General features: G+C 28.3%; 2 protein-coding genes across 2 annotated transcripts; both read right to left on the bottom strand.

The window, feature by feature from the left end:
• Positions 1-23,078: 23,078 nt before the first annotated feature.
• Positions 23,079-24,298, bottom strand: LOC129962334 (uncharacterized). Its single transcript, XM_056076080.1, has 2 exons — positions 24,290-24,298; positions 23,079-23,960 (listed from the first exon to the last, which is right to left on the bottom strand). Exons 1-2 carry the CDS (start codon positions 24,296-24,298, stop codon positions 23,079-23,081), a joined length of 891 nt encoding a protein of 296 aa, XP_055932055.1.
• Positions 24,299-63,465: 39,167 nt separating this feature from the next.
• LOC129960278 (inactive angiotensin-converting enzyme-related protein-like) lies at positions 63,466-122,343 on the bottom strand. Its single transcript, XM_056073583.1, has 13 exons — positions 119,790-122,343; positions 90,620-90,778; positions 89,388-89,514; positions 87,443-87,586; positions 85,925-86,116; positions 84,008-84,105; positions 81,710-81,879; positions 78,365-78,489; positions 75,633-75,731; positions 74,484-74,628; positions 69,247-69,345; positions 67,125-67,247; positions 63,466-65,567 (listed from the first exon to the last, which is right to left on the bottom strand). The coding sequence occupies exons 1-13, from the start codon at positions 122,142-122,144 to the stop codon at positions 65,378-65,380; spliced, it is 4,026 nt and encodes a 1,341-aa protein (XP_055929558.1). The 5' UTR covers positions 122,145-122,343; the 3' UTR covers positions 63,466-65,377.
• Between the last annotated feature and the right edge of the window lie 11,907 nt (positions 122,344-134,250).

The raw sequence follows: 134,250 nt of genomic DNA, 5'->3' as shown, positions 1-134,250 counted from the left end.
AATATGCTTGCTTAAAATCGGCTTTGAATTCGATTACCATTCTGCATTTTCTAGTTCTCTGCACAGTCCTGAATATCTTGAGAAATCCGGTAAAAAAATTATTTGCTATCTCGGCTGAGAATTATTTTTTCAAATCATTATTTACATTTAACGTTATTTATACAGTTTCATTATATAAATACGCATACAGTTCAGTTAAATAAAACGTTAAATAAAGAATATCCCATGATAGTTTTGATAACTTTTGCAACAAAAAATATTAATAAACGAAATACCATTTTTAAAAAGAGTTTTGTGAGGAATATTTGTAATTTTATTAGATGAACAAATTATCAGTTTTTATCTTCTTAAGAAAGAATCACATTTATGATTTATGAAATTCACTGAATATAATTCAATAACCATCTTAAGTGGAAAAAATATGATTTTAATTTCCAAAACAATTTAAAAACGAAGTATACTCATGAAAATTTCAAATGAATATAGTGAATGAATTCAATAGAAGTTATAATTTTTTTAATATATGAAGTATGTGCGTTATATCTGATATAAAAATAATATTTGAAAGATGAACTAAGAGCGTTCTAATTAACAGCTCATATGGCTCAATATTTTAGTTCTATTTCAAAGATATTGCTAACACTAAAAAGTGCAATTAATTAGTAAATTAATTGAAATTGATTTCAATTTGATATTAATTTAAATAAATGAATACCTAAACAGATGATGAATATTAATATTAATAAACATGTTCCATTTTATTTTTGGTTAATGATGGTTTATTCATGTTTTACAACTAAATTAGCAAAAAAAAAAAAAAAAAAAAAAAAAGAACTAATGTAATTGGATAAGACAAATGAGAACTTCTCTGTGAAATGATTGTTGTTGATTGTGATATGACTACCAAATGATGTTTTACTAAATTGCACATTACTGTTCCTTTATTTTATGCCTGTTTCCTCTTTAACTTTGCGTTAATGACATGTAGAATAGCATATTATGCATGTTTCCAACCAGACGGGAAAAAAAGCAGAAAGAAAAACTGTTTAGTTTTAATATGAAAAATGAGACCCTCAGTTTACTTTCAGTTGAAACCCCGTTTCATAACAGTTAATTGTTTTTCTCTATAGCACTGTGTTCTCTTTCTCAAAGGAATGATTTCTTTGTTTCAAAAAGAATTACTTATGCTATGAAAAATTTAATTTTTATCTGAATAATGAATAATTGGAGTTAATTTATTTGCAAAAGAAAGAAACTGTGAACTGCTTATGTTAAGGTAATTTTCTCTTATTTCTTTTTATAAAAAGATTGTAGTTTTTGTAAATTTAATTATTTACATATGGGCAAAAATATAAGGCAATTTGCGTTGTAATAATAACTGATTGTAATAATAAATTATTGTATATTTGTTATTTTATGCTATATGTAACACCAATTTTATTAGTTTAAATACCAATTTTTGAAAACCGAATTTACAATTAATGTATTAATAACACATACCGAGGAAGACATTCAAAGATTTTAGGATTTTTAATCCCTTTTATTTATTTTTTTAATATTATATATAAACATTAATATTTATAATTATATATAATTCATTAATAATTATAATCTTTTAATATTATATATAATCATTAATAATTTGTACATTCACAGTTGGCTCATAAAAATCACAGATAACACTGTCACATCCAGAGCATCATTCACGTTCAAAAGAAATACATTAAGGAACACAAACAACGGTTTTATACAATTATTTTCTTTTTTTTTTAAATAAAAAACATAATTAAGTTATCTCTTTTAAGGAGTTGGTACAGAAAATATAATATCTGAATTTAATATCACAGTTTCAGAAGGCGTTTTTTCAGTCAAAAATTGTTCTCACTTAAAATATGCTAATTAATAGGCGAGGGCTTCAAATTCCCAGAAATATTAGTTCAATTCTGCTGTTTAATAATTAAAATTCTATGCTTGTATTCTGAAGGCAGTTTCACGTTTAATTTTCGTAATTGCTCGATACATCACAGCCTTCTATATATCGAATAATTAAGGGCTACTCATAAAATTTGTATTTGACCTTCCAATTTATCCTATTTTAAACTATATTTTACTTCTAACTCAATTTCTATCACTTTTTTTTTTTGCTTCTGGTTATTTTAAAACTATTTTTTACTCTTTATTTTTAACTCATTTTCTATTTCGATGTAACGATCAGAGCACAAAATAGTTTTTTTTTCTTTACTATCCTCATCCTATTTCTGTAAACCGCTAATAACTATGTTGAAAGGAAACAAATACGGACTGATTTTACCTAAAACATGTAAAAAAAAGAAATGAAAATGCAACTCATTAATTTTTCAGTAAACAACAAAAAGAATCCCAACTCATACTGAAAAACAGATATATTTGGTAAAAGGCCAACTTAATATTCCTTGATGTTGCATTAGATAAATTGCAAGAGATGAATACTCCTTTTCAAATACTGAAACTTAAGAATATTTTTCAATAATTATTTTGTTGTTGAATCAAAAGTAAGTAAATGGATGAAAGCCAAGTTGCAATCCACATTTATAGTTATGAATTTTAAAGATAATAACATACAGGCATTTGAAGAAATTTTTTTACCTGTTGAAGAAAAATAGGTCTTAAAATTAAAAAAAAAATATTAAAAATATGGTAGGAAATACACTTTTGTTGATGAAATAACACTTTTATTAATTTTCATAAAGTAGCATTTATTACATTTTTACATCTCTCGTAGTTTTGACAATTAATTATTTGTCAGATTTCGTTTTTCTAAGAAATTGTAAGTTTCATAATTATCATATACTCACATGGTTTGCATATATTCACACAACCAAATGAAAGCTTAAATCTTTCATGGATTTAATTCAAATTTATTTACAGAATATAAAATCGGTTCAATCTGGAAAGAAACTGCACCTATTGAGAATTCACAAACTAAACCTTGCATATAATGATTGATATCATAATTAATGAAACGTAGTAAAGAAATTGGGTTTCAACCACTACTTTTTTGATAGATTAACTTTAAAGTTTTTGAAACAAACGTGGAGTCACAAACCTGATAAATACGCTACAAATGCAGTAAAAAATAGATTGAATAAAAATAGATTCACATGTTTTTTTCAATCATCATTGTTGTTGATGATTGAAACAACACTTGCTGTTTCATTTCTAGATGAACGATGATCGTGAATGAATGCTTCTATACTTATTTTTCCTTGCTTTTAAAAAGACGTTAGACAGCTCCACAGATAACATTATTACATCAATCCAAATGTTACGACATCACTAACTGTAGTGGCCATATGACAAACAATAAGAGTCGAAAATGTAACGCATTGAAATCAATTTTTCGAATTATACAAGTACGCCCAACTACTCCTTAGAGTAAATGAATTCATTTATACTAAGCGTATAAACTTTTATACAGTTTCTAGCTCAGGATTAATGATATCTAGTGAATTATTTTATATAACACAATAAAAACACATTTGAACAATAACGTGTTTCTCTAATCAAGTTTTTTTTTAATTCCCCGTTTGTTCTGAGAAGCACCTTTAGGCGATGGAGTCGAAATTTTTACTGACGGTTCCAAAATTGGCAACCGAGTGGGATCAGCAATTGCCTGTTACTTCTACTGTAAACTAATCCATGTCGATTCCCATCGACTAGAGGATCATGCAACAGTATTCCAAGCTGAGGCCTATGCTTTCTTCATGGCCCTGGAATATATTGATAATATGAACTCCTGGAGCAAGGCTCCAATCGTTTCCGACTCCCTTTCCATTCTCTCAGCTCTTGCTTCATCAAACCACAAAAGGTGAATTCTGAAGCAACTCGCGGACAAAATTCAAACCATCAATACCCACCGCCGACTCTCGTTCTTTTGGGTGAAAGCTCACATCGGCGTGGAAGATAATGAAGAAGCAGACAAACAAGCCAACTTGGCACAGGCAAACACATAATTGACTCACCTGTCCCCAGGTCTCACAACACTTTGAAAGCAGATATTCGGCGAAACATCATCGCTGTCTGGCAACAGGAATGGGCATCTACCACCAAAGGTCCTCAGACCCATCAATATTTTCCAACACTCTCCACCAAGAGGAAATCTTATTGTCCATTCATTATACAATTCCTCTCTGGCCATGGAAGATTTCCATTCTACTTTCAAAAATTCGGCATCACTGACAATCCACTCTGTGATTGTGGTGAAGTCGGCACCGCGGACCACTATGTTTCTAAGCGCATTTACACGCAATCTCTCCGACTTAAACTTAAAAATTCTCCAACAAGAGATCAATTCATACTAGATCCTTCGAACATTCATATTATCCACCAGATTATCTCGTGGGTTAATGATTTTATTCCTCGGCTCTAATTAGCCGCCGCTGTTCGCTCTTCCAAACGGGTGGGTTGGTTGTTTCCCTTAGTTAAGACCCATGTGGGTAGCTTTTAGTAGATAATTCTCAGGTTCCACTATTTCACCAAAGATGTGCTTCGTGCACGGTATTGGGGTGGTAACTCCGTACCTCAATGTCCTGAGAAGCAAGGGAAGGAAAATCTTACCGGCCCTCTGCTCTCTTCCTCTCAATCTTAATCCTAACTGCATTGCTGTCTCTCTTTAACAAGCTGTCAAATTTTTACTGTCGGATACACCCAGTTGTTCATGAAATATTCATTCTTCGGCGCACTATCCAGAATCAGGGTTTCCCCATCCAGTTTTGTTGGGTTCCCAGCCATGTCAGAATGTTTGGCAATGAACTGACAGACAAAACTCCTAGAGGTGCCTCCTTGCTTTTGCAGCGTCCTCTTGCTTATTGGGATGTTAAGAGGGCCTTTGCAAATTTATTACATGGATTATGGCAGGAAATCTGGGATCAAAAAATCGATAACAAGATGTATACCGGTAAACCTTCAATTGATTTGAAGCTAATGATGTAATTGAATGATTGATTTTAAGGGCATGATGTGAAGCCAACTCTTCTGTGTGTGGAATACACGCGTTTTACGCACAAATATTTATTATTCGGAAAAAGGCACCTACATGTCATACTTACAATACTAGTTTTATTGTTAATCATATATTGATTGAATACCCAAATTTTAATATTTAGATTATTCATGTTTTTAAAACTTCGTCACTAACAGGGTCAGACTAAGTGGGAGTAAATCCCCATGAAAATCTTTTTCAATTCTTAAGGGCCATTGGCATTTACGAATATATTTAGGTTTTACCATTTTTAAATTTTTTGCCGAGGGGAATTCAGTCTTTTAAAAATCTTTTGGTACAATTATTTTTAGCACAGCTTTTTACTCACGGTTATCAATCTTATATCCATACGACTGGCGCAGTGAGCCAGGGTTGGCTCTTGAGCCACTAAAACTCATATCAATCAGTCAGTCTCTTTTTAACAGATATAGACTAATAAAGTACCCCCGAAATGAGTTTCGTACCCGCAGTCCCTAATCGGTAAACAAAATAAAATTAAAAAAAACAAAACATCTGCAGACTATCCAACCTACAAGACCGAACCGCGGATCCTCATTTCGACCCAGAAGCTTGAGAGGGTAGGGTATCTCAACATAAAATTATGTCCTGTAATGATTTCCATATAGATAATTCTATAGTTTCTTATTTTAATGATTAGTATTTGAGCTGATCTATATGAATCTTGCTCATTAATGCTTACTGTATGTATTCATAATTCTTCAGGAAAATTTTAAAAGCTTTTGGCAGTATTCTTAAATGATCAAGACAGCATAAGTAGTGTTCTTAAATGATCTAAGTAGTGTTCTTAAATGATCAAGACAGCATAAAATCAGATATCTTAGTGAAAAAAACATATTAAATATATATAACCTCATCTAGTTTCAACGATTTTAAGCTGTTACATTCACTTATACTGGTTAAAAGTGGTAGTCAATGAGTGCAGAGCAAGATATAGATTTACAATTTCAGCAAAAAAAACGAATGTAGAATTTCATTTCACTACCTTATTGCGTCTTTCATTTAACATAATTACACACACACAAATCAACAAACTAGCAAAAATATTTTTTTACAAACTTTCATAAACATATGCAGTTTTGATGTTTACTAAATATTTTGGTGTAGTTTATGGCATTAACGTGTGACTAGTATTCAATTTTTCATTCGTTTAATTATGGAGATCATAGACAGTCATCGGCACGTTTGCTTCAAAAATATTTTTAATAGGCAAATCTAATATATGGTGATTCATCAATGATATTTCTTTTCTACTTTGGACTAGGTATTCTTCGTTAATGAAAAGACACGGCTTGCAATCAAAATAATCACAAAAGAATTTAGGCTTTGAAAAAAAATGCCCATACATTTTCGAAAAATTGCTGCCAATAATAATAAACAATTGCCAATAATTTTAAAGGAGTTTGAAATCATATATTTGGGTGACATATTTTTATGAACGGAATGTGAACAACTGAGATTGGTTTTAAATTTTTGAATTAATTATACAGTAGTGTACATATATGGATGCATAATTTAAAGCAAAAATTTTAATTTTAAGAAATGAATTTTTTTTATTACTTATTTATTATCTTCTTAAGGATGGAAAACGAGATATACGAGAAGCCAGGGCACAGAAGAAGCCATTCAGTCAAGGATTATACATCCAAAGTGTTTAAAGAAACTTCTGTCAGTGCTATTTCCGCTATAGTCTCAACAGACAATGTCTGGAGGAAGATTTTTCGGGTCCTGGTATTTCTTCTTTTCACCGCCGGGTTTCTCTACCAATGCATCATATTCTTAAGATACTTGCTGCAGTTTCCAACTAATATCAATCTTGAAATGATGACACCGGATAGATATCTATCGCCAGCCTACACATTCTGTAATTTCAATCCGTAAGTTAAGTTCTTATAAAACAAAAATTAGTTTTATCAGTTGAAATGTAAATTTTGCCTTAAATAGTTTTGAGCCGATGCACCTTAAGAAGGGTGCATTAAAAATCAAGCATCCTTCTGAAGGTGCATCGGCTCAATATATCATGAAATTTATATACTAATTGTACTATAAATATGCTCTAGAATGAATAAATAAAGGTATTGCATCATTTTAAACTTCTACTTCTCTTCTTATTAAGAATCATTAAACTGTGTCCTTTACAAGGCTATTAAAATTCAAAGCTTAAAATTAATTTGCTGGCGAAATTAGCCTGTTAACACAAAATGTTGAAATATATTGTTACGAGATTTTCATGACTTTATATGTGAAACCCCATGAATATATTGAGTAGTATTTTGTATTAACTAAGCTGTGCATTAAGACTATGTCATGTAAAGAATATTAAACTGAAAATTTCCTTAACTGTTTATCCCAGCGAAGTAGCGGTCAGCCAAAGGCGACAAGTAACAGTGGCGTAGCAAAGAGAAATGGCATTTGTGAGGTAGTATTTGTTTTCCAACCCTCCTCTCCCACCTCGTATCAATCTTCGATTTTAAAGGCAGAGCATATTAAAAAAAATAATAATCATCATAGTACTTTGTGGTGCCCCTCTAGACTGGCGCCAAGGGCGTTGGCATTCTCTTGCTAAATCTCTAATAACAAAATTATGAAAAAAGTATTATTTTAATGTTTTTAACAAATCTTCAGACAATATTTTAAATTATGGTTACTTCTCTAGTAAATAAACGTTCCTTTTTTTTATTATCGGTTTATGAATGTCACAAAATATCCAAATGTAAAGAGAAGATTAAAGAAATTTGATATAAAATTGCAAAATAATTAAAATGTCAAAAAAAAACCCTTTTAAAATTAAAAAGAAAGGTACAACCAGCTATATTTAAATATATTTGTTATAAAAGTAAAGGTTTTTATAAAATAAAAAATACATAAACAAAATAGTTCAAAAGGAAACCATCAGAGGACACTTGCGTGAATGCCTTTTCTGGAACAAACTGCAGATTTTAATACATCCTTGTTGGATGGTCTTTTTACATCTTTTGTGACATTATTTCAATTTGCCATTAGATGATGCCAAGTTTAGTGCTATTCCTGGTATTTAGTGTATCTTTGACAAAACTATGCAAATCATTCTACTTTTTTATACGTATTTTAATGATTGACATGATTCTTTTCTTTTACTTAACGTAACTAAGCATTGCCTTTCTACGGTGTCAACATAAATTAGAAATTCCTCCTTTTCCATTCTTTAAGTACTTACTTTGTATCTGACAACATTGCATTCTATTGTTTTTAAATCATTTATTTAAAAAAAATTACCCCAATTTTAGACCAAAAAGCACTGAATACTTTAATAATATTTTTCATTGAATACCTTTTAAACATAGTTTACTATATTGACTTTGAATGTTAAAAATCATCAATTGTGCGATATTCGTATAAAAAAGTATTGGAGACTAATTAAGAATTTTTAAAACTTAAATTTCCCTTTATTTTTCCTCTTTTTTTCCTATTTTTATAACTAAATTAAAATAAAAAGAAAAAACAGATTTTGACATAAAGCCAGTCTATAGTTTTTTGTGTTAAAATACAGATGGCTCCATTGTAAAACTTATCTCCTGAAGCATATAATATAAGGAATTTTTTTAAATCTAAATAAATTGAGAAATTTATAAATAAAGTGTAAATCAGTTAAATTAAAATTTTGCATCAATACTTATTCGCTTTTAATAAACGAAAGACGAAGGTATCATAAAATAATTATTTAGTGATTCCATTAATTGTAAAAAAAAGAAGAAAAATTGTGAATTTATTGACATTAAAATAAATCTGAAGAGTCAAACAAATAAGTTGTTCGAAAATCTCCATGATCTTTATCAATGTAAAATTAATTAATAAAACTTTCCGGTATAAAAAAATGATCATTATTATGAAAGCGTTTTGTGTCGTATCATGTTTTTGTTATAAAAATTCTCATTACTTAAGATTATTTTAGTGTAAACCGCAATTCCATACCATTACGAGTTTTTTTGGGTGTGAATTTTAAAATAAGTGCATGTATATAATATAATACGTATTTTGAAGCTAAACGCAATAGTTTAATAGATTTCTAGTTGATTCATATTAGGATTTAACTATTTCTGTGAAAAAAGCAATTCAACCAACACTTCAAAATAGAATTTTTTCTTTCAATTTAGTCTTTCTGAGTTTAAGATGCAAAAATTTGTGCAATTTGAATATTGAATCAAGTACTATGAAGTTAAATGCGTAAAAAAATTACAAAATTGATGTTTTGACGGCATTCAAATAAAGTAAAACCAGCTCCGTGAGATTTTATTTTAATTTCAAGAATGTATTATTTGAAAAATGATTCTAGTTAACATATATCAAGGAAATGAGCACAAACTCTATCTCGCGTAAACATATATTTAATTATTTAATTTCAAAATCTGTGCAATTATTATTGTTTAATTTTATTCTGTGCAAACACATTAAATTCCAATACTGATCCAACTTTCCGAAGGCTAACAATTTTATTTTAATGCTTTTATAAGTACAATACAGTTCTTAATTTATTTCGTTATCATTTTCAATAATTTCTTTTCAGAATAAAAAGGAGAGAATTTTGTTCAAAATATCCAAACAGTTGCGTAGAGTCTAATGAAGCATTTTGCAACTCATTTCCGAAACTTTGCACTGAAAATAATACAAAGGTATTGTAATCAGTTACAAGATTTCACCTTTAAATCATTTTATTATTAACAGTTTGTAGCTATGATTTTACATAAAGTTAATTATTTAAGCATCTTTCTTATGATATTTGAAGACACTTTTGGGATAAATTGGAATTTTGAATTCCACCCAGATTACAAATTCTCACATCAGCGATATGGTTTTCTTACATTTCTTTTACAAGAACAGCGTGCAATTATTTCATGTAATTCACGTTCTAATAATTTGAATAACATAATAAATTTTATCACTATAAACTATGTTTAATTTACTGCAACTTAAATTATGCATTGTATTTGCAAGTATACATTGTTATTTAATGCATTTTGAGCCTTTATACAATTTAATATACCTAATTGAAGATTCAAGCCAAAAAATATCAGTTCACTCTAACCCTCTCCTCTCCTCTTATTTTTATTTCTCTGAGAAAGGAAATGAAAGTCAGCTAGCCGCAATGTAAATATTTTTCTGATTTTTAACATTATCTAATTGAAACTTGCCCTATGTGCCTAGTTAACTTATGAAAACCTAAAAGGGTTATGTTTAACAGATGAACAATTAAAAGTTATACAATATAAATCCTGATTATTCCGGGAATGTTCAAAGCTACTTCAAATTTTAAAATATTGCTGTGCTGATATATTGTCAAATATTCTATATGTTTTGTATGATTTGGCTGAAAACTCTACTCACTATAAATAGAAACATATGGAAAAATCTAAATTTAAAAGAAAAGAATCAATTATATCTCCTTGAATACACAGAACAGAACGCCGTCTCATGTCCCCTTATCAGTGACCATTCTGGTCACTGAACGGTTTGGTGGACATGTGACTGGAATTTTATTTAATTAACAAAATATTTACAGTAGGGAAACGAAACAAAAGCTTTGTTTGCATATAAAATTGTCCATTTTGCGTTGCGTCCTTTGGCAGTTGATCTGCTTTTTCATTGCCTATATTGCCCGCATGTGCTTTAACCATGAAATTTTTATTGTTGGTTATGAAAGATGCCATGATACTATCTCTATTGTCAACAGGTATTTCAAAAGTATTGTTGTTTGAAAACTGAGATGTATATTTTACTGCTTCATGAAGTGCGGTGAGTTCAGCTTGGAAAACCCTATTGTTGTCATTCAATTTGGCAGACCAGTGGTAGGACCAGGAATCATTAAACAGAGCACAAAACGCAGCTCCAACTCCATGTTCTGTTTTCGAGCTCTCTGTGAAGATATTGATATTGTTTATTTGAGATAAATTTATTTCTTCATTTTCCAATGAGATTTGGTTGGGATTGAGATGCTGTGGAGGGTGAGTAGACCAACCAGTTGCTTTCTTCTCAAGCTCTTCTGGTTGTATCTCTGTTATATTATGCGGAAGAGGGATTCTTAGGCGATATATTATCGTTAGTCTGGCTTCAAACTGTAATTGCATGTGCAGGGTTGGGATGCCGAGAATGGTTTGTAGCGCTGCTGTTGGAGTTGTGCGGTAAGCACCTGAGATATAGAGAAGTAATGGTCTCTGAAGGGTAGAGAGTTTCCTCTTCATTCTATATGTTGGGTTTAGACACCACGCTGATGAACCATGGGCGAGCATTCTCTCAACTACTGTCTTGTCAAGAAGTCTTTTGTGTTTCTGAGAGATTCCCCATGTGCTGCCAGCAATTCTTTTGAGGTATTGGTGCATTTTAATTGCCTTTTCTCCTTGTTTTTCTATGTCATTATAATTAAAGTAAAAAATGATGTATAATTAGAATTGTAAGAAAATTGTCTATTAAGAATAAGCAGTTACTTTTAATGGTTCAATAATATTTTTAATTATAAAAACGGAAAAGAAACTTTTATTACTCTGTTTTATTATTTAGATGTAAAAACAATTAAGGCTTCATTTTTAAATGTTATGGAATATTTATCATATCAAATTGTAAGATGTATACTTTCATTTTCTAAGCTCTGACGGACCATAAAAAGAAAAAAGTCACATACAGAAGAAAAAAGGAATATATTGTCAATATTTTTGCACAAAAATGTTCACTATTCAAAACAATCACTGCAAATATTTGGGCATTTCTCATATCATTGAAAGATGCTTCTTAACTCTTTTCGAAGAATGTTGCAGCCAGTAATATAAAATAGACTTTATATTATTGTCAGTGGTAATAGACTTTATATTACTTTTATCAATTTTCTATCGAAGTCCCTCATTAGTTTGGAATCATTTCGAAATTTATTTTAAAATAGGAATAAGGAGCAGGAAAGTCTAAACAATCACCTTTAAAAATTGAAATTCTCTCATGCTGGTCGGCCGGCTCGTTTTCTGAGATTTTAGAAATCTTCTTTTCGTGGGAATGATGTGGTCAACTCCTTGAACAAGAACTGTCGCCATTGTCTGGAGTTCTTGCCCGCCTCCATGTGGCTTAGGGCTGAGTGATTTTTATTGTTTCTTGGAATACATAAACTGGCTGAGATTTTGAAATAATCATTCCAGTCTAGAAAGGAGGTTACGGCCATCTCATACACTGTGGACGAGGTTTCTAGACGAGAGTAATAAGAACAACAATCCATCCATATGACAAATGCTAGAGTGTTCATATAATGATTGAGTTTAATTCAATCATTATATGAACACTATTTAATCATGATCACATGTAACTTTTAATATTAAATATATTTTATTGTCCATTCTTTTTTTTCTGTATGGTCCATCGTAAAATGGTCCATTTGAAAAAAAAAAAAAAAAAAAAAAAAAAAGGAAGAAAGGACTATTTTATATTGCCTTTCAGTTATAAAGTCTTTTTAGCAGGTTTTCTAACTTAATTAGAGGAGCAATTATTTGAAGCCAATTATTCTTATTGACCTACATTTAAAAAACACCTTTCGATTGATCTGCCATTCTTTATTATATATATATTTCGTGATGAAAATATTTATAAATATTAATCTTGAAACACGAAATAAAATAGTTTAAGCTGAATTGATTTCCTGAAATAAAAGAAAACATAATTATTTTTAATCCATTAAAATTACTTAAAATTATATTTTTATTTCATAGGTACCAAAGGGTGACGTTTATGAATTCTTGCAGGATCCCAAGGATATTTTGGAATTAATTCATGATTGGAAAGAATTACTATTTAATTACCATAGTGTATCGTAAGTAAACCTTTTCTTTTTCTTTTCACTACAGAATACTTCTGAACTTGGAATCTTTATGATTACTTGCCAATTAAATATTTATTAAGAAAAAAAAAATGTTTATAAAATATTTATTTGATTTTTTTAAACAAATTAAATTAAATTAAAGAAAGTAAAGTTTAAAAAATGTTTTTAATGTTTACATGCAGTACACAAAGTAACATTAAAAAATAGGCACAATACAATACAACTATAAAAAAAAAAGTATGTTTGGTGAGAAATATGAGTTCATGAATTTTGATGAAAAGTCAATATCGCTTGGAGAAGAGCTTGTTGATGAAACAAATTATTCTGGGCTTGACTCTGGGGATGTCAGATCTTTATAATTCTGTTTCCGGCTCTGCAAAAATGAGAAACGGACATTTTTTTTTATTTCAAATTTGTAAAATATTTTTCTGTTATAATATAAAACATTTTGAGATTTAAACATTTTATCCCTTCTGATTTATTTAGCTAATTCTTATTAAGAAGAGATAATAGAATATATAAAAGCTCTTATATTATCTCTACTAATAATAAAGATGTGTGTGTTTCATCGCTCTACAAACCACATCGTTTGTCTTAGAACTGCATAATTTGCAATTATAAGCCATTTTATTGAAACTTGAATTAAATTTTAATTAATTAAAAATGCAGAAGACACTACAACACAAAAAGGTTTTGCGTCAATCAAAAATTTAAAAAAATATATACAATAATAAGAAACTTTTATGCTAAACTATTTTAAGCGTATTTTACATTAATATATTTCATTGTTAAAATGGAATTCAAATCGTTTTCAGTGGATATTAATATTTCATACTTACATTTTCTTTTTTTTTTTTGCTATGATGTTTCGACTTATTTTTCAATAATGAGTCATTTTCCATTCAATTATAAATTACTTTATTATTATTTACTTCCATTTATACATTATGTACTTTTTTAAATTTGATATATGCACTTGCTGTTAAAATTTAACTTCACAACTAAACAATGACAAAAATCTCTGAAATTGCGTCCACTTTTAAATATCGGCATTCTTTATTATAATGAAATTGAATGTGTAAAATTACACTATAATCCTTATTGCTTGAAAATTGCTTTCTTTTTTCAGAATCTCAAATCTTTTATTCATTGAGAGAAATTTTCATTGAATAATCTACTGAATTCAATCTTAAACCAAGAGTTACACAAATTGCGAAAAATATTTTGAGATGCGATCATTCTTCTGTTGTAATATTTTCATTTGACACTGTAGTTCGATTAGCTAATACTCAATTTATTATCTTTAAAATTGTATTTAAAATTTATAAAGTAAACTTCTGAGCTGCTAACTTCCCTTCCTCATTCAATGGTTTTTTTGAGGGCATCCCTTGGGTAGCGAGTTCGAAACTTGCCGGCCGAAGACTCTCCTTAAATAGGGTGACTGGTGCACGTATAAATATGTCGTGGTCACAAGGTCTTCCAAGTCGACACAATACCATAGGTGGTACTGGTTCAGAGTTGAACGTTCTCTAATTGAGGTCTAAATTACGATCTGTGGATGAGCAACTAAAATGTATGAATGACGGCTGCCCTGTATAAAGGGTTGTGACTAGTAGTAGCTAAGTCGTACTCGTGGCCCTATTGAAACTAGAGACGTTAAAAATATCGACTAAAAAATCGCTGACTTTGTCAGCGGGCTTACCTTATGGCAGATGCCATAAGAAACAAACGAACAGCTAATCTAGCAGTTACAACACTCGCTAATGAAAATTTGATAGCTGTAGATCAAATTGTTTGGTTTGGGAATGTCCATACGCATCCACCCTTTTATAAGTAGATAGAGAGATTTAATAAGGTATATTTTTTATTACAGAAAGTAATTTTTTATGCATTTAAAAAAGTTACCGAATATATTTAAATCCTGTTATTTTACAAATTCATTATTAATTATTATAATAAAGTTAGTAAATCTATGATATCTTAATAACGATAATAGCAGAATATTTAAAATTTTATCTATAATGATAAAAAAAAAATATTCGAGAAAACAATGGGAGGGGGGGAGGCTCTTGAATTTTTAATAGGGTTTTTTTATTATTAAATCATTGTTTTGCATAAAATTTAAGAATTTCTGAAAAATATATTCCTTTTCATAGATGCATAAAAAAATATCGGATACATGATTTAAAAGTGTTGATGAAGTTATAAATTTAGTTTATTTTCATGGATTATTTTATTAAGGTTTTTTTATGAGCTTGTTTTAGTAACTATTGAATAAATTGTGTAAATCTTTTCCCAATACATTCTATATAAATAAATCAAAGGGTTAAATTTAAGAAATAAATATTAAAAAAAACTTTAATTTCATAATAAAATTATTCTAAAATTATTGTCATCTTGAGTTTTGAATCAAATAAACTTTATTTATTGGATTAATTTTTAACCATTCCAGGCAATCCTTTTTAAAATTTCATATAAAATAATTTTTGTAATTTACCATGAAAAGTTCACATATAACAATAAAAAAATATTCATAAAAATCAAAATGGAATTATCAAAAAATTTTCAATCCAAAAAAGTGTGTTTTAAATTTTATTCTAAACATTCTTTCTGTTATAGAATTTATTCTAAATTTCTGTTATGAAAATTCTGGAAAAAAATCTTTTTAATCTAAAAAGGTTTTATTCATTAATTACTTGACAAATAAAATATGTATCAAAATTCACACAGTATGTAGGGAGGTTTAAAGCTCAGGCATTCTGTACGTCGAAAGAAGTTTCCTTTTTTGGCACTCTACACGCAATTGATATTCATTGATAATATTTATTTTACTTTGTGATACTGTCATGTCTCCTTTTTTTGTAATCTTATTTCGGTGCTTCATTTATTTCGTGATACAATTATTAAATCCCATTATTGAAACTATAATATCACAATAATAAATCATATCATTGATTCTCCGATCCGCCCGAAGGCACACGAAAAATAAATACTGAATGACCAGACCGCCGCAACAGCAACATTGGCGGGAACTGTGGTTGAGTCCTAAGGGCCGTCACCGGCCGTCACCGAAATGCGTCCCGTCATCGATGGGAGGAGTCAGATCCCAACATTTCCATGTACCTTCCAGGGTGGCGAGATCCAGCCACCATGCGGAAGCATCTCATCCTCATTTCGAGATGCCTCCAGGGTGGGACGGGTGGAATATCACAGTAATAAACTAATTTAATTCGAAAATAATAACATCCATGAAAAAAAGCAAGTAATGAGTACGCATGTTTCTAAAGCCACGGATGAAACGAACTGCAATTCAGAAAAAGAAGTACTATAGAATCAAGGGGGGATAATTCTGGAATGGAAATTTACAAGTCATTTCTCTTTTAAAAACTTTCACACAGCACCACTTTTTAATATCCAAAAGGTGAACTCAAAATGAGATCGTAATCACATGGCGCACAACTTGTCCTTCTGGATCCAAGATCTGTAATAAATATGTTTCCTTATAAAAATACTGATCGCACCTGTCGCATCCTAATAGTTAATTTCTAAACTATTAAACATATAAATACAATTCCAGTTGTAAGAATACCTTCAATGAGAGAAGGAATTATATTTGATGTTGTTTCAATAAATAAATTTCTAAAGAAATTAAAATTATTTTACACACTTCTTATTCTTATCAGTGATAATTAGAAAATGTTATTGGTATTCTAAGATATAAAACAAAAAAGAATCATACTTTATGACTAAAATAGACGGATTTAAACCAATTCTACACAGATTTACTTTGAGAAACGATTTGAAAATGCAACATAACAATGCATCGATTCAATTTGAAAATGAAGCTTATGATCTCTTCTAGGAGTCCGAATTTAACTGTAAAATTCTTCTAAAACAGTGAATTTCGATATTTAATGTCGATCCATTCAGATCGAGAAGTGGCAGATGAATAGGTTTAGTTAGTTAGTTTTTTTTAGAATTAATTAGAATTAGAAATTAATTCTAATAATACTAATTAGAAATTCGAATTAATTATAATTATAAATTAATTCTAATTAAATAGAATTTATTTTTGAATTTTAGAAATTAAATGTTATAAAGGCAAGAATAGTTTACAAAACATTAATAGGATAATGAGATGTTATTACAAAAATCATATTTATAAATTTTAGGGAAAGATATTTATTTATTCAAACGACATAAAATATAATATTTCCTAACAATTAAAAGCTTTCTACCACTGCATCTATATGCCTCTCTGTAGCGGTTTAGAAATTAACTATTGGAACACGATAAAAGTGGACACCTTGAATGAATAATAAACAGATTGCATACATATATATTTATCAAAAATAGCTGGTTAATTTACGTAATTGCAAACTATTTAAAATCAAAGAGACTTATCTCTTTTTTTTTCAGACATGGACTTGAACGTCCCAAAGGTCCGTTTCCAAGAATGCATTTTATCAGAGATGGTACAGCGGCCTGTTACTCCATGTTCGACAGAATTGATAGTCATCTCAAGCCAAAATATAGATTAAGGCATGAATGTACGTAAATAGAAATTAGAAGGTGTTAAAAGATATGAGCATTTAATTCATGCAATCGAGTTTAATTTAGAATGATACTGGTAATTATTTATTTTTAAGACTCACGAGTTTACTCGGCTATTTCAAGATTACGGCAAAAGAAAATGGATTTGTTTAGCTGTTTTCATTTTGCACCAAGATTGCCATTCTTCATTACACATAAGATGCCAAGATGGTTACTTCCTCCGGTTTATTTGTCGGTTCCTAAAATATCCCAAAATTACCCAAAGTAATGAGTTTAATTAACAATATTCAAATTACACAAAATCGCCAAGTTCCATTGCAAATTAATTTAAAAGATTTTACCGAGATGGTTGCCTTCCATTTTTCAGTTTATATCAAGAACTCCAAGATAATTGGTTTATTTGGCAATTTTTAGATTGCGCCAAGATTTTTTATGCTCCATTATGCAAATCTATTTCATATTTTCAAGTATCAATGTCATCTTATGAGATTTTTCCAAGATGGTTGCAATGTTTCCCGATTTTTCGTAGCAATGTAGAAATAAACAAGTATATCATGAGACTGAAAATCAAATGCTGTTTAAGTCTAATACGCAAATAACTAAGTTATGCGTAATAAATAATCATAAATAAAATTGGTACAAATTGTTAATGAACATAAGAAATCTAAATAAAATGCACAAAATTCTTTTCAATACCGCAGAAATAATAATTACATATATATATATATATAAATATATACAGGGTGTTACCGAATTCGATAGACAAATTCAGAGAGGTGATAACAGACATCAAGTGAATTAAAAAATCACCATACAACATCCCAAATGACGTTTAGTAGGTGAAAAGGTGATAACAGACATCAAGTGAATTAAAAAATCACCATACAACATCCCAAATGGCGTTTAGTAGGTGAAAAGGTGATAACAGACATCAAGTGAATTAAAAAATCACCATACAACATCCCAAATGGCGTTTAGTAGGTGAAAATCTCAAAAATATAAGGAGTCCGAGAATTGTAGAAAACTGTAAAAAAATAATAATAAAAATAACAAATGAGGTTTCAGTTATGCCTTTTTTAAGGGGAAGCACATTCTTAAAAGTTTTTTTCATGCATATAACATGACGAATTGATGATCCAGGGGGTTGCAAATTACTGCAAACGAAAAAATAGTTTGGAATCCTTATCTGCAAAAATATTAAAACTTGAAGAAAAATAAAAGTTTTAAAATGCAAGGAATTTTATACTCTTTAATTTGATATAAGCATCTGGCTTGAAAACTGAGGAATTTTTAAAACTTTGCATTTTGGGTCTCCTTTGTGGTATGGTGATGTTTTATCCTCTCGGTGTCTACTATCACCTCTCTGAATTTGTCGGTCGAATTCGACAATACCTTGTATATATACCTACATATAAACAATCGCACATACATCAACATAAAAAAACAGAAATTAAAGTACCAGAGCGAAAAATAAAGGAATTATAGAAGAAATACCGTCCATATTACTCCTCAGGAGGAAATATATTGCAAAAAAAGTTTTTCTTCATAAAGATCAAAGAATTAATGGTAAGTAAAATCATTTATCTTCTCAGACACATTATCTGTATAAATAAATAAATATAAGCAGAAATATAAGGAAACATAAAAAATAACAAGAATGAAAAACTAACAGTAAACAAAAAGAGATGGCAATTAATAAATATCAAATGATAGGACAGTGAAAAAGTGGGATTTGTTACTAAAGATGATATAACACGCTAACATTCCGATGTGATTAGCTTTTTACTACTTATAAATGCATTTCAAGATTATCGATAGCAAAGCATAAACATGGTAATAATCATGGATTTAAATAATCTTGAATATAGTAAGAAAGAGGGAACCATATTTTATAATTAAAGATAATAAAGTTATCTTTGTTTTCTTTGCAATAAGCGTTTCCTTTACAGCAAATGGTATATTCTCGTATTTGAGAAAATTTACTTTGAATCACATTTGTACAGTTTTTAACTTGAAATGCTGAATAACTAAAACGTATGTCCATTGATTGTGCCTCATATTTTCGAAATGTTTGAGTGATTTATATAATATAGGCCAATAAAAATTTCTTATTTTAACAGGGGAAGGCTCTTCTGATAGGATTATATTCGACCCACGGGAGAATGATGTCTTGTATTCGAATTCTAAGGGAGGGATTGTTTTTTCTATTCATTCTCCTTTTGAAGCTGTGAATCCTTTCGAGGAAGGGATTTTCCTGAGACCTGGATGGGCCTATTTGATATTAGTAGAAATGGTAGGTTTATAATATTTCAAAACCGTTTTCTTGCAAATTCACAAAAAAATAAATATTTTAAAATTATTTGGCACAGATATTATTCAAGTATGAGTATTTAGTAATTTTACTGGGTTCTTTCTTCGTTAATAAATTATAAATTCCTTTAGGTAGATTTATAGCAATTTATTTAACGAGTTAACTGCTTTTGCCGAGTATACTCGCCATAGCAAGAATGCAAAATTCTGCGTTAGAACGAGTTTACTCGATGACATTTATTATTTTGCTATGGTAATTGTTTAATTATTATATTTATTAATAATTATATATATATATATATATATATATATATATATATATATATATATATATATATATATATATATATATATATATATATATATATATATATATATATATATATATATATATATGTGTGTGTGTGTGTGTGTGTGTGTGTGTGTGTGTGTGTGTGTGTTTGTGCGCGCGCTCGTTTATTATAATTTAGATATGCAGCAGTTAACTGGTAAAGTATAACAAATGAATGAAATGAAAGAATTTAAGTAATAAATAAAGAAATAAATAATAATAAATAAATAATAATAAATATATTAATAATAAATATCGAATTGGATTTTGTAAGCCATTATAATTTATGTGAATAACAAATACAATTTAACAAGATACAATTATTTAAATTTTTTAGGTAATTTTTACAATATACACTCAAAGGACGTATGTTGGGAATTACTAAAAACAAATAAAAATGATTTTAAGAAAAATTTAATTTAAATAGAATATGTAAGCCAATAAAAAAACTATTTTTTAACAATCAGCGAATATATAAATCCTGCAATTTTATGGCCGTAAAGCTAAAATAGACATTTCAGGGGTAGGGAAGATTTTTTTTTTATTGTCGTTTAAAAGACTAAGACCATCTCTTTTTTTCTGACATCTAAATCACATAATGCTTTCTCAAATTCTTTAGATCACATAGGCTGTTTATTTATATGCCAGAAGATAATCATTTTTCCAAAATGACAACAAAATTCTTTCATTATTAAATTGACATATAGGCATCTAAAACATTTGCATGGAATTATTTTTGAAGAAATAAATAAAAGGAATGTGGATTGGACAGCTAATTGCAGCCACCATCCACTTTTGTTTTCCAGACCATGCAAGTATAGTTCTTGATAACAGTTTAACCACAGTTCATCAATTTTTGAAGCAACAACATCCCATTTTCTGTTGGATTGAAGACATCGCTTACATCGAGGCAATTTCTGGATTTAATAGGAAAATGATTTCGTGTTATCTATAGTAAATTATCATTTCAACAATGGACTATAAAAATATACACGAAACAAGAATTTTAGAAAATTTCGACTTTCAAATATTTTTAAGTATTTCGATTTGTGAATAATTTAATCAATTTCTTCAATCATTTCTTGATCTGATCTCTATTTCTGAAAATTTGCACTGCCGCATTTTCGTATTTACGTTGATAAAATACAGCTCATTTTTTTCAGAATTTGATCATGAATTAATGCATTGATTTAATTAGATTTATTTTCATATGATGATCCATCCGTGTAGTGAATGTGAGATTTCATAATTTATATGGTACTGAATTACAAATTAAAGTCTAAAAATGGGAAATAATTTTTTAAATATCTACTTTTTTTTAATTCCTTCAAAACTCTCATAATTCTTTTTGTATTTGGTTGAACAAACAATTTCGCTCGTCTTTTTTTTATATCAAAAGTAAGAATATGGTTTTATAATGATGTCCATTTAGAGGTTGAATGCTAAACTAAAATAGCTTTTATTTATTACAGGAAGAAGAAGAACTGCTACCATATCCATACAGATCCGACTGTTTAAATTACACAACACTGTGGTTAAATGCTAATAAAACTGGACCGCGCTCACAAAAGGTAAATAATTTTTCTTGATACATCATAATTGTATAACTAGCCATAAAGCCCTGATGCAACACAAAAAGTAGCTTTCATATATCATATTACTGATTTCATCTATAATTTCACTATTACTTGTTGAAAGCAGTTTTCAGTAAATAAAGGTAAGACAGATAATTAAAACATAAAAATCATCTAATTCCTCTAGAAACGAAAATAATGGAAAAAATAGATATTAAAACCATGTAAAGCCAATAATAGCTCTTCCGTTTTCGTACGTTGTACTTTACTAACCAGAAGTATATTAAAACTCGATGTTTTGTGTACTCATAAAATGGATGAAACTTCTCTTCTTCCACATTAACACAAACGTTTTTTATAGTTCAAATATATACTCTCTTTGTTTAACTTCCCAAATTTTCACTCAGAAATATATATTTATGGCATAAATCATGCTTATAAATATCATCAAAGTAAGAAACTCTACTCAAAAGCCATTCTCAAAATACCATAACATTATTCCATTTTTATTACAGTTGCCATTCGGAACTTACAAAATATTAAAAAACAAAGATAATAATCAAGTAGAGCATCAACGTGACATCCTCCCACCTAAGTTAATTTTTATCTTAAAATTTAACTTACAACAAATTATAGTAACTATTACAATAACAAAATTATATAAAGAGTTCACAAGTCCAGTTTATGAGGCATTTTAATGATACGACCACTTCTCGTTTTCCTTTCCTCCTCCGAAGGTTCAATATTGCAGTCCACTGAATGACTAACTATTGGTTGCTCACTTAATTTTGCACTTGGCAATTTCTCTCGAATTAGACCTGACTCTGTTGCTGACACTTCCAAAGGTTATAGGCGTTGTACCGGTCGAAGCAATTCCCCTCTTGAAGTTTTCAGTTTTACAAATCTTGTAATACATCTTTCCCTGGCATTACCTCTATTATTTTGCCAAGCGGCCAACTGATGCGTTTCGTATTGTCATTTCCAATTAATACAACATCACCCACTGCTACGGCAGAAGCTGTTTTACGTTCTGGTCTTTGAAGCAGAGCTCCCAAATATTCCGACCGAAATCTGTTTTTTAAGGCTTTCTGTAAATTTTGCCGATACTTGACGCGTTGATTAAGACTCTGGCGATCAGCTTTATCACAATCAGGAACACCACTCACTTTGATATCCTGCAGGAACATTGACGGAGTCAATGGAACCAACTCTGCATCATTATCCGTGACATACGTCATCGGTCGTGAATTGATTACGGCTTTGCTATCACATAACACCGTCGTCATCTGTTCATATGTTAAAGAAGATCGATTAATAATCTTTTAAGAATACCGATCAGTCGCTCCCCCCATCGACCCCACCAAGAGGCAGTCGGTGGGTTAAACTTCCACTTAATAGGATGAAGAGCAGTGTCACTTACAATAAGGCTCCAATCCAGCTTACTCAGCAGATTAGAGCATCCACAAAATTAGAGCCATTTTCACAATAGATAATGCTGCATCGTCCCCTACGGGCTATGAATCTGCGCAAAGCCAGTAAAAATGATTGCGTATATAAAGAAGTCACTAGTTCGATGTGTACAGCCCTATAGACAGCGCAGGTGAAGAGACATGCCCAAGACTTCTTATTATCTCTGAGAAATAGTGACCCAGCCAGGTCAATGTCCACATATAAACTATTTTTCAGCTTCTCTACAACACCAGCAGGATATTTTGAGTTACCCATTTGTGCTTCCTCCAAAATCATTTCTAGATTGTACTGGATTACGGAATTAAGCAAGAACGGACTTCTACAAATTCCGAAGACGACAAGGCAGTGTCTAAAGTATTTCAGCTCATTCTTTTCGTTATACCAAAGAAATCTTAAAAAATCTTTATCATTTTCTTTAAGGCGAATTTGTAAAAAAGCTTTACGGATGCCTGTTGTGACTCCAAATTTGTTCATCCGAAACCGCGTTAATAGAGTAGGAATCAATTCTACAAGATTTATTCCTTTCTCCAGACAATCATTTAAGAAGGGGGAGGCTTTCACTTTCGCCGAAGCATCGAACACAGGTCTGATTCTCGTCTTGCTATTTTCTTTCACGACATGTCTATGGGGTAAATAATGAGCCAGCAAATGAATCTCGTGCTTAGGAACTTCCTCAATTATACCCTCTCTTGCCCATTCTTCAAATATTTGATTACAATCGTCATACAGATTTTCTTCTTTTAACTTTCGTACAGTATTGCCCAGTCTCTTTAAAGCCAAATTAAAATTGTCATGCAGTGGAGGATGATCTTCCAGCCATGGTAAATGTACCACAAAACGATTGTCTTTGTCAACCTGAACTGTTTTAAGAAAATGCTCTCTGGCGGATTCATGCAAGTCTTCTTTAGTTTTCCTATCCGATGGGTCAGTAATTCCAAGGGAGTCAAGAGTTCACAATTCTGTTATTGTTCTAGTAGTGGAAAGCATATAATTAGCAACTGAGATTCCATTTTCTTTTGAAGAAATCTGGGGTATTCGTCCCATAATGGTCCATCCTAAACGTGTTTCCATTGCTGTTAAGCCACAAGATAAAGATTTGCAACCACCGGTAATGAGTTTTACAGCTACATCAGCTCCTATTAATATTTCGATAGGACCGCCATAATCATCGTTCTCATGAATACCATAGTCATTAAGTTCCTTTAAATGCAGGAATTGTCGGTGGAACACTTTCACGGATAACAGGTTGACTCAGTACTTTGAAATGACAGTTATAAGATTCACCACAACTTGTCAAATACAATGTAAACACATCGTGCTTGCACACTTCTGTATTTTCTCCACCAAACAGAGAATGTTGAAGATATTCCCAGCTTTCCCTTTTATATTTCATCTCTCTAGCAGTATTTTTTAAAACGTAAGAGCGCTGCGAAGCAGTGTCTATGATGGCTCTTGCCTTCCGTTTTCTCCTATCACCTCTGATGAAAACTGTTAAGGTTAATAGCATAACACTAGGACTTTTGGATACATTTGCAAGCGCTTGATCACCATTCGGAAGACTATCTACTTCTGCCGTTTCTTTTCCAGTAGAGAAAGATGTTCGTTGGTTTACGTTGTGACAGAGTATAATGTGATGTCTTTTTCCACAGCCTAAACAAGTTACTTTTGAATAAAATTTACGAACTTGGTGACCCGGTTTTAAGCACAGGAAACAACAACCTGATTTCTCAACAAGATTCTCCCTGTCCTTCATCGGCATTTTCCGTACCTTCAAACAGTCAGTGGAATTATGTAAATTGTGGCAAAATATACACTGTCTTTGTCCTTTCGACGAAGTTAAAAGATCAACTGCACTAGCTATTTGACGAGTGTCCCCATATTTGTGTTTATTATTTGCAGCCTTTTTCCCCTTGAATGATTTAAAATTAGGCTTGGTATCAAATCCAAAGTTTTGTGAGGCTAAAATTATACGTTCCTCTGCTTGTACTTCATCTTGAAGAAACTCAAGAATTGAATCTAGATCAGTTTTTGTAGTAGTTTTACTATTTTGATTTTCCTCATCATGTGATTTACGATTTGTAGATCTATACCGTTCCCAGGCTAGAAGTGTTTCCTCAGGTAAAGCAGACTCAACAAGTGGGAAAAGCATCGCCGCATATTTATCCCTTGTTACTCCTAATATCTCAAGTGCACGGAGCTTTGTTTCCAATAAATCATAAAGATCTCTCAGAGATGTTTTCGGCATATTCTGCTTTTGAAGAACCAATGATAAAAGATCTCTAACATACACTTGTATAATTAATTCTTCTCGGCCGTAACGTAATTTCAGTTGTTCTATAGCTTTCTCATAACTGTTTCCTACTGGTGGAAAACTTTTAATTCATTCTTCAGCAGCACTTCCTTTTTCCATATATTGGGATAGGTATGCAAATTCATCATGTAAATATAAATTTTGGTCTTTATCGACTTTCTCAAATTGACCCCAAAAACTTACCCAGCTTCTTATATCTCCATTAAACGTAGGTAACTGAATTTTAGGGTAACGTAATAATGTATTCTGCTGAGAAACACCACAATTCGACGAAACTTCTTCCGTTCCCGCAATTGAAAGTTGTTGCAGTTTCAACTGTAACAACCGCCAACGGTCTATATAGCTTTCAGATTCATGTATCTCTTTATTTATAACATCATCTTCAACGTTTTCAGAAAAAAGAAACTCTTTAACATTGTCTTCAGAATTTATCATTAACATAGCTTTCTCCTCGATAATTTTTAATTTGATTATTTTATCAGAAGTTTCTAAATTTGTTTCTTCAGCATCGAACTCGTTACATGCTTTAGTAAACAATCTCTTCTGCTGAGTTCTATTTTTCTTTGCGGTTTCCATTTCAGCTCATGAATATTCAAATACAAAAACCATAAATGCTCAGCTCAAAATAAGATAAACAAATAAAAGAAATAAAACTCACTCAGTAATGAGCAGACGAGTCCTGTCGCGGACGCCAGATGTTCCGTTTTCGTACTTTGTACTTTACGAACCAGAAGTATATTAAAACTCGATGTTTTGTGTACTCATAAAATGGATGAAACTTCTCTTCTTCCACATAAATACAAACGTTTTTTATAGTTCAAATATATACTCTCTTTGTTTAACTTCCCAAATGTTCACTCAGAAATATATATTTATGGCGTAAATCATGCTCATAAATATCATCAAAGTAAGAAACTCTACTCAAAAGCCATTCTCAAAATACCATAACATTATTCCATTTTTATTACAGTTGCCATTCGGAACTTACAAAATATTAAAAAACAAGGATAATAACCAAGTAGAGCATCAACGTGACAGTGGCCGCTAGTTGGGCGAGTTCGCAAATTGTACAGACTAACTCTATGGCAAAGGATACCGACGTGCTCTGATTGGTTTAAGCCATTGCATCTTTTTGGCAATGTTTTGCACTCACAATAGTGCAGTTATCGCTTATTTGGCTCAAACCTTGCAAAACTGTGCCAAACTGTTTCCGATCTTTGTTGATATTCTTGAATCCATTCATGAAATATGTGTTATAGAAATGCAAGAAATAAGTATTCAAAAGAAATGTATAAACTATTTATATATTTATAAATCTTAATATTAAGTTAATAACAAACATCAAGATTAATAATTAGTTGTTAATAACTATATGAATCTAAATATCTTAACAAATATAACACATTTGCAGATAGACATCTCATGGTAATAATTTGAATACGAAATGAATAAATAAATATCTCCTTGTTTTATATTGCATGAATATTCAATAAGAATTATAATGATTTCTATTCCGTTTAATATCATCTAAATATCTTAATAAATATAGTATATTTGCATATAAATATCTTATGGTAATGATTTTAACGTGAAAATTGAATAAAAAAAATTGGCTGATCATTTCCCGTAAAATAAAAGCTTAAATTGCAAGTCTTATTTTAATAATACTTCACAGAAAAATTGCTACCTCTACTAATTCCTTATTTACAAGATCCGAAATACGAAAAATAGCTCTATTCTCATCAATCTCAATTATTTTATAATTGTATTTCTCTGGAAAAATTAATTTATCCATTTTGAAAAATGACAGGCAAAAAAATACGTAGAAACCAAACAATGCAACAGGGTTGCAGCAGATACAGCATAGAAAGTCTGCGCGAAAGAAATCGACCAATCAGAGCACGTCGGCATCCTTTGCCATAGAGTTAGTCTGTACAATTTGCGAACTCGCGCTAGGCGGCAATCTGGAAAAGTTGTCTGGTTATACTCATAAATATTTTTTGAAACTTTAAAATATTTATAATCCAAGCATATTTGTTAATTAATAGTATTATTAAGTTTACCTTTTGTATCGGTGGTTACAGTGGCGTATCGACAACTCAAAAAAGAACATTACTTAAAAAAAAAAAAAAAGATTCTTTAATGAATATACTTTTATTTAAAAGAATATCACCTCTCTATGGTTCAATATTCTTATCTGCAATTACCTTATTTTATTTGCAATTATTATTTTCTAAGTTTACCAGCGTATCTCTTTTTTTTATGACTAAATATCAAAAGAATATTAGCAGAAAAATATTATTTATTAAACCATAAATAATTCTGTGAGAGAAATAAAAAGAAACACATGATACTCTTAAATGAAAAAAAGAGAGAAGGTTGGGAAAAAAACAAATTTAAATCGCGTGGAAAAGAAGTGGGAACCCTATTTTCCCTAGGATTGAAACTGTTCCTAACTGAGAACAGTTAAATCCTGAATTACAAAAATTTCAAAATTAAAAACAGTTGGCCTCTATTTTCCATTTTGTCAGTTATATGCAGTGAGTAATTTATTGATATTTGTTCAGGCCTGTGAATCGTCTGCATTTAATTAATTTCCCTGGTTTCTTTTTTAACTTCATTGTCGTTTTCATTTGAAATCTTAGATTAGAATAAGTAAATAATTTTAGAAACAAATAAAATGAACAATATTATAAATAACATCAAGGAGGTGATTGCTAGTCTACAAGCTTAATGGACCGATCCCTCTTGTATAGTTATAGTGATATTATGATATACATAATTGAAGTTATGTTTCGACCGTAAGAAATTTTCATATTCCTTGAGCAATAAAGTTCCTTGTTGTTATTAAAATTAAAGAAAAATTTCTCTGTTATAAGAATTTTTTCTGATATGTTTTATTAATTATTTGAAACCAGATGTTTCAATTTTTTTAATTATTTCCTGTCAGTGAATTAAAATATCTGGTATGAAAATTAATTGAAAATACAAAATTTGTATAGGAAAATAATTTTATTTGGTAAAAAGTTTAAATGACCCAAAATAATTATCTTATAAATGCCAATAAATGTTCTTCTGAAAAAAAAACCTCGGAAACTAATTTTTTATAAATTTTTTATCTTATTTCTTAGGTTTAATATGAACAATACACTGGCACTTTAAACATAAAATTTCCATTTTTCTGAATCAAAAATTGATCGAATAATAAAATATTTAATATCATAATATCACATATTTAATATCATTTATACCATTTTTGTGTCTATTTCATCGAAAATAATCCGCTGTATCAAATTTCTTACTACTATTAATGGTTCTGGCACTTATATCAGTAAACCTGGTAAACTCTCAAAAATCGATAAAATATACTTCTAAGGAATTTCAGAAAATCTCAATAAACATTATTAGTTATTAGTAATAACTTTGAGATAATAAATAATGAAAAAAGTTAGTTATTTTTTCAGTATATACTTTTGACTTTTAAGATTTATTCAGTAGCATTGAAACTGAAATTTAACTAGGATTTTAATGAATATTAATAATGATTATGACATAACTATAAAAGATTTCAATAAATTTAATTTTGTTTTGATAGAAAAAGTTCTTAATTAATAATAATATATGCCATTGGACTGAAAAATTGCCAAGTAAGGACAAGTAATAATAGGCTTGCTTATGTATTCATTTGTGTTATCATGATAAATATTAATCGTAAGTCATATTTTATGTTCCGCTAAATTGTAGACTTGTGAAATTGTAGAAGAGAATAGGAATTTAAAATTTCTACATTTTTGTTGCTATTTATAATAATTCGTCATTATTTATTTAGATACAAATAACAATGGTCTATATATAGAATTTCTTGACGTTGAGGTTTAAATAATTTTTACTAAAATTGATAAAAATAGTTGGGACAAATGGGTTTTATTTATATTTAATATCGATTATGTAAAGACTTATGTAAAGTACATTTTTTGATTTTCTATAACATTATTTTATATCGCATCCATCGAAATAACGTTTTAACTATACAAATACGAGAAAAAAAACAAAATTGTTCACTTATAAATTAAAATTTTAACAGTTGAAACATAATCTTCCTCATAATATTTATATGCCTATATAAATAAAAAGTACTCATAATCCGAGTCAAATAATTATCGGAAATTCAATATCTAAATATCTAACTCACTTTCCTAGTTTTTTTCACTTTTCGAAGTATAAACATAGATTGCGTCCTGAATGCCCAATTCTAATGTTATAATAATTCGTATATTACTTACTTCTATTTTCAAAACTACTTAATTTTTTTTTGTAATACATAGCTTTTATAATGAAAGTTTCATAAAATTTTTATTAATATTTTTCTAATATTCTGCTGCATTATGGCATTAGTTAATAACGGTCTCTTTTATTTGCAGAATTTGAATGGTTTTGTTCAGAATTTAGAATTCAGATTTAGATTATTTTTTAGATATTTTTATTCGTATAAATTTTCTGTTCTGTTCTGTTCTGTTTTTTTTTTAAATTTCTTTACATTTTAATTACAGTATTACTGTTTACTGTATCTGTAAAATTATTTTCTTATTTTCCAACATTTAACTAAGATGGGATCTACTGTCATTAATACCCGTTGGAATATTATTTTTAGTTTTGATTTCTGCAATTTTTTATTTTCTCTGGTTTGTGAAATTTTATATATTTATTTTTTAAATGTATGTTTATTTTTTGCTAAATTTATAATGTAAAGTGTTTTTGATGAGCAGTTGACATGTTTATTTAATAAATAATTAGTCATTTCAATAAATTATTTAAAAATCATGTATCTTGGAAAAATTTTTACCTAATGATTTTTTCAATGTTATCTTTTATAATTTTTAGAGTAGTATATTGCTTTTTATTAGTTTATTGATAAATTATTTCTTCTAAGTTACTGATTCATTCCATTCATTATTGTTCGAATACTATGGAAAATGCATTTCATAAAAAAAGCAATAAAAATCCCATGATATTCAAGTCTCAAGTTTATGACCGCATTTCTATATATATATATATATATATATATATATATATATATATATATATATATATATATATATATATATATAAATCTGTTTTGTTTATTTCGAAATTTCCTTAAATGTACAAGCGTAAGAAACGTAATTTGATTTCTTTGAATAATAAAATATAAAAAAATATATACGTATTTCTTAAAATGCCGGACTTCCATTCATAGAAATATTGAAATATAGTGCAAAATTATTGCGTAAACTTATAGAATCTAATGACATTCTAAAATGTGTGCAAAAATATTATTCCTAATTTCATTTAAAGAAATTTTTAATTCTTTCTTAAAAATCTCCATTAGTTCAGGGAATGAATGTTTTCATATTGGCTAAATAACATGAAACAGATTGTGAATTCTATCATCTGATAAAACTGTTAAATCATTGATAGTTTACTATCTAGCATCTGAATCTTTGCAAAACGACCATTATCGTAAAAAGGAAAAAGTGTTGACAAGTTTTAACGTCAGAGCTGGTTTTTTGGAAAATTTGAAGAAAACGAGTTTTTACTTTTCAGTCAGTTCAAAGGTAATAATCGAAGAACGACTTTACACATTCAATCTGTCGTAGGATAGACTCCTTAGAATAACTGACTATCTACGTTACAGATGCTTAAAGGGTTTTAATCATCTTTGTTTAGAAACTAATAAATTGTGCGAATTGTGGATCTCGATATTACCATTTCTATTGGTTCTCACTATGTGAAACAAAAAATACTCAGTCTCTTTCGAAAATTCCCCCAAGAAGGTGAATTGCCTCCGAATATTAAAACTCGATCTTAATTTTACTTCAGTTAATATATAAGGATTTCAAGAGTAGTAGGTTTTTATTTAATCACGTGTGTGAATTAAAATCTTGACAAGACATGCTGAACCAATTGGGACCACCTTAAAACTCAGATAACGCATTCTAAAAATTTACCCTGAAGGAAATAGGTTCTTATATAGGGTAGTTATAATTAAACTTCCCCTATAAACAGCATGCTATAACGCAAACGGATGAACGGATTGCAACGAAATTTTATCCATACTCTATACACGAGATACGCTCACAGAATTTAAAAATAATAATAATAATAATAATAATTAGTTCCAAAATGTCCACTAGAGGGCGCCTTTTTTCGGAAAAACATTAAATTTAACAGAATAAACGACCAAAACGGAATACAGAAACAATAACATTCATTAACTAATTTCTGATCACCTCGTTATCGAACCACAGTAAGTGAAGGTAAAAAAAAAAATAACAGTACGCTCTTTGAGGGGAAAAAAAACCGTTCAGTTTGCAGAAACAAGAACAGATTGGACGAAATTGTACAAGAGGAGCAGTTGTTAATCGTGTCCAGGATGATGCAGGGAAAGGCGCTCCATATGACTACCCTCATTCACTTGCAGAATTTCAAGTCGATGGACAGTGTATTCAACAGCAGATCGTAACTGTTCAGTTGCGATGCTTCGCACATGAAGCGTTATGGAGTTTTCAGCTTTTCCCGGTTTTTCATTTTATTACTCATAATTCTTGTTCAGGATTGTTATTATTGTTTCTGTATTATGTTTTAGTGGTTTATTCTATACACAAAATTTCATTGCATCCTGTTTTACATCGGAGGATGCTGTTTATAGGGGAAGTTTAATTATTACCACCCTGCATTTTTCACAAAAAAATCACATCTAAAACAAGGAATCATAATAATGAATTTTTTTAAACTTCATACTTTAGAATTATCTGTACTAGTAAAATGAATATGCATTTATCGTTACTTTTTGTTTTCAGATGTGCATGCAACGATGTTATCGAGAATTCGCAGAATATTGTTTTAATTGCACTTATCTATTTAATTTATATCCTTCCCGTAAAAATAACTTCTGCCCTGCAGGTAAGTTGAGGTGCACATTTTACAATAAATGTATTAGTTTTCTATTTTGTTTAGTTTCTGTCCTTCTATTTTTCAGTGAGAATATTAAATCCATTGATTTTATTCGTATTAATTTTTGAAACTATTGAAATAATTTTTACACAATAACATTTTAAATACAAGAATTTTCCTATACTTAAAGCTGACTGAGTCAAGAATTTTAAATATCCATATTTCAAATGATTTTAGATTATTTCAGTGTCTACTTGAGTAAAGGCAGTCACTCACCTGGTCTTTCAACAACAGATGTTCAAGAAGAATTAAAATTTTCAGATATAGACAGATACAGCCTTAAAATGAATTAAGATTGCAAGTTGAAAAAAAATTATGTATAATAAATCAATAAAGAATGATGGTGCTACAGAAAATAGAATGTTGCCGTTAAAAAGCATTAAATTAGTTTTTTCTGCAACAGTATTAGTCAATAAACCCAAATGGCATTATTCCCAAAAGTATTGTAATATGCCTAATTTATTGGAAATAGAAACAGTGAAGAAATTAAGAGGAAATATTTTTCTATCACAGTAAGAAAAAAAAAATCAATGTGAAAGCCAAAAGCCACACTTCTCTGCATCTTGAGCAGAAAGGACATTGACTAGTTTTCAACAGGATAGTAACTAATTGGCAGAATTTAGCGCCTTTAAATGATGTTACCATGGAAACGTAGGTAAAACCGTTAAATGCGTAGAGTGAAGACAACAACAGAAATTAAGAAAAATTAAAATGAAAAGAAAAAAGTCAAATATAAAATAAAAATTTCACACAGAAAAATATAAGAATGAAAAAATATATATAAAAAGAGTTGTTAGTAAGAAATTGATATTAAAAAAGTGTTATAATTTAGTACCAATAAAGCCTAGCTAAAACAATTCTTAATTCGGATTCAAATTTCTCCACTTTTTTGTAAAAAAGTTTTTGTTTAAATTTTATTTGGTATTTTCAGAATGTTTCTTCGTTAACCTGTTTCTTTTCCGGCATTTCAATTTGTTGTGCGTATGTTTTAATTAATCTACTGTCTAAAAATGATTTTCTATCCGGCGAACACTCCCTCTTTTTCTGAGTTGCACAGGTTATTACTTTTCCCATATAATCAATACCCTGAATCTGCAATTGTTCTTCTGAAACTATATGAACTCCAAATATTTTTCACGTTTCCTTTCTTGTTTTCCGCCTTCTCATACGGTATACTCCACCATGCTGTCATCATTCCTTAGACAAAGAATCTTGACAATAAATAAAGATTGGACTATTTCATTAAATTATGTAGCGCAAAAATCGTTAAAGAACTCGACAAATATCTCTCGCACGTATGTTTTACACACACACACACACCAATATATATATATATATATATATATATAGGGTTTCCTTTAAAAGTGGAGCAAGCTTTCATTTTTCTAAATATTACATCTAGACAAATATTTCCAATTAGCATGTTTGAATAAAAAAGTTATTCAATTGTATGAAAACACTTTCGATTCTGTAAAATTGAAAGTAAAAAGTTTAAAATATTAAATTTTTATACTTGTCCCATAGTGTAAAAGTTCCAGTTAATAAACATTTCCCTTATATTCACCTATGCATATACAACTTTTCAAAATTCTATAGCTACGAAATATGCGATATATGTTTATTTTTAATTTATTATTGGGGGGAAGCTAATCACAAATTTAAATAGAAATACTTGTTCCAAAAATGAAGATTTGTTCAATACAGAAAAACTACTTCATAAAAAAGATTGTTTAATAATACATCATCCAATTAGCATGATTCTAAAGAAATTTGCCAATAACACATAATGTTAATCAATTTGATTATTCGGTATTTCAACTTCGATAAGGAAAGAAAGAAAAATTCTAGAAACTGTTTTTTTTTTTTTTTTAATATCTTGGAGACATACAGGTTTGCTAAATTAGTAAATGCAATTTTTTGCGGCTGTGTGTGCTTCCTAAATGAATGATTTATTTTTTAACAAACAGTGTATGCAAATGTTGGCATATATGCTGAAAGTAATCATATTTCTGGTCTACTTTAAAAAAATAAATACAGATATTATTTTCTTAATGCTTTAGAAGGTTTGCTTATGGAACGGTTAAGGGATAACAAATTACTGGATCCCCAGAAAGGAGCCGGAAAATAATATCTTTTAAAACCGATACAGAAATTGATATTTTAACTTAATTGAATATAATTGTTATTTTGATTTAATTTTCCAATTACTCTCATGATGAAATACTAGTTGTCTGTTTATAATTCAAGATTTCAAAAACGAAAACGTGGAAACGTGGATAAACTTAATAACAAACATCCATACAGTATTCGTTAAATTCGGGGATTTTTACAACAGCTACATGCGCAACTATACAATCGACATCTAGAATTTCTCAGTTGCTCCTTACCTAAGATAAAATTAAATTCTTTTTTTTTAGAGATATGCAGTCTGGACAGATGAAGTGGCTTTAATCGAAGTAAAAAAAATTAATCTTCAAAAACCGAATGGTAAAAATCCATTTTTCATAGGAGAGGTTCATCATTAATTGTTCCACAAAAATGTGATGCGGAATTTTTAGAAATTCTTCGGTTGGTCCCATGTTGTACAAAAATATACTAAATGGTGGCTGATATATTCTATAATTTTGATGTTTGAAGTAAGGGATAGATTGGCTTTGGCATCATACGCTCTGTAGACCTTAGCCGACGAATTAAAAAAACTTATTTTTAAGTAGTAAATGAGGACATCGATTGCATATGCGCAAGTATTGTTAATGGAAAGCAACTTTATATAAGTACCTGAAGTGTTCATTGAAAATAAGTTTTTAAATACTTCAACTAATACAATATCTGACTATTTTTTAAAAACTTAATTAAAAATAAAAAGATTTTGCCCTTTTAATAATCTTTCGAAATGTGTATATTATCCCTGAAAATTAAACAGAAAGTCTTGTCTAAATATTGGTCAAAAGAATGAAAAAAATAATTAAAGTCCATAAATTTGACTTTTTAATATCTCAGAAACTTTTACTGACAAAAGCATGAAGCGTTGAATTTCCATAGCAAGTGTAAGTAAAACATTTTATTAATTGATGCTTTTTCACAATGGGGAATGTATTTTTTTAATTTTTTTTATCCCCCTTTAGAAGCCAAAGTTCTTTATATGAAAGTATAAATATTTAGATATCTTATTTGATTAAATTTTTTAACAAATAATACATGTTCAATTGCAGTAGTTAATTGCGTGTACCACGTATATATATATATGTAATGATATTTTAAACTTTGATTTCAATTCTAATTAATTTACAAAGTTTCATCTTAATTTAGCTCATAGTAAGTTCATTCTCTTATTATTCTCTACTTAATTAATTCAAGAACAATTTTATAAAATTGCTGAATCGGCTAAACGCCGACGCTTTCACATGCACCACTTAAAGGGGTAGAAAAATGTCCAATAAGCACAATCTTTTTTAAAGATCCCTGTGTTTCCCTTACTTGTGATTGACATGCGTCAGAAATCCCTATCAGTATCTTAATAATATATTAGAACTGTAAAAAAATATTTTCCCTATCCATATCTCATGTTATAGACGAAGGATAATTTATTTCGCTCTTCTTTTCCACTTGTGCTTTTGTGCCGCGCTATGGCGGCGTGCCTTGTCCGAGTCTCTGCTTATAAATAATTATGCTTTCCCGATATATATATATATATATATATATATATATTATATACACAAAAGTATTAGAATCAAGTTAATAGGAAAAACAAAAATCAAATAAAAATTAAACCAAAAAAATTATTAAAAAATATTAAAAAAGAATCCGGCCTGAAGACTTTTTCAAGGGTCACCCTCAGGCAGGGATTCAAATAAAGGGATTTTTTCTGTGAGGACATACAGACATTAAGTCTAATAATGATTCCTCGTGACCCGAAAATCCCCCGAAATTATGCTCAAGAGATATACCATTTTAACAGAAAGGAAATACAAAATAACAAATTAGAAAAAAACCACAAAGTAAAAATACAATAAAAACAATAACAATAAAAACAAAAACAGCATTAAAATTAAAATTAAAATTAAAAACGAAAAGGCCAGAACATACCATCCAATAGTGAAGGAAACTTTAAACAATCGATTGTGATTTCCTGTTTTTGAAAGTTAACGGTAAATTATGTAAACAGAGGTAGGCACCCAGCGCCATCTATTGAGTGATCCAATATGCAAGTAAATTTCTATTTTTATTTAAGCCAAAAGATTAATCCCAAACCATACCTTGTTTAATTAAAAAATTGACATTACAGTAATTTCTAGGAAAATCATTTTTAATTAAATTTTTAAGGAGGATATTTGATGCTTCAATATAAGAATTTTTATTATTGCAAACCCTTTTGATCCTGTTAACTTGTGAGAAAATTAGATTTTTGAAAATTTTAGAGTTTAGATTGGAATGGTAGTTACATAGTTTTGTTATTTTAAAGTTGAAATCATCCCTTTTATCGTATATACCAACTATTGTTTTATCATTAGCAATTTCGATTTTTAAATCCAGAAAGGTGGCCTCAAGTTGATTTATATTTGTATCTTTTAGAATTAAATCTTTTGGATAGCAATTAGTAATAATATTAGTATTGTCGAAGTTAATCAATATATATATATATATATATATATATATATATATATATATATATATATATATATATATATATATATATATATATATATATATATATATATATATATATATATATATATATATATATTGTAATTTATAATTACGTTGGTATGGAGTTATAATTCCCTTGTCTTATTATTTCATTAATAAGACCATGGTCTTATAATTTCAGAAATAAGATCATGGAATTTGAGTTAGAACAGATTAGATTGGCTTTCTGGGTCCTGGTTGATGCTATATAAATTTTTTGTCTTGCAGAAAATAAAAGAAGGCAAAATCAAAATTTCAAGCTGTGTGGTGAATTAAGGGTGTTACAAGGATCAAATGTATCCCTTCATATCAATAACGTAAGAGTTTTGAAATGCAGTTACTTTTGAAGAAAGGAATCGTCTATACCAAATAGTAAGAATGGATATTAAGTTCCTCTTAAGTAATGAGAGAGGAACCAGAATCATTTGAAGAATTACGAGATACTCTTGACAATAACCAGTGATACATACATAGAAGGCACGTCATTCAAAGACTCCCACCCATCCAAAAATGATTAGTAAATGCAATCCAATGCTGAAATAAAATATTATTATTATATTCTTTTTTTGAGGCCTGTCTCCAATTGGAAGAACTAATCGCTTATGAAATCTAGTTGTTAAATAGAAAAGAAGAATTCACTGGACAATGATTGGTCCTACCTTGAAAGTCATTGATACAATGATCCATAATATCTGTTCATAAAAGATAGCACCCAAATCAAATGTTTATCAGAATAAATTAATATAAATAATGATAAAAAATATTTCTATGTAAATACAAAAAAGCTGCAGTATCTCTTTAATAATACCTATGAGCGCCCAGTTAAAATCATCGGCTATAAATGTATCAATCGCAATAAAATGGATAGCATTCTCGCCTGTAAAAGTTTCCGTATATAGTAACCATTCAAATTAATCGGTGAAAACAGTAATAAACGTTTTCAAGCAGTCCTAGAAAAAAAATTATGCAGTGATTAAATTCATTATTAACTAAACAACGATTGCTTAAGATTTAGATGTATTCGGTTATTATTTTTACTTTTTCAAAATGTGAAATTACTCCTTGTCAATGAAGTCAATGAAAACGAATGTCAAATGTCCTTCGAAAACAGTGCATTGAAATTAATGAAAATTGAATTTAAATATATAACAGATGTCACATCCTGATACGATTATGATGTGACTCTATTCAATGTTACTTTAAGTTGTGTATCAAACAAATTATTAATATTTCAGATGCAAAATTATCAAGAGAAAATGACGAAATATGCCGAGAATGGGAAAATGACCCCTCTCTGAGTTGCAATAAGTGCAAAAAAGACTGCACGTAAGTTTGCTAACTACTATACAACGAAAACTTTTCTATATAGAGCTTAAAGATACTTAACTTTCTATTAGTTTTATACATTTTTCTTTTTTTCTCTATGCTTTTTTATAATACAATGCTTTAAAATTCATAAAAATTTATGATTCATGCCTTCTAAATATAAGGCAATTTTTTTAATTAAGGTTCAATGATTTTGTTTTTAGTTTTTCCCTTCTTTCAGAGAATAACATAATTAATAACATATTTTATTTATAATAAAGCATTGTTTCTAGTTTTTTCATAGTGTGAAATATACTAGAATTAATGCTATATAACACACATAACTTTATCATTTATACCTGAAATATCTGAGATAATTTTTTTCTCTGAACAGAATAAGCATCATTGCTTGAGAAAAAAGTTAAAGTCAAAACATAATACTACACCAACGATTTTCTTGCGTACTTCTATATATGACGCTGCATATTTATTTTTGTAGAATGAAGAAAAATCAGATGTTTATTTTGAAATAATTATACAGATATAGACCAAATTTTCTTAGCAAATACTATACTGCCATACAGAGGGCGTTTACGCATTTTTAAAATGCTTTTAGACCTTTTAATTAATGCTTAAAATACAAAGACTACTCTTTAAATGTTCAATCATTTGGTCTTTTTTCCCTCTACTATATGTTTGCAACATCTTTTCCATGACAGAAGGGCTTTTCGTAAAATTTCTAGGAATATTGATTTGCATTCTCTTTGCACTGGTTCCCAAAATCCGCCAATTATGGTGGATAACAGAAGGGATTTTTGTAAAATTTCTATTTGTATTGATTTGCATTCCTCTTGCACTACTTCTCAAAATCCGACAATCATGGTGTATTTGAGCTTAGAGAGAGAACTTTTCAACAGGAAAAAAGTGCAATAGTTAATTGGTGCAATTTCAGCGACTTCGCAAGAAAACTTCATATGAAGTATCTATATCCTTCTTCCTTTTTTAAAAAAAATACAGTGGTACTTTCCAGAGATGGATCATAGATTTCTAGGAGTATTGATTTGCATTCCCCTTGCACTGCTTCCCAAAATCCATCAATTATGGTGGATAACAGAAGGGATTTTCGTAAAATTTCTAGGAGTATTGATTTGCATTCCTCTTGCACTACTTCCCAAAATCCGACAATCATGGTGTATTTGAGCTTAGAGAGAGAACTTTTCAACAGGAAAAAAGTGCAATAGTTAATTGGTGCAATTTCAGCGACTTCGCAAGAAAACTTCATATGAAGTATCTATATCCTTCTTCCTTTTTTAAAAAAAATACAGTGGTACTTTCCAGAGATGGATCATAGATTTCTAGGAGTATTGATTTGCATTCCCCTTGCACTGCTTCCCAAAATCCATCAATTATGGTGGATAACAGAAGGGATTTTCGTAAAATTTCTAGGAGTATTGATTTGCATTCCTCTTGCACTACTTCCCAAAATCCGTCAATCATTGTGTATTTGAGCTTAGAGAGAGAATGTTTCAATAGGCAAAAAGTGCAGTAAATAATTGGGGCAATGTCAGTGACTTCGTAAGAAAAATAGATATAAAATATCTATATCCTTCATTTTTTAAAACAAAAACAGTGGTACTTTTCAGAAATTGGCTCATAGCTTTGTCTTGGTGAAATTTTACTGTTTGAAATTCATTAGGATAAAGAAACAGTATTTTTTCTGTAAATATTAAAATAGTACGTTGAGAGGAATTAAAATTGTTCTACTTTTCTGATTTTTAATTCCCGGTATTAGAGAAACCTGCGCCCGTCATAAGTCTTTTATTGAATCTTTCTTTGAATCGACGGACCAGGTATATGTATCCTCCCCCATTTCCAAATGCAAATAGACATATTTTTGTTGGAGTCATTTAGGTAATTAGGTAATTTTGTTGAAGTCATTAAGGGTCACTATGTACTTCTATTTGCTCTAGTTAAATAATTTTTATACAGGGTTTTACAAAGTGTTCTTCTTTGAACCACGCGCCTTGGCCAAAAATGATTTTCATTTTTCAGTTTTTTTTTTAGTTGTGAATCTTGATGTGTTGCTTTATTTATTTTTGTATTAAAACATATGCAACTGTATCCACGAGGTGAATTTTCCCTTTATACCGTAGAATTCACTCTAGGAGTATTTGAAATTTGCCTGCCTTTTTTGGGTAATCATTTAAAGTCAAAGTTTCCTTTAAAAACAATGATTAATAATTCCACTTAGACATTTTAATGCCTTGTGTTACATAGCGTTTTCAATTATGTAATAGGTTTATTTCTCTTCAAAATTATGAGCATTTCCTTTAATACTCAGCTTGCATTATTTTGAAATCAGAGTAAATTTAAAAGTAAAAAGTGATATTTATAATTTTAAGTAATCAGTTGTTGCCAGAAATTTGTATTCCCAAAAATTTATTTTTAAAAGTTTTTGGTTGAAATTTTTTAAAAGTGTCTAATAAATCTACTGTAGTACAAATTTTTAAAGAATTGAGGCACGGATATAATCAAAAGATTGAAGCAATTAATTTATGGATATAATTCAAATTTTGAAATAATTGATATACAAATATAGTCTTTAATCATTTTTGAAACAATTACTAAACGGATGTTGTGCAAATTTTGAAATAGTCACTATATGTATATAATGACATTTTTTAAAACAATTATTAGGCAAATAGAGTTTAAACTTGCCACTAAATTTTCCATATACAAAAAAACATGCATCTATCTAATTTAATTCATAAATTATCGAGTTTACATACAGTTATTACATTTCTAGTGGCTTTCAAATACAGAGTTCACATTCACATTGATTTGCAGATATATATTGTTCTCACTGATAAATTTTTCCTGAGAATGAAATATAAATTAATCCACAATTTTTGTGTGAAAACTAGTTACTAGTTACAAAATACAAACTAGTTTGTATGTACTAGTTACAAAAATAACGAAACGTTATTTTTGTAACTAGTTGCACTTTTGGCTCTTTATATTCAAAGATAGGTAAATATAGATACTTCCAAACTGATCTTTGGTATCCAGAAAGGTAAAAAAATGCAGAGATCCATTAAAATCTTTTGAACTGATGTTTTGAAGATTACAATAATTTCTCTTTATAAACATCTTATTCACATGCACATTGACTTACAGACACATGGTTTTCCAGCTCGAAGCTTTTATCTAAATTGTGATCGCAATGAATTCACTAATTTTATGTGCTGCCTATATCAAACTTCATCGTGCTGTTTATTTATATTTTTGACTAGTTGTGTTCAGTAATGGATGGAAGTCAAAAGGTTATAGAATAAAGGTTTATCAATATATGGTGAACATAATTAGTCTGGTGGACTAGATTTATTCACCATATAATGGTAGAACATCTTGAAGATTAACATAATTTTTCTTTCTAAACAAAGTATTGGAAAAACTGAAAATGATATTTAATAACTTTTACTTTTTAATTTGTTTAAATAAACTTTTCACCGCAGTTCAACTTCAGTGATCTTTAATGAAACTACTTAAAAAATGTTAAATGGTGCTGTGGAAGCAATATTTATTATTGTTGTTACTTTGTAATCGAAAAGTATTCTCGAAGTATTCTTTTGTAATCGAAAAGTATTTTGTATTCTCATGCTCAAATATATAAAGACGTGGTTTATTTTCATTTTCCAACACCAGAATTTATTTAATTTCTATTCATTAGCTTGTGTTGTTATATACTAACTTTTCGCTCTGAAATAATTCAAGAACTACATTGAGACACTCTAGTGAAATTGAACCATGTGCAAATAACGAGGATGACTATTGAGGTGGAATTTCTTTTCCCAAACTTTCACGGGATATAGATTTTTTTTTAACTTGAAGTCATTTAATGTGCACTACAGCTTCATTCAAGCTGAGTCTTTAGTGGAATTCTCTAGTCTCTGAAAATTCCATTAAAGACACAATTAATAACCAGACCACTATGGTGAGCGGTGTTTTTGATTATTTAATTTTTATACCTCGTTGCATTTATATACTTTCACTTATTTATCGCGTTAATACCTCCAAATATATTCAATTTAAGTATAATTATTATTTAATTGCATTAATATCTGTAAATGTACAATTTTATTTATTTATTTCCAAATATGTAAAATATGAATATATTTATTATTTCAGAAGAATGAAGTATTCTTATAGAGTTCAAGAGCTATTTCAGAAACGCTATGTATGTATTTAAAAAGACTGTTTATATTATTTATTCTATAATTCAAATATTTTATTAAGGGTAACTTACTTTGAATATAATATGTTAATAAACATCTATCGGTGATGTTATGTGTTCAAAATGGCAAAGAATTACATTTAAAAAACTGTTTTCTTTGATATTAATAAAAATGAGAAATATAATTATCTCTGTATAAAGTTATGTTATGTGTTGTCTACCAATACGACAAACTTTTTCGTAAAAACTGGATAAAAAATTGCGTATGTGCCCTCTAAAATATTTAAACATTTGGACGCTTTTCCGTTATTAATTATTTCATTCAGTCATCTGCATGGTGTAACTGAAAACGCGATTTAACGGACCACATGACCCTTTTCCAGTCATCTGTCATCCCGGTGATCCCATCCACTTTGCGACATCCCCTCCTTTTACTCTTTCATGGCACCTCCGAAAACCCTCATCTCGCTAGAAAGTCATTGATACCAAAGAGTCCATAATAATTTATCCTCCGAAAAAAGAATCATAAACATGATTAGATTCCTAACTGTTCATGGAGAACTGTTATAATCAGATTAACCCCATCAATTTTTAGGGCATTATTTAATACAACTCACATTTTATTCATAATTTATCCTTTAACGCTTTCGCGACGGGCGTGTCATATATGAATCACCAGTGGTCATCTCCCACAGCCGGGCGTCCCACACGTGCATTTCTGGAAATCGAACTCATAGGACGGTGATGCATATATGCATTCCAAACTGGAACAGTTTCTAAACGACACTAGATGGCTCCCTGTGCCCATTACTTTTGAAATAAATATAATTTTAGTATTCTGAGCTTCAGTTTGCTCATATTCAACCTTTGGTATTTCACTCGTCAGCATTTGCTGTGGAGGGGGGGGGGGAGGGTAAGAATAATGTAAATAAATAGAGCTAGGTTGTTTAACGTTCCATTTGATTCTGATTTGAGTTCCTGATCTAGCTCCGAATTCTTTTCCTTTTTTTATTATTGCTGTGTAACCGTAACTAGTCTTTTCTCGTTTTACTGTCAATTCTGCTTATTTTGCTTAGATTTCGGATACATTTCGCGTGCTTCTCTTTTTATTGGAAAGTCTTGGTTTCCATTTATTATGGCAAGAAAAGGTGATTTGTGCAAGAAGCATATGCTCAAGTTATAAATGAACTATTAATCTAAACACGTAGAAAAAATGACGACGTTAGGCTCAAACCACTTATGGGATGATTCCTTTCGAGTACGCTCCGCACGTGCGTGTGTCTTGGACAGAGGCCTCTCGCCCCCAAAGGTTAAACTCCCAAGTAACTAATTTTTATAATTCCTTTATATTTTCCCTCATATTGTACATTATCACGTTGATTGATCTAGTTTTTTTGTACTCCAGATATTTTTCATTCTAGTATTTATCATTTCTTGTTATGTTATATGTATTTGTATTTTGTCATTTGTTTGTTACAATCAAATTGATTGTTGTGTATTTTTTTTAAAAAAAATAAAGTCCATCTACATCATACCCAAACCGGAAAAAGGCCACATGAGCTCTAGAAAAGAGGTGTGGTGTCGTGTTAAGTCATCTGTCATCCACAACTTACTCTCCTTTTTGAATTGGATACATCTGATTTTGTCCAAATCAGACAGTAGATGCTTTCGAATAGGTCGCCTGCTTCCCTAGCATATACGGTGTAATGTGCGGAGAGCAGTTACAATTGCTCCATGATTAAAATTTCCAGCAATTTGATATAATGCATCTCTTCTGTTGGATAGGCCAACTCTGTCACCTGTATGCCTCTTACTTTCAAATCGAGCATTTAACTGGCAGTGATAGCCATAAACCTAAAGCCCCCATTCCGACGACCTGTGCGTATCTTGAGACAAGGATACATTTTCCCCTCTCTTTAGGTTTTTCCGGGATTCTTTGATATCTGTTCATTTTAAAGTCAATCTGCTGAAAGCTCCCCACCAACTTCCGCAGGCGGGGGTGGTCCTACAATGGGTCAGTTGGTAGATTTCAGACAAGACCCGTAAGGCCACAGATCGTCGAAACGCGGCTTAACGTTGGGAATCTGCTACGAACGCCTACATTTATCCGAAATTCAGGGTCAATAAAAGTGAGGTTTTAATACCGTGTGGTTGATGATTTCTGTCTTGCAATCCCTTTTTTAAACTCTAACGTCCTCTAGTGGCAACAACACGTAAAGTTATTGTCGAGCTGCGTATAAGTGTCAAGTGGTCATAACAATTTGACTACAAAGTGTATATAATATCTATCTCTAATGCAATTCGAGATAAGATTTTTACTTTTTGCCATGATTATTGTCTTACAAGATGATACTCGTGTTTATATTTACATTTAATACTTTTAATTTTTTTTCTGTCTTTTATTTTTTTCCTTAACTTTATAAAGTGCTTAGCTACTGCTTTATTAAGATGATGCTTCTTCACACATAAGTTAAATTGTAAATAAAATTATTTTTCCAAAACGTTGCAATAATTGGACTCACAACAAAATACACGCAACCCTAATTACGACAAGGTGTTGCCAGTTACTTCAACCTGTTGCAACCAACATACAAGCAAAATACAAATTTTTAAAAATTAATTTCACGCATTTTTATATAATGCAGAAGTGTTTAAAAAATTCAGATAGTATAGAATTATGAAAGAAATATATGTATTCTTTTGAAAAAAGGGAACATCTTATACATCTTCGAATGGTTAAAAAATACACAAATATCATGATTTAAATACAAGTAATTTTTAATAAATGGCAGAAGGAAAGAATCTATTTTGAAGCAAATCATTATAGGACATTTAAACTGATAAATTTTACGATTGCTTTGAAAACTTGTAATAATTACTAAAATGTAAGAAATCTTGGGAAATCTCTATTATTTTTAAAATCAAATTATATATGCTTTACTAAAAATTAAGTTTTAGTAAATTATACATCGTAAGATTTATCATTTATTTGAAAACTTGTAATAATATCTAAAATGTAAGAAATCTTGGAAAATCATTATTATTTAAAAAATAAAATGATATATGCTTTACTAAAACAAGTTAACATATATTTTTCCTTACTAGGAAAGACTTGATGATGATATTCGTCTTCGTTCGTAAGTATTATTTCAAGATATTTTACAATCCTATGTATTTTATAATTCATAACCAATCCAGTATATTAACGTTTCCTACATTAATTACGATTTTTTTTACAGACCTTTCCTAATAGGTGGTAACATTTAGTGGGACGTTGATCAAATATACTAACATAAGCTCTGTTAACATCGTGCTTTAAAGAGTAATATAACCAGTAAACCAAAATTTCGCCCTGAAGACGATTTTATGATTCACAATATTGTGAATCCTGTTTAGTAAAGCCGAAGAGTCCATTCTTTGCCGATTTGCGGGAGAATGAGCGGAATGCTTGGTTTAAAGTTTTAAACCTCCAAGCGTGACAGTTGAACAATGTTACTATTAGCAATAATATTATATACCAAATATATACAAAATTTATTGAAATCTTTAGTGTTAGAGTAGAGATCATATTCTTATATTTACACCCTTATCTCGTTCAGTTGATAAGTAATGGAATTTAACGATAAAAAATATGTAATCAAAAAATGAATATTCATAAATCGTCCATTCCTCTTACTCTAGGAATTTTTTTTTTTTTTTGTCTGTTGCAATGTTTTCACTTTTTATAATTCATGTGCGAGAAAGAAGAGAAATAGAATAAGTCCAATTAAAGCATAAATTTCAGTGAATGAGAATAGAATATTTCTTTAAAAAAAAACACCATTTAAAATTACAAATAATCACAAATTGATTTTTACATGACCGTTAATTTTTCTTGGTATACTTGGAATTGCAATGATACTTTGACAATATTTCTTCACTCTTTCTCCAATCAAGAATCTTTAAACCCGAAATCATCAAAAATTTGTTAGTAATATTTATGTATAAAGCTTTGTACTTTTTATCTTGAAAACACAATGATTAGCGTAATTTTGACTGAAATTGGATTTAATGCATGCTATTATTATAGGGAAGATGGGAACCTTGGCTCGTAATTATATTAAGAAAAGTGACAGTGAAAAGGGAAATTTGTGGCACAACTTTTTTATAATTACCCATACAGACAACTCTGTAAATTATTATACTGAACGAATTTTATACTAGGAGTTATTTGTTAATTTTGCTAATTGCAGTTAATTAGAAGCTAAAATCCAATTTTTCAATTTCTAATTTTCAATGCCTTTCAAATTCAATTTGTAATAATTTGTTGGAAATAGTTCCTCAATTACATTTTTCCAGGTTCTTTCAATTTCATAAACGCGATTTTTATAAAATTAGAGATGGAAAAGAGAAGTATGAGCTGAAAGGATTTTTTTTTCATTATATATTTCCTGAATGTAAAATCACATCACCTGAAAAATGAGAGGATTCTCCGTTCCACTCCATAAATGAAATGAAAGTGTAAAAAATTCCTGTTATCGGTCATGTTTTATATGAAGGATAGGTCGGTGATGGCTATTTTTTTTAACTTACATTTCCACTCGTGCAAAATATACTGGATGTTCAAGTGGTTATTTTCTTTATGATGCTTCCACATGGAATCTACTTTCGCCTTCATGCTTGGCGATGCAACATTTTTTTTTTCTTCCGTGAAAAAACATAGTAGTTGGTACTGAGTTCGAGAGCAACTTATTAAGGGTGGCCTTAAGATCATATTCCACCATTTTTCCATTCCACCTTTTTTTGACCGAAATTCGCTGCAAGTAGAAATCTTAAAAGTCCATGTTATTTAAAACAAAATTTTGTGTACTTGTTGGTTATGTTTATCAAGCTGGATTCTAGAGGGGTAAGCTTTCATTAATTTTTTTAAAGTAAACATGTTAGCCCAAATTACAAGTTAAAAAAAACTTAAATAAAAGACAGAAAGCACTAAACTAAGCCAGAATCACACACACACACACACACACACACACACACACACACACACACACACACACACACACACACACACACACACACACACACACACACACACACACACACACACACACACACACACACACATATATATATATATATATATATATATATATATATATATAAGTAACCAATCTAAAGTAAGAAATAGTTTGAAAACGAAACTAAAATGAAAACGAAACAAAACAGTTTCGAAATCGCAACTAAAATTTATTACCTATTCAAACTAAAACCAAAAAAATAAAGAAAGAACTTCATAGTATTTAGAGAGCGCAACTGCAGCTATTTCTAAAACACAGATGAATTGAAACAAAAGTATTAGAATCAAGTTAAAAGGAAAATCAAAAAACCAAATAAAAATTAAACCAAAACAAATTATAAAAAAATAAAAAAGAATCCGGCCTGAAGACTTTTTCAAGGGTCACCCTCAGGCAGGGATTCAAAGAAAGGGATTTTTTCTGTGAGGAAAAACAGACATTTGTCTAATAATGATTCCTCGTGACCCGAAAATCCCCTGAAATTATGCCCAAGAGATATACCATTTTAACAGAAAGGAAAATACAAAACAACAAATTAGAAGAAAATAACCATTACAAAGTAAAAATACAATAACGAAAATAACAATATAAACAAAAAATAACACTAAAGGGAAAAAAACGAAAAAGTCAGAACATACCATCAGCCGTCAAGGAAATTTTAAGCTATCGATTGTGATTCTCGCATTTTAAAACAATAACGGTAAAAAGAGGAAACGGAAATTATGTAAACAATTGTAGGCTCCCAGCGCCATCTATTGAGTGATCTAATATGCAAGAAATGTTCTATTTTTATTTAAGCCAAAGGATTAATCCCAAACCATACCTTGTTTAATTAAAAAATTGACATTACAGTAATTTCTAGGAAATTCATTTTTAATTAAATTTTTAAGGAGGTTGTTTGATGCTTCAATATAGGAATTTTTATGATTGCAAACCCTTTTGATGCTGTTAACTTGTGAGAAAATTAGATTTTTGAAAATTTTAGAGTTTAGATTGGAACGGTAGTTACATAGTTTTGTTATTTTAAAGTTGAATTCGTCCCTTTTATCGTATATACCAACTATTGTTTTATCATTAGCAATTTCGATTTTTAAATCCAGAAAGGTAGCCTCAAGTTGATTTTTATTTGTATCTGTTAGAATTAAATCTTTTGGATATCAATTAATAACCATACTGGTATTGTCGAAGTTAATCAAAAGCAGGTCATCAATATATCTCCACCCGTTTATTAAATTATATTTAATTATTTTTTCTCATAGTAATGTAGAAACATATTAGAGTTATATTCATTAATTAAAAGTTCTTTATAATAATATTTACAAATTAAACAGAAATTATTTGCAGATTTATCTATTACTGTAATAACAAATTTTTCTTTAAAATTTTTTATTTCTTTTTTTAATGTTTTACTAAAATAAATCCCACGCTCTTTAGATCTGTCAAAATCAGTATTCATTTTTATTTTAATTTCCTTTAAAATTCTCACTTTCCATTCCCCGTAACCTTCCGCAGGCCAATGGTATTTTCTAGATAATTTAGCAATAAAAACATCCAAATCATTACCAATAGAAATCAAAATTTTGTTATGGTTTATTTTTTCTCTTAATCTAAATTTTGTTCCCCTTCCCATCAAATCTCTTAAAGAGTTGGATTCAATAATTTTTAAATTACCTGTAGTAATATGACCTTTATCAATATCTATAAAATCTTTATAGTTTTCTTTGTTACAGTAAAAATCTGTTTTATTTATTTTATCTAAATTTTTGCTATAGTATATATTATATATTGCTTTTCTTTAAAGTTGAAGTGTAACTAAACGCTATTGATACAGTTGTTTTATCTGCAAGAGGAAAAAATATATTTCTATTATGTATAATTTTGGGTAATTTTAGATATTCGAAGTAAATATCCAAGAATTTAATCACACAGAATTCTTTGTAAACATTATTTTTATTATTAAAAAGTAAATCGTTTTTACCAATGTTAAGTTTACATTTAATAATATCTAGAATAATAAATTTTGTGTACGAATTTTTAAACTCTAATTCCTCGAATTTATTATTTAAAAACCATTTAATTTTATTATTTTTAAGACCAAACATGTATTTCCTAATTTTGTGAATGTTTTCACTATTGTGTTCCAGATTACAGTAATTTTGAAATTCCTCATATATAATTTGAAAATTGCTACCTTTCCTTTTACCTCTTTTAAATCTTTTAGAAAAATTATCTTTATTTAGAACATTTTTAAATATGTTAAATTTGTTATAAATGCAATTATTGTTTAAATCTCCATAACCTTCCCCATTTAATTTACTATTGAGACCATAAGGAAATAAAGTTTTCAGGTTGCAAATATAAATGTTTACCTGATCTAATCTTTTGTTTAATTCGTTAATATTGTCTTCTAGAATGTAGATACTAATATTGTTAAAGTTATGGTTTTGAAAATGTTCCAGTTCGAAGTCAGTGGTCCTATTTTTTATGAAGTTTTTTATATCGGATCTGTGATTGTTAATTCTTAATTTTTTCCCTTTAGTGCTATTTTTTGTTTATATTGTTATTTTTGTTATTGTATTTTTACTTTGTAATGGTTATTTTCTTCTAATTTGTTGTTTTGTATTTTCCTTTCTGTTAAAATGGTATATCTCTTAGGCATAATTTCAGGGGATTTTCGGGTCACGAGGAATCATTATTAGACAAATGTCTGTTTTTCCTCACAGAAAAAATCCCTTTCTTTGAATCCCTGCCTGAGGGTGACCCTTGAAAAAGTCTTCAGGCCGAATTCTTTTTTTTATTTTTTTATAATTTGTTTTGGTTTAATTTTTATTTGGTTTTTTGATTTTTCTTTTAACTTGATTCTAATACTTTTGTTTATATATATATATATATATATATATATATATAAATTCGAAGTCAAGATTCAACAGTGCTATCATTACATTTCGGAATAGTCATTTAAATTTCATATTACTAACGTAGAGTATGCAATCGTAAACAATGCTGAAATGGTCCGAAATATCAGTTATTTGCGAAATCACCCTCCGTCCCATTTGTCCTCAATGTAATATTTGTAATTATGAATGAATATGTTTTGATGATATGTTTTAAGAATTTCGACCTGTGTTCGTTATATGAATCAACAAGCCGATAAACCACAGTCATCAAATCAAGCGTTCTTTCTCTAATGGATAATCTTTCATTTTCGTTATCTTCTATCACACATATACAAGCACACATCCAGGCAATATAAAATTGAACTCATGCACTGACTATCGATTTGAACAATTTTAAGACCATGCGCCAAAGCAAAAGTTTTCGTCCTAGGTTATTGATTTTTCATTTCTATATTTTCATCAACAAGCCTATCTACATGGCATTTGCTTTTAGATATTTCTAATTCTCCCTTGTTTGGGGATTTCTAATTCCCCTGATAATTGGAAAATATATCATATACTTGATAACTAATACTCGCACTTTTAATTCAAATAATCACATTCATATTTAATCACACTGTAAATCCCATCACATTCATATATATAACTAGATTCATTCTTTACAGAAAAACATCATGCTGACTCATTATGTATTTCTTTTATTTCGATTTCTATGTCACGAATTTCAACTATAAAAAGGAGAATTAAAAATAAGGAATGAAGACTTAGAATTGCTTCTTTCTTAATGTGAGATAATAAGGCTTAAATTGGGTGTTCAGTATATTAGAGAATTAAAACATATTAATAAAAAAATTATAAGCTGCCATATTGCACAAAAATATATCAATAATTTTATAATGAATTCATATACATATGTTGTGAATATAAATATTAAAATGAATATTAATTTATATAATGAATTATATGTATTTGCATGTATTAGTTTTTCTCCATATATATATATATATATATATATATATATATATATATATATATAATTAAATGTTTTATTATATATTTATTATATAGGCAATTCATTGAGGTGAAAATTATTTTTAAGGATTCAAAAATAATGAAAATTCAACACAAGCCAGAATATCAAGTAAGTCATTTCCCATTCTAATATCAATTTATATAAAATTTATCTAAGAATTAACAAATTATTCCGATTATGCCAAGTATAAGGAAATATCGATCAAATTACAATGTGTTACTTTGAAGCACATTAAGGATATCCTTAGTTTTTAAAAAAAATTATAACTGCATTTTAATGTTTACTTATTTCTTCGATTTCTTAACTTATATTAGTAGCTACTAATAATATATTAGATGGTTAAATTTTGTGGTAGTTCTTATCTTTAAAAAAGTCATTGACTAAAAAATAACTCATATTTTGAACTTAGGCAAAACGGAATAAAGTAAAGTTTATTAAATTATTTTAATCATAGAAAATTTTATGATTTTATAATTTAAGAAAGAATGTAGGTAAAGAAATTTCATAATGATGTTCTGCTTTAGCATTGATAAATGGAAAATTTTATTTTGATGATTTAGATTGTCAGTATTTAATGAAAACTTTTACAATGCCTGTATTTCCAAAATTACCCTTCGAGTACTTCAAATATTTTCATAACCAAAGTGCGTGCTAACCAAAATTCATATTGTTACATATGAATTAAAATGAATACGTTCTATCAAACTTTTTTTCTGCATTCTTATTACTTGCGCATCATCGCATTTTTACATTGCGTATTCTTTTTTCTCTTTTCAGCCAGTTGAAGTTTTCAGCTACATAGGTGGCTTCGTCGGTATATGGTTAGGAATATCTTTTGTACAGGTTGTGGATGTAATTGAATCCTTATTTCTTATTACGAGGTATTTCCTTAAGAAAAGACCAATAAAGTGTTCAGGGAAACCTATTTCAAATGTATAATGCAAAAGAGTACAGTGAAAAATTACAAAAATGCTAATCTTCAACTAATATTCAAAATACACTCGAAATTTACCTTAGTTGCTAATTTCTTACATAATAAATTTGTATTTGATAATAATGCACTTTGTTCCTCGAATAATATTGCAACGTTAATCTCAGCAATCAAATAAAATAAATATACAATTGAAAAATGTCTCATTCCAATGAGAAATAATCGTTTAAAAATTAAAGTTTGTACCCTAATACCTAATAAAAGGTTTACCTCTATTTCCCGAATCCATGAGAATTGCTGCTACTTAAACGATGCCGTGTAGATTTATTATTCGTTGTTTCCAAATACTTATATTCAAGCTTTTCGACATGTATATCCCTCACAAAAAATTTTCAAGCTTTTCACTTGAAATCTTATATGATGCGCTGAATTGCTGAAGTTGATATGTTCCCACACTCCGAGTAAATTGATAAAAAAATTGTCTAGCTAAGCGATTTCTTTTTAAAAGATGCCTAGATTTCCCTACCTAAATCGACATGTGTAAAGAAAAATATCCATTAGATTTTCCTCTTTTTTCTCTTGTGTCATTCTGTGGTCGTGATAGCTTTTAATTCTATTTTATTTAAATTAACTCTTTAGGTCCTAAATCTCCTTCAAGAGGTATGGGAGTTTCTTAATTCGCATTTTCCAAAAGAGAAACTTATTTGAAAGTATAAACTCAGCTAAAGTTAATTTTATAAATGGCGCTTAAATTAACTGATATTATCTTTGCATATAAAGCACAAAGAATCTGCATAGAGTAGCGATAAGAGAAACGCGGCAATAATGATATTTCAGTAACGGAGAAGATCTGGAAATTCATCAGTTTTTTTGCTTATAAAACGCAGATGACGGCAGCCATTACGAACTTCTATGTGCCTTGAACAATAGCTAATGTTTGCACTCACAACACCGTTAACTCATGGAACAGAAATGACAAGATCTAAGAATACTTCCAAGAAAAATCTAAGGATGTTTCCCGAACGTTAAGTGTTAAAAGATGCTCCAAACCTTGACTTAAATGTTTGATACAAAATTGGAGTCAAAATATTCATCAGTTACAAAGACAAGCGTTTCTGCAACACGGTATGTTGAATGTTTGCTCTAATTTAACTTGATTCAACGTTGGACAATTTGGGTGCCACTTGTTGACGGAACAAAAAATTAATATTATTTTTGCCGTATTTGTAGCATTGTCTTGTTTCAGTTTGCTACTCCAATAAATGAAAAGTAGAAAAAAAGATTTTTTTGTCTGATTAGAGGTGGCGAAATGGCTTGTGCCGTGTAACAGTTGGCTGACAGAAATGAATGGTTTGCTACAAGTATTCGAGATTTTCATTGATTCGATTGTAATAGATCATCAGCAGTCTAAATATCTTCTAAAGTGAATATTGGACACCTAATACTAGCAGCTCATAGGCTGAAGTCCATCACATGATACTGCGAACTTTTTAGAGTCCAACTTTGGAAAGTTTGCGTAGTAATGTGCAGCCGCGGCTTAAGAGTTTAAAAGAAAGTTATAAAAAAGGAAATAGTTTAATTAATTTTATATTGATTAGTTAAAAATTATGTTAGCTTTTACGGAACATATAGAGTTAATAATTGTATATATTCAATCCAATTTTTATAGGCATGCCATTCATTTCAAATGGTATGCTTGTCTTATAAATTTGTTTTCTACTCTTACTTACCAGATTTTATTATATATCTTAAATATATTTCTTTAAGTAATTTAAAACAGAGTTTGGATTTTAAGTATGCAAAGGATATGAATGCCATTAAGAACTTTTAACTTGTATTAGTTATTTTTTATTTCCTATACCTCAGATATATTTTAGAAATTTGACAACATTTTTATATATGGATTAAAAGTATATCCTAATTTGTGCAACAGAACATATTCTGCTTTCTTTTAGATCCGTTCTTTTTCTTTTAATCTTTTAGTAATCTGCTTTCAAAAGAGAGGTTTTTAGTTCTAGTTAAGATTTAAGATAACTCGGATAAAGTAGAATAGAAAGCCTTTAACAAGAAACTAGCTTGATTATTGAAGCTAATTTTTTTAATTTATTGAAGCTAATTATTTGAAGTAATCGAATTCATAAACGTGAAAAATTTGAATGTGCAGAGCGAATGGTCTGTATAGCCTTCAGAAATCATTATATATACGATCATTAACTTATTCCAATCAAAAACAACAGAAAGCATTCCGTTGGAGCTTTCTGGAACATCAGGGCTCTCAGAAGTCTTTATTTTTATCAATGCCAAGTCATGCGAACGAAAGTTTTGTCTAATGGTACTTTATTTTGAAAAATGCTACTAGACATCCTAAATCAAAAACGTCCCTTTCTCAAAATATATTATAATTTAATTTTTCTCAAATGCAATGCAATGAAATCAATAATAAACTGCAGATCGGAGAAATGATTAAAATAAGTTCTGGAATGTTACGGAATTGTAAATGAAATTGTGAACAAAATTTCAATATCATTTTGAATATTTTCAAAAAAAATTAATAACATAATTAAAATTAATTTGAATGGATAAATTCTTTCAATTAAATTTCATAACAATATATTTCTATTATCTAGCGAATATCTAATATATTTGTAAGTAACAAATATATAAATAAATATATTAATTAATATTTTCACTCTCTAAACATGCAGCCAAAGAAATTACGTTGCTACAATTTTTGCATCTTAAAAATTCTAATTTAATTTTAATTCGATTATTTTATGTTATGTATTATAAATCAATTATTTAAATAAAAGCAATAGGAAACCACACATTTCTTTAAAATTCATTCACTTAAAGATATATGTACAAAAAAATCGTTTAGAAAATTGTAATAATAAATTCTGTATTTGCTAGAAATCGTAATAGCATTGACAAATATTATTTACATTAAACGAATTGATTTATATATTTGCATACAAAATTTGACATTATTAAATGGATATAAATAAAGACAATTGCTATGTTTGAAACAAACAGTGATTATGAACTGTCATAAGAAGGGAGGCAAATTGTGGCCACGTTGTATATATATATATATATAATGTAAGAATCTATGTATTAAATGAGATGCACATTTATTTCAGTTCTAAGAATTTATTTAATTTTTATCCACATTTGAAGTAGTTACAACGGTACTTAAAGTAGAGGAAATTTTAAATTTGGGTAATAAAAGATGTTTTTTCATCTTTGGGTGATTAGTTTGATCTAATAATTCAATTTTAAGAAATTAATTGCAGAAAAAAAAAAGTCAAAATATGATTCAAGAACGTGAAAATTAAACCTGATAGAATTGTATCGCCTTCACTACAAGCAATAAACTGCATTCTGTTTAGTATTCTACGAGCACAAAGACACTTAGCCCACATTTTTCTTACATATTTTTGTGTACCAAGATGACTTACAAAATTTAATTGAAGCTACTTACTCTGTCTTAGAGTTATCGAAGTCACACACACATTTGTTATTTGTTTATTTTTATGGCCACAGAGCTTTTGGATACTTTCAAATTGCGCAAAATAATCAAGCTTCATTATACATAAAATGACAAGATGGTTGCACTTCTGCGTCTACTAGGAGATTTTCAGATTACGCCAAGATTTTCAACCTTCTTTATACATAAGATTCCTAAATGGCGGGTTCACATTTTTTTTTTTTTTTTTAGTTAATTTAGTGCTGAGGTCGGAAATATAAATAAGTACTAAAATATATTGACAGAAAAACAACAGATAACACATCCATGTAGAATCTTTAATAGCATATAAGTGCACGATTCCAATGATCAAGGTTTTGTAACAATTTTGAATTACTGCATTTAGATGCATACAACCTGACAGATTTGATGAAATATGCCATGCAATTTATTATTCTTTAATTAAACAATAGGGAAAATGTGATATATTTTGCTCGTTGTATTTATGAAATATCTTTACCATAGGCAACAGGACATAGAGAAAGTTATATAGAGCTGTAATTTTTATTTAAAATTAATAAAAGTTTACAACTTTAAAGGAAAGTTTCTAGCAATATTTCTTATTAATATAATTTTATATTATTTTATTTTCACAGATAGACTGGGAATAGATATATGGATTTAATCAGAAAAATGGTTACATTAGTGGCAGTATTGATTGCAACTACATCTAGAGTTTACAATAAACATACATACAGTAAAAATTCCTTTTGCACACTCATCATATCAAACATTATTAGTAAAGAACGTAATATATAAATATGAAATAAAATTTTGAAACTAGAAAATTTCAATAGAAATAATTATGTTTTACTGAAAATAAATTACTTTGTATTTAGAAAAAAATTTCAAAAGGCAACTAATTAATCAGTATTTTTCACATTATTTTGAGATAACTGTAGTCTCCTTTAAATATTATTAGTGTCTATAAAGTAAGATTATTTGTAATAACTAGTAAACTGAATTTCATTTCTCCATGATTCACTTCTTCCGACGTTTCCTCAAATTACAAATAGATATTCTTTAGCTCAAAAGATGGCAGTACAAGAACTCATGTTCATTTCATGAATACCCTAAATTCATTTCCATTTTGTGCTGCCATCTATGTTATTAAATGTAAGTATAATAATCTTAAAGTCCCGATAAGAATTTTCTGATGAATAATTATAAGACACAGTCTGCTTGAGGAAAACCCAATATCTGCTTTAATGGGGCGTAATTCTATATTACTAAAATAGGAAGTCAAATTATTTTTTATTCCCTTTTTTTACTCAACATATTTTTAAGATAAATTAATTGAATATCAATTATGTGTAGGATTGGCGGAGTATCTAATTTTGAGTATTATTTCTAATAGGTTCTACAAATAAATGAAATATATTTGAAAATATTACACATGAAGTATTCAGTTATTTCAAAGAACATAAAATTAAAGAAAAAATTGAGATTTTTTTTAAACTTTTTTTTAACACAACTTTTGGTTTTTTATAGTGTTATACTATTTTATTTTAGTTCTAGGAAGGCAGGAAAATTATATTTAAATATTACATTGCATTTTTATACTAATTACATTTTGACTTCGTACGTTAGGAAAAAATAGGAGGTTTTTACTGTTGTTCAAGTGCACGTAGTATGTTATTAAACGATATGCTGTGAAAAAAAAAAGATATAAACTGGGTCATAGTAACAAAAAAAATGTTTTGGTGAGGAAATAGATAATATTATCTTTAAGATTAAAAAAATAGAGCTAAATTATACTGAAAAATACGAAGAAAAAGGCATTATGGTGATATAAGTGCCTAGAAGACGATATGTAAGTCTCCTAAAGGGGTTGAGTAAACCTGTCAGGAAATAGTCAAATAAAAAAAAATTAGTAAGAAAACAATGATACTTCTAATGATGAATTATGATGATACAGCATCAAACGGAATGTTGAAAAATATTGTTCTCAGCAATCTAGAGATTAACATTCAGTATCAATTGCAATTAATCTTTTGCTTATTTCATTCCAAATAATAAATATTCAATCATTTACAGGAATACGAGACGAAAGGGTAAGCGACATTTTCGTGAAGAAATAACGAGAAAATATTATTATAAATATTGAAGAAATTCAGCTAAAAGAAAGTAAAGTGAATAAAACCAGTCTTTGTAAACATCAAAATTAGGCAAATGTACATCTGGGGTATTATCAAACCTATCTAGACATGAAAAAACTGTTTAAGATTTGGTAATATAAAAAATTATGAACTGGCCAGTTATTACTTTTGGCCGATAACTGCAAATCAAATCTAATATTGTTTATTCCTGAGTCACTGAACTCAAAATGCTTTCTAGTTCATATTAGAAAATGTCAGTTCATGAGAAAAAACCCGTAAATATGTTTTGAAGATCATTCGACATATTGTAGACAGGTGATAAAGAGTATCCCTAATCCTGCAATTTAGCTAAACGCACTAGTTTGTTTGTTTTTAACCCCGAGAACAATTAGTTTATTATGATAAAGAATTGAGAATTGGGCATTTAAAAGTTTTAAATGATAAAGTGATACGAAAGGAAAGATCTAAAAATATCTAAAGTTTGAAAAAACTTTTAAGACTTTTTTTTTTAAATTTAATATTTAGTATTACATTGAGTTGGTAGATTAAATAAAATTTAGAATGTCGCTGTTTCTATTGTGTGAAAACTAGAAATAATATATTGTTTCGTCAGGACTACAAAATAAATTATACCCTATTCCGAATTCTTAAATTTTCCTTGCTAAAATTGCTTCAAACTAGTCACAACACAGGCAATAAAAAATTGTTCCCAGGATTCTCATTATCAGCATTCGATTCTTTAAAAAAATCTCTGAATTTGAAAAAAACATAATTAAACACATTCTTAATTATTTTTATAGTTAGATATGTTGTAGGGAGAAATCGAATTACAGTAACTATGTCTATGGAATTATAAGGACTGCGGAATTGACATAGAACTATCAAATGATGCACAAAACAAAATGTATAATATCGCTCACATTAAAGATTCATTTATAAAAATGTCTTTTTTTTTTACAAAAATGTCCAAAATTTAAAAAAAAAGGATGTATTTATTTATAAAACGGTAAAAACGCAATTTTTCATTTAAATTCTAAAATTTGACTCTACTGCAGGGATAAATGTTGTGAATTATTTTTAAATAAAATTTTCTATAACAAGAAACTTTAAAAAAAAACAACTTAGATATTATTAGAAATCAAAAACTCTATTTTGTAATTTTATCGTAAAGGTGACATTTTTTCTGAATTCTTCGAAATTTAAGACACACAAAGCGAATTGAGGATTTAAGATACAATGTTTTTACTGTTTCTCCACTGAGACTGGCAACGATTAAGCTTTTAAGCTTTATTAGAATTCGATATTCGGATACTCGATTTTTTTTCCGCTTTATCCGAATGTCCATCTCTTTGTGTAATCTTAAATAACCGTCTTATCAAAATTCGCAAATCCAAAAGAGACTTGAAGTTGAGAATAACTATAAATAATTAACCATTTATAAAGCATTGTTGTTCCTTGTGTAATGCAAAATGGATATCGGATATGACCAAATTCATGTATCGATATTTTTTATTATCAGTACAAACTCCTATATACTCACTCTGGAATTATCCCTGCTTTCCGTATTCCAAATGATCGATGTTGATCACTTTGCTTTATATATTACTCTTTTCTTTAAAAATTTCAATTGCTCTCTTGACAGTGATTGATAATGCCCCGCAATAACAACTTATACCACTCTTTAAATTCCATGGAATTTTACCGCCTAATTTAAGTATTCTTTTGCACTTTCTACCCATGATTTTATCTTAGATATCCCCTGAACACCATTTCTTGATAATTTCTATAGATATTTAATCTGTTTTTAACTATATATACCAATTCTTATTTTAGTTAGGCAGAGCTTTGCCATAAGTTTGGAGCAGTATATTCTATGAATGGCTCAAAATCAAACCAAAAATATTCAACTATTTTTATTTAGCGCAATTTCTCGTATTGGAAATAAACATAAAGGGAGAGTTGCTATTTTAGAAATTTTTGCATCAAGAAAAGGCTTTGTTTAAAATTAAGAGAAATGGTCATTTTCAAATCTTTCATCCAATGAAGGCTTCAAACTCCATCTTTATGACTTTCTGTGGACGAATATCATAATTGATAAATTAACAACCTATAGAAAACTATGATGGACCATATTCAAAAACATCAATTACTTATAAATAAATATGAATAACATTTTATTCTATTTATTTAAATACAAAGATAACCGACAACTTTTTCCTCATTGTTAGATTTAAGGAATGCAAAATATCGAACATCTACAGAATAGTTCAACTTGCAGCCCTGATTACAAACATGTATATCTTCCTGGCAAAAAACAAAACAAAACAAGAGTAAAACATTTAAAAGAAATATATAAAAGTGCTTAAATTATCTATTCGTGCTTATAGTTGATTTATATTGTTTTATTTTATTTGTTATATGTATTTGCGAATTGTGGCATTGCGCTGGAATAATCTCCCTTAATGATTATTACAAATTTAGAATTTTGAGGTGAAGGAGTATTATTTCTGAAAAGGTATAAAAACGCGTCTGATATAGATATGAAAATGAAGAAATTGAAAAAAAAAATATCTTAAAGGTACAGAAGTAGCAGCACATGATTAATTGATATAATCACTCAAAACATCAAATTTTGAAGAAAGCAAAATGAAATAAAAAAGAAAAGAAATAAAATTAATGCAAATAAATTAAAATAGAAAATAAATAAAAAAATTATAAAAAGGAAGGGAAAACCGAGAAGACTCATAAATTGATATGTGGGACAAAGAGTGTTCAGTTCTAAATTTGGTGGAATAAATCTGATTGACACACACGTTCATAAAGTCAGCAGTTTCTAGGTCACGTTCATTATTATTTTTTTCTTTTTTTATCTATAATGTCTGAGAGAGTCATCCCCTTTAGAGTGGAAAGAAAACAAATCAACTTTTGATGTTTAACTTGTAATAGCTCAGAAAAGTTGCCTTTAGGTGTACATAAAATAAATTATAAATATGAAAAAATTTTGAGTACGTCTTGAGGTGCCGCAAGGAAAGTAAAGTTTTATAAAATAAAAATTTTTGCTACATTTTAAAAAGTTTTTTTTTTTTTTTTTTTTTTTTTTTTTAACGAAATAAGCAACTTTTGATTTATAATTTGTAATAACGTCAATAACGTCAAAAAATTGCCCTTTGGTGTAGATAAGCCAAATTAAAAATATGAAAAATATTGGAATACGGCCTTGAAGTCCGCAACGATTTCAAAGTTTCATAAAAACACATTTTTTGGAACTTTTTAAAAAATTTTTGCGTATCTAGATTATGAAATAAAAAGTTTTAAAAAGGCATTAAAATATGAATAGAAGTATACAAACAATTTTGCTATTGCACTGGCATGGCATCCAGGGTCCTGAGTCATCATCTGAGCGGATGTTATTGTACGTAGGCGAACATTTATTTGAGTGCGGTGACAAGCTCAGAGCTAGTATCAGGTCAGTAGCTTTGCCGAGTTCAATTGAGTTGGTGTCTCCATGCCTTCTATTATGTAACTGATTAATGTGATTTGTTAGTTTATGTGTTCGTGTGCTTCGTTGTGAGAAAAAGTGGCTCAGTCTAAATTAGTAGAGAACAAAACAAATGTCGGAATGTCCTATTTTTGGGAAATTTAGTATATCTGTTATGAAGCGCTACTGTTATGTTAGACATAATCTCAAAACTGCTTCAGAGAAGATTCTTTAGGTGAAGTAGTCTTCCTTTTTTCTTCAGTTTTCAAATTCATCTAAAGGAAAATGAGTAGGTAGTATAATTCAATCACCACAACCTCTTTTCTAATTAAAATTCTTAATATTTTAAAATGACCTCATAGTAAAAAAGTAAACAGTAAGATTTCAAACTAAGCAAGGAAATAATTTTTGTAAGGCGTCTTCAATCTGAAGTCGAAATGTAACAAGCGATATTCTGAAATATTTTTTCTAACTAATTAATTATGTGTTATATTGATTAATTTTGGATTATATTGTCGATGTTATCACAATGTTTCCCTTTTATTGTGAACGCTTCTTCATATTTTGACAATTCATCTTTGTTTTTTATTTATATTACTATTATAATACAAATAAATAATACAGTATTTGTCTGCAAATCGGATTTTGTAGGGCTTTTTTTTTTTCTATCGAAAAGCAGGAAATATTTTCCACTGTGCTTCATTATTTGTCTGAATTTTTTCTAACTTCCATTTGATCAATCATCCCACATGTGGAAAACTCGGGTATGGGAATTGAACAAACCTCTGATTTTCACTTCCCATGTGAGTATTTTAAGACTGTGGAATCGAGTTACCTTCTACAGAAGGGACGCAACCATAGCTGAATGCAGTTTAGGCTCATCCTTAGTTCCCGTCTTCGTGCTGTTGCAGTACTGGTCATTCAATTCATATGGATAGCAGGGGGCAGTTCCCATTCCCTTTGACCAGTCAGACAAAACATGAAACTATTATTCTGTTCAGCCAATGTTAACTTCTTGATCTTCAACGTAACAATATGAAGCAACATTTACACGTCGTAGATCATACTTAATACTACTTTATTATAGAACATATTTTGGTTAGAATAATTTTGAAGACCCTTTTTTTTTCTGTTGTATGTAAGTTTTATTTAAGCCATCGAAAAAAGTTATTCTAGTGTATTTAAATATTATTTGTCTCATTCAAACGGTAAAAGTCGACTTTATCTTATTTGAATTTTTGGTGTTTAGAATATTTCATATAGTTTATTTTAAGTTTTCTTAACAAGTAAGTTATGCTAATATGTATATTCATATTTAAAAGGTTTGAAAAGGTCACTTTTATTAAATTATAATCAATAAATTATAACTGAGTAACAGTTTTGTGTCTAAATTTTCGTTGACATAATTAATACAGATTAATGGTATTGAATTTTGGCAAATAAAGTAAATTTTCATAGGCAATAATGATCTTTAATTTTTTTTATCGTTATTCTTATTATTTAGGTATTATTAAGATTTCCAGTTTTTTAATTATAATCATTTTAATATACATCTATTGTTTTAAAATTTGTGGATAAATATTAATCTTTAATGTATATTAACCTGAAATTCATTTTTTTTTTTTAGTCAGAAGCATCGAATAATATACGACAGAAGCAACCATTTTTAATTACATTCTATAATTCCATATTTTAAAGGAAAGATAAAATATATGTTTAGAAAAATATGGCGATGCTTCTTATTTATAAATATGGTTGTATTATGGCTTGGATAAAATTCAACAACAACGCAAACTATGAAAATCAAAACAAATTATAATTTTTTAAAAATTTTATTGGGCTTCAAAGGAAAACATGAACAATAATATCAGCATTTGACACAAACAAAGAATTAAAAAATAAATAATAAAACCCTAAAACGTTCCACATGCCACAAATGCACAATGAAATATTCGAACAAATAGTCGGCATATTGAAATACCTATAGGAAAAATAATGAAAATGGGACATGTTTCTTTTATAAATGTTCAAATTAACAAAAAATTCAAAACTGATCGAAACGATTTGAAATAACATGAAATGATGCAAAATTGAAAAATTTTCGATATAATATACAATAAACATTTTCATGTAGTATTTTGTAGTATTTAATATAATTTATAAAAAATTTTTTAGATAACATACGATTGGAAAATACATTGTAATAAACAAAACAATACAAAAAATGTGTAATGAAAATTTGTTTATTGACAATCAATATTAACTCTATAAATAATGAAAAAAACTCAAACACCCGTTCAACGAAACCACGGTGGGCGCCTGAAACGCCTGAAAATCACTGCGAAATATCTCCTCCTTTCTTTAAAGGTGATTGATTGAATACTCGAGGTGCATGATTTGTATATTAGATACGCTCACCCATATGGGTTTGGTGAACAAGGAGGTTTTCTCAAATGAATCCCCAAGATGCATTTGCTTAGTAGCCATTGGCTACGTGAGGGCCCTCTTTCTATATCAGCCTTTTAAGCATATAGAAAGCTAACGTGTTTTTTAAGGGTAAGAAAATATTTTTATCTTTAAAAAAAATTCAGGCGTTCCATCAGTCTAAAGACTCAAATTCGAATGATCTTAGGAAAGAAAAAGTAAACTCTAGTCTTTAGAATAATTTTATTTTTCAAAGTTTTTATGCTTCTAGAATATGCTCTAGGATTCCAAAAAATAGGTATTAAGAAACTGACAGAATGAATACTTTTCATAACATATTTGGAGCATTCTCTGATATTCTAAATTAGTCTTGAATTTTAAGTGGAATCAACGTAAATATTTTAAGGCTTGTTTAAAGTGGATCATTAAAAAAACATTTTATTTAAAAGAAGTAAATTATTTGAAAACGTGTGTTCTAAATAATTACAAAAAATGTTTTTTGATGATAAATAATGAATAAATAACATATCGACAATAAAAATTTGAAACGATTGATTTCATAATATTTTTACACTAAATATAGTTATGATAGCTCCAGGAAGAATGATTCAAAAAATTTATCTTGTTTAAGAAGCATAAGCAAGTTAAATGAAGAACTTTAAGCATATTTCAGCAAAAATTATAGATTTCATATATCATGGCAAATGTTTTAAGTTTCAATATGCATAAAAAAAATGTTGATAAAAGTTTTTAAATTTTAGGGCAAATACCTTATTGCGAAATCACTAAACCGAATATGAAATTTTTGTATTCGCAATTTGAATTCATTAAAAATGGATCTAGCCCTGGAAAATAAAGCAATGAAAGGCATTAGACAATTAAATATATAAAGGACATTTATATTCGTTATCCGAATGTATTACTATTATATTTCGCCCATAGTATTTCAACTCGTTTACTTTCAAAGACAGCAACACATAACATTATAAAACACAAAAAAGGCACTCATTTCATAAAGAATATCTCTTCACTGAAGAGAATAGCTAATTTTTACGACCTAAAAATATAAAGAACTGATACTAACTCAGCCCTTTACAGAAATCCTACACTCCATAAACATAAAACAAATTGTATTTTACAATCACATAGTAGTGCACACAACTCCGAGAGTCCAGTTGAATTCACTGGCAAAACTAATCACCCACCAACATGAAAATGATCTCTAGAAACTAATGAATGGGGAATTGCAATACAAGACAACAACTAAATTGTTTAGTTCAAAACAGAAATCACTTGTATATCTAGGGGCAAATTGTTGAGTCGTCCGATCTCCATCCTAAGGTTTCATTTCTGTTTTGTTCTTCTAAGAACTCGAGAAGAGGTTGGAAGTATTCCAGTATAGGACCAGCATCCATTTTGTTGGTGGCGCCACCTGTCATAATTTTCATTGCTTCTGACCAATGCTCTGAGCTGCCGAGTTCCATCACTTGACTACAAAAAAAAAAAAAAAAAAAAAAAAAAAAAAGAATACGGTTCTCTTTAATATATTTTCTAAATTAATACATTTAAAGTACAAAATGAGCAATTTGGTCCAACTCTTTAAGTAACTGCAATTTGAAATTTACTTTTTTTTTTGCAATAGAATTTATAGAATTTTTATGCAAACAAAAACTTTTATTATTATTTTATGCAATAAAAAAACACAAGAATGAAAACTTTTTTAGTATTTATTAAAGCACAAAAACATTTTTAAATAACATAACATGTCAACGAAATGCCTTCATGCTTTCATTATTTAATAATTGAATTCATTAAAAAAATTTCCGTAATGATTTCTTTTTATTATTTATTTATTTTAAAAAGTGCTTTTGTAATTCAAAATACAATAATGATCTCTACGTATGAATTTCATTTTAATTTCAAATAATGTCATTTAACTCTGAATCTTTAATTTATAAATTCATGGTTGCTTTAACGGGTTTTGTATTTTTTCTTATTTGTACAAAATACCACCAAAACAGTTTTACGATATCTTCGCGGTTTTGTCCGTCTTTTTGAATGTCGGAAAATATCGAGGAAATGCCATACAATATATTGAATTAATGGGGCTGGCGCAGGAAACGTCTGTGGCAGCAAATAAGAAAGATCTAAAAAATATTTCACGAATTCATTAAAACCTTCTATTGTAACGAAAACGATCGAAATATTTGTTTCTTCAAATATTTTATTTGAACAGTTCATTATTTTCAGAATGATGGAAAGGTCCCTTACAAGAAATAAGGAAATTCATGCAAACAGATAAACTCATTTATAATATAGAGCATGGGATTGCAAATCAAGAGATGTCTTTTCCGTCAGAGACTATCAAACAGATTAAAAGAAAAGAATAAACCAAATTAAAAGCGTATCACGGATTTAATAAATTATAAATTCCCAATATCAAACAACAAGATTGCATGAATAACAACATAATAAAGTGTATATCATTTGGGGCACCAAGTCATTTGAATCCTTACATTAAGTGCTCTTTAAGTTTGATGTTGAAACTGATTCAATTTGCCAATGGATACGTCATTCTGCTTCAAAATTGCAATTCTGTATTTAAAATGAATCTATATTCATTTAACACTGTATTGAACACTTTTAGATTAATCACTGAGAAAAAGAATCAAGTGGTCAACAACAACAAAAGTGGTCGCTCTCGGCAGCAGCATCCTTATGCTCTGTTGTAAAAATAACTTGTTTTTGTTTGTTAAGCGTACCCCAATCTGTGAACAAATCTTGGAGACATATTATATAGGCGTAATAGACGAGCTATTGGAGAAGCCAGGACGTTTACTCTCAGTCATTCTATTTAGTTCTTTCTCGTGGATATGATTAGGCATATTCTCATATTTTCTGATCGATGTGGCAAATAAATTTGAATTTATAATATTATTTTGTATTTTAGTCTTAATTTTAACAATCTCTATTCTAGTCAATAAAATGTTTAATTCCTATTTTGGTTGTACATGCAAAAAAAAAAAAACACACATTTATTTTAGTTACCTAAGTATCTGGCCTGCTTCTCTAGACCTATAAATATCACATTTATAAAGTGGACCAGTGTGACCTGCAGCATCACAAAGGACTTTGTGGAACTGGAACTGAATAACAAAGCTCACGAAATATCTGCAAAAAAAGTAAACGAAATATTAACGAAAGTAAACGAAGTAAGATAAAGTTATAAAAATTTTTAATGATTCGTAAATACTGGGTAGAAGACTCCGTCCAATTTAATAAATAAATTAGGAAAATTGTATTCGAAGGCAACCTATATGTATATATGTATTGTGTGTGTGTGCAATGTTACTCTTAGATATTCTATGATAGCTCTTAATTTAAATCCTAATTAATTCCCATTTTTGTAACCTAAATCAGTCCTTACTACTTTATTATAAAATGTTCCCTTAGTTCCCTATGCAAATCCCATTTTTATATTTAATTATTGACGACACAGACTCGAAAAAACTCCTTTTCTTTGTTTCTCCACGCCACGCGTGAAGGAATAAGAATCTCTGGGCCTATGCAGGTATTTCAAAGACACTTAATATTCCCTTCCGTATGTCGATACGTGCCAACAAAATTCCTATCGGAATCTCGTAATGAAACCACTAAAGGGAAAAAAAATTCTTCACTTTTACTCTTGTATTGATATGTGAACAGACGTCTTTTCAGCACCACTTCTTTCTTGTACAAATTATGTCTCCCAGGATGAAAAAAAAATCAAAGTTAATATATCAAAAATATTTTCTTTTAGGCCAGGTATCTGCAATATAAATAAGTTGAAGAAAATAAGTTTAGAATCTTTTGCTTGACAAATAGCATTTGATGCAAGTTATGTTTAATTGAAAAGAAGACTACGGCAGAAACACTTCGGTTGATAGAACATATTCTGTCATGTACAACTTGCAAAAAAAAAAAAAAAAAATCGGTAATTTAAAAATGATGATTTCAATACACACGACAAAAGAGCAAGAATTTATTATGAGATATTGGTAATTAGACAATCAATGGTTAAGGATGGAAGCAACAGTTAATCATTTTGAAAGAAACATTAAACGCCTAGAATAGGGGGAAGGTAAGGCAAGGTTGTTTTCCTATAACAATGTTCACCTACATGTCACCTACAGATCAGCGAAAAAAGCTTTAGAATCACTTATGTATTGTCGTACACGCCATATTCACTTGTTTCTCTTCATTTAAAGTACTATTTCTGGAGAGAGGTATCACACAGGTATCAAAATTTTGCTTGGTAGCTGGGTTGCGTCTAAATAACTGGATTGATTTCAATAAGGAATTCGTTTGTTTCCCGAAATATGTGAAAAGATAGCTCTATAGATAGATAGCTCTCATATGAACTCATATGAAAAGATAGCTCTCATATGAACAAGATTATCTCTAAGGAAAAAATGATTTCAGTATGGAGAAAAACCCCTTTGATGATAATATATAAGAATTTAAAAAAAATTCCCGATTTGCACAGCAGTTTGCTTGGATATGATTATCTTTTAATGAGAATAATGAAAGAAAAGAAAATTCTCATAAACTATCTATGATTTTTTTTACGTGTTGACATAATCACATTATTGATTGTATATCAACGTAAATTATTTAAAGAACATTACTATATATGTGATATTTAGCTAAATAAATTAAAATCAGTTCCTTAATTCTTTACAAGTCAAGTTAATTCTATTTTTCTTATAATTTTCTTAAGATTTAATATTACAAATAAACAGAATTATTTCAACTTCTAAGATATTTATTACAGCAACAAAAATAACTGCAGAAAACTCCCGGCTTCGGTGCTACATTTGACAAACTAAATCAGTTCCTTCATGACTATATAAAGTTAATTTTGAAATATTCCAATTAAATTTAACTTACATAAAAGTTTTTTTTCTCGGGGTAGGAATAATGGAAGCCAAAAAAATCTCTAAATATATATCGCCGTTTGCATTATAAAGGCAATTAAAATCTAGGTTTTATTAGCTTGAAATCGTTTTTTATTTTCTGAGAATAATGGAAAAACAATTCCCATAAAATATATATCCATTGTTCCAAAATTGCGTATTATCAACACTCCCATATTATTTATTGCAGGCCATTATGCATTATTTGCACTTACCTAATGTAAGGAACATTACCGGGTACGTGATACTTTGCGCCGGGATCAAAATCAGTGTCGTACCTCTTTACTGGTGGACAGATTCCCTGGTACTTCAGCCTGTGAAGAAAACAAAGAAGATCTTATCGAATGACCATTTCCTTCCTAAACAATGCCAATTGCTTTGAACATGGTATCGAAGATTGTTCAAGTTCTAGTGAAGGTTGCTCAACTGACTTGCACGATTTAGTTAATGACCGGTGTTAATGCTTTATGGGACCAATAAACAAAAGATGTTTATTTTTTTCCCTTGGAAAACTGTCAGTGGTAACAAGCCATGATTTGAACAAAAGAAAATACCATTGTTATCGTCTTAAGCATCAACACGCTTTAGCATATTATAATCATTTACTTTTTGTTTTTATTGAAATGTATCGCTATCACGTTCGCTGCGGTAGACCAAAAAATATATCGATTTCAGTGGACAGTTTCTATTCTTTAGTTTCTGAAATATTCCTTGGGATACTTGTAGCATTTTAAATAAATAAAATAAAGTTTGTGATAAATATCTATAACTCTAAATGATGCATATTTCAAATTATTCCTTTAGTTAATTTTTAAAATATTTGTTCAGCGGAAATATTACATTTTTATATGTAAAAAAGAATAATTTCTTTCAGTTTTAAGGAATTCGTTCTTTTAAAAATTTTATTCTTAAAATCAGCGAAAAGTCCTTAAACGAAAGATTCGGGTTATTGGAAATGGTTTCAAAAATAAAAATAGCAAAATTCGCCCAAAACTCTTTGCAAAATTGGATTTTTCACAATGATTACAGTTTGTACTATCTGTCAGTCTTTTGCAACTTACTCTTAGATAAAATAGTAGACTTGCAAGAGTAAAAAAAAAAAAAAAAAAAAGATATTCGAATCACGATGTTGGTTATTACTGTACAATATGGTGGAATTTAAAAATTTGGTTGCAATATTACATTATTTTGAGATGCCGCAGAAAGCTTGAAATTTGTAAAAAAAATTGAAAAAAATGGTAAGTTTTAAAAAAGACCTTTAAAATTTATTCTTAGATTTTACTTTGGTAATAGAGGATAAAAGTTAGCTTTTAGGTTCAAAAAGCATTTAAAAAATACTGGTTGCAATAAAAAAAATTTCGAAGAGCTGCAAAGAGCTTAAAGTTTGTAAAAAAAAAATTGAAAAATTATAAGCTTTCATAAAATATTTTTATAAATTTTTCTTCCATATAATGTTACAAAATGTGATTCTAAATATATATATAAATATTACAATTGGAAAAAAATTATTAATTACAAAGTATAATAATAAAAAATATTTTTATGTCTAATTTTACGTTTCTTACTTCTGTATCCTTAATGATTACACATGTTACAGCTGCAAAATGTTTGTTTATACTTCATTGCCACATTAAACTGTTTTTTTTAATTAAATTTTGGCATATTCACACGTGAGTCAATTTTTACTCATATATATCCTTCTGTTGTGATTGAACTACAAACATTTTGAGTCGATTCGGCCACCATTCTTCCAGATCTTTCCACTGACTGCATGTGAGAAGGAAGCCAGAGAAAGTCGATAACCGAGTCTCCTATATTATTTGGTTCAGCTTCAGATGCCTTTTGTATAAAGTTTTAACTTTATATTAAACCACACAGCCATTTCGTAGTTTTATCGCGTCTTGTCCATTTGATGGATCTGGTTGGCTTGCCTCTTTTTGTAAAGAACACTGTTGTTCTTCAGCGTTGTCATTGTCACCAGTAATCGTTTCTGATGCACTAGTATTTTTTGCCCTTTCCTGACTAAACTTGACTATTTTCTGTAGTTCTTTACTCTTTCTTGCTTCTTTCTTCCTCAAAACACTTGTAGTAGCAATATCAATAATACCTTTAACCATTTTCCTGTTAGAGCATTGATCGTTTTGAAACTTTTATTCTATAACTGATCCTTTTTTTTCCTTTTATGCAAGTCAGCAATATCAAATAAACGTCTAACTTCTCTACCTTCTGTGAGGTTGGAATTAAATTTATCTGAACATTTTCTGCTTTTAGACTTTAATAAATTCCTGTATTCAGCATGATAAGCTTTTATCATTTGTGAAACTCTTTTGCTAGGAAGCAACGGGAATAGAAGCACTTGACCATATTTGTTCTATTATTTGAACTAAAGTGTCACATATTTAGCTTACAGAAAGATCCTTCTCTGAAACAATTTTGAGGTTATATCCAATCTAACAGTAGCACCATATTCGTCAGTAGTGCTTTCAACTTCAAGCAAATCACTATATTTTCCAAAAACAGAACACTTCGATATTTGTCTAGTCTTCCCTAATTTAGACTGAACCATTTTTACTCACAGCGAAGCACACAACTAACAAATCAGTTGCATTAATCAGTTACACAATAGACAGGTGGGGAAACGCCAACTCAACTGAACTCGGCAAAGCTACTGAAATCAGCTCTGTCCTTTTCACCGGACGCAGACAAATCTTCTCCTTACCTCAATAACAACCGTTCCGGCGACGACTCAGTGCCATGCCAGTGCAATATTAAAACTGTTTTTATTCATTTATGCATATGACAATGCCTAATGAAAGCCTTTTTATTTCATAATCAAGGCACGCAAAAATCCTTAAAAAGTTGCAAAAAGTTTGTTTGTATGAAAAATCTAACGTCCTTGCGGCACTTCAAGATACTCTAACATTTTTTTATAATTTTTATTTCACTTATATATACCAAAAAGCAACTTTTCCGCACTATTCATCATCATCATATTTGGCTAGATAGCCCAGGGTGGGCCAGTGCCTTCTTCTGAACTCTATTCCACCGCATTCTATTTTTGACACTTGTGCGTCAGTTTCTTTCCTGGATCGCCAGGAAGTCTGTTTCCACTGACTCAGTCCGTCTCATTTTGGATCTACCCCTTTTCTACTTGTTAGAGGTTTATGTAAAAGAATTTTTTTTTAATATGGAATCATCATCCGTTCTAAATATATGAGCTGCTCAGTTCATCCAATTTATTTTTATGAACTTTATAATATCTGGCTCTCTATATATTTTATATAGCTCAAAGTTATATCTTCTTCTGCAAACATTGTTGATTTCTATCCCACCAAGAATGGTTCGCAGAATTTTTCTTTCGAAAATGGCTATTTTATTTTCTCCAGCTTTGGTAAGGGACCAGGTTTCTGGGCCATAAGTAAGTATTGATCTAATTAAGGTTTTATAAAGTAAAAATTTTGTATTTCTTCATAGTAGTGGGGATTTAAAAAATTCGTCTTAGCCCTTAAAAGGCTTTATTTGCATTCATTAGACGACCTAGAATCTCCTCGACTATGTTATTGTATTTCCGAGGCTATTACAAATTAAAAATCAAAAGTTGATTATTTCGTAAGAAAACTTTAAAATGTAGCAAAAATTTTAATTTTATGAAACTTTAATGACCTTGCGACACCTCAAGACCTACTCCAATATTTTTCATATTTATAATTTATTTTATCTACACCAAAAGGCAACTTTACCGTGCTATTACAAATTAAAAATCAAAAATTGATTTTTTTTTCTTTCCACCTACTATACAATGTTATGGGAGCGACACTATTATATAATATTTTACAAGATTGCAATCTGTCATTATTACGTAATACTACAAGGCATCGATATAACGTAACGGTGTTGCTCCTATCACACAAAATATAGCGTTGCTTGAAGGGAGACTTTATTACTATTCAATTTTAAGCATGACGTCCAATTAGTTAATCAAGATATTAAGGAAGTTATAAATTTTCCGTTATACACAGTTATACAAGTTATATTCATACATTATATATGTATGAATATAATGTATGAATATATGTATGAATATAATGTGAGCGACATCCTCACAAAGCAACCACACCAAACTAATAGAAAAACTTTGGATCCATGACATTAGATTTAATGTGTACTGATCTCCTATACACAATGTATTTATAGGGAAAGTGCATCTCACACCTGGAGTCATCATGATTTAAAGTTGAGACCTTATTAGCCATTTCAGGCTCTCAAAACAATGAGATATATTTCATAATGTTTTCGTTGTTTAAATGTCGTATTTCCAATAAAATATTATGATCATTTTCTACCGAAGGGTTAGGCGGTTTCGAATTCATTTATTATTACTATTATTATGATGATCTGAGAAAGTATGAGTTATTATATCGATGCACTGAATTTTATTATAAAAATCAATACGATTCTTGAGTTAAGATAGAATAATCATTAGAGAGCTTTGATGGCCAGCTTTCTTCCGTGACGTTTCAGTTGTCGTGTCACTTATAGGAAACTGAAATGAACGTAAATCACTTTTGATATAGCATCAAATTAATTATCTCAGGCTATCAAAATTATGAAACAAATCGAAAAGTAAACTATAACCCAAAATCCTTGCGAATTAAAATTCATGGGATTTTTTTAGAATTCTTTTCTTTTCTTTTACTGCAATAAATTGTAAGAAGTCTTTGAATATAATAATAGATAAAAATATAACATTTCGGAAATTTATCAAAATTGAATCAGATGATTTATTATTTTATCTCATTTATCAAACTTAAACCTTTTTTATATTTTATATGGCATTCAGTAAAATATTTTATATAAAAATATTTTTAAATGACGTTACGACCAGAATGATATGAAAATATCATTTTATTTTTAGAATGTTTTGGCCCTTAATCGATTATAAAATTAAAAAAAATGAATAAATATAATAAAATTTCTAAGAATTAAAACACAATAAAATCTTTATTATGTTTTAATTCTGTTATTGAATCTTATTGTGAAATGATATCCAGGAAAGTTAATGATCATGAAGTAATTATTTCAAGATTGATTGATCCAAAGCCATCAATCAAACATAAATGATATGTTGCCAATTTTGTCTGCTTGTTGATCGTCAATTTAATTTTTTTCTGTGGTAAATTATACAATCCATATCAAGCAAAAATAATGTTTTGCACAAGAATAGTAGTTTAAAGTTCTTTAAGAGTTGTTGCAACTCACATTCAATTAATTGTATAGTTTATTTTTCATTTGTAGGTAAGATAATACTCAGATTTGGAATGTCCAATATTCTGTAGACATATGTATGCAATAATAAATAAATAATTAGTTTAATATATTTCTATATGAACATTTAAAATATTCATAATCAGTATGTATATATATATTGTAAAACATATGAATTATCTCCTACCTGAGCTCCCACCATTTTGAATTCATATTTTCGGGTTTGATTTCTCCTCTGAAGAGTCCCCACCTCCAGAGATCGATCAGATATCCGGATGGCAAAAAGGACACTTTATCCAAAGCAGTTCGCAATAAAAAGTTCAGGTCTCCCTCTGAAAAGATAAGAATTAAAAGTTAAGAAAAAAAATTCGGCCCTCTAAATCGAAAATGTGGTAACGTAATAATGTTTCAGAGTTGATTTTTTTCTGTCTTTTTTATTTTTTCAATCTATTTTTATTTATATGGCAACGTACACATTCATTCAAAAAATTTATTTAATATCGTCGTAGTTCACTTAAATCAATAGATTTACAAAAAAAAAAAAAAAAGTAAAAATTATTATTGTAAAATGTATTAAAAATTGAAAAAAAAATCATTAAAATTAAAGAAAAAGCTATATTGGAAATACGAATTAAATTCGAATTAAAAATAATCAGCACTTCTTTAATATAATTTTAAAGTGATGGATTTTGCGCTGGATGAGGCTTTTAAATTATTGAGAGAAAACGCTAAAATTGCGGTTAATTTTAAATAACTAAATAATTAACTTTTTAATTAATTATATCTTAATTAATACTTATTATTTTTTAATTTTAAACTAATTTGTTCATACTGGAGACATTTAATTAAAATTTTGGAACTTGTATCCTAATGCGCTGAATCCTTCCTACTGCTGAAAAAGTAACTACATGTCGACTTTGAAAAGCTTTCGATTCACCATGCTGTCCTATTCAAATGTCCTGCCTGATATTTGAAAAATTCGGCTTCATGATTTTTCGTTTACCTTGTAATATTTATAGACAAATGATTTTAGAAAAATTTAGTTTATTATTTATTCACAACTACATTATAAGAGTTTATTAAAATTAGGTTTTCTGACTTTGAAAACTCCCATTAATTAAGCATGCTGCTCGATGAATTATGCAACAAGATAAACTATTATCTTTTGCAAACAGAAAATTTTTTAAAAAATGAATGATTACTATTTGCTGCATAAATTCCCCATTTGTATGCGAATTAAAATCTTTACTCGACAAATAACAGATTATAGCATTTGTCTAATCACATATTCGCTATTACAGAAATTATAAGAAATAACAATTTTTTTTTCTTTTACCTGGATCGTCGGCTACTTCATCTAATAGTCCTATGGATTTCAAATGCTTTGGAGTAGAAACTGATAGAGCTAGAACATCACCAATAGCCTCATGGAATCCTAAAAGAAGTGTTGATGGAGAGAAAAATCATTAAAAATATCATTTACAGTAAAAGAATAATAATGTACAATAAAATATATTATTTATTTAAAAACATTTATAGCATAATTTATCAAACAGTTATCGCCGAGGAACATATACCTTAGCCAGTATGAATACCCATCAACAGTTGGAGATTTCTGTTTGAATTACTTATGGAAAGAATTAATTGACTTTTTTCAGTGGCAATCCTTTATTTAGAAAGGAAATATTTAAAGCCCCCTTTTTAAAGAGGAAAGATTATCCTTACTAAAATTGGATTGATCGTTGTTTGATTCGGCACATCCCCAAACATGAGAAAATTGTATCAATTAAATATAGCTTTAATGTGAGACAAATTAATGTAATTGCTTGAAATTTTTAATGAAATTTCTTAAGCGAAAGTCACTTCTGAATATGTTTCGATTAGTGATGTCGAAGCATTTGAAATAAGAAAACCAGAGAAAGAGAATTTGTGCTCTCATTATTTTCTACATAAAATTATTACTGTTTTTTGTTTTTTTTAACAAATCGAACTCATGGTATTTAACTCACTCGTGCATTTTTGTTACTGTCAGTGTTCTTAATCGGTTATTATTTATAGTAACTGCGGTTATTATTAATAATAATTGATTAAATATATTGACCTTTTCAGATCCCGTATGTATATGCTTGGCATCATTCTTTAAAAAATATATATAAATTAACACATGGAATATCCTACTTTTTTAGATATTAAAAATTATAAACTGATATTAGCTACTAAATAGTATTTATTAATTTCAAATACTTTTCTAAATTACTTAACTTTTCAGATCGCTAATGAGGAAATGAAAATATTGACGTTAATTAATGTGGAGTGGTTATTCGGGAGGGATACTTTAATTCTCTATTTGGCATGTTTGCCCAAAAGAAATGTGTTAGCACTTATGGAAGATCTACTATTCCAAGTGTTTTATACTAGTATTTTAAACATGATTTCGTACACAGATGTCTTCGTAATAATTAAAATAAACTGATTAACAGAAATTACAAAAATGTAATTAATTAATTCAAAGAACGTGTTAATATATTATACATATCCTACTTACTTGATATAAACACCCAAAAATAAATTTTACAGCAACTTTCTTCATTGACCAATTAAAGAATTAAATAACAACACAAGGCGTTGTTAAACATTATTGAAATTACACTTAAATATAAATGATTAAAAATCGGGTGGTGAACTTAAATTTGGTTCTTCCCTTAGTAAAAATTCGCAGAGCAGGGTTGGTTTACCACTACCGGAATTCTAAGGTTCTTTAAGTTTTGGTACTTTCACTTGAATTCACTGAACTTCGAAAACCATATATTTCTTATCGATTTTTTTTCTCGCTCTAAGTAGGTTTTAAGAAGCAAATATTATAACAAGCTGAAATAGGAGAATATTTAAATTTGGGTAACCTTTAAGAAAGCAAGTTTTACTATTTTAAGTAGAAAGGTAATGCATAAACTGTGCATCTGTAACGACAGTGTAAATCAAATGAAAGCATAAAATTAGCTTTTCAAGGCAATGTCTCGAGAAAATTTATTTCTTTCACCCACCCAACGTTATGGAGTGAGATGATATTTGCCATAGGCAGATATTTACTTGGCTATTTAGTAATCTGAACTTCGAAATATACTATATGAATCACTATAAATTCAAGAATAGTAATGAAAGAAAAATACAACTTTTATATGCGGCCTTTTTTCTCCTTACTTTCTCATACGCGAAGCACATAAAAAAAAATATTGTAATCGTCAAAAAAAAAAAAAATTTAAAATTTTGATGAATCTAAAAGCTTTAGACTTTTAGACGAATCCGAAACGCACGTTTTGTGAGTTATGTCTGTCTGTCTGCGAACAAGATTATTCAAAAATTCTTTGAGTTAGATGTATAAAATATAGCATATGATTTGTACACCAAATTTTACATATCTGTCAAATTTTCAAAGGAATATAAATTAACATAATAAGTGTAAAACGAAGAGAGATAAATGGTACACCAAATTAATTTTTAATAAGTCTCTAAATTATAGACTATTATCAAAATTAAAACCAAATCGGTCAAGGTATTGACCATCCATCAATCAATACTTCCAATGAAGTACAAACTCGGTAAATTAAAAATGCAATGACTTAAATATTTGAAATTTAAATGTGATTTAGTGACTACAGTTATACTTCTGTGTAAAATTTTCCTTTCATTCGGCTGAAAAAATTGTATCCGAATTATACAATCGGTGTTCGGGCATTGCATATTAACCGCATTCCAGCGATTAATCGCCAAAAAAATCACGAATTTCACACGCTAATAGGCATTTTTATAAGTATTGTTTACCTTTGGAATACGTTTAATAATATACACGAACATTTATTAGAGAGTATATGAGAGACTTTCGAGGGGGAACATTCCGGCTGGTTCATTTATGATGTCAGAACAGTCGCAGAAATTTAAAAGAAAGCAAGAAAAAACTGTAAGTAGAGTAGGGAAAATGCTAAACAAAGGAACGTGAACATAAAGATAACAAGATAGAAAAATAGCTGTTGTTTTTAGCGAGAAAAAAAATTAACAATCGGCATTACTAACCTGGATTCGCTCCCTCTCGGAAGACATTTGGTTGTCTGGCATACTGCAGGAAATATTGTATATGTCCCATTTCGTGATGAACAGTTATTAAATCCTCCATTGTAATGTCAGTGCATTGTTTGATCCTGCAAAGTATTAGTTAAGTAAAGTTATGATTTTTTTTTTTTTTACTTTACTCATATATTCAGTGATTAAAAACACTCTTAAACGAGTCTGAGAAAATTTCCATAAGTTTCTAATGTAAGAGGCCTGAACTATGAATATGGATAGTATTAAGGAGATTAGTGCTTGTATATCATTAGAAATAAAGGTTATCTCCAGATATCTTTCAATTATGTAACAAATTTGAATAAAAGGAGAGATGAAATTTATTTTCAATACCTAAGAAAATAATTTATTTCAATTCTAATCAACAATAAACATTTTTTTTTGGTTGCAGATTAGAATTCATTAACTAAACTAATCTTCATTAACTAAAACTAAACCTCTTCTGTAAATGTAAAAGACACTCAATACTATAAATACTATTCTAAAATTATCTGCCTTGTTTAAATAAAATGTCTTAATTTTTTTTTTTCTGAACACTAGGTCTTATTTTGAGAAAAACATATTCACGACATAAATTTTTCCAAAACATATTTTTTTTAATTCCGAATTCGAAAAATTTTTGAGAAGTCGTTGAATCTTTAATAAATGAAAACTAAAAATAAATCTTTCATAAAACACTAATAACAATTTAAATATTTTAAATTAATTCAAATTAAACTCATAATCATTTTTACTGATCACTTAGCAGTTTGATAAAATTTCTCGACGATTTCACTTCCCTTTTTATAGAAACTACTGCTTTTATACATGCAGACGTTGCATGCTTATGTAGTTGGGAATTATGGACCTGTTAAATAATTTCTTACAATGCTTGAAAACGTTTGCTGCAGATGATCATGTTCCCCAGTGCCGTCTACAGTTTGAAGATATTACCTTGTATATATGAAACTCCTGGCAAGTGATTGTAACGCATATTTGACCAACTCTCTAAATGACTTTCGAATTTAAAAGAAAAAGATGTTTTATAAATATTATTTCACTGCGTTCATCTTTTGAAAGTAAGTCACCAGTGATCATAGTAAGAAACTATCAAGCATTCTTTCTAATTAGCACACATTTCTTTTTCTTTTCTTTTTATTGCCAAGATGTATAGGAAAGAAATATAATGTGGCATAACATCAAAATTGTAGAATAGATTTTTAGAACGCATTTAAGTATTCAGATTTTGGAGTATTTTTTCAGATAGAGAAAATATGAACACTGTTATATGTTACTCAGAGTTAACTTTCAGATAAATATCTTTAGAAAAGTGTAATAAACAGAAACCAGCTTAGAATTGTATTTATGTAGAAATCAATAAGGCTTGCTGTTACTACTTGTACACCAGGTACAATACAAATTAATACAATACCAAAGATCTAATAGATGTGAAAAATCTACAGATGTTAGTTGTCGAAGTTAGTTTATTGTAAATTTAACTTATGCTTCAAGATACTTCTGAACTGTTTCCCTAATTGTCTAATCAAACACTGTGCTCCATTGCTTTGTTACCAGGTTAAGTTACATATCCTTCCTTTGCCGTTTTTGTGTTTGTTGTATATCCTTCCTTTCTTCCTTTGTTTCACATATATCATTTGCGTATAGAATAATAAGCTGCTATAAAATGAAACTGTGTACTATCGCACACATTTTTGCTCTATACAAGCATATTGAGTTTTAACTTTCGACAGAATATTTAACAACAGTTAAGCCAGCGCATACAATGGATAATCAGTGTAATCCGCGATCTTCTGATTCGGAAGTTGAGATTCTATTTCTAGATCAATATTACTTAAACTTCCGAAAAAAACTTAATCATAAAATTGGATAACTAGTTAGCAGCGTTGATATTCACGACGCTGATAAAGAACATTCATGGAACGCATTTAGAAATATTACTTAAACTAAGGTTACTTAAAATAGAAACGAACGGGTAAAAAAGATTCGTTTCACATATGGTGTTCTGATTTTATTAATACCCACAATTATCATATCTTCTTAGGTCATAACTTAATCCTTTGGCCCCAACACAGAAAGCCATGAAGTTGTCTAATTGTTTTTCTTGGGTTGTACTAAAAATCTTCTGGTATATTCCGCTCATACTAACCGTGCTTAGCTTATGTGTGGTATCTCTAATAATCCAGGACATAAATTCATTAATCTCTTCTACTACATTTTCTATCAAGGACAGGCTGATTAATATCTAAATAACGAATAGAAGGTAAGCAGCATAAGGGGAAGGAATTAAAAGCAACGTTAAGTATCTTCCGATTATTAAAAAAAAAAAAAAGAAATTTTGTTTATATCTTTTTTTTTTTTTTTTCGTCAAAAGCTTAACTTCTTCTAAAAAATATACCTACCATCAAATTCATGCATTGTAAATTTTATAGAAAACGATGTTTTATTACTTAGGATTAAAATGAAACATTTATTTAAAGTGAAAAAATTCAAGAAATGCTGAAAAATTTTACTATTGTATTAGCAAATAAATATAAATCAACAATTAATCATTGTTAGTTTATAATAATACATCTATTTTAACGCTGAAGAGAAGGCTTATCAAAAGTATTGAAACCAAAATATTTCACTGTTTCTCTTATGTCAAAGGACAATGAAGTATTTTTTATGAATTAATAATTAATAAATTAAATCATATCGTAAATCAAATTAAACTTTCATATAATGTAAATTAATTTCTAATCTCAATCGCAAAAATATTTTATATGCTTTTATTACAAAGTTGCCTCTCTACGTACCAAATCTCATTTGTTTTTTCAAATTTTATTTTAAGTTACATCTGTGATAGAATGCATGTACGATATCTTCTTGAAAATATTTCTATGAAAAGTGAAAATGATAATAATTTAGAATTCGTAAAATCATAGTTGTATCAGAAATGCAACTTATTTTTTGAGATTAAATATTCAGGCATTTAAGTCACCTTACTTTTCTTTGTTATAGCAAAAAAAAAAAAAAAAAAAAAAAAAAAATGTTTGCCTGCTTTATGTACCGGAATTTATGTTCCTTACGTGGATGACTGTACAGAAGAATTATTTTACCAGACATTACTAGAGAATTTATACAAGACTATTCATTTATCTTCTGAAAGATTGATAATTTTTTTTTTTATTTTCCTTACTTCGGCAATCCACAAATTTCATAATTAAATTATGAATTAAGCAAAGATACTGCTATTCCATACATATCGAAATATGATGAAAATATAAAAATTTTGTAAGAGAAATTTAGTACGGATACCTGTAGTCTTTTCCATTACAGAAGTCCCAAGCTGAGGCATGACAGATAATTTCTCTATCTTTGGGTTTTTCAATGAGTGAATGCCTCCAAAATTCTTCTGGCATCGGCTTTAATCCTAACGATGTGAAGAACTCTTCAGAAATCTTGAACATTTCTAGTGCTGATAAATTCTATAAAAAAATAATTGTTTAATATATGTGAACGATATTTTTATTTTTTTCATGAAAATTATTTTACATTTTTGATATTTTTTATATATATACGTTCCAAATCATATCTTTTTCATGATAACTCAATACAAAAGTAGAAATTGGCATCTAAAATATTTTGCTTAAAATATTTAAAAAAATATATTACTCTTTCTTAAAGACTATGGCTAACTGTTGCATTATTTGTTTATGAAATTAAAGAATGTTGAAATTTCAAACGAATTCAATTGTGCCTTAACACGTTCTGTCACAATTCACGCCTAATATTTTATCGTTTAACTATGGAAGAGAAATGGTCATCTGATAAATAGATGCTTCTGTATAATTTAATAGTTGATGTGAATCATAAGTGAATTACGCCGCAGTCAACACAATAGACCTCTGTTACATCTTAATATATAAATAAAAAGTGACTATGTATGCTTATAACTATGAGTCAGTTCATGTTCCACATTTCCTCCGGAACAACTGGATTGAATCCGCCAAATTTTCAAATCGTGTTAAGATATGAGAAAAAATATTTCGATTTTTTTTTAAATATAAAAAGTGATTAAATATCAACTAATTAATAAGTAACAAAAATTTCCTTTTTTAATAATCTGAACTATCTAACCACAACTTCATTTAAAGTTCTCTTTTGTTTCCTTTTGACATTGCTTTTATTGGTGTGTAAATCATAATTTAACCATGCTCGAAACTAATTTATGTTAATCTACCGTTCGATCGAAAACATATTTCAGCCTTTGTGAGCAAAATTGCTTAAAACAAAGTCCATTTTAAACATTTTAAAACAAATATTAACAACTCATAGAGAAAGTTAGCTATTTTTGGTTTTTAAAAATCATTTATTTTAATTGATATTCTAAATTTAATTAAAAGCAGCTGATAATAGGATTTTATATATTATATTATTTTATACAAAAAGTTTTTACTTTAAAAATATTATAAGTAAAAGGATTTTGATCTGAGTAAAGCCAGATATATCATTTATTATAAAATTCACTCTCTTTGATCTGCCACGATTCTTCATTAATTCAGAATTATAATATTTTTAATTGATATTTACTTTTTTATAGGAATAGAAGATGTGGGATCTCTTCAACTCTCATCCGTGGCAATATTGAAAGACACATACAAAAAATATGATTTCTAGCAGTAGGAAATTGCTTGTATATTAGATACAGACTTTTTCCGAAATACACTAGAATAAAATGAAAATAGACCTTCACACGATATATGCTAAACGACTCACTTTAATTCCAATTCTTATGCAAGCGAGATTTTAAAAGAATTGGGTTGTGTAAATAAGAAAAATCCCTAAGATTTTGGCTTATTGGCTTATTATACATTTACTTATTATTTAACACGCATAGTGATTGTAAATATATTGTGAAAATTGATTGTTCTTATTTTCTAATTCCAAATATGTGTAATTCAGTAATATTCATATTTTTTGCTTTAATTTTACCAATGAATGCTATATGTACATTTAAAATACTATTTCTTATTGGTTTCATTTCTGATCCTAAAAATTATAAAAGATCTAGGCTGTCAGTAGAAATTCATAAACCTTTCCAGAAAATTTAGGAAAACAACAGCGGAAGATAGAGAATTTTTAGAATGAGAAATTGCAAGTAAGTTACCGTTTGTTAAAGCGCTCAAATCTCAGAACAACTAGGGGGAAAAACAGCAAAAGGGTTTGAGAATTTTCGGAATGAAGAATTGATCAGATTCTATGTACATGAAGAGTAAATTACCATAAGGCATAAGTTTTCTTTCGAATATTTTATCGTTTGATTTCTTCATTGACCCATACTGAGTTTTTCAGCCTTATCTTAAACAGCTTTACTTTCAGAAAACATATTCATAATACACAATAATTAGACACTCTGTGGCCATATTACGAAACTTAAATACAATAATTGAAGTAGTTTCGAAAGGAATTCTCTGCCACTAGAAGCATTAGCCTCTTTTCATTTCAATCATTATTACACATCCACCCTTAAGAAGTACCACTTATTGAGACAGTCGAAAAACAGAAACTCGTTTTTATAAAAAGAAGGGGAACAGAGTTTGCTTTTGAAATCACCTTTGCTTCCATGATGGGTGTGACGTCGACAGATGGTTTTCCCAGGAATGGCTGTGTGATGTCCAACAGAGACACCCACGATTGGGCCCACATGTTACCTGTGAAAAAGCATATTTTGTTTATTAGAGATTGCATTAAAAATGGACAAAGACAGGGCGGATTGTAACAATGTTCTGAAAGGTATGCAGCTACGCCTTTCTTTAATGTTCTTGTAGAAGGTGATTAAAAGTTTAATAAACAGAATGATTAAACTATTATGGAATCATTCAGCATTTGGGTGTTAAATACAACCATCGTAATGTTGCAAAAATTTGTAATAAGATGGCTTATGAAATGTATTGTCTTATTAATTAAACGAAATTAAAATTATTAAAAAATGAGGTCGAAAATTAGGATTTCATTCAATAAATCATAATTTTAATAAAATGAATTTTGTTTCAATAGTTCTCAATCCATGGAAGTATCAATCTAGGTAAAATCAAACATATTTTACAATATGGAGACTTGCAGTCTTTAATTAGTTCATTATCATCAATCATTAATTAAAGTTTTAAATAGTTAAAATTTATTACATTGTTTTCTTAAGAGAATTCTTTTAAAATAAAAAGCTTTTCTCTTTTGAATAATAAAGAACATTCAGATGTATTTTAAAAAATAATATCGAATTTGTAGAATAATCACCCTAGCATGCTTAAAGTACTTTATAGTAACTTAACGAAACACAAATATTAGTAAAAATGATATACTTGAGGTATAAAAAAACTATTTATTATTTATCCGTAGAAAATGATTTAGAAACGATTTATATAAGAGAAAAATAAGCCAAATATTATGTTTTTAAAATCTTAGACTCATTTCATTTATACATATAGAATGTTTGTATAATAACTCACTACATTAAATTATGCTAACTAATTGAGTTTGAGCTAACTAAATCCAATTTTCCTATTATAATCAAAATTGTAAATAAAATTAACATTGAATTATGCGCATCTGAGGGTTTCAAGATGAACCTGAAAAACTATGCTATAAAAATCTCCTGATATAGAGTAGACGTCGCTATTTTTGAATCATCTTGAAAATTTTTTTTAAATAACTTATATAAAGTAAAATAAAATTAATTGCTGAATTTTTTTAAACCTTCTTTATATGCTTTGAATTAGGTATATTTCCAAACCTTAATAACATGAAGCTTCGCTTCGCTTCGAATAATTCGCAATGAAACAAGGCTTGGAAAAGTTAGCAAGAATTAAATAGTCAAAATAACATTAATTACAGTATACAACATGGGATATCTCCATAGCTGTTAAGCAGTATAGAAAGCAATCCCTTCTGAATACCATGATGATGGAGGACAACACAATTTTTATACGTTTTTATTCATATGCCGTATTGTGGGAGGTTTGACTATATATGCAGTTTGAAACTTGAGAAAATGAATTCATGCGTTTCATGATATTTTATTATTTTAAAATAATTATGTAATCTTTTTTAATAAACAAATAATAATTTATTATTTTTAACTGCGAACATAAATAAAATTCTGTATTTTGTTATTAGCAATGAAATATTTAATTTAGCAAATCCTTTTTTCATGATTTTTGACAAAACAGATGCATGCTATTAACCGCATTTCTAGTCAAAACATTAAATGCAAGGCCAGATTCATCAACTATAAAGAATGTAAATTTTTTTTCTATACGACTTAAACTTAAAGCTCTTTATAAGTTATACAACTTTTTTAATTACATTTTATTACACAATATGCCTATTATTCTTAATGAAGGCTTAATTTTATTCAAATGCAGTAATTAATTTAAAATACATTAAGAAAAAGTAAAGAAGTAATTGAAAGAGGAAGAATGCATAAAATAATCCCCATTTAAAGTAGTGCATTAAAAATGATAGGAAACACACCGAATAGATGTGCTGGAATGGGCCCATCATCTTTTATTTTATCATTTCCATAAACTTGTATAAGCCTCCTTCTGACGTAGGCATGCAGATGTTCATAGAGAGGTCTCAGTTGTTCCCACAGCGCTTCCAAGTCTTCTTCGAAGGTGTCGCTTTCGTAAGCTTCACGCCACATGTCGCCAGTATCAGGGAAACCTTTAAAAACACAATTGTATTTTTTCAATTCAGGATAAAACTCCTATATAATTGATACCTGATGAACTGTACGAAACATTGCTCTTGATTTGTATTCTGTATGGGTAAAAATTAAATAATGACATGAAATACTTTTCAATTATATCTTCCATTATTTTGCGTCATCACTTGACGTATTTGAAATCATAATAAAGACACAAAACTATCGTATATGCGTAAATAGAATTTAAACTGTGAAATCTGCTTTCATAAAAAATTAATTTAAAGATATAGAAATGATATGGCTTATCTTTAATAAGTTATAATAACTTAAAATTTTATTAGATATTTAAGGCTCAAGGACTGCCTTATCTTTGCACCTCATATTCTTATTTTCTTAAGATTTTTTATTTTTTATTTTTACTGGAAACGCATGCATTTTAGGAACTTTATAGAGGCAGGTAAGTGGTATCGACAGTTAAATGACCTTAAACTTTCGTCTAAGGGGCATACAAGAACGAGGGACGTTAATAAAACAAAATTTACGTTTGCTTGTCAGACTTCAATCTCTGGTAAAAATATTGAAATGTTTGTTTAATTATAAATATAATTAATAAAGTAGTAATAAAGGAATATAACTATAAACATATATAATTATAAACTGAATAAATGTAAATTTATTATTAAATGTCTTTAGAAATTTTGATATCTAAAGCAAAAGCTTTTAATATTACTGACATGTCTTTTTAATTTTAACTAATTTAAACAAGATTTCACGTAGGTAAATTAAATCAATTAAAAATAATTTTTAAACAATTTTTCTTAGTATGGTGGTTAGGTTTATGTTATGGTATATATGCTAGGTTTGGTTACGAATAGGAATATCTAAATAAAAAAGTAATGATTAACGCATAGCATTTTTTTTTTCTTCTAGGAGCACTAGGTATATTATGAATTCTCGTGCGAATTATAGAGCCTCACATCGGCCCTAAAATTTCATACAAGTTAAAAAATATCAAAATACGAATAACCATGACCATAATAAATTTGCCCGAATAACCATGACCATAATAAACCAAACATTTGTCATCTCCAATTTCTTTATCATAATTTGTGCATCATCATTAACTTAACTATATTTTCACTCATTAAATTCTCGAATATCAACCACCTCCAACTTATTATTGCTTGGTCATCATGCACGCACACACACACACATACATACATATATATATATATATATATATATATATATATATATATATATATATATATATATATATATATATATATATAAAACATCTTCCGTTTAGTTTAATTTTAAGATTAAATATATGGATGTCTTACCATTTAATCTAGCAGCTTCATTGCTTAAATTAACAAATCTGAGGTACTTTTCTCTAATTGGTTTTCCTGCAGCGTCTCTCCAAGCTTTCCATACATGAGCCAGTTCGTCGTAATCTCGAGACTTGGTTAAGATTCGTTGTATATCTGTAAAAAAAAGTATTTTTAAATATAATCAGTAAATTGATTACAATACTGAAAATTAAGATTTAACTTCCAGTACTGTAATAATTAATATTTTAATTAAAATATCTCTTAAGATATTTATTCATTTGATAATTGACTTCAAATGTACTTTCAAAGTTTAATATAAAACGAGAAAAATATAAATATTCAATAGTTAAGAAATATTTCATTAGGGGAAAAAGTTTAGCTGTTAATAAATAATACTAAAGCCCCCAAAGCATACTTTTTGCAGTAAAGAAGACATTTATGTTTATAATTCGCATTCTACCTATTCTTAATAGATATTTCCATCGCAGTACTTTTGCATTCTTCAAATTCACTTCGCGAGGATGTTTTTTTCAAATAATAACGCATTCAAATTCAAATATAGAACATAGGTTAAAAATTGAGCCTTTGTGTCAGCTAATATAGAAAGATTTGTTCTCTTTTTTAATATTAAAAAGGGCAGTTTAAATTTTAATTAACTTTAAAAATGAAATTGAATTTCAATACAGGTGAATTATTTCTCAGTAAAATCCAAAAAAAATTCCTTACTATCGAGATAATCTGAGATAACATTATTTACAAATTTGATAAATTACTTCAAATTGGGACAAACATCTATAATTAAGAAATGCAAATCCGGGATCTTTTACTCAACGTAGCTTATTATTAATTTATCACATCCTTATAACTCAATCAGAATAAAATATAAAAATATATTTGAAAAATAAAACTACTCATTTAATCCTTTCCAATATTCACTTCCTCATTAGGTTTTATTAAAAACCGTAATTCCGAAAAAAGATTTTTTTTTTTAACTTTTCGGAAAGAAAAGTGAAGCAAAAATTCTGAAAAGACTCATTGTTGAACTTATTTTCGACGCTTCTACATTTTCTCTTGGTCGTGGGAAAGTTTGCAAGGAATTTAACTGACTAAATAAAAAAAGATGCATCTTCATATAACTGAAGGGTTGTAATTAGGTAATCATTATTTATCAGCAATTGATAACAAAAGAAAAGAAAAATCTCTTCTTTGAAAACCCTTTTCTGTTTTCGGATACAAACAACAGTAATTAAGTTCAGCTAGAGAAAGTGCACAAGAAATTGAATCTCAAGGACGCAACCTTGAAGATAAATAACATTTCGAAAAAATAACAGATGCCTCAAACCTTAATAACAGGCTAAACAACAAATGCTTAATAAAGTTGGGAGGCAATCTGCGGCCAGGACTTTCTGAAAATAAACATCAAGATGAAAAAAAAATATATTTCAAGAATGCACTATGGGCGTTATCCAAAGAAATATAGCCTGAAGAGAACCACTTTCTTAGAATTTTGATGCTGTGTTATAAATTCCGAGGTACACAAACAAGTGATTGTAGAATGGCCTCGAACTTTCTGAAGGTTATCTGCTGTCAGGGTCTGAAGATTATCTGTAGGCAATTGCATGAGGTTATAAGTCTTAACATTTATGAGTTGGTGAAGCATTAATGCGCGAATGAGATGCTTGAACTGAATTAAAAATTGCAGAGATCCGTTTTGAGGTTAAGTAATGCATTTCCAAATTTAGTAAGTTTAAGCGCAGCTGTTGCGTCCAGTGTCGAAATTATGTGATCAAAAGTGAAAAGTTCCAAAAATCCAAATTTAGAAATATATATATAAACCTCCAGCATCTCTTATAAATAAAATATTGAGAACGAACCTAGTTTTATTTGTATTTCTTATTTGAAAAAGATTTCAAAAATTGGTGCCATTATTTAATATATACTTTAATATACTTACCAGGTTCAAGAGACAACTTGCAATCTTTTGGATTTTGTACGGAATTTGCACTAGCTTCAGGTGAAATATAGGGACACACTTTGGCAGTGCTGTACGTATTTTTCATTTCTGCTTTCAATCTGTTAAACTAGAATGATTTTCACATCAATTAAAATAGGAGTTCTTTTGAAAAATAAAATAGTACTTGCAAATATGATGAAAAATTATTCCAACAACTGATGAAAAGTCAATTTTCTTATCAAAAAGATAAAAATTTTCAACATTTTTAGTTACTTTAAATTAATAAAAAAAATTCTGCAGCTAGATATTTTGAAACATAAAAAATAGAGCATTTTCTTTATTATAATAGTGCATTATTCGCTAAACTTTAAAATCTTAAACATATTTAATGAAAAATTTGATAAGTTGAAACAAGTTGACAGGTCTAACTATACTAAGTTTTTAATTACCGTACATTTATATAATCTGGTAAAATTTGATGTTCAAATTATCTATAAATATGAATAAGATGTATATAATCTGAAATAATCTTAATTACTTTCCTTTTAGAATAATAATTACGTCATTAAACTGTTATTGCCTAACTGTCTAAAATTGCTAAACGCCAAAAAATATATATATAGAAGAAAAATATGCAAAAGAAAATTAATTTATATTTTTCATATAATATAACAATTAATGAAAAACAGGAATGCATTGCATTCCAATAATGCTCGACGATATTAGCTGATGTTTTTTTGCTATATTTTCTTTTATCAAACATTGTGAAATCAGTCAAGATTGCTTTTATTTATTGTTATTGCTTGCTTGTTTATTTATTGTTATGTTAAGGTTGTTTTTTATTGTTATTGTTATGTTAAAGTTGCTTTTATTTATTAAAAACAAACTCTATTGAATTTTTCTGCTACATTTTATATTTTGCTGTGGCAAAGAATAATTTCATATTTAACAAAGGATGTTCGTCTAAAATCTTAAAAACACGAAATCCGTTAAATGGTTATTAGATCAGAAGTTATCAATCAAAATTATTTCATCAAACACGGAAAAGAAAACAAAATCCTACCAGAAACTCAACTAAATACCATGGCATTTCATTTGCTCTGCTCTCTTAAGCATTGCATTTGAAGTCATTAAATTTTGGTAATAAAATAACAGGTTATTCGATCTCAAAATCTCTTGCATATAGGAAGTAAAATCATTTTGTGTTCGTATGAAAGGTTTTTTCGTCATACCTCATTAAGCTTATCCTCAGGTAAGGCAGCCGTGCCCAATACAGACAAGCTCTTGAACCATCTCCTAAGCAAAGTGTCATTAAAGGACTTCCAAGCGAAAGAAGTGGCATTTTTCCAGGCCTCTTTGTGGAACAGAGAGTACTCGAGGGTTTGTTCCAACTGAAAATAAAAAATAAGATATAAGTTGTTTGGTACCATTCAGTGTTTCCAGATTTTTAAAATAAAAATTATTGCTTTACACTCGACTTCGTTATCTGTTTACTTCCTACCATACGAAGTAGACATGAAGATCGGTAACCGTTAATTTCATCATATTCTATCCCGAGGATTTTATGAATTTCTATAACCAAAATTAATCATTATATGTTTTCCATTGTGCTTTCGACCACAGCATCTAAACTTTTCACGTTAGAATGAATACAATTTCCATATGGTTCCGCATATTTACAGATGTAAATAAAATCTTGAAATTTCCAACAGGAAGATATACGCTACTTAAAAACGTATTCATCTTTTCCCCTGTTCTGAAATGTCTATTTATAAATTTTCTAAACTTTAATTGTAAAAGATTTATATTCAATCTGTGCGCTGCCATGTTGAATAAAACCACTATTTATATTTTTAATTCTTCCATCCATATATTTACGTTTTATAAACGAAAATGATTTCTTTGACGATGTCATAATCATTCTACAAACACTGCAAACTTTCGAATATTTAATAAAATAATTATTAATTAATTGTATGTCCTTTTGTTGTCAGTTTCAGAAAATCTATGTAAACAATTTGGAAAACTGTTAAATTCTCTCATTTCGTATCCAAAGCCATCAAATAATAATGGGAAGGAATTTATTTAGAATTACCAGTTAACTCTGGAGAATTATTTAAATGCATTTTCTGCTCTAAATGTATATTTTCAAAAGAATTATCAACCGAATGTATGTATAGGAATTTTTGAATATAATTTCGGAAGTTTACTCCCATGAGAAAAGTAGCCCTTACCAAAACTTATTGATAAAATTTAGTTACATGGGGGAATTGAACAAAATGGGGCACAGTTTGATTGTGTCATTGGCAGTTGGGCTTAGCACATAGCTCAGGATATCACGTATAAATCAAGGTAGGGAAATATAAAGGTTTTCGGGCATCTGTTAATCTCATGAGGATTGGAACAAATTTCGTGTTCTATATTCTCATTCATATTCATTAACCGTGCTTTTTGAGCTTCAGTTCTTGTTAGTGCTAATATTCTTTGAAATTTCTTTTATACATTATGTATTTAAAGATATATAGTTTAAAGAGAATGAATGTAATGAATTTGTGTCTATAAAAATTAAATGCGAACACGCATTAGCCACATTTCTTTAGGTGCTTAACGACAGGTAGATTACGGAGGGGAAGGGAGGCTAAAAATTCCCTTTCTTAGAGGGTGCCGTAGGGTGGAATTGTCAGTATGCTCGAAGTAGAATGTCACGAATGGGAGGGAGTAATGCTATGTTCCTGATATCATTCACTTTTTGTGATTTGAAATACGATAAGGGAGGACAAAAAAAATCATATTTTGTCCCGGATGTCTGTTGCTGTCGCTACTCTACTGCGCCGCTTCAGTGCACGTTAGCTAATGATCCTTCACTCATATATAGACCTACTTTTAGATGTGACTTTCACTTGACATTATTTGGCATAACAACATTTCACTCATTAAATCGCAACTCATGTTTTATATAAGGAAGATGACCAATATAGACATATATTTTTTTCTAGATAACAACAGAAAAGGGTAGTAATGTCAAAATTAATAGTAATATAATTAGGGCAATAGTAATAATGTAATAAGGATAGTAATGTAAAGTTTGTCTATTCTTAAAGCAAATGGTTGATTTACAACTAAAGAGTAAAATAAGATTTTTATTAAATAAATGGTAGCAGGAAAAGGGAATATTGTTGTATTTGGAAGCCCCACTGCATATAATTTATTTGAGACAATAAAGATTTATTAGAATTATATATAAACCAAATATAGAAAGAATATAGAAATATATATACAAACCTAAGAATAACTTATAAATTTAATTTTTGAGCAGCTATATATATATATATATATATATATATATATATATATATATATATATATATATATATATATATATATATATATATATATATATATATATATATATATATATATATATATATATATATATATATATATATATATATATATATATATATATATATATATATACATATATTTCTCAATAAAGCATATGTGCAGTACTTTAATTGTAATAGGAATTTATAAAAAAAGTTTTTCAAAATGTGTTACAAAAGGAGCAACATAGAGCTACTGTAATCTTTGAGAATTTGGCAGTTATCTACTTTAAGAAATTTGTAGGCAAAAAAAAAAAAAAAAAAAAAACCATTCTTATTGCGATTATTTGAAAAAAGAAAGAAAAAAAGAGAAATATTTCTAAAGGAATATTTACCTTATTGTTTTTGTAAATGGAGTAATAATGTTTTCCAAATATAACTTCTATATCTTATCAAATGTTTTGAAATGTTTCGGTTTTAATTGCTATAACTTACTGAAAAACTTCAAAACATGTCTTAAAAATACTTCATACTTAAAAATAATAATGTCGATTCAAAGAAAAAAAAAAATAGATAAAAGTTGTCTTGTTAGATATTTTGCTATTTCATCATTTCTCATTATTTTTTTTTTCTTTCGGTTCGCATCTTTCCCAATTTAGTATTTGAAAAGAAAAACGTTAGAAGTAAATTGTTTAAAAGAAACTATAAACTTCCAAGGAAGAAAACGAAACATTTTTCGGATTGTCAAACTCATCTCAGTTTTTCAAGATATAAATTGTTATTCGAACAGAAAATAAATGGACAGTTTTGCCTCGTTCGCACATCCTGCCTAATTGGTTTGACCTTGGTCATCCGTTCCGACCCGCTGACCCAGAGAGTCGGCTTGGCTACAATGTTTCATTATGGAACGAATGGCCTGTCGGAAAAAGGTCAAGCACCGGCCATAAAAATTTATGACATGCCATTAAGGGATTGGGTATTAACCTTGCGCATTCTTTCCGACCCATCGTTAAGTGCTCTCTCTTTGTAATCGCTGTCTGGTTAGCTCAATAGAGCTTAACGAGGTGGAAGAATAGTCGGATCGTGAAATCCTCCGAATTGTACTAGTTTAAAAATGGCACTTACAGTCTCAAACCGTTTTAAACGGATGTCAGCTTTAAGATTTAAAATTATTTCATGACAATAAAGGTTTGATTTCATAATTTGATAATCTCCATAAAATTTCGAGAGGCAATTTTCCAAAGTATTTGAATTTTTTTTTCTAATAATGACATAATTTTCAATGCTATGTTACCATTACAATTGTTTAGTATTTTTTTTATACATAATAAAAAATATTAAAAAATGCATCCTTAAATTCGAATGTATAAAATCTCGAAATAAAATACTGTTAATTTGAGCCTTAACGAAACAAACTTCCACTTCAGGGCGGCAGAACAGCATTTGTCTGAGTCTATTTTTGTGTACTGGACTCACTGGATGGTTCGACGAAATTCGGTTTGGACACCGAATACTGAGATCTTACCACCAGGGCATCACAACTCGAATTCATTTTCTAGTAGCCTCAAAGGTCATACTAAACTGACTTACAATTCAAAATGAATGCCAATTGATACCAAATTATAGATCTTATTTCCTGATGCTATTTTCACAGCAGTCGAATGATGATTTTTAAGGCAAAGAATTATGAAATTCGTGTAAAAATAATATTTATCCTAGGTTTTAAACTTAAAAGTGAAAAGGTGCGGTTAAACATTTTTGAATGATTCTTCTAAATAGAATATGTATAGTATATTTATGCATTCTTAGAATTTTTTAAATTGCATAAGTAATTCTTAGAAATTCATTTTAGTTAATTCATTTTAATTATTAACCAGCAATTTTGGCACGAAAGCATGCTTACAATATGCTTAAAGAATTCAGAGTTCTAAATCTCAAATAAGAGTGGAATGAAGGCAAATTGCTAATGAGAAACCATGTCAAATAAAGGGTTAAAAAATATTCAGTGATTAAATCAATGAAAAAATTGTTTATTATCCATGTTTATAGTTTTTAAATACTAGTTTCTTCGAAATTTGTGTATAATTATGCTCTTTCCGAATGGTTATACGTATTCAAATAGCCTATTAGTAACAAGGTTTCTATATAGTATAACATTTACTCCAATATTATTGATTTTGACATGACAAAGAAGTCACAAACATTAGTTTACAGTTTTTTAGTTGCTTATAAAAATATTTTTTCATGAAATAAAGGCAATTTTTATGTCATTATTTTTGGAAGCATTTTTAAAATCTGCATTAAACTCAACTTAAGTAGACCACTGTAAGAAATCAAGTATTTGCCATATTAAATGATAAAAAAGTACCAAAATGACTATTTCCATGATTAAAAGAAATTAACTCCATCCCTTAAATTAATTAAAATTCCCCTTTTTTTTCCGAAGGGCCATTTTAAATCCAATTATCATTTACAGAACAAACATCATGAGCTCAGCGTCTTCCTCTTTCCATTTTAAACTTCACCTTCCTCTACAACATTCGCCCTTTCATCAAGTTTTGTGTGACTGTAGAAGCAAAAATCAAGTACCATTGACACAGAGAAAAACCGCGTAAAAAGCTGCACAAAATTTCATTTACCAGTTTGCCAACCTTATTTGTGAGCAGCAGCAGGGGATTGCCTCCATGAGAAAAACCGTTCCACACCAGCAACCACCACTGAATAAATACGTAAATAAAATAAAGCCCACTCGTTCAAATAAAAAAAGGAATAGAAAAAAAAATAGCTTTGTTTTCACACATAGTCGCTTTTCACAGGGAGTCTAACGGTGTTTGGTTTAGTTTTTTGTACTTTTATCTGACCGAAAGGTCGGACGTGCGTTTTGTAAGCGCATCAAATCTGCTCTACATTTTCCGGATCATCTTTACAGATTGTTTTATATGCCATCAGTTTCTTTTCCGTGCTAGTAACAGAGTTATGATTGAACGGCTTACATTGAACTGATTACATTTATTTCCTCCACTAATGTATATTTCCCCAAGTTTTGTTTTAAAAAATTGTTATTGTATTAGCAGGTATTTTTTTTAAAAATATAATTTCAGTAGTGTGATTGCCCTATATATATATATATATATATATATATATATATATATATATATATATATATATATATATATATATATATATATATATATATATATATATATATATATATATATATATATATATATATAAATGATATTTTTTGTTGATTGAAGAAAAGTTGACATAATTATATCATTTACCTTATTAATTAAATTAGGAAACATTAGACGAGAAGTCTTTTATATATATATATATATATATATATATATATATATATATATATATCACATCTTTTTCAAAAAAGAAGCACTGGAAAATATGGATTAATTACAGCTAGAAAATGAATTATCTTTCTGTGCTAAATTATTTAAAACAGATATTTTATACTTGTGATTCTTTAAATTAGCGAATTCTCGGATTTTGTAAGCTGGTCAATTTAATACGGACAGAATTTAAAGATTTAAAAATAAATAATGCTTATGTAATTTTAAATTGGTAATCTTAGGGATAAGTAATGCCAGTTCAAAAATTAATGAAAACTGGACCATTATCCGATTTCTTCTAGAATATTTTTCTTAAATTGTCAATCGATTTTTAATTAAAAGTTCAGTTTAAACTTGAACGAGTATTTATAATTTTTTTTTTATCTTTCTTTAAAATAATTTTTTTTTTTTTACATCAAAATTCTCTAAAATGATCTAATTTATCTGTTGTCAGTGTTGCAATTTTTAAAACAGAATCTTTCAGACGTGCATTCTCTATTGGTTTCACTGAATGTTGCTAGGTTTCCATTAGTGACTTTTAAATAATTAATATCATAAACAATTTATGTTGTTTGCTAACACATATAAAAATAGATTTTATTCTTTTTAATGAGGTTGCATTTTGAAACAGATTTAAATTTTAATCTACACTTCCCTTCATTTATTTTGGTAAATATGCATTAAAATGCAATTTATTATTTATTTAGTTTGCAATTTATTATTTATTTATTTAATTTATTATTATTTATTTAATTTGCAATTATGCAATTTATTTAGTTTAAGTCACAAAGTTTTGACATACATTGAAAAATAATTCTATGTATAAGAGAGTTTATCTTTACTTTTAGCACTCTACTCCAATGGGTGAAAAGAATAATAAATGGTTCAAATAAATGATAATTGCGGATGAAAGAATAACAATGCCAGGTGTACAAATAATACACGAAATGTGCAAACTTAAATCTCAATTCATCCAGAAAAGGTCTTTTGGACATATCAATGTTTCCAGCTACATTGTAAAGTCTGTATAGTTTTCAACTACAATGAAAGCAATTGAAATTACTCCCGACAAGGTTACTGCTCTTTTCTGATGTGTGAAGCTAGATAACAGCCTACATGCCTATTCTTGTTGTTGACAAGAGGAACAACTATGAAAAAGAAACCATCAACAATTGTAACAAAAACGAGACTTTCTCTAAAATATATTTCTGTCTCACAAAGCCTTTTGCGAGATTTCTAACGAGGTTATTCATGACATTTCCTTGTTGATAAATTTGCATTTGAAAAGAAACAATCTTCAATTGAATTGACTCCGCCTGACAAAAGAATTATTTTTTTAAAATTAGTTTAGAATGACTTTTTTTTAATATATTAAAATATGTTAATTGATTTTTTTTTACCACACAAATTAACATTGAAAGAAATCTTTAGTAGTCAAAAGATATTGCCGAATTTTTTTTTTCATATAAATAATATTGTATCTCCTGAAAAATGTTAGCCTAATAATTAATATATACTGATCAAATGGTAAAATAAATTATAATCTCATTATTAATGTTAATTTTAAATTGTTAATTAAAAATACTAGATACAACAGTTATCATGTGCTTCTAAATGAAAATATTCATCAAAATGATTTAATAATCGGGTTATTTAGTGATAATTGTTATAAAATTGGTGATAATTTCGTTGTAAATTCGGGATGCAATTTTAAAGATATAAGAAAAAATATCGAAATGATTTGTAGAAAAGTTAGAAAGCGTGCTATATATTGTTGTTTATTTTTATTTAAAGAATCCAGTTTAGATACTATTTCTTTTTAAATTTTAACAAATTCAGCATTTTACCAGACAAGAGAGTAGATTATGAATTTTTGATAATTCAGCTAAAATCTATCACTGCTGAACAAAGGCTCTAAATCCAATGCAGGAAAGCAGCACTGCCTTTGTCCGGTTAATTTTAAAAATAAGATATATAGAAGACAATTGTAAAACGCATTCAAACTACTCTTCTAGTGAAGCCAGGTGTCAATTGAAATTATTTGCAAATGAATAATTTTCACTTTATTGTTCACTAAATACATGAAGGGAAGCATTATCAAAAATAAATCAAAAGCAGTTTTGATAAATGTTTTAAACATTTCTAATCGGTAAAAGAGGAATTACGCCTATATTTCTTTCTATATATGTGTGCGAATTATAACATAAAAAAAAAAATTGGAACGATTTTGGTAGACTCTGAAATCGGATATTTGGTTTTTGTTTGTAAATGTAATTTGTAATGTAAATCTGTTTGTAAAAGTAAGGACTAAGTGCATTGTAAGATAAACTGTAAAACATAATATGGAGTCTTTTCTTCGAAACTCTTTTGCTGTGTCTAATTGTAAATAGAATCGATCAAAAATAAATAGTACTTTTCTGAAATATTTTTTCCGATTTTATTGTATTTACCATGGAAATATATAAATTAACAATATAAAATTGGATGGAAGAACTATTAGATAAGAATAACTTTGATTCATTAAATGTATTTCTATTTTTACTTTCTCCTATGGATAATTTAGAGAAAATATAGCAACCGTCAAAAAATTCGAATTCGAGATTTTGACGAATCTACTCGTTTTACATCTCCCTGAGTTCGAAAAACACATTTTAGAAAATGTTCATCTGTCTGTTTGTCTATGACAAAGATTACTCAAAAACGCTTTAAGCTAGACGGTTGAAATTCAGTATACATGTCCACACTAAATTTCCACAATCCTCTTATTTACAAAGAATTTAATAGAATATCATCAGAATTTTATTTTATGTATATTTGATGATAAACAGACTTATTACATAATTTTTAAACTCCATTGATCTACAAGTTTGCAACAAGGAAACTCCTTTGTTTACTTCAGGTTATACGTTGGAGATTCTTGGAAGTTCTCCTTCAGAATCATAATTAATGAATGTAGATTAAGTCAAGTCTATGGGTGTGTTCTAAACGTCTGCAGGAGAAGATGCATTATTGGTTCTTTTGAATTTAAATTTGGGTCAAGATCTCCTTTTTAACCTTGAAAATTCTTCATTTCTTTTAACCTTTGTTAAATATTTCCTTGAAATCCTTTTTGACTTCCCTATAAAATCTAAACTATTAATCCAACAAGTTGTGCAATTACTGAACGGAGTAACAAAGAAAGATTTTTCAGGAGCTCTTTCACAGTCATTATGGCAATGATATTTATAAGAATTCGGTATTCCCTACCTACTTATAATCGAAATTAAGAAATACTAAAATAATCATTTTCTTTCTTTAGTACATCGAGTATTACTGCAAAAAGTATCTTTTAAATAAAATTTGAATTAAGGTACTAAAACAATTTTTTAAAGATTTATTATGTCGAATATATTACATTTTTTTTCCCATAGCAAAGCAAAATATTGCGAGAGATTTCGAAAATTGTTTCGGATGTGAAATAGTTAAACAGTCAAATTTCCTTTTCCAATACGCCGAGAAATGTACATGTTATGCAGATTAAATTTAAAAAATTCAACTTTCAAACCAGAAGAATAATATTGATTTGATACAATAAATGAAACTATTTACTGAGTAGGATTATTTCATAAGGCAGATTTCAAAGTAAAGTGTTTACATGTAGATAGTTAAAATTAATATGCAAAATTTTAAATAAAAGAAGAATTACATACGGATAATAATACAATACAATAATAAAATTATTAACTTTTTAGAAAAAGAAACAAATAATAATTCATAATTCAAAAGTAATCTTTGTGAAAAATATTGATATTTGAGAAGTTAAATAAACCAAAAAATGTGATTCTCGAAATGAGAAAGTGTTTTTAAAGGCAATGTTACAAAAGATAAGAATCCACACAAAAAGCAAGTATGTAATTTTATCAATCATTCAATAAAAAAAATGAATATTTTTTAGTTTACCTCGGTATACCAGAAGCCCAGTCCGAAGATCTTAAAGAATTAACAAAATGTCTTCATCTGTATTTTTCACTTCATTAAAAAAAAACATACGATTTCTGAAAAGTACTAATAAACTTTCAAGGAATTTAATTAATTAAACATAATTATCGGGGTAATCAATAAAAAATATATTATATACTTGAGATATATTTCCTGATTAATAAAAAAGAAGACCTAATAAATATCATAAGAAAATTAAATAACCTAAAATGGCAATCGAGTATCAGAAAACAATTTATTTCTATATTAATGCGAACCTTTAAGTATTAAATATATATAGACGTGAAATTTTAACAAAAACGTTAAAACTGAGTAGAATGCAATATTTAATTACTAAATTTATTTTTTAATATGCAAGATGCGCGTAATTTATTATCTGATTATTTAAATTAACATCGTGCTTCGAATTTCAAAGGATTTAACTCGAACCTTGTCATTTTTGCATCGTGGTTATGTGACAAAGATATATGAACTGATATTATATTCTTCAAATTTCGAAGCAATACATAAGTCGATATTAATCGCAGTTCCTTATATGTATACATCAAATCCGGAGTTGGACATGCAGTCCATGGTTCTGGGGCTGATACTTGATCACGAGGCTTCTAATGACTTTTAATAAGCTGAACTGAATTTCCTAAACTTCATTATCATAATTATAATATATAGCCTTAATATGAAATTAAATAGTGAAATGTACGTATTATTTTTCTTTCCGTTTAAATATTTTTAATGATTCTTCAGGGGAATGAACTTACAATATGCTTAAAAGCACAAAAGAAATTCCTTAACTTTTTTTACTTGATATTAATTTTTCATAACCAGAAATATTTACATATATAGTGTTTATATTTGTTGACTCAACTCATAAATTAAAATCTTATTGATTACTTTGTTTATGGAAACCAAAAATAATAAAATTTGAAGCTTTAAATGTATGCATTGTGTTCATGGTTTAAAGTCATTAAAACCAGTTTATGTGCAGTAAGAAAAGATATTAGATTCAAGCCATAATAAAGTTACTTCATATAAACGACGTTTTTATCACTGTATTAAAAAATAATATTTAAAAATAAGAATATTTTTCTTTGAAATCACGGAACAGCGAACCTTAAAGAAAACATTAAACTGAAAAATTCTTGATAGCTTCTCTTAAAAAAAATATTTTATATTTGTAATTAAACCATTTGATGGCAGGTATTGTTTTTATCGATAATACGTGTATGTTACATAAAAATAACCCAGTAATGAATTACAAAATAATAATTTTTAGCAACAATATAAGACAGAATCTTTAAGCATATATGACGTTTTTATTGGCACTTTTGATGACGTCTGTCACAAATTCCTAATATGAAATTATTGCTGTAACCAACCCACAATTAAATAAATTTTCCTTGCACAAGCATGTAATTCTATAAAATTTGTCTATAATAAAGATGTAAAGCTGAATAGAAAAGAAATAAAAGCACCATGAAATCGCTTTTGTTTTTGGTCTAGCGTGAGACACGATTTCTTTCGTTTTATAAATTTTTATTACTTTTATTTTCTGTTTGATTCCAGTATCATTTGGCGTCAGATACCTTAAAGCGAATCAGAACAGTTCGTGAGAAAAGCATTCAGAAAGCATTAAACCAACCTAATGATACTGCTTTCGTAATTTTAACTATTGTTTCGATAGTAGATGTCATGATGGTATAGTTTCATTTAATGTTCATTCTCTCAAAAGCTATGTATTGTCAGTCCAAATTTCATTCGTTTTAGAACAATCGCATGAATCATGTGCTTCTTATTCATTTTGGTAAATTTTGTTGTTTTCAGAAGAGAATATTTTATATTTCACTCACGAATAAGTAAGGAATTCATGACATTTAAAATTCTGAGTCATATTTACATTTTTTTAAGATTGGAATAAATCATTACTTAAATTACTTAGTAAGAAAAAAAATAATTTGATATTTCTTATCATTAATTTATAGAACGTATATAAAATGCATAATAGGATATATATATATATATATATATATATATATATATATATATATATATATATATATATATATATATATATATATATATATATATATATATATACACATGAAATAATGAGTAAATAAAAATTAATCTTAATCAACATTTGTCAGACATTTTTATAGATTTGCTTCAATAAGGAAGTTAACTTTTTTTTTTGGTTTAAGGTAATAAAAAAAGTATAAAGATGTTGTAAATTATTTATACATTGCAAATAATTACAGTTTCTTTTCAGTTAAAATTTAATATTTAAAGATGTATATGTTTAAATTTAATTTTTCAATTGACGTAATGCAGTAAGTTCTTTGAATATTCAGTACGGGAGAACATTTATATGTTTAAAATTGCAAATAGTGCGGAATAGAAAAAAAAAATTAATTAATTGTTTTCACATTGTTAGCAAAACTTCTCATGTTTAATTTATTAAAATAAATTCAAACAATTTATTTTACATAATACCTTCATATTTAATTTTTTTTTAAAAAATTATTCATATATAAGTAGCAGATAATAACGAACTAGCAATATTAAATAACGGAATTAATTATTATAAAACAGAGATAATTATAGATAATGAAAAATTACTGCATAATTACCTTTCATAAATATCTTTCAAAGAGAAATTTTCTTTGTTACCTTTAACCAAATTATTTTTTTATTATTTTTATAACTTCATCCTCATCTACTATATCATGATAACAAGTGAACACAGAATTATTGTGGGTTTTTTTCCATGCATAATATCTTTCTGCACATTATTATTCCAGATAATTTTTCTATAATATTTCAAAGTAGAAAATCTTTGTAAACGGTTTCATTTTATTATCATTTCTTGTATGTTTGTTAATTCTGTACATAGTTATTTTTGTTTTTTCTACTGTAAATATTTTGGCATTTAATAAAATTCCCATAATATGCCTATCAAATCGTTCATTGACCGGAATAGTTACGGATATGGGGGTATGAGACAGCGTTCTATTTTGTTCTGTGTAATTACGAAAAATCGTTCTATGAAATCGTTTTTATGTAAAAAAACACAACTTCCTAACTATTTTTCAAATACAGTGTTTCCCAAATAAAAATATATTTTATTTCAGAGGCATTTAATACAGCATTTAATACAGCATAAATATTTTATTCAGAGGCATTAGAGTCCAGCATTTAATACAATTATTCCCAGAAGGAATAATGTTTCAGCACGTATATTTCATAAAAATTTCGCTTCAAGAAAGTTAAGTTCATATATTATCCAGAATTTCCCTTCCTCATACCGAACTACCATAGAATACTTTGTAAATTTTTTCACATATGGAAATAACATGCAACAGTTGGCACATTGCCGTCCTAAATACTTTCTCTGAGCAAGGTAAACCGCAAATCTTTACGATGAGCAGAAGAATTATATATTACCGCCATGCTACCGGAATTTTGTTTTTCACTTAATTCCGAGTCAACTCACGGATGAGCTAGCGTGAACTGAGTCCACATGAGCAGATTTTAGTAAAAGCCCCAAATCTCACGCTGCGTTATTCTTGAAAGAGATAACCCTATCTCGAAGGCGTATTCATATCAAAGCAGCTATCTCTTGACAGCAAAGCGTGGAGGAAAATGTAAATTTATGAGGCGTCACCGAAATTTAGAGTTCTAAACCTCAAATATTCGGGCTACATTTCAAAATGGTAAATAAGATTTTTCTTCCCTTTTCACTGAATCTTCTTCTTTACGAATAGTTGTGTCATTTTCGTACAGAAAAAAAAATTCCTTCCTCACGTTGCAACAGAATCGTGACCATACAACAAAAGTAAAAGTAAAACGAAAGTTGAGTCTTAAGATTCTGAATAACTCGAAATCTAACCTCGATTCTTAGTGAAACTGACATATTTCGTGATTGAAAGAGTTTATTTTAAGTCTAGTCAAACAAGATGCTGCTAAAAACTAAAAAAGAAAAATTGATTGTATAGTTGCTTTGAATTATGTTGTTATTATTGTTTTCTTGGAAACGGAACAAAAATGAAAGGCGTTAAGCTGTTTATAAAGTAACACAATTTGAAGCTCTTTATAAGAAGAAAATGTAAAAAGGTGTAAATATCAGACCTAAACAAAGAATTATATCACTTTATCTTAATAAAAGATAACCGAACGGGTTTAAAAATGTCTTTTTGTAAATATAAATGTATACTTTCCTTAAGTCTACTTATTTTTAGTTATAATGCCCTTTCTTAAGTCAGTCTATAATACATATTATTTTTCTGTGTTGAATGTAATGATTATTAATATTTTAAAATCAAATAATATTGTTACAGAAACAATTAGAGAAATAAATATTTTCAGATCCAGTTTCCACAAAGAAATAAATTTTACTGAAGAAGTAATTCTTAGGAATAATTTACTCCCATGTTTCAGAAGAATTCAGTATTCTAATAAATAAATACATTACAATGTAAAATATTTCTCATATTTAGCATTAATTCAAAAAATAAAAATTTTCTCCTTTAACTAATTCTTTTTAGAATAATTAACTTTTGAACTAATTTTGAGGAATGCATGAATTATGTATTTTATTATTAATTATGTCTAATTTAAATCTGATTATGACTCCAATCACAATCAAATAGTACTGATTCTTTAGTTAAAACTTTAATTTTACATAAATTTTAAGAACAGCATCTTCAATTTAATAATGAGAGTGTATGAAAATCTTAAAAATTTCATGATATAAACAAATAAATTAATTTGAAGTCTCTTTGATGAATTCTTGAAGAGTACAAACTCAATTCGTGTGGGATATTTAGTAGGAATTCAGTCAAAAATATAACTAAATTTTCGGAGTTTTAAAAATCAAATAGCTTGGACAGCTTTCATTTCAATGAATTTTTCCGGAGTTCATATTTTTACAGATATTACTTACTTATCTATCATAATTTTTAAATACCGATTATAAATATTTAAAAAAATGTAATTAAAATTTTGAAGAGTCTATTTAGCTGTTAAAATCATTTATTTTGATCATGAGCCTTAATAAAATTATTTTCCTAAAACAAAATATGGATCTTTTATTTTAGAAAGATAATTACTTCATCTTAAATAAAAAAAAAGCAAAGACTACTTAAAATTAAAAAAAAGATAAGTAATATTTACCTAAATTTTCTTGGGAAAAATTGCACATGATATTTTTAAGGGTACAATAATTTATTTCAAAATATATAATTTTGGCAACAAAGAATTTTCTCACATTCATTTAAATTGACTCAATACTCCAGAGTCAATCCTTAGCATTTATGTAAAAATTAGGAGCAAACATAATTAAAACATTATAAAAATGAATTTTTCAAAAGGATGATGTAGTAAAACCTCGGAAAGAATATTTATAGTTCTTCATTAAAATAAATATATTGAAAAAATTTTTACAAAGAAGGATTGACTTCATAACTTCATAAAAATTCATTCTTTACTTCATAAAAATATCCTCTAATGTTGATGAATTGTATCGGTTTTGTCTCATAAAACATTCGGAATGTTTGCAAAGCGAAGGTTGAATTTACTCCTGATATTAGGTTCATTTTCATTGTAGATGAATATATACTGCTAAATGTCTTAATTTTCTGAATTGTTAAATTTTGTGGGGTTTTCACCAATTTTTCGAATTTTACATGTATTTGCTTTCAAAATTAAAAGTAAATTATAACTATTTCCAGAATTACTTGGTACTACATACAATAATGCAACTTAGTACTACATGTAATGGTGAAATATATAAAAAGAGAAGAAAATTAAAAATACAGCAAAAATGATGAGTATGTAAAGGAATAAAACAGAAATTACCAAATCTCCCAGATAAAAAAATATTTATAAAAAGAAATCGTCCTCTATCAAATAAATTTCTCATCGTAAATTCATATTGAAAATGAGATCTCCGATCTTCCTCCTCCAGTAAAACAATTCCCCGGGAGGGCGAATGGAATTTCATTTTTTTCTAAGTGTATTAGACCTTTTCTAAATTGGGTGAAGGTGCGTTTCAAATTTCTTTCAAAAATGTATCAGGCATTTTCTAAATTGGGAGAAGGTAAGTTTCAAGTTTCTTTTAAAAATATATCAGATATTTTTTGAAATGGACGAAAGTGAGTTGCAAATTTCTGTCAAAATGCATCAGATATTTTCTAAAATGGGAGAAAGAAAGAAAATTTCTTTCATAAGTATATCTGATATTTCCTAAAATGCCTTGACAAGAAATCTGCCTCACAATTCCACATATGCATATCTTCACTTCACTATAGTTCGTCAACCTTATAAGTCTATGGAGACAAGCAAAGTCGTCGATCAAAATGAAATCAGAAAGAAATGTAACCCTCAGAATAACAATCTCAAAGAACCAAAATCTTATCGGTACACTCCAAAGAAGCCATTGACTCATAATCTATGAACATGACATTTAAGTCGATGCACCCATCCAATATAAATCCTGCCAAATTGTCAAAACTTCACCGTCAAAGTTTTATCTTTTATCACACATTGGCAGATATGCGGCGCACGTCGTCTTCATATGAGAGTACACCAATGAGAGAACACACTAAAGTAGGACTCATCAGGGAATTGAATGATTCACCTTGATGTCTGATTTAAAGTCGATGTTCTCAGCAACTTGATAAATGAGCTATGTCCTATACGCAGAAGTGACTGATGCTCAAACTGCAGGTTATTTTTCAGAAACAACACACATTAGGATTTCTGGATGCAATAACTCTTGACATTTGGTTTCCCATGGCCACATAGAGATTACGACAGAATTTTAAAATATCGCACTCCTTTTCAGTCTTGTAACTGATATATATCAGTCTTCATTCTGCGTCGAGAGTCTTAAGTGATATTGTTCTGGTTTCCAATGAATGAATTCGGTTTTCTTAAATATTGCTATAATTTAAAAACGACGCCGGATGATGCATTCCTGCTTATGACAACTATGCAACAGAGGTAGTCCTTCTAAAAACTAGTCTGGTTAAATTTATCTAAGAGTAAAAGTGAATGATCCGGGGAAATTATCAAGCACGAATTTTCTAATGATGTAAGCACATTCTTAAGCAAACAACTCTACAGATCCATATCCTTATTTGCAGGTACTAATTTTAAACTTTCAATCGTTATTTTTCAAAAAAATCTCAAGACAAAATATTCAGTTCTCGGTTTTGAAGATCAAAGTTAAAATCCGTTCATTTATTTGATTTCCTAAATATTTTTATCGGCGGAAATTTAAATATATGGCATCTTTATAACATTTGTTCAGTTAGAATTATACTGTTTTATATTATATGCAAACATTGCATTCATTTCATGATTCTAATGTGTTATCTATGTTCTATAAAAAATTGCACCTTGGGACTTAAAGAAGAAAGAATGCCATATCATTGGCATTTAAAAAAATGATTTTATGGCATTTTATATAATAATCTATGTTACCATTCTAAATATACTCTGAAAAGTGTACTATAAAGATTTTTAATTGAAAATTAAACTTTAGATCACAACAACTTATGTATATTTCATTATTTTTCAAAGGAATATATTAAGCAATTAAAAGGAATTTTAAAATATTACTTTTTTTAGCTTAAGAATTTAATTTAACAAATAGTAGTAAAACTTCATTTTTTAGTAAAATTTGAAAGCGTTTTAGATACATCAGCTTTAAATCTCGATAATAATATGATTTATGATTTTTTATATAAACTTCAATTAAAAATATAAACCTCAATAAATGGTTTGCATTTTCCGATCAGTCATTATAATCATTCGTTCAAGGCAGTGTACATTCAAACTTGAGTATAAACTTACACATGAATTGTATTCAAGATTCACCAATTCAACTACCAAAATTTCCTCATATCACATTTTCCAACTAAACTATTTCCTAATCGGAAAAAGATCTGGTGAAATCCATGCTAAACAAAGAGCATTCGGAAGAATTCTGAACGGGGTTATCTTCACAGGCAGCAAGTCACAGAAACTATTGTTCAAAGAAGCATAAGATTTCTGACCCCGATTCTCATTGAGTCTTTTAAAAATTTCGCTTTCGGAATCGCTCTCGATCTTCTTTCAAGGCTGTGTCTAGTGATTGGGGTCAAAAATATTTTTACTTCTGAGATGTTACGGGATTATAACTTTGACCATAATGGATTTTTTTTTTCCGTTTTCAGTCAATACAGTGAAAGAAAAGGCAAAGATGAACGAGAAAATAAGAAAACAAGCAACATAATTTAAGCTTTTGATTAGTCAGTGCAAGTGTTTTTACTGAAGCAAATGCCATTTTTTTCAGCCAAATGCCACAGAGTATATGATTTAAAATGAGCAATTCTTGAAAAACGTTGTACAGTAGATATGAGTGTTAACTTTTTCTAAAGACGTATTGTGTTAGATTTCACAAGTACAGATTATAACACATTGAAAGCAACGAATTAATAGAAATCAAAATCAAATCTAAGTTTCAAATAATTATAAAATTGCGACATAAGTCAAATTTCAAGAGCCCGTAATTTTTTAAAAATTTCTAAGTACGTAAGTAAATTTCTAAGAGAACATTTTTTTTTCACGCAGGTAGCACATTCTGTTGCACATTATTGTACAATATTGTGCGATATTAAATAATTTAATATACAATAATCTTTTAAAATATTACGAATATTGTTCAATATCACACTATATTGTACAATATATGTGTGCTACTATAGCATTGAATACTTCAAACCTATGAAAATGAAAAATTGTAACTGGTGTTTTAAAACTCGACTTTTTCTTAAGATATAAATACAGTAAAATTGATATTACATGAAGGTACAAGAGGATTTTTTTTTTTTTTTTTTTTTTGCTAAATAATAGATAGAAATATTTGAGAGAACGCAAATGAATCAGTGTGAATGCAGAGCCGAACATTCAAGAAATGCTTAGTAGAATGTCCCTCCCCCCCCTTTTTTTTGGACCTGCAAGTATCACAAATTATGCTAAGAAGGAGTTAACGTACTGACTAAAATATTTTTCGGTATCACAGCAAGGAACAGACTTGGAATTTTAGAATTCGTGATTTCTAATAAGTTCCCTTTCATATGCTCTAATAGAAAATCTTTAAACTCCTTATTTTAATTTATTTCATTGTTTATCATAAATAAATTCTAGCTATTTTATTCTTAATATAGTCTTCATCATTTTCATAAATATAAAATATTTTTTAGAGTTTTGATTCAGTAACTCATTTTAATATAGAATCTTATTAATACTTTACGATAGGAAGCTAATCAAATCAAGAAATCGATATTTAAATTTAAACTTATGAATAGATTAATTATGTTACAAATTGTATTTCTTTTCATCTCGTATCTCAATAGGATTTCAATCCTAATATAAAAATTATACTAAATTATATATAATTATTATTACTTATTACTTATTACCCCCCTAATTACTTTTTATGCTCTTTATTGATTCTAACAATCGAAATGCATGATCTGACTTGATTCTTAAACAGAATGATTTCATTCATTCAATAAAAACATTATTTACCTATTGTTAGTTTATTCTAAAACACATAAAATTTCAAAAGCACATTCAGTCCATCTGTCGTCCTATAAATGTCCAAAGGTTTTAAATATAAAATTTAAAATATAGACAGAAAGATTTATAAAAAATGTCCTTGTGGATATGTAAAACTAAAACTAAGCAATTGCGATAACTAAACTAAAATATAAGCAACTGCGCATATTCATATAACAAGCTGTCTACGAATTTTTTCCTTAGTCGGATTATTGCGTCCGTTGGTATGAAAACATTTAAGTACATTGTTGTATTTTATGCCCCAGGGAAAGGAAACTTAAAAGTAGTAAATTACTTTATGCAAACAATATCACTGCCTGAATAATCTTATTAATTACCATAAACTATATGCAGCTTGCTTTAATAGCAAAACAGAAATGTTTATTTTGGTTTTAAATTTTTACGAAGTTTATATATATATATATATATATTATTTTTGATGCATATATTTTATTTATTATCATTAATAAAATTATAGCCAAAATAAGAAATAGTTGTCAATGAATTTGAATTATCCCATCGCAACCTAATCGTTTCTTAGATAAAGATGAAAATCATGTTTAATAAAATGATATTTCAATCAAAAATATTGTTAATTTCAGAGCAATTTACAATAATTCAATTCATATAAAATAATTAATTCAATTGAAAAATAAATACTTCATCTAAATCGAATCTGGAATCATCAATAAACTTTACATGCAAATTGTTCGAATTGCTATGCATGAAAGATACTCAACTTTTTAAAGAAGAATTAAAGCATTTTTTATTATCATCAGTGGCTGGATATATTGAAAAAAAAGTTTGATATTAAATATAAATTTTTTAAATAGAGAAATATTGTTTTTAAAAGATAGATTTTTAAACAATTTTTGTTCGATATTTTCCGGAACAAAAACATTTTTGACGAGTTACATTAATGGAAAATCAAAATAAAAACTGAAATTGCTTTAAAATTTGTTTTTATAAAGCAGGATCCTAAAATTAAAAACACAATAAGATCTATACATCAAGTTTTTCATGCAGAATCGACAAACTTTCATAATAGTTCTTTTTAATTCTTGTCAACGAACAACATAAAGTAAAATCAAATGAAATCCAACACGAAACGCTTATAAACTTTTCTATCTATTATTGCTAGCGCTTTCTATTAATCTTGTGCAACTGCAATACATATACTTCGACAAGAAAGTACTAAGATAAATGAAGTAAATTATTTAAATCATAAAATTTGTTAAAATGCTTAAAATTTAATATAAGATGCAGTCTTATATTTATTTTCTAATTATATAAAAAATAAAATTATTATTATAATTATTTTTATAATTCCACTTTATTATAAGTTTTACATTTTAACAGTTTGTTTTGTACAATAAATCTTCTTTAATCTTAAATTGCATTCAGTCTTTAGTTCAATGGCAAGGCCTTTTTAATAACATAATTTGTTAATGAAAAGAGTTATATGACATTAAACAGTTTGTACAATTTTTATATTATTGCACTGATTTCAATACATGTATATAAAACTTTAAAAAAATATTTTTTTTCTTAATATTGTTTGAAACACTAATGATAAATTACAAAGGGGATTTTTTTTTATTCGAAGATGAATGAATAATTTTTCAGAGAGAAATTAATTATTTAATGAATTGAACATTCTAAACCGAAATAAAAAGGAAAAAAAAGAGGGGTGGATTTATTTCTTCTGTTTCAGAGCATCCACGAAATAATATTCTTCCTAAGTATAAGTAATTGCAAATTAACTTAATTCTCATTCTATTTATTTCCAGGTAGTTTGTAAATCATATACAAGCTATTAAAAGCTTTCATTCTACCGACAATGATAACTTTTCACAATTATATTATTTCAACGATTCGGACCTATCTGCAAAATTATTTCATATACAAAACTGTTTTTTAATTATCTATTTTATCATAGCAAGATTCTTATTGGAAAATAGTAAATGATTTCTACGAATTACAGGTCAATCTTTAAAAATTTATTATATTTTATTTTCTGTTACAATTTCAAAGATAGAACTCGGACTTTTGACAGGCCTCAAAAACATTCACAAGGGAAAGGAAGAACCACTTAAAATGATTCATTTTCAAGAATATCTTTATCTTTTATCACTTTCGCTTTTATCCAAACAATTCTGTCGGCTCAGACTCAAAAGCCATGAAGCGAGACATCATTCCATCCGAAGTAAGTGGACCGAGATCTTGAAGCAGACGACGACGAAGTTATCAAAGAGATTGGATTGCACCCGAAATCTAGAGATCTGGTAGTTCCATTCTTTTCTTTGCCTGACGCTAATGGACGATGTGGCGTAGTATGTCTCAGCAAACAATGTATAAACTTGCGGGAATACAACTTGATTGGCAGTGATGAATCGATGTCACTTTGAAAGCCCCCAGTCGGCGTTAAGTAGCGCGTGACAGAGCTCAACAATAACTACAGATGGTGCTACTTGAATAATAGTGTAGCAGTGGTTGTTAAGAGATGTGGCTCGATTTTAATGATGCTTCTTCCATTATAGATTACAGATTGTTTGTTCTTACTTTCATTATCATTATAGAATGAATGTTTTAGTTCTTTCTTCAATAATTGATTTGAGTATTTAATCTTTTAATGACTCTTTTGATTCAGGAATGAGGCATTAGGAATGTACTACGATAAGCAAACACATTAATGTTTCCTTTGCTTATTTAAATGTTTCAGCTATTGCTAATTGCTTTAATAAATTTTTAGTAAAGGATAATGATTGCTTTTTAGGCTATCCGTCTAAAAATATTCAAGTAAAATAAAATGGGCTATTATTATATCGGTAAGCAAATAAAATTTTAAACTCTAAATATATATTATATACTCTTGGTTTTCAGAGAATGCTTTTATTTTTATGTTTACATTTTTAACTTTATAAGCCATTTCTTAGTCTAAGAAATAATTTGCAAGGAAAGCTTTTAACAGATTGAATAGAAATAATAAGATATGTTAACGTAATTGCAAAATCTATATTGTCTTTCAGAAACTTTTGGCAGATAAAAGCAAAAAAAGTATATTTATCCCTTTTTATAGTATAATTGTATATTCATATATCCGAGTATATTTTGCAAAAAAATTTGTTAGCAGCGATAACAAAGTTTCAAAACAAACCATGAAAAGACTTTTAACGCTAACGCTTTTTATTAAAAACAGAATTGCATTCTGAATGATTAACAATTTTTCCTTCTAATTATAATGAATTCTTCATTGGATTTATTTGATTCGTACTTTTGCATTAAGATGTCTTTCCGATCTTATACAAATTCGAGCGAAAAGAGAGATTCAGTATCAAATGTACGAGACCTATAATAGGAAATTCCGTTTAGTTGAACATTTAGTAAGAAGAATTGCCAATGATGTTGCCGTAGTGGGTGAGAAAAATTGAAAAAATATATATAGTTTTTGCCATTTTAATGGAGGTAAAATCTTAAAATTAGAAAATCTTACTACAGCTGAATTGAATTCATTAATTAATTTTTATTCAATCAATTACTACAGTTGATTAAACTTTTTTTTTTATTTAAACAGAACTTTTTATTATTATTTTCGTGAAAAACATGAATGAATTTTGAATTTCAAATGATGAGATCAATGTATATGTTTTCACATCTTTCAAATTTCTTGATATAGAATGTTGATACATTTAACAAAAGTGATCGCTATAAAAATTTCCTTAAAATTCCTTATAAGCACCACTCACACATAGATAATTTCTACAGATAATGATGACATCAATAAAAGAAGAATTTTCAAGACGACTTAATTTTTTAAATCATAATTAATTGGCATTTTCAACTATTTCCCCCCTTTTATAAACAGGAATGTAAAAATTTTATTGCTGTAATTTCTATTGCCAAACGAATAGCCTCACTTCATACGTCGTATCATTTTCGCTCATTCTTTTTGTCTTGTTTAGGTAAACAAACCTTTGATTCCGGTTTATTGTCATAAACATTGGAGATAATGACACAATACGACCTCAACCTACTCAAGAATCAACACATGCTCTATCAAACTCTAAAAATCTCTGCTCTTTGAATCTACATTACTTGATGAATCGATAAAAACTCAAAAATCATTAAACATGCGAAAAAATTCCATTGTTCATCATCTTCCAAGGAAGTAAAGAAGCAGTCCGAAGAACAAACAAAATCGGAATGTTATCACCTCATTAAAATACAATAATAGAGCGAAGGTGTTTAACAATTTGAACAGGTGGGAGACAGTCGTTGAAAGGGATAGGAGTGATTTGAGTTTTATATCAATTTCTATTTCATTCATTCTCAAAAAGTGATTATGCATTATTTTGTTGAGCACGTGTGGAGAAAATGGTAGTGTTCTACATTTTTGTATGACGTTGGAAAATTATTCAAGATGAAAAAACTAGATATCCTCAACAGACTTTTTTTTTTTTTTTGATATCTGTTTTTGGTAAATAAAAATTGTTACTCAACCAAGATAAAGAATTGTAATTTTACTTTTATTCTTAAGTAGACTATTATTTAATCCTATATTAAATTGAAAAATATTATTCTCATTTCAATTCTGAAACTGCATTAAACCAATTCAGGTAATTTTTCTTCATAAAACGATTACCGGAAAATACAGGTTATAATTTCATAATTTCTAAGTTCCATGAACAATTAAAAGAAACTCTTTTTTAAAACCTTTTTTCAAATTGATACATTTTGAAGGTTGTTAAAAATGATTGAATTTCAAATCTTAAAAAAGTATTATTTGATAAATTATTCATTTATTGTTTTCAAATTTTGATTTTTTTTCTTTCATTTAAAAGCAAGCCAAAATTCTTAATTAAAATTGCTGCCATGCGTTAATTTGCCATTTTGATTCGGAAATATTTTGCGTCGTCATACGTATTATCAGAATTAAGACTAATAGGAATTTCTATATGCATATCTACAATTATTTATACTTTTCACCATAGACCTTCAAAATCAAAATGTATTTAAAAATGAAGGTGTAAAAATATTGTAGAAATGTTTAATCTCTGCTCAAAGATTTTCTTTTGACAGTAAACAGTTATTAAATTTAAGGTTACTTTGTATTTGACTGGTAAAAATTTAATAATTTAAATATTGTGATATTTTTAATAGTGAAGATAGAAAGTTAGTTTTTTAATGAGTAATTACATATAATGTTAAACATCCTATTTATTATTAAAAATTTAATTAATCTTTTTATAAGTAATTGCAGTTTCAATTAATCTTAAATTTTTTAAATAATCTGCATTGTTTGAAAATTCTGGCACGAAATTCTTTTATAATTTTTGTGAAAAAACTAATGCTTATTTTTAAAAATAATTATAACGGATGGCAAAGAAACTATTTCGGATGAAAACGTTTCATTTAAGAGGATTAAAAATATTCATTAAATATTTAATTCCTATTAAACTGACCCACAGAATTATTAGTTTTAGAATAGTAAAACTAGTAATTGTATCAACTTAATATTAAAATGGTATATATTTCTGAGATACGGAAAACCTTTTACGTAAAAGATCAACCGCAATTTAAACCTTTACAAAACATTATATATTATTGATTGGGATACTTTTCCAAAAGCAGATATATTGGAGTACTTAATTTTTTTCTATGATATCCTATAACTTTTGGAGCTACAGTCGTTAGAATAAATTTTATTAATTTTTTAATAAACATTTATTCAAAAAATATATTACTGATCAATGTAAAGGTAAATTTTTACCGTTGTTTGACTAAAAAAATTATATAAGCTAACAGCAAGATTATAAAATAAGTTCTTGCTTATTAAAAATTATGTGTTTTAAAAATTTTTTTATGTTACAAATATAGGAGTTTGCACTGTGCCTTCTATGCAATAATGGCTTATATGAAGGAATTTATATGTCATAAAATAGATCCTATTAATATTATTCCCGCTGTGCAAAAAATGATGTGAAATTAAGTATTATCAGAAACTTAGTAGGTGATTTTAAATGTTTAATGCCCATTGCATTGAATATTAGCTCTCCAAATGTGGATTTCTTATCATCTATATTTAGATAATAACTATTTTTGAAATGAATGGAACTGCCATTATATTCTATCCTATAATAGCATAAAATATTTTAAATTTGTTGTAATAAGTTTGATAAGTGTGACATATTGAATAAGGACAAAAACTAAAATAACAATATACAAACATCCTCAGTGCTCTATCAAATCAAACAATCCGCAAGTGACTTTTGCAATCGATGTACTTGCATGACCCAAGAAAAAAATAATAATTTTTCCTTCTTGATATTAACTGTTACTCCTGATAGAAACATAACGCATCTCATCAAACGGTTTTGAAATAATCAGGTAATGAAAATTTTGCAATGTTTAATTTTCTTTTCTATTTGAAACGTATCGGGAAGATAAATTCCTGGCGTAAATCGGTAAGAAAAGCAGAAGCATACATCCAATTTAAGCTTCAAGGAAAACTGGTTGAGAAATAATTTATTTGTGAAATTATCTTCCGTTTTTTTTTTCCTGTCAAATGTGACCTTAATCGGTTCTTTAGATGTATATCTAGAATAAAACCTCGTACTTTCGACAAAAAAATTAACAAAATGTTATTCCCAAAAGATCTGTTACCAAGCTTAATTATTAGAAAGAAGAAACTTAAATTTTAAAATACCAAATGCATTAGCATTAGAGACAAAATGTTATTCCCAAAAGATCTGTTACCAAGCTTAATTATTAGAAAGAAGAAACTTAAATTTTAAAATACCAAATGCATTAGCATTAGAGACAAAATGTTATTCCCAAAAGATCTGTTACCAAGCTTCATTATTAGAAAGAAGAAACTTAAATTTTAAAATACCAAATGCATTAGCATTAGAGACGTTATTCCCAAAAGATCTGTTACCAAGCTTAATTATTAGAAAGAAGAAACTTAAATTTTAAAATACCAAATGCATTAGCATTAGAGACAAAATGTTATTCCCAAAAGATCTGTTACCAAGCTTAATTATTAGAAAGAAGAAACTTAAATTTTAAAATACCAAATGCATTAGCATTAGAGACAAAATGTTATTCCCAAAAGATCTGTTACCAAGCTTAATTATTAGAAAGAAGAAACTTAAATTTTAAAATACCAAATGCATTAGCATTAGAGACGTTATTCCCAAAAGATCTGCTACCAAGCTTAATTATTAGAAAGAAGAAACTTAAATTTTAAAATACCATATGCATTAGAGTTTAAAACAATTATATCATTCCTACACTAGGTATAACATCGGTAGAATGTTCTTGAAAGCACAACGTGCTAAGAATTAAATAGTTTCTTTATATTGTAAGTTGTTTTTCCCCTTATATTTGTAATTGCTCCCAGATACAAAAACTGGAACTAATTACATTTCGTTGATTTAGATACAACAATTTAAAACTGTATCAAATTTCTGTTTGCAGAACTACAAAATGAGCTATACAGCAGTCTAATTTTAATGCAACTAATTATTGTAAAAACGAATTTTTAGACTTTGCTCTGTAACTTGAAAGATTACGATGATTCGAATTATTTGTTTTGAAGCCCAATTACATCGTTGCCACCATGAATATTGTTCTGGTGCTCTACTGGCAATTGTTCTGCTCTACTATTCTTTATCTGATTACTGCGTTTTACACTAAAACTTTGAAAGATTCTCTGGTATTTTCCTCTTTATCTGACCATAGTTCATATCTATGATATCCGTTTCAATATAGCTTCTGTACTGCTTACATGCTAATATAACCAAACTATATTTATTTGGGAAAATAGTTAAATTGCGAAAAGGGAATTTTGGAGATAATTTCTTAATCCACAACAGTATCAGAATTTTGGATTTCTGCGGTATCTTACTGATTACTAATGGTCTATAAACGACGATATCTCTTCATAATTCTGTTCTGTTTGTAGTAAAATGAATGCGCTTAGAAACAGATTAAGTATAGAATTTAGTTAAATTATATTTAATGTTATCTTGTTTTGATAATTTTGTCCTAATTTTTTCGTTTCAGAGAAATTTTTACTTTTAAGGTTTTTTTTTTTTACTCTGAATTTTTGTTTAAAATTAAAAATAGCGGAAAAAATAAAAACAGATCCTTGAAATTCATTAAAAAAATCCTTTTCAACAAAATAATCAACAAATACACTTTGAATGGTAGATATCCAAATGTTTTAGTATTTTATTTTGTGCATTCTGCACGTTCCGTTAGTTATAAGATTTTTATCTGCTGATATATGATATTAAATAATAAGATAATAAAATTATGCCTACACACAAGCCTGCAGCGAACAACGCGAATTATTTCCGTTCTTTGTAAAACAAATAACACTTTTCAGAGGAAAGGTACAGATCATTTTGAATGTTGAACTGACTTCAGCAACCATATTTAAATCAAAACAATACTAAGAAGTTATTTATAACACTTCAGTTGTTATAAATACATACATACTTAAGTTTTACGAGCTCTAAGTATAAAAGGATATCATTCACTAGAGCATAACGAAAACTAGTAAATACTTTTCTTGAAACTTTCCAAACCCATAAAATCTGCCCTAAATTGTAACCTACCTTCTTAGAAGATTTTTAACATACATTCCGGTTTTGAGGGGCCCTCAAAGTTTTTTATCTCACCATTCCACTAAAGGTAGCATTAAATAGAAATAAGATTTGGGTCACAACATATTCTCTATTTATATGAATAGACCAGTTCCGATCTACTTAAAATATCTTTAACTGAGCTAATTCTAAGAAGAGTTTAGGGCATTTTTATTTCAAGGGTATTTATTGCCTTCAGTACGGATTTAAATTTGAAAGTGAAAGCGTTTGCTGTAAAGGAAAGCGAACATAATATCTAAAATTGGCTCAGAAAGTGTAACTAAATAATGCTTCCATTCATTCATACTTAATTATTAAATGACATTATTTCATAATTTGAATAAATTCAGCTTTCTAATACTATATTTCCTATGCACAATTTTCAGTCAAAACAAGAAAAATAATTGAATTTAAATAATAACTAAATGCCTTTGTAATTAATTTAAATCGAACTAATTCTGCCGTAACTGTAATTTATTTTGACTTCATTCAAGTTATTTAATTTGAAAGGTACAAATTTGAAGTTAAATTAATATATTAATTCGATTTTCTTATAACTCGACAGCATACATTTTATTTTGTAATTCGATAGTAAAAATAGGACATAGTTTTGTTTAAAGATTTCCTTCCAAATGCGTAGAGGCTTTTAAAAGAAACGCAGCTCTCTTTTTTAATAATAATAATTTGAAGGAAACAGTAAAATTATTTTAAATAAAGAGAAAAAAAACAGTATAATGATTAACATACACTTGTATGAATTTGATGGATTTAATATTAAAATACAGATATGGATGGATTTAGTATATAATATATATATATATATATATATATATATATATATATATATATATATATATATATTGCTGTATTTTAAAGATTATATATATATATATATATATATATATATATATATATATATATATATATATATATATATATAATAAGCAATTTTGTGAGATAAGTAATATTTTGAAACGTTACTGACATATTCTTTTAAATCTTTTAAAAATGAGATATTATATTACTGTGATTCCCTATATAATAAAAATATGGTTGGTAGTTTAATTAAATTTGTAGAAAGAATAAGCAGAAACTGGAAACGGGTTTCATTCAAAGGTAGAAGAAAGAAAAGTGAGTTTATTCTTTTGAAAGCTAGTAAAGAAATCAAAATTAGGAATGCAAAACTTTCTCCGTTAGATTGAATTGGTTAAAATAAAAACTGGTTTTATTATTAATTCTGAAATTTAAAAAAAAAATGCAATTGTTAGATTAATGGAAAATTTAAATAACTTCACTCTTTAAAGAGGATAATGCATATTTACATGAATATTAAACAATATATAATGAATTTTTACTCCATTAATTTAGAAGGCAATTTAAAGTTTACTGAATTTATAAAGATTCTTTCAGAAACGAATTCTTCATAACTATTGAATATTTTGTAGAAAATATTAAATAATTTGAAAACTGTGGATACAAAGAAAATTCTAAAACACTTACCTGCTTTTTCTTGTTTTCATCGGTGAGGTTTGTAGCGTATTTCCAGTGTGCATCGACTAGTTTGAAGCATTGTTCCGAACTTGCTTTGTCATGATAATGCAGGAACTGCACTGCAGCGACCATGTCCGAGTTGTTGCCACTGACATAACGGCTCTTTGTATCTAACTTCACAGTTTGTTTCTCCTCAGGTAGGGAATCATTATTTGCTGGTTCTTCACTGGATATTTCTGGTACATTAACAGGATCAGATGATTCTAACAACTCAGATTTTAAAGGAGTTTCAACAGTACTTAAAATTTCTGGAGCAGCAGTTGTTTCAGTCAGATTTTCAAATAAAATAGTATCTCTATCATCAGTATTGTTAACAAATTCTGGTTCTTTATCTGGTGAATATTTTAATACCTCCTCGGTAGAGATAGTTGTTGGCAAATCTTCTTTCAAGTCTGCTTTCGTTTCCCCATCTGAAATTGCAGAAGGCACAGAAATTGGATTTTCTGTTGATATGCTGTCAATACTTGTAACTTCTGCTTCTACTTTTATAATTTCGGAAGTTAAACTATCAGCAGGTAGTTCAGATTCTGATCTTATTTCAGCATTATCAATACTTTCTGAATCCATTACTGATTCGGATGGAATGTCATTTTCAGAGCTAGTGGAAATCAAATCCGGTGATTCCGATTTTGGGCTATCAGTATCTTTTTCAGGAGCAGATGTTGAAAAACCAAATACAATGTCCCTAATCGTTGTTAAAATATTTTGAGTGGTCGTTTCCTGGTCAACTGGTGCGCTTGGAGTTGAAGAATCGGAATTTCTGCTCTCAGCAATTTCAACTGATGAATAAGTAACGTTTTCTCTTTCAATAGCATCAGATGTACTGAAGGGTAAAGATTCCTCTTTTATTTCTGATTCTTCTAAAGTAACATTCCTTTCCACCTCATCTTCAGATGCTAACAATTTTTCATTTATTATTTCTGTTTCAACAACTGGCTTGACAGTTGTTAACAAATCTGATTCTGAATAAAATACTGGTGTGGACGGTGCTTCACTAAAAGAAACATTAGATTCTTTTTCCTCCAAGACATCAATTTTTTCGGTAGGTTTGGGTTGTTGCGTCGTATTTTCTTCGGCTTCAGAAATTTCTACTGAATCAGTTTCATCGTCGCTTCTAACTAAACTGGCTTCCTCAATTGACTCTTCGCTCTTAATATCAGTTGACGAATGAGGAGAATCTGTAGCAAAAGTTACAGATGACAATAAAATAGTTGTTGATTCTATAGGAGAACTCGTTTGAGACTGTTCAGTGGACTCACTATAGAAAGATTCATTCGAATTCGTAGAATTCTCAGATGACTCATTCTTTCCTGAAAATAATTCCGAGCTGTGTAATAAAACTGAGCTTTCGTGATTTATATCGTGAGTATTACTGGAAGACACATCAATTGGAGTATTATCTGTTACAGCTGTAGTAGAAGATGCTTCTGTTACTTTATTCTCTTCAGAGGATTGTGATGACTCACTTGTGCTGATATTTTCTGTTTCGGAAGAAATTTCATCAGCGTGATTAATTAATATAGTAGGAATATTTGGACTAGAAGTTGTAGGACCTGTAGTAGAAACTGCTAATTTCTCTACTTCAGAAGATTCAGCTGCAAGTTTACCGACTTCCTCCGGAACAGACTTATCGGAAGTAAGAATTTCTACAGTAGTCGTTGGTGAATTTGTTGATGGTACCTCAACAGTGCTTGAACTGAATTCTAGCTGTTTTTTTACTTCAGCCATCATGAGCATGTGCTTCATAGGATCAAGAGGAGGAACATATCTTGAGACAGCTATAACTTCAGGAATTTCATCTTTATTTACAATATCTTCAATATTTTCCGTAGCATATTTGGGATCATTACCAACATCTTTAGCTTCAGCTGCTGAAACTACTGGGGTTGACTTAACATCATCTCCATTATCATCAGTCGTAAATTTAGTTTCGTTTGTATTAACCTCAAATATTGTCGTTTCATCAGCAATTTTCTCTGAAGACTCATCAGAGCCAGAGTTGCTCTCTGCAATGTTACTTCCATCAGATGTACTAGGAACTTCTTCCTTAAAATCTTCATCACTGCGTTTTTCAGAAATATTTCCGGATGAAGCCTCAGTTGAAATATGATCAATCGAATCCTCCAATGTCGTGGATTTTGATTTATCTTCATTATCTTTATTGATGTCGGTCGTGGAGGGCATTTCAATCAATTCATCAGCATCCGTCGTATTTAAAAGCGATAGTGGTTGAGGCGCCGCAGCGTGCATTTTGAAGTGCACCATCAACAGGAGAGCCACTACCGTGGCGAGCAGAGGCTTCATCGTTTGAAATGGGTTAGTGATGCAGGCAGGAGAGGTAATCTGAAAACACGACCACTCGCTACCGTTGGATGCAGATGGACTGAGAGAGAGTGAGAGGTGCTATGAATAAAGCGATGAGACTGCTATGGTTTAAGAGCCGGTTCCGCAAGTCTGGTGTCGATGCACTGGCTGATCTCTGGGTCACGTGAGCTCGGGAGGACCGGCCTGGCGGTCATCCCTCCGCCTGCTGTTTGTATTTTCCTTTTCGTCGCACGTGTTTTTGTTTTACTTGAGACTTTCTCCCCAGATTCTTGTTCTGCTCTCTCCGTTCAAACAATAGGCCAGTTTTTAATCTCGCTGTTATAGCTGTCCTTAACCAATCTTAGTAGATACAAGGCGGATGAATTGAATTTGGATTTTCCGCTTTTAATGAGACGGTTTGAACATTATTATTTTTTCTTGCATCGGCCTTTGTAATTTAATGTTTTTTTTCTTTTCTTTTCGTTTTTTCTACCGCTCTGTCTTCTTTCAACGTGACCTTATGTCTTAAGTAAAGTTTGCCTTGGGTTTCGAATCCATTGACAACAGATGTCAGTGGATGAAATGCAGTTTATGAACATCGAATTCGAGTTTGTGGAAATGTAATCCTGAGTTTGTTGTGAAATTATTGGAGAAAATAAAATATCGTACATTTTCAGGAAGAATTCAACAGGGAAAGCGTAGAGTTTACCTTCAAGGAAAGTTGTATTGTTGATATTTGTGCGAACTTATGTAGACAAAAATGTAAGGAAAAGAATAAAATAAAAAGAGAGTCTTAAAAATTTTTTAATGCATTTTTATTACACAATAATGTTAATTGTTTCTATCGATTTCAGCAACTCGATATATCGATAGATTTCTGACTTAGATATATCGATAGATTTCTCTCAACAATATCAACACATTAGATCGATAACTAAACGCATGCATTCATGCAGTCTTATCTTCTGAAAAAATATGTTATAATGTAATTTTCGGTAAAATACGCAAATAAAACTATCGGTATTATTGTATTTGCGTTTTCCACTTTCATAGGGAGTAGCACAAATTTTTTGTATGAACTTTTCGGGCTTGAATTGAGGAGCTTTTCATGAATAAAATAAAAGCACTCTTATAAATTTTTATACCATTAAACCACTTATAATGTCCATTATTTGATAATTTTTATTAATTAAATAATAATCAATAAATTTTGAAAAATTGTCTATCGATTTTAACACTATGCTTCTGTATATACTTATTACTGTCAGTTTAATAATAACTAATGAGTTAGAATGAACTTTAATGAATACTGATATTCGAATCAATGTTCCGAAATGTCTCTACAGTATATAATTAAATTTTGAAAAGTTAAATTCATTCAATTTTTATGGTATTATTTAAAACTATGCTTATTTTAAAAGTTTCAAATAATGATTTGTTTTTTTAACTGTTGCTCTAGTAATAATTATATGTTTCCTCTTCCGTTGTTATAAATATCCTCTTTGTTATGTTTCAGTGTTTAGTTTAATAAGCGTAGTGTGATCAATGTATTTTCGGGTTTATGTGTATTATCATACTAATCTTAATAAAATATATCAAAAGTGTACTGACGCGGCTAACTTACAATATAATATTATAACGCAATAAAATTCCGGAATCCTCTTTCTACATGATCCTGTAGCATGTGTTTCCACTGTATGACTTGAAAAATCTAGAAAATCAAATGTAAAATATTTCTATGTAGAAAGAAATGATTTTAGCAAATTAAATAAAAGATCTCAGCTTTTTGTTTTTTTAAACCCACTTTATTTTAATAAATGTTTTTATGAATTCATATATACTGTTTCTAACTACGGAATGTATAATAGATTACAAAATCAATACAAGGTACTAAACAGCATATATAAGATAACGAATATAATTTTTCCTAGTAAAAATGCAGAAATACCATTATTAAGAAAGGTTATTTTTAATTCGCCTTTAATTTATAGAATTTAATGCAAAGCTATGTTTCAACGATAAAAAATTATCATAATTGTGTTTATTTAGTTATGATAGTTAAAAATTTAATTAGATTAACCATTAAGAATTTCTTTTTAAATATTGGATAAAATTCAGTCTAAGAAATAATGTAGAAATCCAATCAAGGGTTTCCTATTTTCGGTTGTCGGCATGAAAATAAATTGTTCGAGAAAAAAATGGACAATTATTCACAGAAATTGGTTTAGCTCATATAATAAGATATTTGCTCTGAAAATGACGTAATGATTAAGTTTTATAATATTGAAGATAGAAAATAATTCATAAAATCTTAAATAAGGACTATCGAGATTTATCATACAACAATCTTGGAAAATAAATTGTGAAAAAAACTTAGAATAAGTATTATTTATTGAACTTCCTTTGATAATAAAGAAAAATATAACCAATATATTTAATAATTCATCCGAAAAGTATTAGATTCTATATTCGAGATTCACTGGAGGAATTTTCATAATATAATAAATCAAATCTCAGATGAAATAAATTTTAGTTTCATTCCTTATTTGCCTAATTCTTTTTAAAAAATTCATTTTTCTTTTACAGATGTAACATTTTCTAGTGAACTTTCCACATTGTCAAGTTATGTTGTCATCCTGAAACAACGCCCCTTTTTTGATAAGAGAAAATACTTGTGGTTACATAATGATATGCAAGACCTACTAAAATTCTTACAAGCAATCCTTGTCTCTGAGAAATAGAAATAAGTTCGTCTAAGAATTTTATCTTCTATTTATAATTTGGAAGATGAAGTGAATATTTATCATTCACTTCATCGTTTCAAAAACCATCTTACAAATATTCAGAAAGTGATGAGAAATGAATGAAATCATAACATTTAAATCCTAAAAATCCTTCATTAATATACAGTAAAAAATTCTTGTGAAATGAGTCGGAAATATATAATTCGTTATTCTTCCTTTCTTATTTATCCAGTGCTATTTTGCTCTTTTGGATTTCTACTTACTGATAAGTAAATTAAAATGAATTCAAGGTTGCTGATGTTAAAATGTCTATTAAAACTCAAGATAGCTTATGTATAACGTTATACAGTATATATTAAAACTCAAGATAGCAGTATATATTAAACTCAAGATAGCTTATGTATAACGTTAAATTATAACGTAAACGTTATAATTTAATGTCAAATTATAACGTTTGAATTCATTCTAATGGATAAACTAGATTTAAATCCTTTATTTAACAAAAGAAATTGGAACTGAAAATCCATAAAATACTTTACTGCTTTAAACGAATTCACAAGAAAAATAATTTTCAAATGTTTTGATCATTACTGTCAATGAATTTTAAATGCATTGCGCTAATCTTTGAAGATACCTATTATTAATAATGAATTCATAATACTATCCATAACATTTCACTTTTACAATATAGTTGTGGTTCAGTTATGAATCAAACTATATTACCAACTGATATATAAAAACAGGAGATAATAAAATAATGTAAAGTAATAATAATGAGAAGTAATTGGTTAGTTGATGAGTTAATTAAAAAAAAAGGCATTAGAAAATTTTTTAAAGAATATTATTTATTCGTATTTCCTGTAAAATTAAACGAAAAAGTAATAAAATGATCAAAAAATAAATTTTAAGATAAGAAAATTATTTAAAATAAATTTCATTCTCAGTATATTTACTAAATAATATTAAGAAACAATATATAAATAATTGTTAGATAATATTATTGCCCCGTTAACTATGATTTTGTGCTTCGTTTATCGAATTCAAAATTTTGACTTTATCAACTTTTATTGACTTTTCAATCATTTAAAGGTGTTTTGATCAAGTACAAAAATGAATTATCCATAAGCGTCACAAATGTTCTGCGGATTCTTAGTAGAAACTATATGGCAACAAATTAACAAAATTGAAGGCGTCATCTAATTAGATAGTAGAGAAAACAATGTAACAAAAATTAAAGATTTAATTAGAAATGAGCAAGGATTTAGAAGTACAGCTTCGTATCTGTATACTGGACAACTACTTTAAAATCGATTCTGGCAAAAGATTTTAACAAAAAGAGATAAACGTTGAAATGTTTTTTTAAATCAAAATGATTTTTATGTCTTTTATATATTTTTAAAAATGATGAGTTTTTGTCTTGACATAGGAAATGAGTTTAGAAAACGAAACGCAAATAAAAACTGATTATTTAAAAATTTCGGAATTAATTGATTGAATAAAAAGGAAAAAAATATTTTTAAAATGCGATCAGAAATAATTACATACCAATTCAGATATAAAAAAATGACAAAGAAAGTATGAATTTATATTTCCCTATTTCTACCAAGGTAAATAGTATTATTTTTTTATAGAGTATTTTATTATTTTTCATGCTTTTACATTATAATTTTAACAAAGTTTTTTTTAAATTTTAAAATTTAAAGTGTAACATTTGAAGAATTTTGCTCAATTTAAAATTGCACTTAAAATTATCTTCCACGCATCTATGTTTTTTTTTTTCTTTTTGCAATTTTTAAAAATTACTACAGGTTATCTCAGCATTTTTTAAATGCTTTAAAGTTTTTTTTTCTTTCAAATGCCTACGTTCGTAAAGAATTTAAAATTTTATTTCATTAATGCAAAAAATAAATGTCTAAAATATAAAAAATGCGGCAGTAAACTTAATTTGCTTCTGCCCCAGGTATTTATTGATAAATTCAAACGTCAATGAATTCGAAAATTTTATGTAAGAATATAAAAGAAGGTTTATAAAAATAAGTGACTGTAGACACAATTTAAAATATATAAATTTTGTTTGGAAAAGCGGATATTGAATGGTTTTGAATGTATATTAAATAGCTTCTAAAATTATGCTCTGATTGAAATAGTTGATATAAATAACCCCAAAAAATATACAAAAAATGTAAAATGCCATTGCAGATTTAAAAACTGTTTTTTTTTTGTTGTTGTTGTTGGTTTTTAGTAAAAAAAGGATAAGAATTTACTTCATGTGAAGAAAATTAGACAAGCATAATCAAAAACTTTGAATAATTAATTATATAAAATGTAATTCACCCAATAAAACTGTTATATTTATTCCTTAAATAAAAAATTAATTATGAATATGATTTAGAATATGTCCATAAGATGTACATCTAAAAATTCAATTGTCATTTTATTTAGCTTTTTTTTAAACTATGGTCATTTAATCCTTAATAATAATTTTAACATTTAATGTCTCTCATAATATATTTATGTGATAGTCTAGAATTTCTTTCATATTTGTAGCCGCCTTGAATAGTTTAACATTTTTCCTCAAATTATATATTATAAAAAAACCCCATAGAAATTGTAGTAATAAGAAATAATCATCACACTGCACTAAAATTCTAATTATCTTATTTGTAGACTATTAAGTTAATTCGGTAAAATTCTGTAGGTATTTTATCTTTTATTTAACTTATACTAACTTTTCAACTTATTACACCTTCTTAACCACAGAGAACAATGGAGATAAATTTTAAAAAGTTATTACTAATATAAAGAAAATCCAATGAAATGTTACAAAATTTATTGAATACCATTGGAATTCATTTTTTTTTTAATTAAGAGGATATTTAAGCTTTGGTATTTTTAGTTTCGAAAGCCATATTTTTTTCAACTAGGACATGAAAATAGGCAATCAATTTTTTTAAAAAATCAATTTTTTAGCTAATATCATAAAAATATTGGACAAAAGTTGTAATTTCCATCATTCTTTCTCATAAAGAATAATCATATTCTCATTGGAGGAAACAAAATGTGGATCTCTTTGGAGAACTAGGATAGTTCTATATTCCAAAGTTCCATTCTCGATAATATTTTTTTGTATACTCATATTCAAAACTTTTATCAGAGAAATTCCTCTCTAGTGTTTCGCTATGCCTCACTAAACAAGAACATGAGGACTTCCGCCAAAAAATGAGATCAAGAGATAAAGCTTGATGACATTGTTAATTTTATTTTTTCAATTATCATTCACTTACTGGTAAAAACAAAAGCAGTTGGAATGCTTAATATTCATGAGGTGATTTGAAATAAAAAGAATTTTTTAAAATCAAAAGATAAAGACGAATGTTTATATCGTATCTCTCTCTTATTGTACTTATGGACAATAGGTTTTCCAAGAGAAACAGAGGGAGGGAGGCCATCTGATATTAATTCTCTATAAAGATTAATTGTGCATAAATATGTAGAATTACATATTTATGTTATAATATGCATTTGCAAGATGATAGGATGGGAAAGTTTCTGTATGTCAAATTAATTTAAATTGTCTGTAAAATATTCGGAAAATGAGGAAAGCTTTCAAAAATAAATAAATTTTTATGTTTCTGGTACCTGAAAAACATTTGCTATTTCGTAATAGATTCAAGATCAATCTGTTCAAGATTAGATAAACAATCTATATAACTTTTCTGTGATAAATAAGTTATTTTATTAAGTAAAATATTAAATAAAGCTTTTATGTTAATTAAATTTAATTTGAGTATAATTGTAAGACTATTGCTGTTAAGGGGACGGTGGACTCACTTTTTGCGAATTGTTCACATAGGGTTATGAAATTTTATATGCATATATATTAAAATATAAATGCGCCAAATATCTTTAAACTTTTAAAAACAAAATATATATATATATTTTAAATTGAAAGACATAATTCTTAAAAATTTAAAAATCTTCCAGGCGACTTTATTTTAATTTTTTTTCTTATTACCCAATATAAATTTATTTGGAGACGAACTGTGTATGATTTTGTAATTCCAATTAAATGCTAATTAGAAATATTTTTATGTACACATACAAAATTTTAAAAGGTATTTTATGATTTTTTGAACTAAAATTGACTTTTAGCTATCTAAACAAACTCGAAATATAAAATGCATACCCTATTTTCTTTTAATGTTTAACAGAAATCTTTATTATCAATTTTATTTAATTTCTTCAAAAATTAAGACATCTGGAACATTTTAAAGATAATAAAATCTAATTATAATATAAATTTGAGAACATTCATTAAGATATTCTCTTTTTCCTGTAGGCACTTAAAATATTTGTTTTATAGAATAATACTTTTTATGCCATTTTTTATTTGAATATAAACATATATTTTGGTAAAGAAACGACAAAAACAAAATTTCATGTTTTCGTCCATTTTTGCTTATTTCAAAGTCCGCTGTCCACTTAAATTGATTGATTAGAATCTGGAACAAAATCATAGTTTTTTTGTGTTTGCTTTCTGCTGAATAAATTGCAGAGTATCTTCAGGATATCAAGATTATTGTTTTTAAACTTCAAGATCTGCTTCATAAAATTGTAGGAAATATCCATCGCATTTTTTTTTCTGTTTGATGGCAGTATACTTCTCCTGAACTGAATTTTATGTTTGGGATGTTAAATTTATACATGAGGCCAAAGTAGAATTTGTGACAAAATGTGAGGTTATACAGGAAAATTTAATTTGAAATTCAATTATCCTAAATATAGAAAATCAGCTAACAAATCTGTAATAGATCTTTAGAAATTTATTTAAAGTATGCTATCACCAAAAGTGAACCGCGTAGCTCTTTTTTTTTTAATCTCTTTCTTGATTACAAGATAACATTCCACAAAATACTGTTTAAAATTCTAAGGATGAATTCCCTAGGTATCTTTTTAATTTAAGTTCAACCTTGGTTACACTTGGCATTTTTTTCTCCCTCCATTCGTTCTAAAGACAAATTACTCGAGTTATTTGTGCACCCACCATTGTTTTCCAAACCATTAATCTTCAGTCGCACGTTTTCTCCTCAGTCCATGCATGCAAAATAGACTCTTAACTGCAGCAACTAATTATGGCTGCTGCTTTCCTAACAACTTTTTATCGCCAAGATGCAGCCTGCTAACAAGCGAAGAAATTTGTTTCGAAATTAATCTGTTCGCAGTTCGCGTAATAGCAATGCAAGCGATTCATGTTTTGTGAAGTTCCACTTGGCGATTATTGTTGAATTAGGGCGGTGGAAAAATAACTTGATTTCGTACAAGAGACGATGGTTGTTTGTTATGCTGGTATTCTGTATTTCTTAATTTTTGGTTTCCAGTGCTTTTATATTAGTTTTATTGCTTAATATTTTTGAAAATTTACGTTTTTATTAATGAATTGGGACTTTAAAATAATGAAGGTATTATTTACGAAATCGCATACGAATCAAAAATGGACAAATGGACCCACATGTGTGAAAATACAAGTTTTCATTTCTGATAAGCATAGAAAAGAATGTATGTTGTTTTTATTCATAAATAGTCATTACCTTAAAAAATAATTTAAATCGATTTCAGAGCAATTTAATGTTTTATATCAAAAATAAATACATAATAAGATTTCTGGAAAAGATTTTCATTTTCAACTGAGTTATACTACTAGCATCTATTTCTCTTCAATATTTTTTCCTTAAAAGTGCCTTAACTGATCGCCTTAGGACTTTTTATGAACTTGTCCGCTGTCACGATTGATACCTGGGATTCGAACCACTATCTAATAAGATGCTTACGTATTTGCTTTCTTTTATTTGTTTCAGAGAAGAAAAATGTCTAATTAGATAGGAAGTATGAATCACAGACGATTCAAGTGCTGAGAAACGTGTTAAAATAAGGAAATATAAACTAATCATAGGCTTCTTCAAATCGCTTCAAATTCTACATTGACAGATAACTTTTGCTGTCAAGAGAATGTGAATGACAACTTGTTATATGTCAAAATTAAATGATATTAAATATCAATACCTAAGTATGTCTGATATTCAACACTTTATAAAAATATTTTTTGATAAAATGGTATATTTACGAACTTATTCACAATATTCCTGGCTGCAGTCCTTCCAATTTCAGAAAAATATCTTTCACTCACTACTAAATTTACGCCCTTTGTGGGATAAAATTCATCAGCCTTTTCAAGGCTTTTAACTCGCCGTTATCTAAATCCTCGCTTTCAGTGGTGGACTATTTTCGCTACAATGTCTTCCATTAGGATCTCGTTTTCGTTCTATAAGAATAACAATTTTTTTCTTTTGAAAATTTAGTAACCATATACTGTAACGCTATATACCACTTTATATTTATTAGACCGAAATAACTTGCAAAAAATAATAAATGTCATTTACCATTTCTAAGGAATCTTACAAAGTGAGAAAAGAGAAACAAGAAAGTCATGGTGTAAACTTCAAAGAAAAAAAAATCGAATTGGAAATTATGAAAAATGAGCCCTATTAGCTACAAATTATTTACGAAAAGAATAAACTATCTTTGAAAAAGTTAAAGGTTTATTTTTAAATAGAGAATCTATGAATGGAAGGTGAAATGGAGTTGTCGTAAAAACATTGTGCGCTGATAAAAAAAAAGAAAAAAGAAAAAGAAAAGGTTTTTAAGCTTTTTTCAGGATGTCATAAGTTTTTTAGTGCATCTTTGGGTGTGGAAATTCATCTTCGGAATAATATTCGCACACAAACTTATTTTCTTAAGTCATAAGGATAAATATCACTAGAAATATGTTTATTATTAAATATTTTTTTAAAAAATATTACAACCATCACAATAGTCTTGATATATTATAATAAGGATTGTTGATTGAATTTTTTCCAATGTTTATTATAGGAAATTTTTCAATTTCCTGTTTAGCTATCTTGGATATTTATTTATCTTTATTATTCGCGATTCTAGAAATTAGGTTTAAAGTGAACAATGAATTTGAAAAGTTTTTATAGAAGCCTGAAATAATTTCGAACCGACTATGGAAAATTAATTTTGATTTAATGATGTTGAAATGAAATGGATGTTATGTCTGGAAAAGGGAAATTGGAGTTTTTGTTGTATTGTATAGAAAGCCAACAGTTTCAAAAAAATTTTCGCTAAAATATTTTTTGAAAATTTATTTGCAAATGAAAATAGGCTTTCTCATTATAAAAAAAAAGTGTAGAAATTATATTGAACTTTCAGTTTCTTCTTCTTTTTAATCCTACAATGTCGATACAGCAAAAAAAAAAAAAAATGCTTTAAAAAATATCTTATTGTAGGTAAGTTTTTAATCAAAAATATCTCAATAATACATATGATAACTTTTATTGATTTATACTTCTATGGTGTAAATTGTGATACAACGATGATGATGTAAATTACGATACGATTACTACACAAATTTAATTGATAGTACATTATCATTTGTATAGAAAATAGCATTTTAAGCAGAAATGACTGTATATGAAAAATTTTTAAAAACATGCATTAATGTTTCTAAGAAGAAAAAAAAAAACATAAAAGTACAAATAACTATAAACACACTATCTACCTTTTAAAACCGAAAATCAAACAAATTCAGTTTATTGATCAATGAGACCGCAAAAGAATTTAGACTTCATCATTTATATTTTGTTTATTTTCTTGAAAAACAACCATCTAGCTCCGAACTGTGTAAGGTGAAGAAAGTACTAATCTTTCCATTCTGTACGGCTAATTACTAGTATAAAATGCTTATATAAAAATAATTAAATCTATATATATATATATATATATATATATATATATATATATTAAGAATGGTTATTGTGAATATTATTGAAAATTATTAAGATATGTGGAATTTTATTTCATGCCCCTGAGTCAAAATGGTGCTGCCCATTTCCATCCAATGTAATTTCTATTTTATAAATAGTTTTCGTAAATTTTATATTCCTTTACTCATTTACGAAACTTAGCGAATAAGCACATTTACGAAATACAAAAATGGCTTGTCTAATCATTGTTTTATTACTTAGGTCCGGAATGCTTTCACATTGCATTCTGATGACTTGCAATGAATGAATGAATGAATATCCTTGTATTTAGCACTGCCGATTTCATTTTATTTCGTACAATAGCCTCAAATCAATTTTTGAGAATAGAAACTTCTATGAAGGGTGTGAAACACGATAACAACAAAAGAAATTATAGTGTTTGGAGGACATTTAACCGAAGCTGTGGGAGAAGTTCATTTAGCATCACTTTTAACAGAATGGACGGATGTTTACTAACCTTGGTGCTCCGTTGAATCTATTGTTTTAACTTCCTATTAAATATTCAAAAGTTCACTTGAAAAGATTTATCAATTAAATGTTTCCGGAAAAAACGGAATGCAGGAGATCCAGAAACATTATTTTAAATACAAAACATCTTTTATATCTCATCAAAGAAAAAAGGCATTTATTTCTTTTAAATAAAATATTTTGTCTTGATTCAAAGAAATAAAGCTTAACAATAATAAATAGTCTTGTTCAAATACAAATTGTACTCATCTGAATGTTGTTAAAGTTATTAACTAAGATGTAATATGCAAGGATATTGTATTAGTGATTTCAAATTTTTAATTCAGAAAAAGTGTCGTTCTTAGAAATGCATCCTAAAATACAGCTGTGTATATCCCGATTTCAATGGATTTATACAGTATGTTCATTTTATGCTTTTTACCACAGTTTAAGAGGATGCTTGTGATTATCATATGACATTATAGTATAGAATTGTATTATCGCGTTTTAATTTGGCATAAAAATAACAATTCCATTCTTTGCAAAGTATTTGGATTTTTTTTCAAACATTATATCTGAATGTTGCATTTGAATGTTTATTTTTAAAAATTCCAATAGATGGCTAATTATCTAATTTTTTCAGTTATTGGCAATATTGTGTAATATGTGCGGAATTACATTTCACAAAAAAACTTGATGAATCTTGCTATTAAAATAATTTTATTATGCCCATTCATACTTTTACAATTAATTTGAAAAATGTACGAACGATCAATAAAGGAAAATCAAGTGATAAAATGATTTAATCAATATTTTGTTATTATAATTAGGTTTAAAAGTAAAGAAAAAAACTAGATAAATATCAGTTTCAAACACTGAAATGAAAGAGAAAGTTTATTTTATTAAAATGCATTTTTTTATTTTTTAATAATATAAAACACAATAATGTCTTATATTATTCAATTTTATTAACAACACATCAATAGTAAGCACTGAAATCGAATACTAAGTGGTCGAAAATATTTCGATAGA

The sequence above is a fragment of the Argiope bruennichi genome, chromosome 2, assembly GCF_947563725.1.
Source record: "Argiope bruennichi chromosome 2, qqArgBrue1.1, whole genome shotgun sequence".
NCBI lineage: Eukaryota > Metazoa > Arthropoda > Arachnida > Araneae > Araneidae > Argiope > Argiope bruennichi.
Note: the sequence above shows the minus strand (reverse complement) of the source record. Positions and strands in the feature narration are given on the sequence as shown.

Coding starts and splice junctions, on each gene's coding strand:
- LOC129960278 (XM_056073583.1), bottom strand. CDS start 122,144: ATGAAGCCTCTGCTCGCCACGGTAGTGGCTCTCCTGTTGATGGTGCAC. Junction 90,779..119,789: donor ATGAAAACAAGAAAAAGCAG/GTAAGTGTTTTA, acceptor TTTTATTTTCAG/TTGGAACAAACCCTCGAGTA. Junction 75,732..78,364: donor CCGAGAGGGAGCGAATCCAG/GTTAGTAATGCC, acceptor CACTTCTTTTAG/GATTCCATGAGGCTATTGGT.